At 42.3% G+C, this 141,862-nt stretch overlaps 12 protein-coding genes across 22 annotated transcripts in view; 3 read left to right on the top strand and 9 right to left on the bottom strand.

Annotated features, from left to right (window-relative positions):
- zgc:103755 (uncharacterized protein LOC449988 homolog) overlaps positions 1-29,632 on the bottom strand; it is a 30,262-nt gene extending 630 nt beyond the window's left edge. Inside the window, exons 1-16 of one of the 2 annotated variants that reach the window (XM_062523221.1) lie at positions 29,452-29,632; positions 26,266-26,403; positions 25,244-25,383; positions 24,577-24,670; positions 23,777-23,938; positions 23,457-23,575; positions 17,313-17,561; positions 13,539-13,674; positions 12,741-12,872; positions 9,308-9,379; positions 7,861-8,058; positions 6,552-6,686; positions 3,225-3,348; positions 1,936-2,000; positions 1,757-1,832; positions 1-1,086 (exon numbers count right to left, since the gene is read on the bottom strand). The exon at positions 1-1,086 is cut by the window's left edge and continues 630 nt beyond it. In XM_062523221.1, coding sequence (XP_062379205.1) covers positions 687-1,086; positions 1,757-1,832; positions 1,936-2,000; positions 3,225-3,348; positions 6,552-6,686; positions 7,861-8,058; positions 9,308-9,379; positions 12,741-12,872; positions 13,539-13,674; positions 17,313-17,561; positions 23,457-23,575; positions 23,777-23,938; positions 24,577-24,670; positions 25,244-25,383; positions 26,266-26,389 — 2,226 coding nt within the window. In that variant the 5' untranslated portion in view covers positions 26,390-26,403; positions 29,452-29,632 and the 3' untranslated portion in view covers positions 1-686. Of the gene's footprint in view, positions 1,087-1,756; positions 1,833-1,935; positions 2,001-3,224; positions 3,349-6,551; positions 6,687-7,860; positions 8,059-9,307; positions 9,380-12,740; positions 12,873-13,538; positions 13,675-17,312; positions 17,562-23,456; positions 23,576-23,776; positions 23,939-24,576; positions 24,671-25,243; positions 25,384-26,265; positions 26,404-27,933; positions 28,018-29,451 lie in introns of those variants that run through there. The other variant, XM_062523220.1, reaches the window with a different exon arrangement.
- A 2,793-nt stretch (positions 29,633-32,425) lies between these two features.
- On the top strand, positions 32,426-37,367 carry pcare1 (photoreceptor cilium actin regulator 1). Its single transcript, XM_062523544.1, has 2 exons — positions 32,426-35,784; positions 37,238-37,367. Exons 1-2 carry the CDS (start codon positions 32,426-32,428, stop codon positions 37,365-37,367), a joined length of 3,489 nt encoding a protein of 1,162 aa, XP_062379528.1.
- A 264-nt stretch (positions 37,368-37,631) lies between these two features.
- Positions 37,632-48,507, bottom strand: jdp2a (Jun dimerization protein 2a). The gene is made up of 4 exons (XM_062523650.1): positions 48,346-48,507; positions 40,086-40,297; positions 39,629-39,733; positions 37,632-39,391 (listed from the first exon to the last, which is right to left on the bottom strand). The coding sequence occupies exons 1-4, from the start codon at positions 48,431-48,433 to the stop codon at positions 39,191-39,193; spliced, it is 606 nt and encodes a 201-aa protein (XP_062379634.1). The 5' UTR covers positions 48,434-48,507; the 3' UTR covers positions 37,632-39,190.
- A 586-nt stretch (positions 48,508-49,093) lies between these two features.
- Positions 49,094-52,058, bottom strand: fosaa (v-fos FBJ murine osteosarcoma viral oncogene homolog Aa). Its single transcript, XM_062523543.1, has 4 exons — positions 51,909-52,058; positions 50,922-51,134; positions 50,515-50,622; positions 49,094-50,371 (listed from the first exon to the last, which is right to left on the bottom strand). The coding sequence occupies exons 1-4, from the start codon at positions 52,056-52,058 to the stop codon at positions 49,700-49,702; spliced, it is 1,143 nt and encodes a 380-aa protein (XP_062379527.1). The 3' UTR covers positions 49,094-49,699.
- A 5,912-nt stretch (positions 52,059-57,970) lies between these two features.
- Positions 57,971-60,010, bottom strand: acyp1 (acylphosphatase 1, erythrocyte (common) type). The gene is made up of 2 exons (XM_062523644.1): positions 59,797-60,010; positions 57,971-58,318 (listed from the first exon to the last, which is right to left on the bottom strand). Exons 1-2 carry the CDS (start codon positions 59,872-59,874, stop codon positions 58,103-58,105), a joined length of 294 nt encoding a protein of 97 aa, XP_062379628.1. The 5' UTR covers positions 59,875-60,010; the 3' UTR covers positions 57,971-58,102.
- Positions 60,011-60,571: 561 nt separating this feature from the next.
- Positions 60,572-74,771, bottom strand: LOC134068110 (serine/threonine-protein kinase Nek9). Of its 2 annotated transcripts, XM_062523642.1 has the most exons (23): positions 73,986-74,771; positions 73,139-73,316; positions 72,717-72,772; positions 72,540-72,610; positions 72,319-72,424; positions 71,735-71,866; positions 71,326-71,436; positions 71,089-71,153; positions 70,904-70,954; positions 70,227-70,419; positions 69,544-69,688; positions 68,328-68,528; positions 67,796-67,842; positions 67,202-67,363; positions 66,834-66,942; positions 66,535-66,696; positions 65,967-66,137; positions 65,101-65,160; positions 64,423-64,610; positions 64,139-64,294; positions 63,924-64,010; positions 62,932-62,985; positions 60,572-62,798 (listed from the first exon to the last, which is right to left on the bottom strand). In XM_062523642.1, exons 1-23 carry the CDS (start codon positions 74,166-74,168, stop codon positions 62,658-62,660), a joined length of 2,829 nt encoding a protein of 942 aa, XP_062379626.1. In that variant the 5' UTR covers positions 74,169-74,771; the 3' UTR covers positions 60,572-62,657. The 2 variants fall into 2 exon arrangements, with proteins under 2 accessions (XP_062379626.1, XP_062379627.1); XM_062523643.1 differs by lacking the exons at positions 72,540-72,610; positions 72,717-72,772; positions 73,139-73,316; positions 73,986-74,771 and having other exon boundaries at positions 71,735-71,940; positions 72,319-72,427.
- Positions 74,772-76,779: 2,008 nt separating this feature from the next.
- On the bottom strand, positions 76,780-106,772 carry ktn1 (kinectin 1). Of its 4 annotated transcripts, none has more exons than XM_062523638.1 (34): positions 106,620-106,772; positions 104,040-104,644; positions 103,525-103,725; positions 102,725-102,892; positions 102,339-102,469; positions 101,862-101,975; positions 101,204-101,344; positions 100,885-100,991; positions 100,607-100,751; positions 100,151-100,247; positions 98,881-99,065; positions 97,616-97,684; positions 97,462-97,499; positions 97,147-97,237; positions 96,575-96,643; positions 96,101-96,138; positions 94,253-94,343; positions 94,060-94,128; positions 93,511-93,548; positions 93,275-93,365; positions 92,932-93,044; positions 92,763-92,847; positions 92,224-92,261; positions 91,250-91,340; positions 87,612-87,698; positions 84,638-84,727; positions 83,695-83,805; positions 82,641-82,733; positions 82,420-82,512; positions 81,926-82,009; positions 81,093-81,176; positions 80,733-80,822; positions 79,330-79,440; positions 76,780-78,100 (listed from the first exon to the last, which is right to left on the bottom strand). In XM_062523638.1, the coding sequence occupies exons 2-34, from the start codon at positions 104,641-104,643 to the stop codon at positions 78,068-78,070; spliced, it is 3,690 nt and encodes a 1,229-aa protein (XP_062379622.1). In that variant the 5' UTR covers position 104,644; positions 106,620-106,772; the 3' UTR covers positions 76,780-78,067. The 4 variants fall into 4 exon arrangements, with proteins under 4 accessions (XP_062379622.1, XP_062379624.1, XP_062379623.1 ...); XM_062523640.1 differs by having other exon boundaries at positions 92,224-92,258; XM_062523639.1 differs by having other exon boundaries at positions 103,525-103,722.
- Positions 106,773-107,984: 1,212 nt separating this feature from the next.
- msh4 (mutS homolog 4) lies at positions 107,985-126,429 on the bottom strand. Its single transcript, XM_062523541.1, has 21 exons — positions 126,225-126,429; positions 125,868-125,972; positions 125,497-125,660; positions 124,862-124,972; positions 123,998-124,113; positions 123,392-123,565; positions 122,880-123,009; positions 119,005-119,047; positions 118,225-118,292; positions 117,859-117,933; positions 116,880-116,944; positions 116,248-116,417; positions 116,015-116,154; positions 115,566-115,669; positions 115,102-115,226; positions 114,553-114,753; positions 113,794-113,912; positions 110,747-110,875; positions 109,601-109,769; positions 108,728-108,816; positions 107,985-108,407 (listed from the first exon to the last, which is right to left on the bottom strand). The coding sequence occupies exons 1-21, from the start codon at positions 126,427-126,429 to the stop codon at positions 108,213-108,215; spliced, it is 2,697 nt and encodes an 898-aa protein (XP_062379525.1). The 3' UTR covers positions 107,985-108,212.
- A 2,216-nt stretch (positions 126,430-128,645) lies between these two features.
- On the bottom strand, positions 128,646-130,731 carry LOC134067344 (ADP-ribosylation factor 6-like). 5 transcript variants are annotated; one of them, XM_062522587.1, is made up of 3 exons: positions 130,649-130,731; positions 130,109-130,381; positions 128,646-129,719 (listed from the first exon to the last, which is right to left on the bottom strand). In XM_062522587.1, exon 3 carries the CDS (start codon positions 129,628-129,630, stop codon positions 129,103-129,105), a length of 528 nt encoding a protein of 175 aa, XP_062378571.1. In that variant the 5' UTR covers positions 129,631-129,719; positions 130,109-130,381; positions 130,649-130,731; the 3' UTR covers positions 128,646-129,102. The 5 variants fall into 5 exon arrangements, with proteins under 5 accessions (XP_062378571.1, XP_062378572.1, XP_062378569.1 ...); XM_062522588.1 differs by having other exon boundaries at positions 129,952-130,381; positions 130,494-130,693; XM_062522585.1 differs by having other exon boundaries at positions 130,494-130,693.
- A 1,767-nt stretch (positions 130,732-132,498) lies between these two features.
- On the top strand, positions 132,499-136,089 carry vcpkmt (valosin containing protein lysine (K) methyltransferase). The gene is made up of 5 exons (XM_062522584.1): positions 132,499-133,006; positions 133,098-133,208; positions 133,950-134,022; positions 134,869-134,988; positions 135,530-136,089. Exons 1-5 carry the CDS (start codon positions 132,741-132,743, stop codon positions 135,629-135,631), a joined length of 672 nt encoding a protein of 223 aa, XP_062378568.1. The 5' UTR covers positions 132,499-132,740; the 3' UTR covers positions 135,632-136,089.
- Positions 136,090-136,472: 383 nt separating this feature from the next.
- On the bottom strand, positions 136,473-138,059 carry LOC134067342 (protein FAM181A-like). The gene has a single exon (XM_062522583.1). The coding sequence runs from the start codon at positions 137,821-137,823 to the stop codon at positions 137,020-137,022; it is 804 nt and encodes a 267-aa protein (XP_062378567.1). The 5' UTR covers positions 137,824-138,059; the 3' UTR covers positions 136,473-137,019.
- A 2,125-nt stretch (positions 138,060-140,184) lies between these two features.
- Positions 140,185-141,862, top strand: part of pold3 (polymerase (DNA-directed), delta 3, accessory subunit) — a 7,747-nt gene continuing 6,069 nt past the window's right edge. Inside the window, exons 1-2 of one of the 2 annotated variants that reach the window (XM_062523533.1) lie at positions 140,185-140,293; positions 141,758-141,813. Coding sequence is in view for 1 of the 2 variants with exons in the window: in XM_062523532.1 (XP_062379516.1) it covers positions 141,226-141,282; positions 141,758-141,813 (113 nt within the window). In the remaining variant the exon portion in view is untranslated. Of the gene's footprint in view, positions 140,294-141,108; positions 141,283-141,757; positions 141,814-141,862 lie in introns of those variants that run through there. The other variant, XM_062523532.1, reaches the window with a different exon arrangement.

The raw sequence follows: 141,862 nt of genomic DNA, 5'->3' as shown, positions 1-141,862 counted from the left end.
TTGGTAAACCCACATAAAATATACTGTCATGGACACTGGTGCATCACCTCAATTGAAGGCAATGCTACTGTTAATGCATTTCAAGACTGTCCAACTCCACTCAGTGTAAAAATATACCATTTTACTGTGCAGAAACCCCCGTACATTCATGTGTTGCCTCCCAATTACAATGTAGTGTTCAACTCATCAACATTCAAAACCATCGTCTTGGACTCGGAGGTTTCTGCTCTCTTCAATAAAGTGCTTAGCTTCATCCTCATATGCGCTAAACCGTCGACCTCATTTAACTCTGAAATGAGAGAAAAATCAAGCCAACTCAATTTGATCAGTTCATTTTCAAGAATTGTCATGCGATCTTTGAAAAAGTAAAGTTAAATTCCTAGTGTAAATACTAAATTAGGAATCCCAAGGGCATTATTGCACAGGCCCATCCCTGGAGCTAGGGGAGCCGTTTAATCTTTAAAGAGCCGTCATCTCCACTGCTGTCCATTAATAGGTAGTGCTGGGTTTCCTTAGTGCTATTCTATCAGGAATGTCTCGCCATGTTAGTCAGCAACGGCACAGAAAGACAAAGATGAAGGGCACAGGCAGACATTCACATCAAAACAAAAGGAGAGCAGAGACCAGCGCGAGCCGAGGCCTTGCTCTAGTGGACGGAGGGTGGACCAGGACGGGCTCAACTGGACTCAGCTGGACTCGTCCACCAGCTTGGCGCCGCTGATGCCGCGGTAGGTGATCCGGCCGGGCCGCACCAGAACTCCGTAGCCCTGCCTGCAGCTGAAGTAGCGTCGGCCGTCCACCGAGCCGTTGTTCTTGCCCCGGGCACTGCGCAGCTCCAGCCCCAGCCACACGCCCGGGGCAAAGTGGGCCGTGCCCAGGTAGCGAATGGTGCCCATCTCGCTGGCACTGCTCAGCAGGACCTGCATGCCCACGTGGAGTTTGACCATCTTGTCCGAGTTGGAGGAGCCGGTGGTGTTGCTGGTGGTGGTGGCACCTCCCGTGATGCTGGCCCGCCGGGCGGAGGTCTCGGCACCGTAGCCAGCGCTCGCTGAGCTCCAGCGACGTCTCACACTGCTCGAGCGGTTCCTGTGAAACGGACAAACACAGCAGAACAACACAAACAGAAGCCGAGAGACAGGGACGGGTCATTAAAATAGACCAAGACCCTTGAATTTCCCCTTGGGGATCAATAAAGTATCTATCTATCTATCTATCTATCTATCTATTAAAACAGCTTGCAGTTCATTTTCATAATAAACAGCTGATCCAATAGGCCTTCAGATACAAAACACCACAAAAAAACAACCATTTTCACAGCACACTGTAAACTCACAGTAGTAATGCCATCATGGCTATGTTTGCATGGACAGTAATGTTCTGATATCAACCCCGATCAAGACAACACCCCTATTTAAACACCATTGAGTAAACAGTGTTCTCATTAGCTTACCCCCAATACGGTCATAATGGGAATGGGCAATAGTATTCCAATCACATTATCTGGATACGAGTCTGACTATGATGGCCTATTGTTGTTTTAGCACAATTCTGTGACACGTACCTATGGACCGGTAAGTCCTATAATGTGAATTTGTTATTCAAAGGACTACAATCTGTAAGAAATACGAATGGAATATTTTATCAGCAACTAATGTAAACAGTAATGTAATCTAAATATTGTCCTCCTTAGAATAAGATCAGCGGTCAGATTATTTCTGTCCTGTGTAAACACAGCCAGCGATGTAAAGCGGAATACCTGCTGACTGGACTTTTGCGATTTGGCTCCTTGGGCGTGGAGATGGCTGTTGAGGTGCTGAAACTGCGGCGTATTGCTGTGTGGAGGCAGCAGAAATGAACACCAGAACAGAGGGACCTCATCATCATAGATTCTGACACAACTTTAAAGCCTGTTAACATGTGGAGAGAGCAGCTCACCTGCCGACGGGTGGCTCAGTCTGGAGGTGGACAGCTCAGACAGGCAGTCGACGGAGCCGTGAATCCTGAGTGAGAGGGGAGGAGAGGCGCTCAGACACAGTGCTATTTCCACCAACAGGAAGTTGTTGTTGTTAGAACCACTACACGTGTAGAAGGCTCACGCTCAGTTGTGGTGTCACATATGCAACAAACCTGAGTGAATGATCTGTCTTGTTTACAAATGAAGAGAACGGAAATCTGAGCACTTTTGAGAGCACTTAGTCAAAGTAGGTTGACAAAGTCAAAAACTAGAAAGGCTTAAGGAGAGAAGGAGAGAGAGAGAGAGAGAGAGAGAGAGAGAGAGAGAAGAGAGAGACAGACTGATAAACTACTGGACTTAATCTATCCCATTTTCTTTTCAGTTTCAGACAAAAACACTCTTCCTACTTTTCTTAAGAGCCCCCTCTACTTACTGATAATTGTGAAAAAAGCGTGTGAGTGACAAGAGACGGAACTAAGGGCAACACCTCAAGTGAGCCCAGGTGACCACGCTGGACCTCAAAAGACGTAGGGAGAGCATGAGTGACGAGAGACGAGAGACAGGACTAAGGGCCACAGGTGACGGGACGCTGGAGCGCATCAGTGACGAGAGACGGAACCAAGGGCAACACCTCAGGTGAGCCCAGGTGACCACGCTGGACCTCAAAAGACGTTGGGAGAGCATGAGTGACGAGAGACGAGAGACGTGACTAAGGGCCACAGGCGGCGGGACGCTGGAGCGCATCAGTGACGAGAGACGTGACTCAGGGGCCACACCTCAGAGTGAAGCACATCAACATAAACAGACTGGAGGAGAATAGGAGGTTAAAAAACTGGCGTGAATGAGGAGAACATGCTGATGACTAAGCGACAGAATAAGGAGAGATTACTGGCTTAGGAAACACACAACGATGGGGCCTAAGTTTACAGTGAGTTGGTGATTAGTGTGCTCTTAGTGTACTCTCCTCCAGGGCTTGAGAAATGATTTGTGAATGCAACGCTGAAACTTCCATATCTCATAATCATACAGAGAACAATGACACCATTGTTTACTACTGACATTTAATCACAGGCTTTCATTCACTCTTTAAATGTGTCAATTATTTAAGCCTTGCAATACAGCCCAATATTCTTTTCTTCCCCACCCAATTACCATGCAATACACAGATGGCAAACTAAAAACATTTACTATTTACAATTTTCAAAGACCACCAAAACAGCTTTGGTCTGAGTAAGAGTTGAAGTTGGTTGACTGGACAGAAGACACATACCTCTGCACGCGTGACGGAGGAGCGAAGACCCCGTGCTTGGAGGGACACTTGAAGTACCTCACACCTCCAACAGACCCGTCGTTCTTTCCGCTTGGTTTGTCCAATTCAATGCCCAACCAAAACCCTGACAACACAAACATTCAATCAAACTCAGACTTGTGAAACTCTCCGTTGAATCTTGCAGAGATACAGGCACATGGCCATGCACAAAAGGGCTATGATCAAATGAGCTCTTCAGGGAAAGTAATGAGCTCAAAGACAGGAATGATTGCAGAGTATTTCAACAGCACGGCGCACTCGACTCAAACGCCAGCGTGGCTACAGCAATCAGCGACAGCAGAGCCAGGGACCGCATAAGTGGGCATGAACCTTCAGAGAGAGAGCCCGAGAGGCTAAGGCCTCAACTACAGTAACGTTTGAAAAGAAGAGGCTGGACACATTTCGTCTCCTGCCTGCAGTCTCTTGACGAGAACTACCTATTTAAACTGTCTCCTGTTACGAAACATTGATGTAAATCAAAGCTTGTTGGATAGCAACAACAGATCAGGAGACTTTATTTCAAGCTGGTAGTCAGGGATCTGGGATATAGAAGCGAGATGCAATGACAAAAAGAGTGATGCTTAAGCAGAGATCACACAGTCCTCAAGGCTCTTCACTGTACACCATCCTCAAGGCTAGTCACTGTACACTGACAACTTTGGTGAGACACCAAGCCCCCAGCTCTACTTTAACCTAGAGCCTAGAACGCTATTTAAGAAATGCACAAACATGGATGCTTTGATTCCACACACGCACACACGCGCAAACACACAGACACACAGACATACAGACACACAGACACACAGACACACACACACAGACACACACAGACACACACAGACACACACAGACACACACAGACACACACACACACACACACACACACACACAAACACACACACAGACAAACACACACACAGACAAACACACACACACACACACACACACACACACACACACACACGATTGTCTACATTTACTGCATTCCCTGCGGGACCTTTGAAAGTTCAGTGGAAATCTGTTCAGCACAAGAAACGCACGCATCAGCACCCTCCTGGTATCTCTCTAAGGTGATAAGGCTTGTGTGCCCAAGCACATTTCTAGCTCATAGACATACTTAGAGCCTCTCAGACAGGCCAAATTCAAAGGGAAAAATGGCAAAAAAGAAGGCAACATCCCATGCTCTGAACCCAGCAGTTTTACTGTGCGGTTTACATCAGGCCCAATGAGAGGATCTGATGAGAAGCAGGTTTTATTTGCGCAAGGGATATTTTTGTCTGTTTTCACTCACCTAAATTAGACATTTTCATTTTAAAAGCCTGTTGCCATTAATTAATTCTGGGCCACGTTGTAATGAACTGAAGGTCTTAAAGAGTAAAAACACTGCAATGGAGATTTGATGTGCTAGATAATACAACTGAAAACCCTTTTGGCTAAAACTCTGAAAAATACCAAACACAATGAGACGCTAAATGAAAGAAATGGATATTAATGTCTTCTTTTTGGTATGTGGCTTATTCCTTATTTCTTATCTGACCATTTTTTTTATTTATTCTGACAAACTAGACATTCATTAAAGTTATTGGCTCTCTGCGAATAGAAAATTGTGGCCATCAGTTGAGGGAAAATGTATTGCAGCATGAAATCTAAAAATCACTAAAACATGACTCTATTCTTGGCAGGATTTGAAGGTGACTGTGTAGGTCAGTGAGAATATCAATAAAACTGCTTTCTCTCCAAATGTTTTTCTCCGACTGCAGGCACTGCATTTCTGGCTTCATTGACTCAACCAATCTTGAGCTGATAGTGACTTTTTTTTTTACAGAAAGCCAGTGACCAGAAATAGTAAATTCTCTAATATGAAGGTAATCAGAGTGAGCAAATTAAAAACTTAACTTGATGTTTTGCCACAGTAATCAACATCGTGTTACCGTGATAGACACCATTTGAACAATGTTGCGCAGTGTCTGGGTGGGAATCACGAAACTAAGCGAAAGTGCTGAGATACTGCCATTTAAACATACTGTAGGAAGAGCCCCAAAGGCAGATCTGAGAGCAGAGAGACGGGTACAGTAGACGCTCCCTTGGCTAGAAAAACAGAGAGACAGGTAGATGCTACTTTGGCTAGAAAAACAGAGAGACGGGTAGGCGCTCCCTTAGCTAGAAAAACAGAGAGACGGGTACAGTAGACGCTCCCTTGGCTAGAAAAACAGAGAGACGGGTAGGCGCTCCCTTCGCTAGAAAAACAGAGAGACGGGTACAGTAGACGCTACCTTGGCTAGAAAAACAGAGAGACAGGTAGACGCTACCTTGGCTAGAAAAACAGAGAGACGGGTAGACACTACCTTGGCTAGAAAAACAGAGAGACGGGTAGACGCTACCTTGGCTGGAAAAACTTCCATTAGTTTTGTCCTGTTTGGTTAACACTAGCCCGGGTGCACGTGGCTTCACCATGTCTGTGTGCGTCAGTCCCCCTCCTTTCATTCGCTCTTGTTTTCATATCCAAGTGCTATCCATTGTGTTGATATGGTGCGTGGGGAGGGTAGTCACGTCTTCCACGGTTCTAGGTATGGAGTCTGAAGCCAAATGAGTGGAGTCTAGAGATGAATAGCTGGAAGAGCACCTGCTCTATTGAAAACCCCACGACAGGAGCGTAGGGAGGCTGTGCTCTACATATTGTTGTGTTCACTGCTGCTGTGAGCCATTTGGAGTCCAAGCAGAGTTCTGCACCTGACATTTGAGACTTTTGTTTGCTAATAATAACATGTTTTTAACCACCGCGTACATGCACTGCCACTCCTGCGTTCTGTTCCCCCTGACGAAGAGGCTTCGTATCAACACGCTGCGTCACATCCCCTTGACGATACTTAAACTAGACACTGTTTCCGCATTAAATTAGAGATATGGGTGGGTCTTCACATAAAACCTGTCGGCTCTCCCTTGATGCACATCGCTGTTAATAAATCCTCGCTCCTGATTTATCAAGCATTGCCTGACTGAGTCAGTCTCCATTTATCTGAGGAATTAGAAAATCACCATCAAGGGACATGCGTGTTCATATTTTACTTGAACTTCTAGATGAAAACACGATATGAAAAAGGGTATTTCATATATGTGATGTTTGTAATAAGTTGCTATCACCGCCCAAAGACCCGGCTGATGCAACTCTTGACGTCTACGCGGTAAGCACCAGCCAGGTTCTGCTGAGGAGAAGACACACAGCCTCCGTACACGTCCAATTCTCAGGACATGAATAGTGCAGCCCTTTGTGCGGGCACGGTGACTCACCGGGGGCAAAGCTGGTCTTGCCACAGAAGCGCACCACACCCGTCCTCTGGCCCACCACCAGCACCCGCTCCCCCAGGTGGAACTCCGCGCCCTCCCCCAGCAGGCCTCCGCTCAAGGGCATCCAGCTACTGGGTCCTGGGGGGGGAAAAGGGGGGGGGGGGGGGTAGAGAGAGAGAGAGAGAGGAGCCGGAGACAGGGGAATGAGCGAGAGAGATGCTGTGATCTGTCTGTTGCCATGCCAACACAGATGCTATGCCACTATATGCACCACCGAGCATTGTGTTAAATCATCATGGACTCTCTGCTGGAGCTTCTCCTGTGTAGACAGACGACGCTAAACAGCACTTGTGAAAAAGCCTCTGTGCTGCCTACTCACCGCCCATCACAGCACATGAGACGATGATGAGAGGGCAGATAGATTGGAGACTAGCTGGTGAGAGGTCTGTCTACCTCTTGCTCACAAAAACTTTTGGTGTTCTCAAAAACAAAACTTTTAATACTCTCAAATACTGAACACACAACAGTATCTAGAGTTTGGTAATGTGGTGTGTGTGTGTGTGTATGTGTGTGTGTGTGTGTGTGTGTGTGTGTGTTATTGAATAGAATAGAATATATACTTTTTTGATCCCGTGAGGGAAATTCAGTTCTCTGCATTTAACCCAATTTAACCGAATTAGTGAACACACAGCACACAGTGAACACACAGTGAGGTGAATCACACAACCCAGAGCAGTGAGCTGCCTGCCCAACCAGCGGCGCTCGGGGAGCAGTGAGGGGTTAGGTGCCTTGCTCAAGGGCACTTCAGCGGTGGTGGACTGGTCGGGGATCGAACCGGCAACCTTCCGGTTATAAGCCCGATGCGCTAACCAGTACACCACGGCTGCCCATTGTGGAGTGCGTGTGTGTGGTTGTGGTGAGTGTGTGTGTGTGGTATTGTGGAGTGTGTGTGTGTGTGGTTGTGGTGTGTGTGTGTGTGTGTGTGTGTGTGTGTGTGTGTGTGTGTGTGTGTGTGTGTGTGTGTGTGTGGTATTGTGGTGTGTGTGTGTGTGTGTGTGGTATTGTGGTGAGTGTGTGTGTGTTTGTGGTGTGTGTGTGGTATTGTGGTGTGTGTGTGTGTGTGTGTGTGTGTGTGTGTGTGTGTGTGGTATTGTGGTGTGTGTGTGTGTGTGTGTGTGTGTGTGTGTGGTATTGTGGTGAGTGTGTGTGTGGTTGTGGTGTGTGTGTGGTATTGTGGTGTGTGAGTGTGTGTGGTATTGTGGTGTGTGTGTGTGTGGTATTGTGGTGTGTGTGTGTGGCTGTGGTGAATCACCAGCGTGGGGTGTGGTGCTGAGGGACTGGCGAGGCTGCCGGTGTGAGGGCGGTTGAGGGCTTCTGCGCCCAACGGACTGCCGCTCCTGCCGAGGCCGCAGGGGTGGACGTTGCCATGGAAATGGCCGAGAGCGCACTGCTGAGCCATATCTGGAGTCCAGAGACGAGGAGGAAGAGGAGCAACTTCTGGACAGAGCACCTGGGGAACACGAGGAAGAGCGGGAGGAAATGAGGTCAAAGCACCACGCAGGTCGACAAAGTCATGAAAAATAACCAAGTCTAGACACAACAGCCAGGCAACACACTGCACTATGGAGGTCTAAAGAGCAAAACAAAACACTAATTCTACAACAGCTAGACAACACACTGCATCTAATTTGCACTACAGAGCCACCAATGTCCAGGAATAATTAGACAAGCAAAGCCAGACACAGACAGGTACGACTGCTAGTAGATTTATCTAAAACACTACTGAACACACGACAGCACCTTTTTCAATCCTATAGTAATGAGCTGGATATTTCCCTGGGCTCTGTACCCAGTTCCCCCGTCACAGATCTATTTACCGTAGAGTAGCGCCACTAAAGACACATTGCCACTTAGATTAAGTGGTTCCGAGTAGTAGGCCTATAGCAAGTCTGAGCATGTGTTTCGTATTGCTACAGTAAATAATTTGGAGAGGAATCCACCTAAACATTCACATTCACATTCACTGTTGCACATCAGCCAGAGGGTCAGTTTTGGAGAAGTACGTAGTAGTGTGACCTTCAGTGTAAGGTGACCAGATGTCCGAGACCAAAACCAGGGACATACTGTAATCCCAAAAATGTTCAGTTTGACTATCAATCTGATTGAAATACATACAAGTTTTATCTTCAAAAAACAGAAGTTTTTCTGTATTTTCCCGGGGACAGGCAACCAAAAACGGAGACTGTCCCCTGAAACTGGGGACATCTGGTCACCCTACTTCAGTGGTCCGATAGCCAGCACAGAGCCACGGCTACAGGGAGAGTTAGGCCAGAGACGGCCGCTCCGCTAGAGAGGATGTAAAGACAAAGAGTGGTGTAATAACGGGGGAACACTCATTAGGCTGGTCACAGGCCAGTCATGCCCCGCTGTAGCTAATGCATTCAGCTAGCTCATTCATTAGTTCCACAGTCTTATTTGTGCTAATTGAAGCAAAATAGCAGCGAGGAGATTCATTCTGTTGGATTTGGACTGCCTAAATACAGTTGACCATTACAAAGTACAATGATAAGAAAGGATTAAAGCTCTGTGTTTTCGCTACGCACCATTTGAACTTTCTTCTCCTCAACATCGCCTCCACAAAACATTAACATAACTAGCTACTGAAAATGACAGGAGTTTTACATTTGACAAACGGTTGGTAGCAGTACAGTATGTTCAGATCATTCAGGTCACTTCACAGCCCGCATTCCTTTCAGTACCTGTTTGAGATTCTGGAGACTCAACCTTGTCTTCATCAGTAGACGTGTCTTTTAGCTTAATAGCTGCTAATCCTTTTGCACACCCCACACACATAAACACACAAAACAAAGGCATGTGATGAGGCTCAACACAAAGAACGACAAGATGACAAAACATATCAAATGGAATAAAAGATGAAAAGGTTGACTAGGCTACCAGAGAGGGAAAACAAAAACTAAAAGCAGCCATGACAATTCTACCGACAAACAGGGAGTTGTCAGATGGAGCAAATAAAAAAGGAATCTGTTGAAAGCTACGACTGGAGCTGGAGTTCAGTGGTAGTAAAACATTTGCTAAACTTAGCTAAAGATATGTGCCATCTGCCCACCCACACGTTTGAGGATATTTCCTCTTACACTTGGAGCCCTAGTCTTAGCGCAGACACCAGCGGGCTGAGACAACAGCACATCGAGCCCTAGTCTTAGAGCCCTAGTCTTAGAGCCCTAGTCTTAGAGCCCTAGTCTTAGAGCCCTAGTCTTAGCGCAGACACCAGCGGGCTGAGACAACAGCACATCGAGCCCTAGTCTTAGAGCCCTAGTCTTAGCGCAGACACCAGCGGGCTGAGACAACAGCACATCGAGCCCTGGTCTTAGAGCCCTAGTCTTAGCGCAGACACCAGCGGGCTGAGACAACAGCACATCGAGCCCTGGTCTTAGAGCCCTAGTCTTAGAGCCCTGGTCTTAGAGCCCTAGTCTTAGCGCAGACACCAGCGGGCTGAGACAACAGCACATCGAGTAAACGCTTCAGTCAGAGAGAGGTGAATGTGTGGTCAAAAGCTTTAAAGGACCAAAGGCTAGAATGCTGAAAAAAAGCATTGCCAAGCAATATAAAGCTAAAAGGTAGGATGAGGTTACAACTTAAGAACATGGAAGCACAGTCACAGGTTTGCTAGAAGTGCTTTTAAGAGGAATAAACAGTGCTGCTGTTTTCCCGTCGTTCGACACAATTCAGTTCTTTGACATGTAACTGTGACTTGTCTGCCTGTTAATAGAACATGTGCTGGTAATGGACCAGCTTTTCTTTTTCTGCCTATTTTCTGCAGTCGAATTCACCCACAATATGTTGGCAGACATCACCAGACATGTAATTAAATCAAAGATTACATTGATTTCTAGGTGTTTAACCTTTTGAAACAAATGGCTGCTTGCCAGGATGTATATCCAACATATATTAATTGCATCAACCCTTAACATAGGTTTGCTCTGGCTTCCTTGCTCGTACAGAAATACATAATGTTATGTACCAGTTCCAAATAAGGGAATGAGATATTTTTCTGCTGGTGTGATGAGTGTGACGTGGGCAGTAATTGTTTGTGATAGCACATTTGCATGTTCCCTTTCAGGAGAGGATGTGTCACAACTCATCAGTCCAGAACAGCCTGCTTTCAGCCAAGTCTCCTGTGTGTGAACCAAACCCATTAGGGCACTTGCTCCTCAAATTACTTCAGAGACAAAAAAACAGCAATGGCTATTTCAGGGGAGTAATGTTCAATTAACTAAATCACTGACACAAGAGAAACCAGGCTAGGACTGAGCAGTTGCTTGGACATTTTGGTTTGGCAACATTTGGTTGTCTTAAAAAGAATTCACAAAACCCCCTTTATCACATAAAATAGTTTAACTCCACATATAAAAAGTACATCAACGCCAATTTTATGATGCAACTCAAAGCAACTGTAATGCTCTTTAGACCATGGGCTAATGAAAGAGTAGAACAAATCCTGTGGAAAGCTTTTATGATTATATTCATAAGCTTCACTGCAACGGTTACCCAATTTACATCTCTCTCTTGTCTAAAACACAAGTCACAATCCCTCACATTCCTTACCCCATAGGTTATTCACTTTAAGACAAAATTAAATATGTTAAACAGCTGAATTATCACCTCACACTGGGAAAATCAGGCCTGGAGGTCTTATATTAGTCTACAGTTATAATGAGTTTAGAATGAGAAGTAATGGAATGTCCTTCTCTAGAGATTATCTTCCAGCTGTGCTAGGGGACTGGTCCAACCCAGAAGCCAAACAGCAGGTACATGCTACAGGTAGCACAATCATCTACACACATACAGATGTGCTCTCTCTCTATTTGAGTCTCTTTCTCTCACACACATACACACACACACACACACACACACACATACAAGCGCACAGCCCCCTCGCCACACGCACACTCGCAGAACTCACACAAACATGCACTGATACACCACCCATCCACACACACACACACACACACACACACACTCTTTCTCTCCCTCCCTCCCCCTCTCCCTGGTCTCTCCTGATAAATTGCTACCTGGCTATAAGACGTTGTTATTAAACCCATTTAATTAGACAATCAATCAATGGGACTCAAGGAATACTTCAGCTCCCTCTTGGCTTCTCTGCACCCATCACATCGGACACTAGGAACACACCCAAGGGCATGGAACAGACTAGACTGGAGGACCAGCCACTCAGTCTGCGCTCCCCAACCAGCAGACACACACACACTCACACACACACACACACACACACACACACACACACACACACACACACACACGCACACACACACAGTGGCATCAAACATCCAACAAGGTCCGCAGGGTGCAGAATGATTCACAAAAGGTGCGTCTGAGCTGTTTGTCGTCGCTCCCAGGCAAATCCAACGGTTCTGAGCATGACTCACGTCACGAACACCCTTCAGCTACCTGCTATCTCCCCTTTCTCTCCCAGAGAGCGGGAGCGGGAGCGTGAGGGAGCTCGTATCTGAACCGGTCTTGGAGTCATTAGGACTCGCTTTGCCAAACTCTTTTTTACAGGCTGACAGACAGCATAAAGTGTGGCGGCATCAGCTGCCAGGAGCATAAAAATGATGAGAAAGGTGCGTCGTAAAGAAGAAGGAGACGAGGCCCCGAGCCGCAGGGCTGCTAGAGAAAGGCAGAGCTATCATGTGTAACATTTAAAAGCCATAAGTCTGAGTTTAGAGGGGAGCAGGCCGTCAAGCACAGGAGTGCTGAAAGCTCCCAAATCAAATGCTGCACCCTTGTTCTCAGACACATCGAAATAAATAAATAAATAAATATAAATAAATAAATGTCAAAATGGTGCCAGTCCTATATTACAGGCTCCAGGCGTGTGCCAGACAAACCTCTGCCAGGACATTCCAAAATAACCGAGACGGGAATATTTCCTTCTCCTCCGTGCGTGCCAACCACCCTAACCCTCCTCCCCTGGGGCATCATAAACACCTGTAGCTCCGCCCCTGGTGCATCATAAACACCTGTAGCTCCGCCCCTGGGGCATCATCAACACCCGTCAGAGAAGAAGGGCTCAGCCATGCGCTCCAGGGTAGAGGACTGATGAGAGATCAGACAGTAAAGGTGTGTGTGTGCCAGGTGTGTGCTGCTCACCTGTGTTGACCTTAGAGGTGACGTGAGCCACGTCCAGGAGACGCGGGGGCCGGACAGGGGTGGAGCTGAGGCGTGGTCGAGGCCTGGGCCGCTCGGAGGGCTTGCTGATCTTGGAGAGCGGAGCGAAGATGCCTGAGGGGGCAGCAGAGCGGTCATGAGACAAGCAGGAAGTGAAGAGAATGACAAGACAGGAGAAATGGGGTGCCTCTCAATATCTCTCCTCGACTCTCGACGCTCGATCCTCCAGGGGCGTTCCCACTGATCTATAACTAACACTGGATAGACTATCCCTCGTCGTGTTTGAGAGCATGAAGGGTTTGGGGGGGGTGGTTCTCGTCGTGTTAGAGAGCATGAAGGGGGGGGGGGGGGTGGTTCTCACCGTGTTTCTGGGGGCAGGTGAAGGGTTTGGGGGGGGGGGTACTCACCGTGTTTCTGGGGGCAGGTGAAGGGTTTGGGGGGGGTTTCTCACCGTGTTTCTGTGGGCAGGTGAAGGGTTTGGGGGGGGGGGGTACTCACCGTGTTTTTGGGGGCAGGTGAAGGGTTTGGGGGGGGTTTCTCACCGTGTTTCTGTGGGCAGGTGAAGGGTTTGGGGGGGGTGGTTCTCACCGTGTTTCTGGGGGCAGGTGAAGGGTTTGGGGGGTGGTTCTCACCGTGTTTCTGTGGGCAGGTGAAGGGTTTGGGGGGGGTGGTTCTCACCGTGTTTCTGGGGGCAGGTGAAGGGTTTGGGGGGTGGTTCTCACCGTGTTTCTGTGGGCAAGTGAAGGGTTTGGGGGGGGGGGGGGGGGGGGGGGTCCTCACCGTGTTTCTGGGGGCAGGTGAAGTACTGCACGCCGGCAACAGAGCCGTCATTCTTCCCCTCAGGCTGCTGCAGCTCCACGCCGGCCCACAGGCCTCCAGCAAACTCTGTACTACCACAGAAACGCAGTGTGCCAATCTACACACACACACGCACACGCACATACACACAGACACAAACACACACAAACACACACACACACACACAGACGCACACGCAGACACACACACACACAACACCAATACACAAATAAAACCCAAGAGTTTAAATCAATGACTCATTCACATACCAAGCAGTTGGAAAAACTACAAACACAGCAAATATAGAAGTGCCCGCATAAGTGGTGATCAGCAGGGGAGAGAGCCACAGAGAGGGAGACAGACAGACACACACACAAACACGCACACACGCACACACACACACACATACACACACACACACACACACACACGCACACACACACGCAGGGCGAGAGAGAGAGAGTGAAATGTGATTCGGTGCAAGCGGCTTTGAAATGCAGATAATACATGTTCAATGAACCTATTTCATGCTCTCCTTATCACCTCCTCTGCCTCACCCTCAGGAGAGCCCTGAGAAGTGATTACTTGTTCGTTCCTTCCCTAAACACAGCGCATGTTTATATTTGTCCCCCCCCCCATACCCTCGACCCCCCCCCCCACCCCCCCCGCCCAGCTCATTCCCCCTCCATCCCACTTCCACCCCCAGCCTGCCCAGTAGCAGCAGAGAGGCGCATGGGACAAGTGTCTTGTGTGTCTACATGCATAAGCAAGCACATGCGTGAGGGGGAGCACATGAAATGTATACTGTAGGCCAGATCAAAGCGCCCGAGGGGGGGGGGGGGCACTGGGGGGGGGGGGGGGGGTCTGAGCCGCAGTGCAGATAATAGGGTTTTGATTAGCCAATCTCCACATACTCCACTGCTATGGCTCGGCCTTGGCTCCCAGTGCGCCATGAGATTTCATTACCACCTCATTCCCTAAGACCCTGTCTGGCTGGGGACTGTGTGTGTGTGTGTGTGTGTGTGTGTGTGTGTGTGTGAGAGAGAGAAAATCCATCTGTGTCTGAGTGCATGTGTGAGCGTGTGTGTGACAAAGAGAGAATGTGTGCATGCATGTGTGTGTGTGTGTGTTTGATAAAAGTGAGAGTGTGTGAATGTGTGTATGTGTGATAAAGAGAGAGTATGTGTTTGTGTATGTGTGTCTGCGATAAAGATAGAGTGTGTGTGTGTGTGTGTGTGTTTGTGTTCCAGAAAAGGACACAAAAGTCACAGAAAGCAATCATCTGCTAACTATTCATTCTTTCTCCGGAGTCTCAGATCTCCATCCACTACCGTCTGCAGCAGTAATGTAGCCAACTAGGGAATAGATTACCCCTGCAGACACTGCAGCATACATCACACACGCTGATGTGGAGGACCAGCTCTGTACTGTAATGAATAGGGTTGGGTATCGTTTGGGTTTTATCCGATACCGGTGCCAAATCGATACTTTTAAAACGGTGCCGGTGCCAAAACGGTGCCTGAACCGGTACTTTTTTTCTTTTTTTTTACAATGAAATGGTCTAGCATGAATAGGCTATATGCACGGCTGTTCAAGTACATCATTTGTTTCCAGCATTAGCTGGGTTGTATCTGCATCTTATCTTATATTTAGCTCCTTATATGTTCACTCCAACAAGATATGGTTAGGCCTACCCCGTAACCCCATTATAAAAATGTTGTTATAATTAATTATAAATTAATTACATTATATAATTAATAAATTGTTATACTCAATTTACTATCAATATCTCATTGCTTCTATGCATAATATATCTAAATGTTAAAACAGCTTGCCATGGGTGCACAGTGCACACACAATGGTAAGCTCTGCTTTCATGTTCATCCAATATAGGCCTGTAGGTGGCTTGCTTTAAGGTAGGCTAAGTTAAAATGGCTTGCCATAGAACTGCCAGGTCAAACGCATTTCTAAGTAACGTTGAGGGACTTTCAAATTCGTTCAGTGTGTTCCCAAATGCTTCTCGAAATATGTCTTCCCTCATAACACGGAATTGTTTTAAACATGTTACATGTGCTGATGTTGAAGTGTTTTGATACCCAGCACAGGGATTTAAAAAAAAAGAGCAACTATAGTAGCCAATGCGCTAACATTGGCTACCCCTGTATGAGCAGCTTAATTAGCGATACCTACGCCGGAGATGGTTAGCCTGTTTGACAGCTCAGGGATATCAACGCAGAGTAATTTGTAACCTGCATAACATTTAGCGTGATCTTCATATTCATTGTGATACTAGGCCTACATTGGCCTCATGCATATGAAAAAATAACGTAGCCTAATGTAATTATGTTGTAAAAGGAACACACGTGAAACAACGTTTTCACATTAGAGTTTGCTGATAACATTTCAAATGGATCCCAGTTAGCTCATTAGCAAGGTTACTGAGTAAAGTAGGCTATACTGTTGATGTTGTTTCATAGCCTTTTGTGTACTGCGAGATTTTGACAAGAGCTACCTGACATGGGCTCACGTGAGCTCTCAAACACTGTCCACTAATCTACGGTTGTGTTGCATCCCTCTGCTTTAAGCATCTAGTGTTTATGTTGGCTAGCTGTATCTGGATGTGGTGCTATCAGAGCAAGAAGTTAGATATGGCGCATGACGTGCAGTGATGCATCGTATAAAAAAAAAAAAAAAAAAACGCCATTTAAATGAAGCACCGAAATGAGGCACCGAAATTCACGTTGTCATTCGGTATGGTTACTACCGTTTGCGTCGGCACCGGTTCCATACTAGACCCGTGTTTCGGTACCCAATAGTAATGAACACCATTTTACACTCTCAACTAGAAAAACAACAGTCTGGCAATCTGACACTTCTCCACTGAGTGCAACGTGTACAAAATCTAGTGAACAATGACTCAGCGCACTTTACTGAAAGAGTGCTGTGTGTGTGTGTGTGTGTGTGTGTGTCTGTCTGTCTGTCTGTCTGTCTGTCTGTCTGTCTGTCTGTCTGTCTGTCTGTCTGTCTGTCTGTCTGTGTGTGTGTGTGTGTGTGTGTGTTGTGTGTGTGTGTGTACTGTAGTTTACTGAACAGCTATTTACTGTGCAGCTGCAGTCCATCTGCTGTGTAAGATGGAGTCACTGGAGGAGCAATCGAAGACCATTCAGTTGAAGTGGCCATTCAGTTGAGCACTAGCCAAGTGCACCTTCTGTTCGGCCACCACCACGCCATCCCCACTAGTCCTCCATTGTACCTCCACTGACTCCATCTTGCACAGTAGATGGACTAGTCTGGCTTTCACCATACTAAGCTCAGTCTTTTAAGATTGAACATTAGTCTGGGGAGGCTGCGCTATGTTTCTACTGCACTTCGCGTCGCTTAAGTTTCGTTATTCGTTATCGTCACGTCACCGGCCAATAGCTTGCCAGGACTAGAGTATGTCCGTTTCTGATTGGAGCCAAAGGTTCTGGCAGTAAACAGAGGAAAAAGATCTGATGGTTTCCAGCCTGAGCTGCAGGAGCGAAATTCAAATTCCCCGGAAGTTCAGGCAGGGGTCACCCAGCCTATAGACGGACTGCAGCTGCACATTAAAGAGCCGTTCAGTAGCTAAAGCTGGCCACACACTACACGATTTTTAAATCTTATAAGATTGTCGGATCGGGACAACACCACACACATAAAGAGAATCTTCACCGATATTTCCCCTCTCCGATCGTCAACATGATCGCATAAGATTCGAACGCACAATAAGCGTACCTTCTGTCCGGCCACCACCACGCGGTCGCCCAGGCACACGTCCATGGAGACCAGCTGGAGGCGGGCCTTGTCGGTGAGCGCGGCGGCGGGGTGGGGGGGCAGGGGGGGCAGCAGGGGGGTGCAGGGGCGCGGCAGGGCCTCCCTCAGCAGCGTCCGCAGCTCCTTGGCCTGGGCAGCCGCGTCCGCCATCTCCAGAGGCATGTCCACCGGCTCAGGGACCACGTCCGCCGGACACTGGCCTCGCTCGTTCTGCAGCCGTGGAGGAGGGGAGGAGAGACAGTTAGAGAGACTTGGGGTGCCTCTCATGCAGCATTTATACGTCCTCCCTCGCTCCTCGGGCCTCGATCCTCACTGATCTACATAAAGAAAGATAGACGAAGGGATAGACTATCGTTGTTGCCGCCCCATCATTCTTTATGTAGATCAGTGAGGATCGAGGCCCGAGGAGCGAGGGAGGATGTATACATGAGAGGCACCTATAGTCTCTTATTTTTCTGCAAACTGTGTGCACTTTTAAGGAGATACTCTTTAAATCTCATTGTACTGTGTGTAATGACAATAAAGGCTTTCAATTTCAATTTCAGACGCAAAGAAATAATACAATGAGGAACCCACAGCTAATGAACAAGACAAGAGGGGGTTGGTTTTTTTCCCAATTAGAGTAATCACTGTAACACTAGGTTTCCACACAGCAAAACACCTTACGAATATCGCAGACTTTTTTGAATTTCACCTTAGCGTAACAGCAGGCTATTTGGCAAGCAGTGGCAAGCGACCTAACAACAGCAAACACATACTGTACACACAGACACTTACAGCCTCTCTCTCTCTCACTCTCACACACACGCACGCACGCACGCACACACACACACACACACACACACACACGCACGCACGCGCGCACACAGGTACCGCACATAAATGAGCTCTAGCACATTCCCTCATGACTACAGATGACTGTATTCTCACATCCCTGGGTCAGCTATTTGAGTCCCTTGGGTCTCTACGTGCGCCTCCTTATCGGCGGCCATGAGCCGGGCATGCAGGGCTGCACATATTGGAGAAACGAGGCGAGACTTCAAACACAAACGACGTTCCAAAAGAACATTTCACAGCTTGAACTGACCATACTGGCGCACAAACCATTCTAACACCTTGTGGAGCGGGAGCCTGTTTGGGGAGAGGACATTTGCACACGACTAAGGCTCTCTTTGACTCCAGGAGGAGCTGAGGGAGGGTGTCGGCGTCAAGGCTGCAGACTCAGCAGGCTCATCCTGACCTCAGCCCACCTACACCTCTCCCAAACTCAACTGAAGCTTATTCCTATTCTCCACCTTCTCCAAACTGCCGGGGAAGAAGAAACTTGAACTGCAGCTAAACTCACAAATCAATGTAACGGCACACAGATGCGCGTTAAGCATGCAGATCTGCTTCCTTTCTTCACTTCCTGGACAAATTAGTCCGCTGAGCACTCGCGAACGACTGAAATCTCATAACAGCCAGGTAGGCAGTGGAGCGAAGTGGCGTGACACCACTGATTAGGGCTTAATGCTTAATGATGAGCTACAGCCACACACGGAAGAGCAGCGACTGGGCTTGTGTGCACCTGTGTGAACGAGGCTGTGTGTGTGTGTGTGTGTGTGTGTGTGTGTGTGTGTGTGTGTGTGTGTGTGTGTGTGTGTGTGTGTGTGTGTGTGTGTGTGTGTGTGTGTGTATGTGCGCTCGCTCATTTGGGGTGAGATGAACAAAGCCTTGTTAAGGCTGACCTTTGGTACCCCACTCATTAGATCTGCACCTTACGCCGGGCTAAAAGGCGTCTGTGCCATCGACCAGGAGCCCCTCAAGCTCTCCTTTAAGGGCTTGGCACTTGAAAGCGTGTCACTCAGAATCAGTGATCTGGGTGTTCCACACATGGAGGGGTTCCTAAAGAACAATGCTGCCCTCTCATGGTGAAAGGAGGGACTGCGGGCTAATGAACAGGTACGTGAGAAGAAAGCAAATTGGAACATAGATAGTGAATATATTCTTGTTGTTTGATAACTAGAAAAGGTCAATCCAGCCAGGGCATAGAAACACAGCTCTGGCCGATCAAAGTGCTCTCCACTTCGGTGTTAACATGGCAGCCATTGTCTGAGAGGCGTGCCACGGAGTGGCTTCTCTGGACTGAGAGTAACGGTCCTTCATCTCATCGTGAAGCTGTAATTACAGCAACAAATCACAGATCCAGATCCTATATCACACAGCGCCCCATCAATCAGACAAGAGGCAGTCATTCAGCAAAGGTCAGAGGTCAAAAGCAGCCATTTTCTCCACGCTCATCACACAATAAATAATGTGCCACTGAGCCAACAAGCTATTTAGCTGAGTGGTCCGACTGCTTTAAGAGGGGGACTCAGTCAGACAGACGGAGATAACTCCCCCAGGCAGTGAAAAGCATTTATTAAGTATTTATTAAGTGCTGTGGGAACAGCACCCATGGGGGCACATCCCTAAATGTCCAAATGCTTATTGATCCCCTCGTGACCAAGAGTCATAAACGGTGAAGCCTCCTGTGGGAACAGTAAGCAGTCGATTAACGTGTTTGACCAGGGCAATGTGGGGGGGCTTCACCCCTTCGTCCACTACACTGATGACAGAGTAATATCTAGTCTCATTTAGGCCCATAACTTCTCTCAGTGTGGGGGGGCTTCACCCCTTCATCCACTACACTGATGACAGAGTAATATCTAGTCTCATTTAGGCCCATAACTTCTCTCAGTGTGGGGGGGCTTCACCCCTTCATCCACTACACTGATGACAGAGTAAGATCTCGTCTCATTTAGGCCCATAACTTCTCTCAGTGTGGGGGGGCTTCACCCCTTCATCCACTATAGTACACTGATGCCAGCGTAGGATCTCGTCTCATTTAGGCCCATCACTTCTCTCAGGGTGGGGGGGCTTCACCCCATCGCCCACTACACTGATGCCAGCGTAGGATCTCGTCTCATTTAGGCCCATCACTTCTCTCAGGGTGGGGGGGCTTCACCCCATCGCCCACTACACTGATGCCAGCGTAGGATCTCGTCTCATTTAGGCCCATCACTTCTCTCAGGGTGGGGGGGCTTCACCCCATCGCCCACTACACTGATGCCAGCGTAGGATCTCGTCTCATTTAGGCCCATCACTTCTCTCAGGGTGGTACTGTACGTATGTGTAGCCATTACACACGGAGGATCCACTACTGTAGCTCTGGTTTGGGTCAGCAGATCATTTCAGCACACCCTTAGAGAGTGAGAACTCACTGGGACTTTACCTGATGCATCGCAGGGTTTAGCATGTGAGAGGGCTGACCAGGTCAACATCAAAGCATCGTCCATATTTATCCTTCACCTGCCCGTATACTACAGTAGGTAATCAATATAAAGGTCATCTGCCCGTATTCTAGGTAATCAATATAAGGGGCGAGAGGCATTTGGTGTTACACGTTCAGTTGTGTTAAGCTTATGATCCACTTGGTTAATCATGATCTGTTGGGCAAATGAACAACATCCCATTTGTGTCAACATGAGCACATAAACACTGACAGCAGGGCAGTCCTTGATTGAGCTTGATTGCATATTTGATGGCTAAATATTGTTGTCGCACAATGTCACCATTGCGGTTGCCTGCTACTCTCCTGCACTGACAGAAAACACATACTGTACTGTATACCATAATTTCTCAACTATTAGCCACGGTGTACACATTGATTTTGCAAAATGTCTTTAGCTATGAGGTTAATACACGGGGGGCAGTTAATATGGTATTAACATGGTTTTGTTTCTTTTAACTTCCATAAAACATAAATCCTGTGGCTTATACATAATTTGGCTAATACACAGAATTACCGTAGACATGATCCCAAAACTCCATAACTAAAGCGCCATTTGTACTGTAGATGAATTCCAACACTAACTAGAGATAAAGGGTGGCAGGGACAACGCAGCCAGAGTAAATAAATAACACGACAGTTGTTGTTGTTGTTGTTGTTGTTGCCCTATGGGCCTGACAGTTCCACAGGCCTGGGACGAGAGTTTGCGAGAGTAAACAGAGCTGCAGGGGAGCGGGGGACTCGTCTCAGACATCTGCTGTGCTGCAGCCCGCGGCCCCTGGGTGCTGCACTACACGGACGCCCACAGAAATTAGTGCAGGAAATAAATTAGCTAAATTATCTTTTTTTTTCAAGTGGCTGTGGGGAGAATTGGAAAATTGGGAATAGATGGTGATGACATAAATGTGTGTGTGTGAGTGTGAGTGTCAGAGTGTGTGTGTGTGTGTGTGTGTGTGTGTGTGTGTGTGTGTGTGTGTGTGTGTGTGTGTGTGTGCCCAAAACACACTGTTTTCATTTTATTTGCTTGGACAGTGGCAAGCAAATCAAATCTGATCAAAGATAATTATAAGAGCGATTATGCATCTTCTAAAGCCCATCTTACTGCACTGTTTCATATGCTTTATTTCATGCCACTCACCCACGTCCAACCTCCTGGATATAAATGATCAATTCACCCAACACCTAGCACTCCAAAATGACAGCGATCACCCCCTCAATCCACATCTCACACTCCCACCATCTGGCCACAGACAGACAGACAGACAGACAGACAGACACACACACACACACACACAGCTCACCCTGTACTAATCAAACGTGGTGTGGCTATGAATGTAATGCATTATTAGGAATTTCTGTGTGAAACAAACGGCATATTGTGTGTGTTCTGTCTTCTGTGTCTGCATGCTTCAGTCGTACAGACTGTGAGGCGGACTTCCTGCAGGACAATTAATACTCCATCCACACACCCATCATTTGTGGACATCCTTAACACACATAAAACTCTTGAAACTCCACTACATGGATTTGCCATACTGTACTGGCACATATACTGCACTTTTTACCCCCTTATCTGTCAATCTATTTATTAAATTCCTCTAAACCTTTTCTTTATCCTTTAAAATGGACACCTACGCATACGAAAGTTGAGAAGCTAAATGCTATTTTACTACATGTTTCACAACAGAGTCTCTATGAATGTGACCAATACAAATCCTCAAAGACTTGACTTCAGCTTAGAGGGTTCAGCTTTAACACCAGAACACTGCCTGCAATAATGACTATAGCAGAAAAGTCAAAGACTCTAATTTCAAATTAACATTCATCTCCGGGTTGCCCGTGGTGTGATCAACACACATTTTATACCTAGATAGCCTACATAATAGATGATTTATTCACAAAAATGATTTTACCCCATAATCTAAAAACATTTCCCTTGCCTCTCCAAATCAGTAATGACTCATCAAGCACTCCGGAAACTAGCTGTGCAACTGATTTTAGAATCTAAATGAGGTTCAATCGACAGCATCTGATAAATGTGGTCCGGGTTTAGAGAAGTAATCAAAAGCCTGAAATATCCCACTGAATCTATTTGGTTATCATTGTAGACTTGTAGTACCATGTCAGTGTAGGGTCCAGTATTTTGAGTTGGTGAATATTTGATTAGCAGAATGTCATACACCTAGACCTGACAAACTCACGTTGTACACAGAATCATACACACATTTACCCTTTTTTCTCATTTAAAGGAGAAATCTGACGAGTTTTCACATAGATCTCCATTTCTCAAGGTCACAGAGTACTGTTGGTTTTTCTGGGGCCATTTCTGTGAGCACTGTAGCTGCCTGGCTGTGGTAACGGCTGGCTGTAGCAACTTGAACTCCGTAAAACTGATAGTTCTCTTTTTATCCGCAGCAACATTACTCGGTAACCTCCAGAAACTGAGAATTATGTGAAAACTCTCCAGATTTCTCCTTTAAGTAGTCCAGAAACTTCCACTTAAAGTTGGTTGTACAGCTGTATAGAATGCAAACTGAATGTGAATGTGTACATTTCTCCGAACATGCTATCTAGGTTATCTCGCGATTAAAAGTTCCCTGCTTTTCATTTAAGGAGTTCCAAAAACTCCTTAATACTCCAAAACTCCAAAAACAGTAGCTGTATCAAACCATTTCTGCACGTCATCTCATTTGCTAACGAGAGCTGATGCCATGCATCCATCTTGTCTTCCAAAAGCTGATTGGGACGTTTTAGGAGATGAGAAGCAGACAGCACTACAAAGCAGGAAGACGTACCCGAAAGGCAGGGTTGGCTCCCAGCTCCAGTAGACACTTGACAGCAGATGTGCACAGGTTGGAGGCAGCGATGTGCAAAGCGGTGCCAAAATCAAAGTCGCTGCAGGTGGCATCCACCTCTAGAGACACAAAACAATCAGCGTGTGGGTGTGAGAGTTTCCCAGAACATAAAGAAATCCTGTTCAAACCAGAACACACCAAATGTGCACCATCTCTCTCTCCCTCTCTCTCTCTCTCCGTCCCATTCCCTTCATCCATCCCTCGCTCCCTCTCCCTTGTTTACTGTTTCCTGTTTCCTGTTTCCTGTGCGGTCATCTCACCTCCAGGCTGCGAGGCCTCCAGAACCACGCGGATGAGCTGCGGGACGTCAAAGTAGGCGGCGTAGTGCAGGGCGCTCATGTGCGTCCAGCGGCTGCGGAGCGACGGCTCGGCGCCCAGCAAGAGCAGCTGCTTAGCGAAGAGTGCCGCCCGCTCAGCATCACCTGCGATGGGCAACATCATAAAATGTCTCTTAGGAAACTGTAAACGTCCGTTCTGAAAGCCAGCAAGGGTTCATGAGGAGAGGAAACGTTAGTGGCCCATAAAACGTTTACAGTTGTGTTGCTCTTCTAAAGAGATCAAGAGTGCTCAAGGATGGGCATCCCTCTTGTTATGATCTGAGAGCACTTGAAGGGATCTAAAAGAATTACATCAAGCTGGGTGAAACTATATCATTCTGTGATTACGCAGGGAGACTCTTAGAGGAGTTTACAGAAGCAGACTACATTTTGGTAAAGAATTCAAATAAAAGTTATCATGTCATGGTTTTAGACATAACGTCGCGAGTAACAACGTCAACCATAGCAACGGAGCTCTTAGGAGTTGTTCTTTTTCCTTACTATCAAAAAGTTGATCTCAGCATCTTTGACAATAGGTTTTAAGAGAAAACTAGCTAAAAACTTTTAGTGCGATTCAGGAATACTTTTAACAGTAAAGATAACACACTTTGTGAATATGGGCCCAGACGTACTAGTCAAAGTGTGCAGTCAAAAGAGAGAGTGATAGAAGAAAAAGACGAAGTGCATAGTTAATGAGAGGACACAGGAGGCTTTTAAGATTGGCATATGAGCTAGACACCCACCGATGCCAGGAGCTCCAGCCTTGCAGCAGTAGTGCAGAAGACTCATGTCAGTCAAGCCATCCCTGTCATTCACACCACAGCCTCTCTTCAGGATCTGCAAACAAGAGACAGGAGCTTGGGTGAAGCCCAGGAATCACTGGAGAACAATATGACAGAATTGGTTCATATTTTGCTTTTCTAAAACAAGCCCAATAGTGCGCTTATCAGCTCATATATCATATCAACTTGGACACATAGTATCGCACCAGCTTGGCACCATATTTGAGGAACAGCTTTTCTGAAAACAAATCCCAAGAGGAAAACATGGCTCGCTACACTGCAAACAAATCAATCAGGAACAAACAGTGACATTCAGGCTTATGTAATCTTGCCTCTGTGTGGATTGTCACACAAACCAGGTTTTAATCTAAAAATGTTCACTTCATCATCTTGCTTTTGGCTCAGACAAAACTCTCTGAAGCCCCCCCCGCCAACCCCCAACCCCCAACCAAGAGTGATCACAGTAATATCATATCAACAGCTTTACTCCTGTGAAAGTCCAATCTGTTAGAAGTTGAATTTCCTGCATGTCTCCTGTTTGATGAGGTCTGTACTAATTAATTACAACACAAAGCGATCTGAGAAAATGACAACAGCAGCACAGCAGCCTGTGAGCGCAGACGCAGACCTCACTGCCGATAAGACTGATGTTCTTCTGGACCTGGGGAACCCACTGCCTCAGCACCGCAAAGAGCTCAGGCACGCTGGTCTGGGGGTCCTGCAGGACCTCCCTGCACATCGGATCATTGGGGTCGAAGAAAGAGAACTCTGGACACAGAGAGAGAGAGAGAGAGAGAGAGAGAGAGAGAGAGAGAGAGAGAGAGAGAGAGAGAGAGAGAGAGAGAGAGAGAGGTTTCAACCATACAGTGACATGGAAATGTTATGACACCGCTCATCAAAACATCCGGAACACACATACTGTACTATAACTGAGTCATTCTTAAAGGCTATTCACACCAAGAATGAAAATATGAATGACAACATTCACACATAAACTATAACGATAAAGACATGAAGAACGATATCGTTGGGGATCACATTCAGAGCGATTTTGAGAATGATTAAAAGCTAACCAATCAGAACCCATCACATTTTAGCCCTCACACATCACAAGGAGAGACTGTGCTTATTGTCGGTCAGTGTGGACGCTTTTATCGTTATGGTTACAGTTATCTTTATAGTTATCATTCTTAGTGTGAACAGCCCTTTACACAGTACACAGTACACAGTATTCTTCTGTTCAATTTTATTTTGTCTACTACTAGTACAATATTTGTATTTTGTATTTAGACTATATGACTTCACTTTAAAATTAGCGCTTACTAGTCGACTATTAAAATCATTAGTCGGTGCAGTCAACTAGTCTTGGACAAAAAGGCTAAAGGAAGCATGTAAGACTTCACAGAAAATAAGGCCATTAAGACAGACCATTATTAAAAGTACAATAAAAACACATCTGCTTTGGATAACTAACCATTTAGCGCTAGCAGTAATGTTCGCACCCACACTGTACTGGAACATGTCGACTAATCGACAAATTGACAACTTTTATGAAAAACGTGTCAACTAGTACAAATCTGTGGTCGTAAACCCCCGATCACACATACTGTACAGCACACTCAAGCTAAAACCCAGAGCTAAGTGCCCTACCCCCGTCTGAGGGCAGAGGAGCGGAGGCCACTTGATGGATGATGGGCGGCTCCACGCAGGGCAAAGAGCTGCTGTACCTCCCCTGGCCCTCCGAGGGCTCCAGCACCACATCCTCCCTGGTCATGTCCCGCTCACCACCTGCAAAATGTCAACATGTCAAAACAGGTTTAGCTCATGGAAATGTCACTGGTAAAAGCAAGCTATCATGCGAGGTCAAGTGTTAGCAGGAATAAAGTGCTTTTGTAGTCTAACGACAGTAGCAACTCTACAAAGTGTAGCATAGCCAAACAGCAGATGAACCTGACTCCAGCGTTTGTTGAAAGACTGTACAGCTGTACAACGGGTCAACAAAATATTTATATGTGGATATATACAGTACATTACATCATTCATCATTACAGTTGGTTAATATATTGTGGAAATAGACTTGTCCAATATCTGTCTGTAGGAGTGCACAGCCTGTTTTGTTTGTTTGTTTTCCCTTAATCTGCTGTCACATGAACATTGTTGTCTAATCTGGGTTCTTTTAGCCATGACATGCTATAGACGAGAAGCCCCTCGGGCCCAAATGGCAGCGGTCCACAATAGGGCCCTATGGCCGTTCAAAGTACCGTTGAAGTAAGGAGGCTTCATACACCTTAGCTAAATACACTCCAGTTCAGTTTTTAAGCATTCGGAACATTTCATTTCAATATCCTTTTAGTTAGTTTGCTTTATTTTGATGGAGGTCTAGTAGATATGCTCAGCCATCCACAAGCGTTGTACATCACTGCAGAAATTACTCTCATTCCCTCCAGCAGCTCTTTGCGTGACCCTCATTTTCAGTTCAGACCCCATACAGTATTTTCAATTGGAAAGAAATCTATTCTATTGTAAAGGAAGGCTTTGTAATGGCCACTCCTAGACTGTATTGTCCATTAGCCATTTTGATACTATTTTGAAGGTATGTGTATGACCAGCTGAAACGTCCATTTGCCTCTTGCCTGAGGATGAGATTTCAAAATATCCACATAATTCTACACATATATCCACACATCTATATACACGTTAAGTATACCAACTGCTCAGCATGTTTCCCACCCCTGTGTTTTATAGTTGGTAACAGTGTTCTTTGGATCACAATCCTCAGCCTGCATCTCCCAAACATAATGTTGTCCATTGTGAGAACCGGTTCTATTTCTGTCTCATCTGACCACAGAACACTCCCCCAAAGGTTTAAAGAGTTTGGACACAGTGCGATAAGTAAGTAAGGAACAAGTAACCTACGCTTTAGTTAGGGACCGATATTTGGCAAAGGTTGCATTTGAACTGGATATAATGGAAAAAAGTCTTGAAAAAAACTACTGTGTATTTGACAGAGGAGTGTATTTTCCTCCACTTCATCCATATTTTAATAAAGGGACACAAAAAGGACTTTAACTTCTCTTCCAGTCATGAACCTTCACATTCATAACATTATGTACTGTAGGCACAGTCTCATCAATATTTCACTATAGTGTGTAACTTAACTCTCCACTGGCACCCCGTGGTACTGTGGCCATAGCTGAGGCAAACTGCACCTGAATATCTGTGCATAACACTGAAGCTCAATCAATTAAATCATAAGACAAGTTCACAAGATAAGCCAAGAAGCAAATAATCCTGAACTCGGCTGTAAAAGTAACTTACCACGACTGAGGTAAGTGGACTCGGACCTGTTATATTCCATTACAAAATAATTCATAAGAGCTAAGCCAACAGGTCCCAGAATAGCCTCTGGTGGGGCATCACCACTCTGGCCCTGATATCCAAGTTCAACTGTCTGCCGCTGCACCTTCCCAACTCCACCCCCTGTTTCTATGCCATGACTTAGGAACTATTTTTAGAAATGCCATTTCTCAGAATCAAAGTTTCAAAGCTCTCTCTCTCTCTCTCTGTCTTTGGTGGGACACTCCCAAATGATCCAAAACAGGTTTTTTTTTTTTAACTAATTGATTTACTATGCTCATCAAGTCAACAACATCATACTTCATTCAGCAAGTTGCTTCATAAAAAAAGATAGAGACAAAATATTGCATGCAATGGAGACAACTAAAGGGAATTATATCTAAGCAGGTTATCCTAAGGGTTTACTGCAGGTGGATTGTGAACAGATATTTGGGGAGCATTGCCTTAGGAGACATCGGAGGGACTCTTTGAAAGGTGTCCAAAACTCAGTTTCTGTTCAATGCCAAGTAGAGGCTGCTGAACTGGCCTTTAAGTACCACTAAGCTTGTATGACAGCTGCTCTAAACTTTGTTTCTGCATTCACTGATGTCATCAATAAAAATAAGGTAGGCCTAGTGGTGCGTTCACACGTCTCGGAAGTGGAAGGTTCCCACTTTCAAACTCCCCACTTCCAAAGTGGGAACATTCACTTTGTTGAGTGACATCAACACATTATCCTCGGAGCTCACCCAAAGCCCCCACTTCAAACTGGGAAGTTCCAAGTTCAGGTGCGACGTAACACCCCCTAAACTCTAGAATTCTCCCACTTCCCAGTTGCTCATGAACGCACCATACAGTAGGTCTGATCCTTCATGCATTTCATTGCTGGTCTAAAAAGCAAAACAGGGCAAGAGGGTAGATCTTCTCATCTGTACAAATATGAACCCTTTTCCATATTGCAGCTCATTGGCCCTCATGTATTTTGCGTTTACTAGTGAACGCCATCTAGCGTCGGACCTAACCCGGAAGTATCAAGTTGAAGTGAACTACACATTCCATTAATTAATTGAACAGAGATGCTTTGAAAGATATGGGAACGAATGACCAACAAGGGTCCTTGCAGGTCCAATTTTTCCAAACCTAATGTTGTTAGAAAAAAACACATTGAATGCTTTAAACGCAGCATAAATATCATAAAGTTTCTGAATCCAAACAGAATAGTTAGACCACAAAAGAGTGCACGTTCAATTTCCCACTCCATACCCAACAGATTAAAATGTTTTGTGCTATTTTCAGTCTATGGTTGTTTTACGTTACTCCGCTCTCAGCAACCAAGCTAGATAAGATTACCATGATAAATCAGTAGAAGCCTGTCACGTTAGCTCACATTAGACCAGGTATGAGCAGGCTAGTCTCTTCTTCACATTTACCTTACATAATCATCATAAGGGCATAAACCATTGCAGTAGCAGACAGTAACGTGTCATAGTCATAGCCTACCTGTCTTCTTCTTACGGTGATTGTGCTCCTTGGTGCTTGGTGTGCTTGCTCAATGGATGCTTTTAACATTAGGCCAACATGTTAACTTCTTCCCAAATCTTCCACTGAGGGAAAGCCATCTAACTAATCGATAGCAAGGCAAGTTAACAGAAGAGGATGATGGTACTGGCAGAGCCAGAGCCCGTTAACAGAGAATGTCTAATAAGGGGAGAAGGACCACTAGCGAAATACTTCCGCATGGTACTGCAACTAGAGGGCGATCGCGAGCAAGTGATGAATTAATGGGTAGCAATGGAGCTGAACCCCCCAGTACCACATTTCTCGTTATATAATTTTTTCTCCTGAAATTGCATTAATGCATGCGATGCAGGATAACTTGACTTGACAATCAGCTGACCAATACAATTTTCAATATGTGTTGTTATTCCTAAAAACCCTTTCAAAGTTTTCATGTCACGTGACACAAGCGAACCACTTTACGGCCATACACCTAAAAGAAGGTTCAGCTTCACGACGGTCGTAATCGGTCGCGATTGTCGCAAGCATCCATGAGCTAAATGCTAGCATGTTACAGGGAAAACGGCCCATCCTATGAAAAGCAGAAAGGACGTGAGTGACTTTTTATTTCATTTCCAGTGGAAAACCTATACTCAGGTAGCTACTACGACAATGTACATTAGGAAATGAAGTTGTCAACTGTGAAAAAAACGAGTTCTAGCCGCTTAGCCCCATAGACCACAATTCATGTATCACTTGCTCGGCAACGCCCCTAGCGGAATTTCAACAGATTGCATGAACAATCCGGTACAATGGAGTTAATAGGAAGTGGACCGGCTCTCCCTAAAGGGGCTCTGCCGTTAATCTCCTCCTGCTACCATCGAAGGAGGCTCTTCTTCTTCTGGCGTAAAGCAGTGTTGGCCAATAATAACAAATTGTCATAAAATCGCATTTTATCGCCACCAGCTGGGTTGGAGTAGGTGCATGCATGCCGCAGTGTTGCATGAGTGCCACTAGACATTCTCTGGTGCCACGCCACCCTCAGAGCCCTTACGAATTAGAAAATACATTCTCTGCTACAACCAAGCATTGATTATCCACACTATTTCTCGGTCGTCCGCCAGAGTGCGTTATATCTAATTAGTTTGCAGAACTTGCATCGTTAATTTTTTCAAAGTGGGCCTATATTCAGGACCTGGATTGGAATGCTTATTTCTACTAGACGGCTTTGACTAAACTAGCCTTCTGGGCTCAACTGACAGATAATGTGGAACATTATCAACTCACAGATAATGTGTTTTTAGCCTATGATGTGGAGCCATACTCTCAAAATTTAATTTCTGTCTAAAATTCCGCCGGGTGGTAGTGTTTTCTCCATTGTTAACCTGCGTTTATGTGGTAATATGGATGTCGATGTGTGATTTGTGAAATTATCATGTTTTCACCTGAGCACCTGATGATAGTCAGACGCCTTGAATGTCTGTCTTTAGGCCTACTTTTTCTATGAAAATGAAGCCACCAGGATGATTTTCCCTGGGAAGGAGCCCCTGCTGCCCCCTGGACCCACTGTGGCCCTGAGTTGTGGGTGTAGTATTATTAGTATTGATATAGGAAAAACATAGGCCTAATCAATCTGAAAAAAACCAATGGGTCTTTATATTTCCACATTATTTATTATTAATTATTTCCACAATTATTTTTTCTTATTTTACAGAGTTATTGATTTTTACAGAGTTATTGCTTTTTATTTATGGTTTAACACAAATAGGCTTGTTGACATTCAGTGTCCTATAATTTCCTAGTAATTATTTTGCAATTGTATGTAGGCTATTAGCCTACTAAATCATAGGTCAGCTGTTTTTTTACATGTTGATTAGGCTACATTGTCCAATCATGCTGACAAATCTGGATGTGTTCTTTGTTTCACTGTTTTGGTATTAAAAACAACATTAACACAAATCCCTGATTAGCGAGTATAGGCTATAGCTATACTGTATCTGCCCGATGATGATGTGCAAGATAGCTAGCATACTGTACTGTACATAATTTCGTCTCTAACTAGAGAGAGACTCCCCTCTCAGATCCCAGCAGATCCGTTTGTATTGTAACTACTTCCTCCTCTAGGCTAATGGCCTAGTGTGCAGTCCCTCTGTGTATGACGTCAAATACCTCCTGTAAACACAACAAGGGTTACTGTCATGTCACTGTGTCACGGGGCATGTGTTACACAGTCCTTTATACGTCATTCGGCTTCAATTGCATATTGTTTTCATAATTTATATACATTTAATTCAAAGAACTTTGATAGTTGTGTATTTAAATCTAATTTTGAAATGATGTTGAAACTTTTTAAAATGTGTCTCTGATACAAATGTGGATAGATAAAATATGCTCAAACATTTACTGTCCTTCCTTTAAAAAGGAAATTTATTGTAAAACAAATCTAAAATTCTATTGTTCAAGCAGATGCAACAGTTGTTGTGAGTACCGTGCAAGCTATAAACAGCTACCTGCGAGGAGCCCTGATTACCTTAATAAGCTTAAGATCTTAGGAGCATGTGAGTTTTATTTGTTTTAACATGGCATATGCGCATACTGAGCGCGGCACTCAAAGCCTCCCTAATCCTTTCAGCTGCTCGTCCACCACACGGTAGAGGTGGCGCTCCAACAAGTTCTCTTCAGAGCTGAAATGAAGGGAAAAAATTACACAACAACTTTCGAGGGACTGACCGGCTAATTATGGGATACTTACTCTGTGGATTTATTTCAGGTTTGTCTAACACGGATACTTTTCACTTGTTCTTCTATGGGGACAAAAGCGAGCTGTCAGATGCATCAGTGGATTCGACCATCTGACAATGACAGGTGCAGCTGGTGGATAAAGCCCTAAACCGGACTCTCTTCATGTGAAGAATTCCAAGTCACCTCGCTGTGTTTTCGCATCGCTCGATCGTAGAAGAGTCCTCAGGATTCTGAGATGGGCTGTTCCCCATCCAAAGGAAGCCATTTTGCTGGAGCGCACAGTCCTTTCCGGAGAGGAAGGACTCTTTTGCCCGCCAGCCAAGAGAATGCAGGTGAGTCTGACGATGGGGCAAGTGGAGGCTCCTCCACTGCCGGAGAAACAGATGGAGAGAGACATTCTTGGACCAGTGGGGAGAGGCAGGCAAAGGGTCAGCAGGATGTCAACATAGCATGCCCGGCAAAGAAGCCTGTAAACGAGGGGGGGAGTTGCTCCAACAAACCTGAACCTCAGGAAATCACAGTAAATGTTTTATCTCAAGCAAAGGATAAGCCAGGGGAAAATCAAGAGTCAGGGGAGAAAAAGGCTGTTAAGAAAGCAAAAAAGCCCATCAAAGGAGTTAAGCTTGCCAAGAAGAAAGAGAAAGACAAGAAAGCTCCAGCTGCGGAGGCGAAAGTGGACTTTCCTGAGTTACTGGTGAAAGCCCACCAGGCCGCCTATGGCTACCTTAACCCCAGCATAACCAAATACGACGTCCTGCTCGGACTGTTGGACCACGCTGCTCAGACTCAGATTTCGTTGCAGCCCATGGTGGCGTTCATGCTCATGCGCTACGAGGAGATCAACCGAGGGCTGGAGGAGATCGTGGAGGAAGGCGAGAGACTTCTCAAAGAAAATGGAGAACATCTGGCTTGGCCTTGTCAAATGAAAAATCTCTCAGGCACTCCTGCCAGAACAAGCACGTCCCCCTCCAGCCCCGCGGACCCCCCACCTGATCTACTGCAGCAGCTTCTTCAGTACACCATACAAAGAATGCATCTTGTTAGCCAATCAGTGGGTGCCGTGGGGGACTCAGCGCTGGAAGAGGCCGTGGATTACTTTACCTCCGTGTCTGACGTGCTGGAAGAGAAGCTCAAGGTCAAGCGTGCATCCGAGGCTCGGCTCAAGCGACTGCTGGCACGCGTGGAAGCCGCCACGCTCCGCAAACCCGGCCCGGAGGACTCGGCGCTGTTCAGCGAGGACAGCGGGATCGGCGCGGAGAACGAGTCGTTGGCCGGATCAGACCGACACAGGCGCCGCCGAGAGAGCTGTGGGTCCAGTGGGACCAATTACACGTCAGGAAGCAGCCCCATGGGGGGCCACTTTACTCCAGCCTACAAGGGAACTCCAACGTGCAAACTCACACGTAAAACTAGCTCAAATCTCTCTCTCAACTCCTTAGACTCTTTTTGTAATTTTGCCAAGGAGCAAAGAGACTCTGAGTTTCTCTGCAGCTCTGCCTCGATAGACGATGATGAGAGAGAGGATGGGAAGGAAGTAGATCATCATGAAGGAGGAGAATGTAGTAAGAAGTGCCCGAGCGCCTCCCAATTGCACGCTTGCCAACACCCACGCCGTTTACCCTCTAAACGTATAGAAAATCCACAAAATATAGAGATGACGCTGAAGATGAGGGAAGCCATTAGTGGTCGCATCAAATTTGTACCATCCTCACCGAAGACCAGTCCAAAGGTGAAGCAGGCAGACAGTCCAAAGATTAGTCGGCGACAGTGGAATGAGGAGGAGTCCATGCCCAAACGGCCCCAAACCCCCACACTGAGGACGCCGAAGAAGAAGTCAGCAGTGGCCAAAAATCGGCGGACCCATTCTGCGGATTCGCTTCGTAGTAAAGCTGAGGACCCCACACTGCTGGAGCTGGAGAGGACTCAGAAGGACCTGACTCAGAGACTTGACCGGATGAGTAAGGCTGAGGGGAACCTCAGAAACACTGCTGCTAAACAAGGAAAGGGGAAGACCCAGCCAAGCTCACCGTCAGCACCTGTCCGTTTACGCCCTTTGCAGAAGACCCCACAGAGTCCGTCAAAATCCCCTAAAAAAACAGGCCATGGAAACAGTTCAACTAAAGAAAGGGTGATGAAAAAGGACCATGGAAACTGTTCAACTGAAGACAGGGAAATGGAAAAAGACCACGGGGACAGTTCAACTCAGGAAACAGAGAAACAAGTGGAGATACAAAAGGAATCAGATGTCTGTCTGGATAGATATAATGAAACAGAAGACAAGGCCCTCCCAAAGCCACCTCCTTCAAGCCCAACACCACAGAAGCCCACAGGGCTGTACAGGGGCAGAAATTCTGTGAAAAGATTAATAGACACATTCAGCCATGGAGTTGAGGAGATTAAAGATACACCAGAAAATGTCAAAATCCTCGGCCCTCTGAAGGGCGTGATGAAGTGTGGCATTCCCATCATACCCGGATTAGGGGGCACAGCCACAATGCTCACGATCGGGAATGATAACTTCCGAGTGGACTCGAGAGCCTCTGACAGAGCGGACGATGTTGACCTTGATGACCTCCCTCCCCCTCCCCCCGAGGTACTGATGGACAACTCTTTTGAAAACGTCCAGAAATCAGAACCCGAGGAAGGAGGGGCCGGCAGAGGTCATTCTCCTCTCCTCCGTAGAAGTATGTCCCAGAAGCTGCGTGCGTCCATGCAGCTAGTGACCGTGCTGCCCAGTAGAGGTGGCGTGCGCCCCGGCTCTCTCGGCACGCCGCAGGACACGAGCTCAGCATCTGCAGCACCTCAGCAGGAGCCTCAGCAGAGAGACAGTCACACTTGTGACGTAGTGCCTTCAACGTCCGCAAGTCACAGCCAGTCAGCCGCAACGTCGACGTCCAAAACGCGAATATTGCCCACCACTCCTGTAACGTCCGGCCTTCAACGGAGACTCCCCAGCCCCCCCGTCTTTAAAAGGCAACCCACCCCTCCATCTTCTGCTAGCCCTCCTGTCACACGCAAACTCCCCCAAACGCCACCGTCAGTGAGCCAAAGGAGGCATCCCAGCCCCAGTGCCCCGAGGCAAGATGGCACAGTGACATCTACCTCCATATATCCTCTCAAGGCCCCGTCCCCACCAGCATCCCCGAAAGTGCAGCGATGGTTACGGGAGAACAGCAGTGCTATTAGACAAGATGGCAGCCCTGTGTCCACCTCCGTGTACCCCGTCAAGGCTCCGTCTCCGCCAGCTTCCCCAAAGGTGCAGCGGTGGTCGCGGGAGAACAGCAGCGAAGACTCGTCCTCGTCGCGCATATTCAGCAACGCCCGGTCAGTGTTCTGTCCAGCTTCGCCCTCTCTGTTTGAGGCGAAGCCATGCCCGTTACCCCGACCCCCGCAAGCATGGACTTCCACAAGAGAGGCTGCTATATCTTCTCTTTGGGGGGAGCGAGGGAGGCACCCTGTGCCCGCAAATGGACCAAAGCCTTTCGTCAGACGAAGCCAGTCGGACCGCAGGCCCAGTCTGAATCATCCACCCAGAGGACAAGCGGTCTCCTATGCGGAGAGCTGCGGGAGTGAGCCAAGCATTGCCAGCCAGGGGTGAGTGTGGCATTTAATCTTAATCAAGTTATGTTAAGCACCACCACCATTCGCTTCAAATTTGTCCGAATTTAAAGGGGAAGTTTGCATTCTTTCTTGACAGATTTCCTAATCAGCCTATTTCTAACCTACTCCAAATAGCCATTGTTCCATTTGTTAATGAAATCCAGTTGTTGTCTAAATTCTGTACACTTTGTCATCGGTTGGGGATATGAACAGAATTGGGGTGTAGTAAGGGTGTTTTTTTGTGATTCACCATATCGGCCTCCTTGTGAAAATCTTCAAGTGGAATGGAAATCCTGCTCAGGCTTGAAACTGCTAATTTTCTTTTTGATCATGTGTGAGTCAGTGAGGGTTGTTTGGGAATGTGACTCTTATTATGATGGTGATAATAAGGCAAAGCTCTGAGCTTGAGCTTTCTGAAAAGCAACTGGCTCATGGTGTTATACATAGTGCTCATTGGGTTAGTATTAGCATTATTAAGACCACTGTTTCTTATGCATGGAGATTTTTTATATTGTGTGTATTGATTTTGTATGCAGCAGATGTGAGAATAGATATACCCTTTATTTGAAATAATTGCATAATTATTATACATAATAATTCAGCACTCACTATCATGGTTTATGTCTGTATGTACGGTATGAAATGTTCAACATGGTGTCACATGGTTCTAACATGAAAATGCAGGGCTGAACAACCACACAACCACACACAACATTTGCTAATTTATTGACATACTGTATCACCACACTAAATCAAGCATAAACTGTTTAGCATTTTATTTCATTTATTTTTACGTTGGTACAGTTCAACAACAGTTGTTGTTGTCTCTAGGAAATTCTGAAACTTTAAAGGAACTAAATTACTGAAAACTTCTTTGTGCACTGACCCATGTTTGCCTGTAAGGTCAGGCACATGATGGTAAATCATGAAAATGATGTTAAATCAGGAAATGTGTGACGCCTGGTGGATTGTGTCATACATACAGGTTTAGCACCCATACAAGATCACAGTCTACACTACGTAAACCTCAATATGATATACTTGTGTTTAGTGTTGAAAGAGGTTTTAGAATTGGTAGCCTTACTTATATTGTCATGCAGAGATGAAATGTAATCGTTGTGGGAGAGCTCACTGTGTACTGTGTGATGCTGTTGAAGCAACTTTAGCAGTCTTACTATTTTGAGACATTTCACATCTTCTCTGTATCCCTGGTCAGTAAAAAGTATATATTGTATTTTACAATTTCGGCTAATTTCCCATACAGGTGCAATAACAGCAAAAACAAGGGTACAGTAGCTGGTTAATCCTACAATGATAAACTAGCTATGAGTCAGAGCGTGTGCTTGTGTAGTGTGCGCACACCAGGTATGAGTAACCTGGCCTACTTCCCTAATCCACTTCCTCATGGAGACGCCACTCATGTGTCCTGTGTGCGTCTCTCCTATAGGCTGGAAGATGGACCAATCAAAGACTCTGACAGATGGGACCACCACTCGGACTTCGGCGGGGCGACCCGGTCCTCCTCCCATCCAGATCTGTGCATCATAGGGCAGTCCCTGCACCAGCACCGCGACTGAGTGGGCCGGCGGAGCGGAGGACCCGCGTGGATTATGGATTAGCAACCTCCTCTGAGATTAAGACTTTTTCCACTGGGAAGAGGAGAACGACTAATTCTGCGAAAGCCTCTTAAGTGGTGGTACCTCTTCTTCCCACCTCAGTGTCACTCTTCAACTGCCATTTACTTCAAGATATCTCTCTCTCTCTCTCTCTCTCCTTCTCCCTTGCTTGCTTGCTCTCTCTTCGGAAATCATTTTCAGCAACAAAAGAAATTATACTTTAAGTGATTCAAATATGTCAGATTTTTTATTTGACGCTAAACATTTTCAGTTTTCTTCTGCAATATTTTAAACACCATGACATTTTTTTCTGTACAGTGTTGATCTGATTGTAATTATTTGACATTTTTACTCTGTTTCTTAATAAAACAGTATATTGACACAGCCTTGGTTTTGGGGTTTGTCATATGACCACACCAATATACAGTATTCCCCTTTGCACTGATCCATCCAAATTCAAACAAAAACAAAACAGTAACCTTTTCCACAAGTGGTGTTTCTAATGGTCATAGGGTTCTCTTATAAAAACACACCCACATCTATGTGAGCTTATGAGATGATGTCATGGTAAAGTCCAGATCATTACAGAACCCAATAATTTAAGAGTTCTGTGGACTGGCCTTTTGTTTTTGGCCACCAGCGACTTGATGCCTTTTGAATGGTAGTGTGTTGTAGAGTAGTGATTGTATTTTTTAAGCAAAATGATTCAGGACCTTCCTAGTACTGGGCTGGTGTGAACCAACCACTGTGTGCAGTATCTTGTTAGGTCAAAGGTCAAACTGAACCTGCAGATAAAAATTACACTTTAAATTCAGCTTTAAATAACTGATTTTAAACTGTTGTGTTCAGTCCCAATTCAAGTTGTTTTCAGACCTGATCATATTGCCAAATTCAAATAAAATAAATGAGATGTGAGATGCTATTGGAAAATATTGTTTTTAATTATCTGCAAAATAAATGTTATCTAAATACATTTTATATAGAAAAGTTATTGTATATAGACAACTTGTATGGCAATTTTTCACAGCAAACAAAAATGAATAAGACTGGAATGCAGAGGTACTAAGTCTAACAGGAGTCATCCAAACATGCAGTCAATTCTTGTGAAATATCTTTAAGAGTTGTCAACATTGCGTAAGATACATATTGAGCTTGTCCCAAAGCTATGAAAAAATACTGTATAAACATTTGAGACCGTAATACAAAAGGTATCACATCTAGTGATAGCACATGGTAAATTTAATATACATGTACATGTAGTATAAAAAGAGTGTATATAATTGTATGTAACAAAGATGTAAACTTCATATATGCATAAATGACGCCTGCGCCAGAAAAAAAAAATATATATATAAAAACTGAAACTACGGCCAAGAACAGATCTAAATCAATACCACAATCATATTTGAATGCATTCTGGATGAGCACACCCAATGAAATCACATCAAAAGAACCCAAGACCTGGAGTAATGTTGAGGCGTGTAAGAACCTGCTGGATGCTGTGAGTAATGCAAAAGGTGTAAACGACAACGAGGGTAATGAAGGAGTCTTGGCATCAGTAACAAACATCGGGCCCCATCTTTCTGTTTCTCATTTTCGCATCATCAAGGGCTCAACCTCCACGCTGCCAGGCAGGAGTGCTCCTCCAGGCCACTGGGCGGCGCTCCAGAGGGTTGAGCTAAGTGCTTCTAGCTGGCGTTGCTGGCTAGCTAGCTAGGCCTTCTTATCTGAGGCTTTTGCAGTAAACATGAACCACAGTGATGGCGCAGGGCTCCAGCTCAAGCTCATAACTTGGCCTCGGCCTCGGCCTGCAGCTGCTCCAAGAGGGGGTTGGCCTCGCTGCTCGGGGTCTCCACGCTGTCCCGCCGCACGATGCACGTGGGCCGGTGTCGGTTGAGCATCAGAATCAGCTGCTGACGCTCGTGCTTCAGCTCTTCGATCTGGGCCTTGAGGTCAGAATTCATCATCTCTAGCCTTTCGGATTCCTGTGACAGCCAAGGAAAAGAGGCAAAGGAATCAGTTATTCTACAAAAAACAATGAATCGTTGCAGATATGACGTGCCAAAAGGTTTACTTGATACGTAACAGGGTTCAAAACTGCCAGTGGTTTAAAGCACTGAGAGCCCGGATGAGTTCAAGAAGGACAAAAGTGAGGAGGAACTTGTAAAGTGAACGCAAACAAGACATCAGAAAATGACGACGGTCTTTTGATGGTAACGCACCTGTTGTAAATATTCTGTTCTCTCTTTCTTTTTGTTTCGACATCGCGCTGCTGCCACTTTGTTCTTCTCTCTTCTCCTTTTCCTCCTGTCCTCCTCCTCGTCTCTCTGAGCAACACCAAGAGTAAACAATACATAAACAATAAATAAGGCTGTTGACATCCATGGACATCAAAGCTCATTTGACCTCTGATATCAGATATGGGGATTTACACAACATTTTCAGATATTGCATTGACACCATTTTAAGTGTTTTGGGGACAAAACATATAAAAGTCAATATATTCCATATGTTGAAATATATTCAAACTATATTTAACTTTGTACATTCAAAGTCATATAGACAAAATGCTACCAATGAGCCACAGAGCTAATTAAGCATTCTGCTTCACAGCACTAGTGGTGACTTCACTAGCTGCCGAACACTGAGGTGTTCTGCCCGGTACTGTGTGGTCCTTACCTCAGTCTTCATGGGCCTCTTGGACCTCTTGCCCAGCAGATGCAGTGGGGACAGCATGGCACCCAGGCTGCACAGGTCAGCATACTTGAGCTGATCGGTGAGCGTCGTGGCAGAGATGCCCGCCAGTAGCCCCAGGCCGGGCAAGGAGCCGGCTGCCACGGAGGGATCAGGGATCGGCCCGGGCATCATGGTGCTCCCTCCTACGACCACAGCTGACACACACACACACACACACACAATTGGACAAACAAAAAATAAAATCAATTTAATTTTTTGTTCAACCAAAATCGGCATCAGGCGCAAAATGCGATTTATTTTTATAAATAAGAAATTTCATAGATAAGTAATCTTGAGCTTTCCTCAAAAGATTCCTCAGCATTTCATCAGATACAATTTTTTTTATTACTATTGAAATCATTTTCATTGATTTTCCGCATTAAGCCACCACAACCTCTTATCAAATATGGGGTAGCCTTTGCAGTCACAGACAGAGAAGAGGACCACTCTCAAAGGATTTTTTACAATCACTGGCTGCTCTGAGTATCAGTTAGACAAGTAACCTCCTCAGCTCAGTATGCCCTATGACCCCTACTGTTACTGTACACTGCCTTCAAAACTGAATCAGAACACTTTTAATCTTGAAACTTTCAGATAAACAATACCGTATATATAAAAAAAAAATAACTGTTGCTTATATCAACACAAAACAATGCACTTTAAGGAAACCATTACGCCACAGTGTGAGAATTTGAGATAGACGATCTCACTGATACAGGATGTCATGAGATGGGCTGTCCTGCACCTGTGTAGTAATTCGTCACTAGAGGGCGATAGAAACAAGATGGCTTCACTTCGGAGGCCAGCTGCTAACATCCACTTCCTCAGCTTAGTTATTGGCCCTTTCCGAAACCAGTCCCTACTCACTTCGACTCGGTTAGCGAGTGAACTTCCTTTTCAAGTCCACTCGTGGGTGCGGAGAACACTCGCATTTGAAGTTTTAGGGGGTTAAAACAGCGCTACATTTCGGATGCGCTTGAAGGGAGAAGGAAGTTGACGTCATATTCGTTTTCATAGAAATTATGAAGCCAATATATATTAAATCGCCAATTAAGATGTTCTGGACACCCCTATGTATTAGGATATACATCCCTCTTCTCTCCTTTCATTACTATGAGTGAGGAGTTGCATTTTATGCTTTATTTAACATCAAATTATAAAAGTGCTGTAAATGCGACCTGCACATGTAGGCTATTCAAATATTACAGCCTACTTCTGTACGATCTTGCACATTTTACTGAGTATCAAACTGAACATGAGTTGTTACAATGTAGCTTAAATCACGCTTTTGTCTGTAAATGCCGTCATACGGACCAAAAAACAACTGGCAGGGAGATACACGAGCTGCACGAACACTTGAAAACGGTTGCACCTGCGTTTCAAGTCAGCATCGATGCTGACTTGCTCCTGGAGGCGTGGTAGCCCCTCTCCCTAGGCACTTCACTCGACTCAAAATTCGTTTCGGATGATACTTAATGTGGCGGACCCTCGCGTGAACGCGCAAACGAAGTGGAAGTGTGTAGTGTTAGGATTTAGGGGCTGGTTTCGGAAAGGGCCATTATCTACAATGTGGCTGTAGGCTACTTGCTCAACTTTGTCTTAATATGCCATATGTCCCTGTCTGAAACACTTAGGGGTGTTTGAACACTTATTAAAAGTTGGCCATGTAATTCAACAGGAGCTAAACCTGGTATTACACAGTTTCTACACCAACATGGCACAATAGTTAATAACATAATTATCAATAAACAGAAATGATCAAATCAAATTCCCCTTTCACAAGCCAGGGGTCATGCAGGGGTCGCACAGGGGTCAGGGGTCCCGCCGGGTTTCTAAAGTGTGTGTAGTTGGCATGTGGTACCCTATCAGACAACACTAGCACCCCTACAACTACGCAGACTATGGAAAGGGGTGATCAGAAAATAATGAATGGATTAACAAACAAACAAACAAACAAACAAACACACACACTGACGAATGATTAGAGAAATGGCAGCCACATAGAGGCATCTTTCACACCCCTCTGATCCCACTGCACCATCACCAGTCCAGAGCATGTCCTGTCTTGTTCAGCCCTCGTCTTTACATGGCATACTGCCTCAGTTCAAACTACACATGGGCCAGACAGGACAATTACATGGACATCAATTATGACAGTGTGACCATGTGTTGACTGTCACTGTGAAAACAACATTGCTTTTGACCTTTGTATGATGTTGCCTTTGAGACATTGTGAATCCCAGAGATTGGTAGGCCTACTAATACTACAAATCCCCCCACAAAATCATCCCAGGAAATGCAACATAATCAAAACATGCTATAGTACAATCTATTGAAAAATAAGTTGCTAATTGTTTTGCCTTTTTTATGGTAGTGGGGGGGAGGGGGTCCTCTGGCCAAAATAACATGTGGTTGGTCCATTTTGCACTGCCAATCAGCAAACAGAGGGAAGTGATTTTAGTAGTTGACAAAGAAGACACATTTAAGAGTCATTGCATGAGAAAACCAGGCAGAGGTGGGAAGATGGGGGTCGGCCAAATCGGCTCATACTTTGTATATGTGATAAGTATGTGGAACTATGAACAGCCATATACTTAAAACCCTCCAGCTGTTTTTTGTTATGGAGTTCTGGGACCCCTCTCAGAGACCCTCAAAAATCCAACAATTCATGGCTGAAAATTACTGAAATTGCCATTTCTACCCTGATTATCCTGATAAAGATATGAACATAAGCTTTATATTTCCATAGAGCCTAGGTAGCATAGTTTTAAAGACCAAAAGGTGCACCGAGGGGTTATCTACACCACTGAAAGCAGAATTTTCCTCCCTCTAAATTTCGGTCATTTTTAAGAAGCATTATCTCGTATTCGCAGTGGCTTTGGTGGATGGTTTTACTGTTGCTGGAGAAAGGAACATCTACTGATTCAAAAACAATTGTCGTCTAATTGGGCCACACATAATGTGTGCCGTGCCAGGAGGGTCTTTAGCAGGATTTCTCGTGTTTTGGCCTATGATAAACCATATTCAGATCGCCATCACATGGCCATACCATGGCATTACATCACAAACAGATGTAATGCCAGATGTTTGCGATGTAATGGCATGGTATGGCCACTCGGTGGCGATCTGAATAGTCTAGTTTCACATGTATGACAACCAAGAACAACAATGCATGCAGAGGTCTGCACTCTTTGAGTGCTTTTCTAGTTAATTAAAGCTTTCTTTAACAATTTGTCATACAGTGACACAAAAATTTACCATAAATTACCCTATAGTGAGATATTATTGGTTTATTATACTCCAAAACCCGAAAAAAAACCCGTAAAGACCCTCCTGGCACGGCGCACATTATGTGTGGCCCAATTAGACGACAATTGTTTTTGAATCAGTAGATGTTCCTTTCTCCAGCAACAGTAAAACCATCCACCAAAGCCACTGCGAATACGAGATAATGCTTCTTAAAAATGACCAAAATTTAGAGGGAGGAAAATTCTGCTTTCAGTGGTGTAGATAACCCCTCGGTGCACCTTTTGGTCTTTAAAACTATGCTACCTAGGCTCTATGGAAATATAAAGCTTATGTTCATATCTTTATCAGGATAATCAGGGTAGAAATGGCAATTTCAGTCATTTTCAGCCATGAATTGTTGGATTTTTGAGGTTCTCTGAGAGGGGTCCCAGAACTCCACAACAAAAAAGAGTTCGAGGGTTTTAAGTATATGGCTGTTCATAGTTCCACATACTTATCATACAAAGTATGAGCCCATTTGGCCGACCCCCATCTTCCTACCTCCTGCTGGTTTTGCCTGGTTTTCTCGTGCAAAGACTCTTAAATGCGGCAACATTAAGGTGATAAGGATGGTGATAAGGATGGTGTTGAGCATCATGAAGAGTGCTGTATTTGAGCCATCACATCTCCATTACAGATGTGCTGCTAAGGAAAACAGAATAGGGGTTCAGAAAAGACTTTGATTATGTAAGGCCTCCCAAAGCATGTCCAATCCTGTTCTAATCCGCATCTTTAAAGTGCTACTTCCTGATTTCCCTCAACTAAAGGACCAGACAGGACACTTATTTATAAATGATGACCGTGTGAAACATGAACAGATCACTGTTCTCTTTTTTTAGGGGTGGCAGAATGATTCACAGAAAACTCCCCATTCACATGCACAGCGATACTCTTGTCGCCTCACACTTTTAAAGTATTCTAACTTTTCAAAACGCTTTGTGTCGCTATTGGTTACATCACCTGAAATCGCTGAATTACAGTAGCATCACAAGGTATCTTGTCACTAGTCGTCGTATTCTTAAATGGGGCTTTAATAGGTTGTTGTGAAACAGACTATAAAATTCAAATACCACAGTGAAATGCTCCGCTCCATAACACCAACACGTTTTCATATTGAGAGAACTGAATTGTGAATTTTATATTTATCAGTTATGTCCTGATGTCCCTATTTTTTGTTTCTTATGTGCACTCATGCTCATATCTGTGTGAAGCACTTTGAATTGCACCTATGTATGAATTGTGCTATAGGCCTATAAATAAACTGCCTTGCCTTGCCTTGCCTTACTGTATAACTGTGTTTAGAAATACAGAGGAACATTCCAGATTGCCGGGTTGGCATCAATCATGGTCTGATTCATGGTGTGGTTCATGTGAGGTGGGATGACCAACGCCATGTCCCGTTGGCCTGGAAGGATACTTAACTCCTGACTATTTTCCTGTTAGGGTTAAGCAGCTGGTGGATCTTTAGGGGGTTTCTTCCTTACTGCGCATCACTGTAAATAAACTCAGCTACTGCTTTTTCCTACCATTACCTAACTGAATCTCCATTCATCTTTGGTACCAAAATGACCAACAAAACTCTGAAAAGACCTTTGATCACCTTTTAAAAATTACTTTTATTAACTTTATACTACTCTCTACCTATAACTGATACATGTTAAGGCTTTTCTACACCAGAATGTAGTTTTTAACAGATTACAAGGACTCAATCTATCTAGCAGAGGTCTGGTAAAAATACAATAGTAAATGTATCGTAGTTCAGACAGGTTTGTTCACAAAGCTAAATGGAAACCGGCCGCCTATTCCCCGGACAACAGGGGAAAAGGGAGGGAGAGAAAGAGATTATTCATTCAGTCTTAATCACAAAAATAAGACTTGTGAACTGGCATGGACCAGGGGCCCACAAAAGGCATACTTGTGGTTTAGGTACATTCATCGCATTGCATTCAATCCATGTACGGTGTAAGCAGTCCAGTACTCAACACCATTATTCTCTCTCTCCCTCCCTCCCTCTCTCTCCCTCCCTCTCTCTCTCTATCTCTCTCTCTAAAATACATGCATTCTGTCATTTAAAAAACAACTGTGTGTGTTCCATTATTTTGAGGTTGGTGTATACCTTTTATACAAACAAACAAACAAACAAACAAACAAACAAACAAACAGACAAACAAATGTTTCCTAAACAAGAGGAGCAGACAAAGAAATCTGGAAACAATCTGGAACATGATGAAATCTCATTGCACAACACTACCATTTTGACATGGGTCTAACTAACCACCATGGGTCACGGCTCTGACCTGTACAGTATGCCATTTTGGGGACATTGAGCAAGGCCCCACATGACCACCTCATATTCCATTTCCAGTTTCATTTCTCTCATACTGATGAGGAAAATCATGGGAGAATGTCATTTACGGAACTTTTAACACTATTGCAAGATGCAATACAAAAAGCCATCTCAGCCGCCCCATCCCCACCCCCCATGAACACATCAAATATATCTGAAATGACTATGACATGTTGTAAAATACTCCCATTTACAAATAAAGATATCAGTGAATGTTTTGAACATTTGAGTTAAGGTGCCATCTCACATGACTGTTTCAAATGATGAAGGTCAAATGTCTATGGTCTGCTGGCAACTCTCATACTTTCTCTTAACAACTAAGATCTCAACATAAAGAATAAGATGTCATCTTCAAGTGTACTTAGATTCTTATTCTTGCAACCCTGATGTTAATGATGAATTCAACTTGACCATAAATTGGAGGCATGTAGCTGATTGTTTATTTTTAGCATCTGTAAAGCTATTATATATAATTTAACAGAATATAACAATAACCACAAACACATACCAACCACAACTCTGTAATATATAAGGTAAACAGATTAAGAGACTTTTGAAGATCCCAAAGCTATCGCTAAAACAAAGAATAGTTGGTAAATCCTTCCACCAACGAAGAACAGAAGAAAAGAGTCTTGACTGAGACCTCTTAAGCTGGTGATGATACAGTACGTCGGGCCACTTTTTGAGCTTTTGAGCCACACGTGGGCTGAGCAACATGTGTTCTGATTGGATGATCAAGACAATTGCCTGCCTACTGACGATTAAAGCACTCAAGAAGAGAAATTGATGCACAATATCAATGGGAATGAGCCTGTACAACAACCCTAAAGAAAATGATCAGAAACACTGCTCAGAAAGTTGCCCAAGTATATCATCAGCTTTAGTGCTGATCAATGACAGCACAGCGGACGTCTACAACAACAGTTGTTGTACTCTACTGATACTATATCTGGCACAAGCCCTGTGCATCTTAGAGCAGTAAGCCACTCCAAATCTGAATGCAAGCAACATCACCCTGTATTGTTTATTTCACACATGAATTGAATAATCTATGTGTTATAATTACTCTATAACTAAGTGTAATCAAATATACATTTGATTGTATGATATTCATGCTCTTAAGATTTAAAATATGCTTCTTCTAACTGGACGAACGATTTGTGGACTATGAAAACAAGATTATGTATTTATTATATCTCTGTAAGAACATTGGTGAATCCCAGAAATCAATGGGTAGGTCTACAGCAAGTCTAAAAGATCATTCAAGGGAATGTAAGATAACCAAAACACACTATAACAGAAAACAAGAAAATTGTTAAATCAGTTGTTAATTATTCAGGTTTTGTCCTCTGGCCAAAATAAGGTTGTTGCTGCACCGTCTCAGATTTTGTTCAAACCTTGTCTATATCAAGAATGGGTCCAAAAACCAAGCCCTGGTATTTCTGTTCAAAGCTTACTGTATGTCTTCATAGTAGCCTATACTTTATGGGATTCCTAAGGATGCTGCATTACCTCCATACAGTGGTTCTCAACTTTTCACAGTGAGTTCCACCACCTCAAAAAAACATATGGCTATGTGAGACACAGTAGCCTATAGGCCCATTTCACATCGTACGCTACATACTGTGTACTGTTAGTGTTTTGCATCTGGAGTTTTTTCGAAGAAAGACAAAACATAGTTTACATTTAACTTCAGCGATCACGTGGTTAAGGATGTATATTTTTGATGTAATATAATATCCAATACAAATGTGATACTGAGGAAAAACAGAAAATTAATTCCTAAAGGACTTTGATGATGTAAAAGTATACAGTCTGTCAACTGGTAGTGGACTGTGATGGAAGAAACTTATGAAATGGTAGAGAGTCTACAGGTTAGCTCAATCTGAACATGCCAATTGGGCCTACACAGTATGGGCATGTAGAGGATACAAATGAACTGAATGTTCCAGTAACTGTTTCAGCATAATAAATTCTGAGCACTGTAAAATCAAATGCATGCATGCCCGGTGTTGAGGTAGATGCAGATGTTTTTGAAGGCCTATGAATAACAGTTATTTATCCAGTGATGTTGAATTGGCCTATGCAATGTGTTGTTTGTAAAAGTAGGCCTGATACAAAAAGTTATTTTATGTAATTCAGTTTACAATACAGAAGGGCAGCGTCCAGTGGATAGAGTTTGGTTTTAAGGCCTTCACGTTTTCTCCACAGCGCTATGACAGTCCAGTGACATGACTTGAAGCGGAAGTTAATAGTCAGAAAGGCATGTAGTCTGCCCTTACATAACAACACCACCAGAAGCAAGGTGACTAGACTCTCAATTGTCTCTTCTCGAAAAATCCCAAGTTCAACGTTAAACGATTCGTGAGCGCAATTTACTGCAACATAGACGGTTGTGAATAGAATAAAAACGAATGAAGTTAAACGTTAAAGAATTTGCCATTTTTTCCTACCCATGTTGGAAATTTCAGGAAATAGTAGGCTAATGTTGCAAGTTTAACTGCAACGTGAGCATGGCGCTCAGCACTATCCACCACACTAAAAGTTAGTAAAACTTTTTTGGATTACCTGGGTTGGTTTCCGTGTTCAGCAAATGTCCTTTTTTGGGATCAGAAGATGGTCTAGAGTATATTTTAAAAAGTGGATATCGTTGCATCAGCCCGTTTCTTTACCGATCCCTATTTTGAAGATTTGGGAATGCGGAAGTCAGTCGCTGTGCCAGCCAGACGAGCGCAGGGATGGACAGACGCAACATGACAAAACCAAAGGGCCAGTGAAGTGAACGAAGAACCGCTCGCTCCTCCCCTTGGAAACCAGAAAACAAACACATCATTGAAGCTTTTCTGCTGAAAAGACCCCTTGGCATTCCTATTTCCCCCCTAGACCACATGGCTTTTCTGTTCCTTATGTGCAACATTTTGGAGAAGAATTGGGCCTATAGAATTTGTGGATGTGGAAATTAGTTGTTAAAACTCCTGCAGACCTGTAGGCCTATGTAATAATTAAGTCTGGCTGTATTTTCAGTCATCGGAAATGCTGGTCTGAATCCTCCTGGATCGGAAAGAAATTAATTATTTAAACATACATAGGGCGTGCTCTCTCTTTTATATGAGCCTACAAGGCACAGCCCAGGCCATGGGCCAGACAAATCTGAGCATTGCATTAGAATGTTCTCTAACATTTTTTGGTGTCAGACAGAATAGTTTACATGATTCAATCTAGCAAATAAAACCCAGCATATCTGTATAGTCTGCCTACCACTATCAGTAAGACCAAGTCTATAGCGGCATAAACAGAAATCAACCAAGAATTTGATGTGGATATTTATTCATAAGCAATCAATGCTCATTTAACTTTTTTTGACGAACAAGTCAAAATTCAAATGGTAGAAAAATAAATTATAGTAGAGTACATCTCAATAGATATAGCACGGGATGTTTTCATGGAAAACTCTAAACATTTTTTAACAAATGAATCAAAACACAGTCTGAATGATGACACCGAGGTATGACCCATGAAGGATATGTACATAAGCACAACATTCAGAGTTATTAATATACAATTGCCATCAAAAACACAAACTCAGTCCATTCCACAATACAGTAAACCCAGAACAAGAATAAACATAGATGAAACTAACTCTGATATTATATATAGCATCTCTGCATGCTTTTCAAACCAGAACATGGTTCATACCCATCCATAAAATGAATAGCCATGCTTTTAGCTACATTAGCTACCTGGAAGAGGGTTAATACAAGTTCTTTCACACTTAACATTTTCTTTGATGCAGCCATTCAACCAGTGGCGTTACACCAACAGCACATCAAGTCAAAATCTGGACAGCACAACATGACATTTAGTCTAGTGATCTCCAATCAGTAAATCCAGCCAGTTCTCTGCCATCTTGTCACAATTTCACTCATAGAGCCAAAAGGGTGGGAGAGTTGAGGATGTCCACTCTGGAGTCGCTTTTACAAAACTCAGCGCCGTCGGGGACCGAGTCCTGCTCAGGGCAGGTGAACGTGAAGACCGACAGGTAGCTGCTGCAGCTGGGCGTGGACATGCTGACCACTGGTGTGCTGAGAGGCTGCTCCAGGTCGCTGGCCACGGACTTGTAGAGCGTCTCCCAGTCGGCCAGGCCCAGCGGCCCGCTCAGGTCAATGTCGGGCACCGAGCGAGCCGTCTCCACGTGCATGCGCTCCTCGGCGCCCACCAGCAGGTTGTCCAGCAGCTCTTCCCGGACGTCCAAGCTGGGCTCAAGGTCACAGAGGTCGCTGTCCTCCGCCGTGGCACACAGCAGGATGTTAGAGTTGCCCGAGATGGCCGAGTAGGGCACGACAGGGTCGTCCAGCTCCGGCAGCACCGGCGCCTCCTGGGGCCCCTCCTCGGACAGCAGCTTGCCCAAGGCGTCGGGGCTGGAGGGGGTCTGTGGAGACGGGCTGGATTCCTGGAGCACGCCCTCCAGATCTGTGAGCATCTGACAGGTGGGTCTGTGTGTGGCGAGGACGTACTCGAGCCTCTTCTTCTCCTTCAGCAGACTGTTGATCTCTGCCTGCAGCGTGGCTTTGTCGTCTTCAAGCTGGTCTGTCTCCTTTGAAAGAAATCAGAGTTATTTCTTTGAATGAACATTTCGGAAGGAGCAGTGGTTTTGGTTTAGGCCTACTTCAGTTTTTAGAAAACATGACATTTCTCAGGCAAAGGTATAGGCACAGGTAGCTTTATAGGTTTACTTACAGCTTGCAAGGTGTCAGTGAGTTCCCTTCTTCGATTGCGACATTTTGCAGCAGCCATCTTATTCCTCTCTCTCCTCACCTTCATCTTCTCCTCTTCCTCTGGAGAAAGCTGCGAAGAGTCATAGCAGGCAACAGGAAACTGTCACTATGCTGTCCCCTATGAAAGCTGGTGCATATGTTTCCCCCCCTCTGCTTCCTATGTCTATGTCTGTGTAAACGCATCGAGCAGGCGCACAGACTACGCATGACTCCTGATTCGTGATAGGCTGCCAATATGTTCCATAGCCTATACTCTAGATGCCTATTGCTGCATTGTTTGCAAGACGGCGAGATCGATCTAGAGTCGCTGCTACAAAGAGACAGGCTACAATATTATTGCGCACATGTAGCGCGGAAAACGCAACATACCAGTTCGTTTTTCCCCTTCCTGGAGGAATGTTTGCCCTTGTTACTGCCAGCTTTGGGGGGTGCAGGGACGGAGTTCTGCGTTTCACTGGTCTGCGCTTTGCCCAGAGATGGTGAGACCGACGTAATGATGGTCGGCTGGACCATCCACTGCAAATCTGGGGTAGTTGAGATCGCAGTAACCGTGGGAGCAAACGGAACCTCAGACACGTCCATCTGCCAAGCAATACAAATAAAAATATTAACCAATATCGTTGCACAGTTTATTTTTGTATGCAACCTACTGTAAAATTAGTTCGCCTCCGCAATAAAATCTAAGTAGAAAATAATCCCTTCACTCTTGCGTGCAGCCTGGCCTACAATTCAAAAGACTGACATGTAGCCTACTTTAGGGATCTTAACAACATAGCATAATTATGTTATATAATCCATGCAATAATTGGTTAAAATATATTTAGACGTCCAAAAATAGACTCCTCCAGATCAATATTCGACATTTCATTGTTGCTGACGTCAACACTGACGCAAGGCTGCTGTGGAGTCTCCTCAATGGGTTGATTTTTCTCAATGAACCACAGTATAGGCACTCCCAGTGTTAGATTAACATGCATGATGTGCCATCTGATAGATCAATTAAACATTCCTATTATGGAAAATCTAAGCATATTTGAAATTCCTAATTAATTCACCCCCGAAAAGATTAATATAGAACAGAGCAAATACACTGTTTAGTCAGTGTTATCATGGCCAAATCGATTCTGGCCATATTGGCTGGATGATCAACAGCTGTCAGCTATTATTTTGCAACATGTCACATCTGTAAACAAGTACTCGCTTCTTCATCAAGTGGCAGTCATAATAAAGTAACCTAAGCCCACATCAAATCGATGGCTTTTGTGTCGAACCCAAGCTCCTATATAGGACAGAATAAAATGCACCATCGATAAAGCTATAATTTCCCTTTCTCTTGTGATGACTGTTGAGTTCTACCTGGGTGGTCTCTGTCGGAGAGGCAGAAGATGTGGACAATAACGCGTCCGCTTGCGACTGAGGGTAGTAGGCGAGGGTTTCCCCCGCCGGAGAGCCTGAGCTGCAGCGTGACGAGGAGTCAGAGTCGGTATTCGCGTTGCTCGAGAACATTTTCCTCTTTTAATTCCACAGCCAGGCGGAAAACAAACAAAAACAATAGCCTATGCTACTTCGCAGTTAATTTTAAATCCTTTCCAGATGTGTGTTTTCTTCTCCAGGTTCGTATACCTGGTAACTGATAGACCACTGTGCTAGCTCCTCCTATTTATAGTCTGACAGAATTTTATGAATGAACTGAGGTTGTACCATTTGAGCAAATGGGAGCCGCGTGACATTTTAAGACAAAGAGTTTATCCCTCTTCGACAGAAAACTGCATATTTTCTACATTAAGATTCCGTTATCCACCACCAGAATAAGCAACTGATAAGGGAGTTTCAAAAACCAAGGATATGGTCCATGATGAAACCCCCCATGAAAAGGAGATGGGCCTATGGCACGTGTAACACGTTCATTCATAAATTTATGCGTGGAGGTCGATCCGACCTGACACTTCGCTGCTGTGAGCAAGACTGCAGTATGGGTTTACGTTATTTTTTTTCTCCAAATTAAGCAACGCTTAGGCCAGATTGTATTGCATTCCAGTTAAAGAATGATAAGAATAGCCTATCATATTTAAATTCTTCTCATGAAATATTAAAATATCATCAGTGTGACAATGAAGACATGCAGGATGTTGGACTTAAAGAGAAATTCCCACCCTACTTGGATGATATTTATGGAGAAAGCTATGGTTATGCTTTTAAAAAGGGTAGACTGTCATATACTGTAGGACCATGTTTTGTATGTTTGACACTTGTATGTTTTGTGTACGTAGACCAGACCTTACATTCATAATGCAACAGTAATTTCTTTATTAGAGGCAAGCCAGATAATAATAATGATAAATAGACAAAGAAAGAAAGAAAGAAAGAAAGAAACCCTCTTGGCCCAGACATCAGGGTTTACTTCATGCCTGCTTGTCTGTCTGTACATTGGCCCTTGAGGGACTGAAACTGATAACCCAGGCAAAATATGGAATCATCACTTGTGGAAGAAGTTCATTCAGCTGTTTTATTTTTTGGAAAAACGACAAACCACAGATGTGCCTCAAAATTGTAACAGAGGAACATTCTGACTATGTGAAAAATGTATGGTAATCTTAATTTATTTTGCAGATAATGTAGAGGAAAACATATGGAATGACAAGTTTTTGCACATTCTCTGACCTTTTCACAGTAAATTCCCTACACATTAAAATATAGCACCTCTATAGTAAATCCACAAGTCCCTATTAAAATATATAGTACCTCAAATGCACAAGTATAGCCTACATCAAAATATAGTGCCTCTACGGTAAATGCACATAAAAGATATTTATTACCTCTACAATGCACAGGTAAAATAGTGGATTATTTTTCCATCAATCAAACCACAGAGTAAAGAATGTTAAAATTCTTCATGAATTAACATATCAAGTCAATGGCATAGCCAGCAAACAGTCTGGATCTCAATCCCAGTGAAAATGTATGGCGCAAACTGAAGAAAAGGCACCATAAGCTGATCTGTCAACTGCTGTTTGACAAGTTAAAACCTGATTGATGAAGAATACTGTTCTACATAGTAGAAGTCTTTGCCTCAGAGAAATAAAGTGGTAAGAAGCCAGAAGAGGTGCAATAAAGTAATTATAATAATGTAACATTACATCATGTAATATAAACTAATATTTTAGGCTTCTTATTCCATATTTTTGTCCTCAGGATTTAATTATTTTATATTTTTCCCTCTACATGATCAAAAAATTAAATGCCCTTAAATTATATGGTAGGCTATATTGTTCAAAAGGTTTTACATCTCAAAGACACTCGTGTCTTTATAAAGGAGACTGATGCATGCTCTTATCACGGCAAAAGATCCACAATGCACGGACAGCCTAAATAATTTAATGTGGAGGGACAGAACATCCGACAGCCGTGCATGAGTGATCACCCATAATGCTGTATGTGTGTTATAGTTAATAGTTAATAATGTCCCATTCAGCCCAGCACCTGGCATGAGCACCATGCCTTCCCTCTGGTGCCTTCCCTCTGGTGTCCAATAGAGCGTATAACTTCTAATCCATGTTTCATTGACGCATTGTTTTTTGTTTGTTTGTTTTTTGTTTGCATAGATAATGGAAAATATCATTAATATTGGGGGGGGGGCGGGGCATGGATCATATGACCAATATCATTATTGGGTGCTATTATACTTATTTCAAGGTCTCAAAATTGTACCCTGATATTGCACTGTATATGTCTGTGTCTGTATCATGCTAGCGACAGAGGCTAGTACCCATCAATGTCATGTCCTCCATGCTATCAGGCCCAGCTGGGAAGACACCAAGCCTGCAAGACCAAGTCTGTCAAGCAGAACGTTACACGAGATCAAGACCTGCCTGCTCTGTCTTGTTCTCCGAGTTCTTGAACACTTGGGGAATTGTGCAGTATGGGGCACTGGGGCCACGTTAAAGTGGGTCATATTCTGGAAGGAAGGAGTTGCATTTAAACCTCAAATCTGTGTCTGTCTTCATTCTTCAGGGATAGCTCGCCACAAACAAATTGCTGTGATAAAAACAAACAATAGAACATCAAAAGAGAATAGCCAATCTCTCATGAACAACAATACTGTGTGGCAGTTAAGTGTTAGGTTTTTTTTGGTGTTGTTGTTGTATTATTTCATATTGCTCCAAAATCAGAGCAAAGTGCAGAACAAAACACATTAATTTTCACTCCCACTCACTGATGTAAAAAGTATAAGAAAAGGCTTATTAGAAGGCTTACAGCATCTAGGGCAACAGCTCTGGTGGACATTCCTGTATTCAGAATGCCAGTCGCATGCTCCTTCAACCTTGTGACATCAATATCATTGTGCTGAGTGATAAAACTACATTTTAGAGTGGCTTTTTATTGTGACCAATCCAAAGCATAAAGTGCCTCTATGCAATTGTGATTATAATTAGTAGTATGTGTAGTTGTCCTACATTTGCATACCTCTCCTGATATTTTTGAGCAAACCATTGTAGATTTATTTCATCTTCAGTACAACTTTGTGATCAAGTCATATGCATCACTTGTCCTTTGCTAAATGTATACCCTCCTTATGTGTTTACCTACATCTTCATCTACTGATTACAGATGAATCAACTATGTTCGATGAGAATCACAAGATTTCAAACAGGCATAAATTGCCTTTTCCCACAAAGTCTAGTCTGGTGTAAAAAAACCAACAAATCTACCATTGAAGGTGTACAATTACAAACTTCTCTTCTCTTCATCCTGTCCTACAAAGCAATGTTAAATCAATGGATACAATGATGGCAAATTTTATATTAAAAAAAAAAAAAAAAAAAAAACATGATTGTGGGAGAAGCAGAGCATGAAGCCACTACCTACTGACTGATACAAACTTTTCCTATGAACTTACCCAATAATCAACAGCAGGGGGCAATATTGTACTATCTAAACCTGACACATGTGCCATTCCTGTAAAGCCTATGAACTTACCAATAATCAACAGTAGGGGGCAATATTGCACTATCTAGGCCTGCCACTTACAGCGCCCTCCACAATTATTGGCAACCCTGGTTAAGATGTGCTCTTTAGCTTCTAATAAATTATTTTTTTCCCCAAATGATATAGGACCACAATGAAAAAAAGCGTAAAATCCAACCTTTAATACAAGTGCATTTATTTAGAAGGAAAAAAATCTAACATTGAGAAATAATTATTTTACATCAAATCATGTGTGCCACAATTATTGGCACCTGGGTTCTCTCCTCTTCAGCTCACCCCACAGGTTTTCAATGGGGTTGAGGTCTGGGAACTGAGATGGCCATGGTAGGAGCTTGATACGGTGTCTGGTGAACCATTTCTGTGTAGACTTGGCCATATGTTTAGGGTCATTATCTTGCTGAAAGACCCAGTGACGACCCATCTTCAGCTTTCGGGCAGAGGCCACCAGATTTTGATTTAAAATGTCCTGGTATTTCAAAGCATTCATGATGCCATGCACCCTAACAAGGTTCCCAGGCCCTTTGGAAGAGAAACAGGCCCACAGCATCACTGATCCTCCCCCATACTTCACAGTGGGCATGAGGTGCTGTTCTGCATACTCATCTTTTTGTTACGCCAGACCCACTTAGAGTGTTTGTTGCCAAAAAGCTCTAACTATGTCTTATCTGACCAAAGCACACGGCCCCAGTTGAAGGCCCAGTACCGCTCCAGACGTTTGTGCTTATGATTTTGAGTGAGAAAGGTTTTTTTCCGTGCATGCCTCCCAAACAACTTGTTGGCATGTAGATAGGGCATGATGGTTGTTTTGGAGACTTTGTGACCCCAAGATGCAACCATTTGATGGAATTCTGTAACAGTGAGCTTTGGAGATTTTTTTATTTCTCTTACCATCCTCCTCACTGTGCGTGGTGGCAAAATAAACATGCGTCCTCTTCCAGGCTTGTTTACCACTGTTCCAGTTGTTTTAAACCTCTTAACGATTCCTCTGACCATAGATATGGGCAGGTATGCGAGTGGCTATTTTCTTGTAGCCATTGCCTTACTTGTGAAGGTCGACACACATCTGCCTTACTTGAACAGTGTGTTCCTTTGTCTTTGTCTGTCTCATGTTGAAGAGAAATGGCCTCTGTGTGACGTCATATTTACAGCCCAGGGAAACAGGATGTTAAGAATTACTAATTAGATGTTCCTACATACTCTGATCGACTTTGTAAACTACTGTAGAAATGACAGAAATTACAGAAATACTTTAACTACATTTATTTCCTAGGAATTGTTAGGGGTGCCAATAATTGTGGAACAGGTGATTTTATGAAGAATAATTATTTCTCAGTCAGGGATTTTTTTTCCCACCCTAAAATTCACTTGAGTTGAAGGTTACATTTTTCTACAATTTCAGTGTGAGAGTATGCTTCTACAATAAATATTGTATTTATTTGAAGGCTTTTAACGCATCTTAACCAGGGGTGCCAATAATTGTGGAGGGCGCTGTATGTCATTCCTGTAAAGCTCTATACTCTGGAGAAAAAACGACCTTATTGGCTACTGAGAAATGTGGAGTTTCCCTTTCATTAGGAAGAAAATGAAGTCAGCAATGAGTCATACTGGATAAAAACTGAAGATTAAGGTGTTCGAGAAGAGGGAGCAAATAATACCACTGTGCCACACAGCATTGCACTCATTAACATTTGACGAAGCATACACTATACACTTTTTGGTGCTGGGTTTTAAAAGGCAAACAGAATTATGTGTGTTCTGTCAGTCAGTTTTTTGTTTTGTTTGTTTGCTTTGTTTTGTCTTGTTCTTGTGTATATGGTCTTCTTTGTTTGTCTGCTGTACATGTGTAATAGTGCCCTGCCAGGGGGACTATGGATGTAAATTAGCCTAAGGCTAACTCTGGTACAATGCATCAAATGCAAACATTTATGTTAAAAACTGTACATGGTCCCTTACAAATAAAATGACAAAAAATAATAATAAATAGTTTTAGGTATGGAGGTGACTTTTAGCGGAATGTAAGGATGGTCAGTGCAAGAAGTAGTGCAGTGAAGTAGTGAGGCGGTGGTAGTGTAGTGGTTGAGGAGCAGGGCTAGCTTGTAGTAGCCTGAAAGTTGTCAGTTCAATATCCTGTATTCCACTGCTGTGCCCTTGAGCGAGGCACTTAACCCCAAGTTGCTTCTGAGACAGAGTAGTCCCTTGTAATATAGTTGACATGTGTACTGTAAAACACTTTGGACAAAACGTGTCTGCTAAATGTAATGTAATGTAATGTAAGAAGTGGAGGACGCTGCCTTTTTCACTAGGCATTACAAGAGCTGTTCCCTTCTACCTTCCACATCACATTTAAAAGCCAGATCCAGATGGACCAGTGATCAGACATGGCCACAGAAATGTAGATCCAGATAGACCAGTGATAAGACATGCCACAGAAATGTAGATTCATCCTCTTCAGAGTCATCTCCAGAGAGTGGTTTATTGCCACCGCAAAACATTCACACAACTCAATTCCAATCACACCAATTCATGTCAAAAATAAATAATAATAGTAATGAAGGCTATTCATTTTAACGAATAACTTTAAAGTCTTTGTGATCTAAAGTTTCAACCTTCTTCTCGTTCTTGAACTCAGCTTTGTCGATTCGCGATCGAGGGCTTCCTGTCGTCTTCAGCCATTCCTGCATCTGCTTCACCTTGTCCGCTGGTCCTTGAAGCTGCCCTTGAACAGTGCCTGCCTCCGTGTTCTGCACCCAGCCAACTAGGCCCAACTGCTGCCCCTCTTTCTGAAAAACATGGATGGAATGGATGTTTTGGCTTTTGGAGAACAACACGAGGTGTCTTTAAGACAAGCTTTTAACCCTTTTAACTCATCGATTAGGTATCTTTTAGGTGGCAACACCTACCATGAGCAAAACAGTAATCATCATGGTTATGGATTTCTGGTTATTTGATGTCTCATATAACTAAAATTGTGGGACATGAAAGTCCACATAGACTGTTACTGAACTACAAAATGACAAAGCCAACAATTGGACAGCTGTTGCAAACTCTTCCCCCAGTTTCCCACTAGTTATTCCACATGATATGATGTTAACAATGACATTTTCACAGGGAAAATGCTTTTACCATGTGTGTGAACATAAGAATTTACTACTTGACACTGCAATCAGAAATCATTGTCAGCCTTCATCCTTCCTGGGTTAATAAATCCCAAATCCAAGGTTTGGTTCAGACCTCAATTTATGGTCTTTCCCTTTTTAAAGGTTATTGGAGCAGCGTAAGCATAACTACACCCAACTATTGTAGCCTAATTCAAGGTGTAAACAAGCATCCTTTTCTAAACCAAGGTACTGAATAGATAAGTCATATGCCTATATAGATATGAAAAAAAAATCAAAGAAAATTGAAAAGCGGCCAAATAATTGCACTTCCTACTTTCTTTCATCACACCTCAAACTCTTTCCTTTAGACTTATTGTGATATCAAGCTGAATTCAGGTCCCATCATTGGTTGTTTTTCACAATATTCTGGCAACTTGATACGTGATTTTTTGTGTGTTTGCATTCATATTATGATATTATTCAACAACATGGGTTGAAGAAATAGCGTAATATGAGGACAGCCAGTGTGTATCAGCCCAGGTTCTAACACTCCAAAGAAATTAGCATACCAAGCTTAGTTCTGATTTTACAAACAGCTGCACACTTCGTTTGTGGGACAGCTATGACCTTTATTAATGGATTTATTTGGGAAAACTAGCATATGCTAGCCTAAGACACAGTGAAATGGTGTGAACATAGACAGTAAAAGGGTGTGAAGCAGCTTTGCTTGTTGTGTTGATGATGGACCAAAATAGAATGTTCGGGTGAGTTGCAGCGTTTCTGAGCGTGTGTGTAGATGTGTTTGACATGCTGAGTGTGTGTTTGTGTCTGTGTGTGTGTGTGTGTGTGTGTGTGTGTGTGTGTGTGTGTGTGTGTGTGTGTTTACACCAAATGTTACTGTTTACATCCCACACGAGTGTGTGCACAGCCATCATCACGATGTCATCAACTGCTAACTACACACACCAGGCTGCGACACCATCGCCAGACGTCTTTTCCTTTGAGTGACATTTGTCCCTAGGACATCAAACCTATCATCAGAGAATGTCTATAAGGGCTCGGTCGTCACATATTTTAGCTTAGTTAATGCTACACATTACAAATCAAGGTCTTTCTGGGGTTTACGTTACCATAGCAATTAACAGGATGAGATACACTACCTGAGTGTGCTTTCGAAAAAATACCCCTTGAACTTTACCGAAGACTTCATAATCCACCGAGAGAAGGTCAGTGGCCATAGTTGAGGTCAGCTAGCCTAACTTTACTCCAGCTTCTGATGAGAATTTCTCCTAGCGTTTCACCGGTGGCTCTGAGCTCTGTGAAAGTCACTGGCTGCTGCTTCTACGTCGTTTCATTCATTTTAGCAACATCAGTTCAACTTCCGGCCAAACATGGACTACCTTCACATAAAAGTCCTCTTATAATGTTGTAGTACAGATCTTGTCAGAGTTGTTGAGAATTACAACAAACCAGTCTGTCGAATTGAAATTAAAAATAATCTGTCGAATAACATTTGGAATAGCCTTTGCTGTTTAATGGGTTTCTAAATTCTAAATAAACAAAAATTGAAAACCAATCCAAGAATAGGCCTATGTTTGCACAATTTATTACTTTCTGACAGAAACTGTTCAATCAACGTAAGATGAAATGCACAATTTTTTTTCAATTTGAAAAAATCTGATAAAAAGAGAGAGGCCCTAGGCTTATGTTTGTGCCTTTCAAACAGGTCTGGAACCTTTACAGGTTCTGTGAAAGACTGAAGACATATGCTAATTCATGGCAGAATAAAATCCATTTTCAATGATAAAACTGCAACCATGATGGGCTACAACAACTCTCTAAAATGAGTGCAAATTCTTACGTAGGTTGCATTTTAATTCTAGAAAGACAACACACCACATACATGTATTAAAATATCGACCATTATAATGGGAGCATTAGAGAGGTCCAACCTTTATTAGTGTGTTAACATACAACATATGATAAAACAATGTCTCATTTGCATTGGCCAGAGGATCACATAGTTTGGCACATTACATGAAGCTTGAAAGGAGAACTCAGTTTTTTTTTTTATCCTGCTAGGTGAGGTAACCAGGGGTGTTGATATCTCAGTTGGGATCGTCTCTATGTTACCAAGGCACTTTTAAGAGCATTTTGAGCCTCTCAGTGGCACAAACGGTTCAACTGTGATTGATTCCCCGCCTGTAAGATTATACTGTATAGACGCTTAACCCAGTTGATATGTTTTTGGTGTTATTGTATCTCAATACTGCACGGTGTCTCATTATTTTTTGTTACTAGTGAAAGTAGTTTCTAGTGAAAGCTGTGGTGTGAAAATGATTTTCACACAAAACCGTATGTGTATGTATACGTGTTATTTATTAATATCCATAACTTTCTTTGGTTTCACTGTTAAAATAAGTACATGTAACAAGTCATTCTAAAACCATAATTCATCCACTTGCCAGTCTAGAGTCTAGCACACAGACATTATACAACAAACTGTAATACGCCTCCCTCTCAATACCACATTCAGAGTCTTTGACTGTGTAAAATAGCGTGGCCAAGTCTGTCTACCACATCAGTAGTTGCTCTGGGCCTTACTCCAGGCATTCAAACATACCTGTGACAAAATACATCATTAAACTGGAAAAAAAAGAAGGCACATGGAAGTAAACAAAAGTAAACAAAAATAAACGAAAATAAACATACTGTACTTGCTCTCTCTTACGGTAAGTTGGTTCTGTGAAAAGTGAGTAAATCTAGTCGCTGCACTGTGAAATGCAAACAACTTGAAAACATAATTTTAAACTGGGACACAATCTGTGGCTGGCAAACCCCTCCCGTAGGCTTACAATCAGTCTAGACAACCGTTACACCATCAAAAGGTGAACCGGGTTTTAAAACAGTCGCGATCTGACACCTTTACGCCCTTTTCAGCATAGTCAACTCCAGATACATAATTTTACAATTCAAATATGCTCATGACATCTGTAAGATAAATATCACTTAATATCTTAATAAGGCACATTTTACATTTCAACAGAGATTAAAAGCTATTGAGGACAATAATCCTTAATTCTTTGGTGCATTCCTATCCACATCTTATTCAGTAACTATATAACCAGTTACTAATTTGGTAAATAACCGACTCCAAAGTCCCCTATACTCCGATGAAGGGTAATTTCTGCAATGTCCCATATTTTCCACTTGGTAAACTAACACCTGAGTGAACAAAAACAAGCCCATAGTGTCATAATGTGTTACTGCAGCATGTGACGTATAACTGTGTATATCATGACACGATGGACGGTGAATGTAAGTTGTGGACAACGATACTCAAATTGAATTACCACTTAAAACATCTGAGGTGTAACGAAGTGTCCAAAATGCTCTTTTTTCCCCTTTTTTTTTACTGCAAACTATTCTTTTATCTTTTCAACAAAACTGCAGCATCTCCGTTACAGTCTGTCACTATGGCAACATTTTACAAGAGGGTAACACTGTGGCTGGTGAAAAAAACAATATTTCATAGAACAAAGAAGTCTACGAACCACCCAACCTATTAGGATGAAGTTCCAAATGCATTCCTTTAAAACTGTAATTTCAAAAGTTGTATTGTTCGCTTAAGATAAGCAATAAGCAGTATTGCTGCAAGTATATTCAAACAGCTGTGCTGTTATGAAGATGCACTGAAAGTGTTGCACAAATGATGCAAATTTTCATGAAAGGAAAAAAAAATACAAGCAATATTATCTATATATAGTGGAAATGGAATGAAAACAACCCTCCGAATGAAATGAAAAGGCCAAAAAAAAAAATCCGATCAGATTCTAGACCTTACTGGTAGGTGGTGGACATTTTCCGCCGTCACAACTACGAGGAAAAGCAACACTCCTTCCCTACCGCTTACTGAGACCTTTGCCAACCAAGGCACAGAGGGAGCTGATTGGCCAGAGTCTAAATCCCCCCATAATAGGGTAGAACAGAACTTTCCTCACTGTTGGGCTCCCCTGCAGGCTCATCCCTCCTCCTCCTCCTCTTCGTCATCACATGGCTGAGGACTCGACAGATGATTTGTTCGTTCATCAACAGCATTGCTGACTGTCATATTTTGAATGGCTCTCCATAATTTTTCATTCTCTTTCAGCTGGTCATTGAACTGCAGTGTCAAAGGGGAGAGCATCAACTCAGATGATTCAAATTCATATTAAATCCATCAATCATTTTTTATGAAAATATTCAGTTGAAATAACGAGTTGAACAATAAATCCACTGATGGAGGAAGACCTTACCTGCTTCTGTAACAGCTGAATCATTGCGTCTTGCCTGTTAACAACTTCTTTCAGCTGTTAAAGAAGAGTGAGACAGCATGTTATTGACGAAACAAACACGTTTCTATAGTAGTCTGGCTACAGAGTCAGTGTGTGTGTGTGTGTGTGTGTGTGTGTGTGTGTGTGTGTGTGTGTGTCTTTTCCTTGCAACTGTTATTCAGCCATTTCTACTTAACAAAAGCACTGCTTAACAAAAATGGGATGAATATTTCAGGATTGTCAATATTGGTGTGTATTGGTTACACACATGCGCATGTCCTATCTGCATTGGCTTGTGGTAAAATTAGTCATTGGAAAGATAATGTTTAAAGAAAACGAAAGTGATTAGCAACTTTTTTTTATTCTTATCTTTATTCGTAATTTTTTTTTTTTTTTTAAAGATTATGTTTTTGGGCTTTATATGCCTTTATTTGGACAGGACAGTAGAGAGAATGACAGGAAGCGAGTGGGAGAGAGAGCTGGGGTGGGATCCGGAAAGGACCACGAGGCGGGAATCGAACCCGGGTCACCGGTGTACGGTGCAGGTGCCCCAGCCAGCCGCGCCACGGCTGGGGCCTTTATTCGTCATTTTTTTATTAGAAGTAGATTACTCACTCTTTGGTGAGCAAGAGTAGCGTGAAGTAGCTTACTCGCTGTCTTTGGTGAGCAAGAGTAGTGTGACAATGCTAGCTAGCACTGCTTTGTTTACGTTTTGCACATCTGCACATTGAACTAGCAGTGGAATGTGCTTGGCGGTGGGCAGTCCTTGCTGTGTGTGCAGTTCTTTTCACCGTGCAAAGGCAACACAAGGCGGCTAAGCAGTCAATCAACCTTATAGCTAGTGCTTTTAAAGTCTGCCCAGTTTGCAGTCCTTTAACTGCAGCAGAGATGATGCTAAACAGCAGGTTGACATTGCTGGACTTGACCCCCACATAAACCCCCAAGGAGCGCTTTACTTGGTGACCTTGACTGACCTCTGCAAGGTCACTGCTGGCTTGGCAGCAGGACATTCTGAGACCTGCCTCCACTCCAAAAGCCTTCTCGCACCCCAATGAGTCTGTCTGTTGAGCAACGACATCGTTCAAAAACAAACAACAACAACAACAAACAAAGCAAGGGAGAATAAAATGATGATGAAAATAAATGCTAAATAAGAAGACATTTAATGATCTTTTTTTCTGTGCGTTACCGAGCATCCTTTCACTGCAGCGGCTGCAGCCTTCAGCTCCTGCAGCTCGTCGTAAGGAAGCGTTGGGTGCGCGCTCTCAGAGTACGAGGCAGCCAGAGGGTTGGAGACGGAGCTGGAGCTCTCCGGCATTGGGATGAACTCTGCGTCCTTTAGTTCCTGCATTGCAAGAAAGTAAAGTACTATGAATATACACAGACGCAAGCAGCCATTTTGGAACACTATTAGGACTATTTTGTCCTCAATAAAAATGGCAACACCATTTGGATCTTTAGGGAATCTGATACCTGCCGCAGCCAGAAGGGACAGGAGCTATTGCCTGTTTGGCTGGCCATGGACATCATGGAGGTGTCCAGGTACCTCTCCTCCATGTCCGCCTCCACGGTCCCCCCCAAGGCGCCCTCTCGCAGCTCTGTGTCTGCTGAACGCTGGTCCACATCCAGGTCCACCGAGGCAGTGGACGCGTGACTCACACCTGGACAGGAAATGGACAAACTACATTTAAAAATCAACATATTTCTGGTGACAGAGTGGTGGTCATTGAACTGCTTACACAAACTTTAATCTGTCACACAACACTGCGAGGGCTGAGGACCAAAAGTAAGTGACATTTTGGTCAAAATTGAGTTACATATATCACCTGAAAGCTCTTGATGAGCTCTCTTAGCTGACAAAATTATAGAAGTAAAATATTTATAAATATATAGTTATTGAACAAAAACCAAAGGTATTTTACTGTGAACATACAGTATGGAAGCAGTTAGATTTGTTTTGGCTCTCCTGTAAAGTTGGTGAAATGTCACTTACGCCCCTTTGGTTCTCAGCCCTCGATTGATTAAACATCTTCCAACAATTTAGCATGTTGGTGTGTGTGGTGACGTACTTCAATGCTCCCACATTCCTGTGTTGTTTTTGGGAAAGGACATCTACAGTATTATACACAATCTGTTTCAAAAGTGTCTCACCACTGCCGATAGAAACTCCACTGCTGTTGGACCTGATGGTTTTGGAATTGAGGACCTTTTCTGGAAAAACGAAGTACAATATATTACTTACTGTACGCACAAGTGCATGCACACACACACACACACACACATATACTGTATATTACATGACAAATACCTACACAATATACTGTATTTAAAGTAGTCAAAAGTCATCCTTCCTGCCTGGTAGCCACACTAAAAAGTCACAACATTATCACTGTGGGAGAAGACATGCTCCTGTGTAGACATGAAGGTCTAAGCTAATGTAAGCAGGATGAGTGTGTCTGAATGTGGCGCTTAGTCACATGGTCCAGATTCTCTCACCCATGATCAGGATGGTGAGCCAGCCACGGCAGGTGTGCTATGGAGTGGTGTGTGTGTGTGTGTGTGTGTGTGTGTGTGTGTGTGTGTGTGTGTGTGTGTGTGTGTGTGTGTGTGTGTGTGTGTGTGTGTGTGTGTGCGCGCGTGTGTGTGTGTGCCCAGATTCTCTCACCCATGATCAGGATGGTGAGCCAGCCACGGCAGGTGTGCTATGGAGTGGTGTCTGTATGTGTGTGTGTGTGTGTGTGTGTGTGTGTGTGTGTGTGTGTGTGTGTGTGTGTGTGTGTGTGTGTGTGTGTGTGTGTGTGTGTGTGTGTGTGTGTGTGTGTGTGTGTGTGCGCGTGTGTGTGTGCGCGTGTGTGTGTGTGTGCCCAGATTCTCTCACCCATGATCAGGATGGTGTGCCAGCCACGGCAGGTATGGTGTGGAGTGGTGTCTGTGTGTGTGTGTGTCTGTGTGTGTGTGTGTGTGTGTGAGTGTGTGTGCGTGTGTGTGCGTCTGTGTGTGTGCCCAGACTCTCTCACCCATGATCAGGATGGTGTGCCAGCCGCGGCAGGACAGGTCGGGCACGTGATGGAGAGAGCCGAAGATGGGGCGGGGCAGAGCAGGACACACCTCCGAGCCGAAGCCGCGGTCCGGCGGAGGCATCCCGAGCCGGCCATTCCCAGCATTCCCCCAAGCAAAGATCTGATTGTCTGCAGGAAGGAAGACAACATGGCACGAGATTATACCATAAGAAACGGTCGAGATTTGATCACTCTCACGTCACTAATAATTGCCCTCATCTTCAATCTTTAACAAGAGAGAGTCAAAGAATCTAGTCTTATTATTATTATTATCATCATTATTATTATTATTATATTATATGTTATATATAATATATGTATATATATGTTATATATAACATCAACTCCTGTCCAGGGACTAGAGATGTAAATTAGCCTTGTGGCTAAAATCTGGCTCAATTATATATTGTGCATTGTCCTTGTCAAATAAACATAAATTAATAAATACATAAATAAATAAATAATAATAATAACAATAATGTTTTATTCTCATAGCGTCTTTCTCAAACTCAAGTCTTGCACCTACCCTCAGTTGCTGCAACAGTAAATCCATCTCCGCACGACACCTTGGTGACAATCTTTCCCCCAAAAGCCCCCATGAGCAGTTTGACATCCTGGTGCTTCTTGAAATCCTTCACTCCAAGCTGTCCGAACTTGTTGCAGCCAAAGGTCATCAGATGACCCCTCTCTACAGAGAAGCATACACAATGTGAAGTATTCATCAACACCAAAAAGATCAGTCAAGCATGTCCGACTGGATTTACCTGAAGGAACAAAGCAATTCAAAAGAACAATAACAGAGATTAAAACTAAAGAGAACAGTACCATCTATGGCTGCAGTATGGGTCTTTCCAGGAGAAATTATATGGATCTTGAAGCGAGCTAGCTGCTTCACAAGGGTGGGTGTGATCGTATATGGGACTCCTTGGTATCCCTAATGATATGTGGGAAGAGACAGGGGAATTATTTGGGATCACAATAAGGAAGTTTTGAATAAGGAAAGAAGCAGTGAGGAAGTAAAAAAGGCAACCAAATTCAACTTATTGTTTAAAAAGATATTATTATTTCATCTCAATTCATATCAAAAATAGCAGGAAGACCTATTTGCCACACATAGAGCTCTGGTAACCAGTAACATTGCATTATAAATACAGTTACAGTAACTCCACTCAGACAATATAAACATATCACACCTCCCAGGGTTTGTGCTTCAGCCCAGTGATGCCCTGGTTCAGGCCCAGCTTGTTGAACTCGTTGTTTCCACAGGCCAAAACCTTCCCAGACTCAGTGACGAAGAATGTCCCATCACTACCACAACACACAGTCTCAATGGTAGCACTCTTAGGGAGCTCCACCTGCAAAGGACACAGGTGTAGATGAGAGGTCACTGACACGGTAGCACATACTGTAGGACCCTGAGGCCTCTTACAGGTGTAGACAAGAGGTCACTGACATGTTAGTACAGTACATACTGTAGGACCCTGAGGCCTCTTAAAGGTGTAGACGAGAGGTCGCTGAAATGTTAGCACATCGGACCCTGAGGCCTCTTAGACGCGATGTCACTGATATGTTAGTACATACTGTAGGACCCTGAGGCCTCTTAAAGGTGTAGACGAGAGGTCGCTGATATGTTAGTACAGTACATCGGACCATTGAAATGAATAGGGGCGGGACTTGTTCACTTTCTCCAGTTCTTATAATACCTCCATGGTTAGTACAGTAAATCGGACCCTGAGGCCTCTTAAAGGAGACCACTGTGTGCACCAATATCGCTCGATCCCACTCACTTGCATTGGGGAGGAAAAGTCATCTTCACAGTCCAGGCCAAGCCGCCCTATAGCAGAAGAGATCATAAAAACAAAATAAAAAAAACCATCAATCATACACGAAAAAAATAGTTCTCCAAATAAATAAATGAAGTGATATAGAGCAGATAAAACAAACAAATAAATAAATAAAGTGATATTGAGCAGATAAAGAAAACAAATAAACAAATCAATAAATGAAAGTGATATAGAGCAGATAAAGAAAACAAATAAATAAATGAAGTGATATAGAGCAGATAAAGAAAACAAACAAATAAATCAATAAATGAAGTGATATAGAGCAGATAAAGAAAACAAATAAATAAATGAAGTGATATAGAGCAGATAAAGAAAACAAACAAATAAATAAATAAATGAAGTGATATAGAGCAGATAAAGAAAACAAATAAATAAATGAAGTGATATAGAGCAGATAAAGAAAACAAATAAATAAATAAATAAATGAAGTGATATAGAGCAGTCGTAGAGGAGTGAAAGCCGGGGCGGTGCCCACCGTACTCTCCGCAGCCCCAGGAGAACACCTCTCGGCTGTGGGTCAGCACCACCACGTGGTTGTCCCCGCAGGACACCTGCTGCACGGGCCGCTCCGTGAAGAACTCCAGCAGCACCGGCTCCAGCACCTCCACGCCCAGCTCGCTCTCCACGCCGATGCAGCCGTAGTAGTCCGACCCAAACAGGTACAGCTGCTCCTCATCTGCACTCAACCGCACAGGAACACAACGTCACCTTTACACTACTACGCTCTCCACAGCCGTAGTAGTCCGACCCAAACAGGTACAGCTGCTCCTCGTCTGCACTCAGACGCACAGTAACGTCACCTTTCTACTAGTACGCTCCCCACGCCCATGCAGCTGTAGTAGTCCGACCCAAAGCCATCGATATATCAAAGTTGCGACACAACCATTCACTCCCGTGTCCAAAAAATGGCGGCACATCCGGTATGTCATGGTCGTTCAATAGTTCCTCTCAACGGGGAAATGAATGAATATCTCAGGTGTTATGAATATCTCAGGTGTTATCATAAGACTTTTCTACATGACTTATGGTCGTGTGCATAATAATGCATTTTCAGTGAGTAATATATGTATGTGGCAATGCAGTTTATAGTAATTTTCATTGAGTATTTACCGTATATATTAATGCGATCGCTGCTGTCAGTACCGTAGTAAACCAGGGACCAAAGGAACTACTGAGACTACCACTAACCACGTGACTGCTCTAATCTGGCTCTAACAGCGAAGTCAACGGCTGACGCAATTTTGAGATATCGATGGCTTTGGTCCGACCCAAACAGGTACAGCTGCTCCTCATCTGCACTCAACCGCACAGTAAGGTTGATACACTGGAACAGTTAGTTACTGTAATGTGATATGGTAGTAATATGGTTTAGTTTTTTTTAACTAGCATAAAGCACTGTCCTGTGGCGTATACACAATACACAGGATATGACTGTACTATCACCAATCCCATGATGATACTATAGTAATAGGGTGCCTCTCATTTGGTCTTTTATACACCCTCCATTCCCTCCTCGATCCTCATCCTCACTGATTTAGATAAAGAATGATGGGGCGGCAACAATGGGATAGTCTATCCAGTGTCCAGTTATAGATCAGTGGGAACGCCTCTTGAGGATCGAGGAGAGATGTCGAGAGGCACCCTTAGTCATTTCTGTGCGGGCCTGATTCTCCACGCCCGACTTGACTCACCGGTGATGCAGGCAGTGAAGTCCGCCCCACAGGACACCTGGCGGATGGCCTTCCCCTGCAGGCGCTCCACGCGGCGCGGCTGCCGATACGACGCCTGGTCTCCGTGACCTAACTGACCCACCATCTTCGCCCCACTCTGCACACTCTGTTCGTAGACACAGGCACAGACAGAAACACAACAAAGACCACATCAATCCAGAGATTGGAACAGGCTTTCCTATCTCATGACAAAAAAAATAAATCAAAAGATTTATGTACAGTAAGAACTCAAATATTTAGCTCCTAGGGGAGCAAAATATTAGCCTGGTAGCATAGTGGCTAGTGGGCTAGCATGCAGTAGCCAGACAAGTTGTGGGTTCAAGTTCCGGCTGCCACCGTTGTGCTCTTAGGCCCTTAGGCACTCTGGGGAGACTGGCTCTCAATAATTGACATTTGCAAGTCGCTTTGGATAAAAGCATCTGCCAAAAGTATAAGAATATAAGAATAAAAACAGTAAGGCACTAAACAAGATGCCAACACAACATATAATGGATCAACACTATGCTCTACATTGTATCATTACACCAAATCTCACTTTTGGTTTGGAGCCAGCCATAAACTTTCAATTCTGAATTTCACGAAATGAATACCTGTATGTCAGGAATTTCTTAGTCAATCAAACATGTGTCAGTTTGTCTGCTCACCGCCCAAGTGTATAACTCCTTCTCAACGGTAACCACAGCAAAGTGTGTCTCCCCAGCACAGACATGCTGTGCACTGCTGCCGCCCTTGAACGTGTCCAGCTTTTGGGGGGTGAACTTGCCTCCACCCCAGAAGTACACTTCCCTGGAGCGTGTGGTAACCACAGCAACAGGGCTTTCCGTCACTGTGCTCAGCCTAGAACACACAGTTCACACAGAAGAGGAAATATTATGAGGGACACAAACACACAAGGCACACAAACTCATTTTTTGATGGAGCATGCAGAGATGTGAGATATCCTCTCACAGTGTTTTATGCAAGCCAAAAGAAACAAAACCACATTAATACCATGTTAACTGTCCCTGTGTGTTAACCTCATAGCTGAAGAAATGTAGCAAAATCAATATATAAGCCACGGCTAATGGTCAGGAAATTACGGTATTTACGCATGTTTTATGGTTAGCTGCTAAGGTTTGAGAATTAACCCAATACTTTTTGAATAAAGCAATGGATAGCGCTGCTTTTAATTAATAAATAATAAAAAATCAAAATAGTTTAAACAGGTTTCTGCCATGTTTACTGTTTGAACATATACTGAATATACTGAACATATACTTTGAACGAGACAAGTAATGAATACCTTGTCAATATGCAATGATGATAAAGCAAGGGGACTTACTTGGGCTTCTTTATAGCAGAGTTAAGTGCTGCTACTCTTTCCTCCAAACTCCTGTGAATGAACACACACAAAAGCACACATGGCATATGATCAATTAATTGCAAGTACACTCACAGTTAAAGCATGTTCCTCTCTTAAGTGACATTAATCTGTCATCTCCCCACCCTCCTCTTTCAGTCACTCACTGCCTGACGCACGAGATGATGGGTTCATCCATAATCTGGTTAGCAGTGGGCCTCTTTTCTGGATCCTGTTGTACAAAATGGAAACATTATGGGTTAGATATAACAGTGGCTGCAACATGAAGTATGGTGCCCTTAAGGATACAAATTCAATTGATCTTTCATAGCATTGCATGTGTGTGTGTGTGTGCGTGAGCGTGTATCTGTGTGTATTCTCTGTAACCCTGAGTAAGTCCTGACCTGATCGAGACATTTGTAGACCAGCTGAAGGAGATCGGAGGAGTACACGTCCGATCTGACCTCCATGGTCCAGTTGCCCTGGACGATCTTCACACACAGGTTGAGTGGGTTCTGAGGAGAGATGAATACTCAACAGTGACTCCAAATAGATCACGTCCATCACTTCCATAGGAAGTGTACTGCATACATTAAGTTATTTTACAACATACGGTAACTGAATGACTGGAATAATGTCTGTGGTGATTAGACGTAACAATCTTCAAAATGTCAATGTAAATGTCAATTTATTTGTATTACACATTTTAAAAAACAACAGTTGACCAAAGTGCTGTACTAAAAACAAAATAAAAATAATGAATAAAAATGAAATGAAAATGAAAATAATTAAACCATCTGAATGATGTCCTACCGTAGCATCAAAGGTTCTGGTGAGGGTTAGCAACTCATAGAGCACACAGCCCATGGCCCAGATATCAGACTTGAAGTTGTACTTTACTCCTTGGCACAGCTCGGGAGACATGTAGTATGGCGTCCCTACACACTGAAGACACGCACTTATTTAGAGGCCAATAGCTGTCTATGTACTACATACAGGAGACATGTAGTATGGTGTCCCTACACACACAAGGACATGCACTTATTTAGAGGTCAATATCAGTTTACAAATTAAGTAGTACCACATACAGAATGTTTGTCATAAACACTTTAACCTATAGGTCTCCCCACCAGCAGAAAATCTGTACAGAGTATGATGAAGTCTTTAACTGCACAATTTACTGACAATGTTTCAGTTTATAATGCAGTAGTCTATGAATAGAAATAACTAAACTAATAACTAAATGGCTTACATAACATTTTAATTAAACTCCTTGAAGCTAGAGTAAACATTAAAAAATGTGTCGTTGTTAAAATACTCATGAATAAAATGCGTTATTGTTCACTCAAATATCATAACATTGTAAAATAGTTTTTTAAACATTATAAAACACCTACTGTTTCAGCCATGGAAAACTCATTGTCTAATTTCTTAGCCAATCCATAATCGCCCAACTTAATAAGGTTTGTCTTGGTGAGGAAGATATTTAATGTTTTTATATCTCTGCAGGAACAAAATGGAGAATATCAGGGATTTCCTTATGGAATACAGACGCATACAGTCACAACATACAAAACTGTCTGATGAGTTGAGCTTTGGCGAACCTGAAATGCTTTACCTGTGCAGGATGCCAGCTTTATGTATGTGTGAAACTGCTGAGGCAATCTGGTACAGATACCAGATGACAACCTGAAAAGAAATAAAACATGAAAATCCATTATAGCCATACATGTATATACATACAGTACAAACATAATCAACAACATGGCAAAACAGCCTGATATGTGTGCTATACCTCCTCAGTGAAAAGCTGTCCCCTCTGCTGAATGATTTTGTCATACAGATTTCCTCCTGCACAAAAAACAAACAATTAATGTAAGCTTGGACTGGCTTAATTTAGTTCACAATGATCACAAGTGAGCTCCTCTTGTTGACAGAAAAATCTTTTCCCAACATTTCCAAATAAACTGTACATCCTCCAAACCCTGCATAATTTGTCAACCTAATGCTGAACGGAACATTTGGGGAAGTTCAAGTTAAATGCCCCATTACATTTTACTACAAGATTGGCTTACAACACTAAAGAAAAATTCAGTTAGATATGTGTGTGTGTGTGTGTGTGTGTGTGTGTGTGTGTGTGTGTGTGTGTGTGTGTGTGTGTGTGTGTTTGTGTGTGTGTGTGTGTGTGTGTGTGTGTGGTCTAGCAGGGGTTCCTACCATTACAGTACTCCAGCTCAATAAGCAGCGTGTTCTTGTCCATGAAGTGATTGAAATAAGCGATGATGTTGTGATGCTGCAGGATGGAGAGGATGCTGATCTCGTTCATCACATCCTGGCGCTTCTTGTCCGAGAGGCAGCTGAGCTCTACTTCCTTCCATACTACCAGAGAGTTATCCTACAAAGAGATTACAGGCAGTTCGCTAGTGAGGGAGCCATATATGTGAAATCTGAGGATATGATTATTGTTTATACACGTCAAATGAACAAATCTGACAAAATAAGGTATTCCCTTTGGAGATGCTTGCAACCCAGACAAGTAGCAATTGTTATATCCATGGCATGGCACATTTCTCCAACAATCAGCCTGACCAGCTTAAGGTGGTTTGCTGGTTGACCAGCTTGTCTGACCACCCTATGATGGTTGATCAGCTAGACCAGCAAAACTCTTGCAAAAAACATAACATACTACATTCAATGTAAGTTCCATTTCGTGCATTTTAAGATGCTGGGTCAAGAGTGGACAAATATACTTTTTTTCATATCTGGAAATATTCATATTGACTGAACTTGAACAATTAATTCGTCAATATCGAGTCTAGGGTACAGGCCAGAAGAAAATAGTCTACGTTTCAACTTTCCTTAGTTTTTAAAGACAAGAGACATGTTCACCTCCTCCAACCCAGTGAAACATACCATTATGATGACTTTGAATTTGAATGTTTGCGATAAATTGAATGGTTGATTGTTCCCCATGTTTAAATAAATAAAGTTAAAAACACTACTGTAAATGTTACTGTCGCACCTTCAGTTTCACACTTGCACATTAATATCCAAGATAACTCACCTCAGTTCGCCTGTACAGTGTCGCTTCACCGAACGCTCCCTTTCCCAAGATCCTGATGGGGATGTAATGTAATTTCTCCTCCTCTCCACTCAATACTCCACTAGCCGATCTCCCACTAACCACTGAGTCATTGCTAGTATCAGAAGCTAGGGACCCGTAGTGTCTCTCGCACCCGAGTGACATTTTTCATTGACAGCAAGTCCACACTCAATCGTCGACTGAGGACAAACGTGAAAATCGATTACAAAAAAGAGCAAAAACGTAGATTGTCCCCTTTAGCGCTATGGTGTTTTCAAATGAACGCTCTTCCAGGTACATAAGATGCAAGTACTTGCAGCTAAGTGATAAACATGTTGACAACGTTGAATAACGTCCAGGGCAAATGTCAGGACAATAACACCAAATGTAAGTTGATGATAATACGCAAATTCTAAGTCACGTTAGCCTACGATAAAGAAGCAAGCGGTAGAGATAACGTTGTAATCCACAGCACCGAGCGTGGTTTACTTTAGATGTTGATCAAGTCACGTCTCACCCAAACAAAAGTTGGCAAGCTGCTGTTAAGACAGCTAAAACTTCTTAGCTATTTAGCCTGACAGACATCGCCTTCTGAAATAAAGGTATTCGTCGGCAAACGTATGTCACATTAAGACTACAGTAATAGGCTAAAGCACTCCTGCTTTGTAATTGGTGAATACAGTATCCGTCTAGTTTTCCATGACTGTAAAGAGATGTTCTGAACTCCCAACACGAACAACTTTCTACTCTAACCTAAAATTATTCAGGACCCGGAAACAGTTTCAGAGGGGAATGAAACCGAGACGCGGAAGTGGATCAGATGAGAAGCGGCCGGACAGAATGGCTTGAATCAGGAGACCCATATGATTTCACTGTTGCACAAATGCATGCCCTTTGTACATTTCGACCTAGTTAAATGTACTGTTTAGGGCGACAGTAAAACTTTCATGAACTCAATAAAAACTTTGCATTTGAATTGTGACCTCTCAATCTAAGATTGCACTCATGGGCTCCTGTCATATTATCATATTGGATGATACATGATCACATCTGTCAAATGATCTGATGGGTTTTTTTTATTTTTTATTTTTAAATGTAATGATAGCCTTCCCAGACTTGTCAATATACATATTTATACTATGATCATGTTAATCATGTTGACTTGACCCTTGGTGTCAATCTCAGATTAGTTGTAATGAGATCTGATGGGGGCTGTCCACAGTCATGATAATTTTCAGCATGTTATTTGATGATATTATATGAGCATTTAGTAAGAATAATGTACTGCTGTCAGTTTAAACTGCTCCTTCTCTGGAAATATCATCCATTACAGTTTTTTTTAATGGTTTGTAGTAGTGGGCTTAATCAATTTATCAAATCATAGAGATATTGCCTATTACACATCATTGAAGAACACTGGATGTGAACATCCTTTTTTCTTTCTAATTTTCCCTCCCTACCCAAGACATGCTGGCAGGCCTGATCTGGCCCCCGGGCCTTGTGATTGACAGCCCTGCACTAATAGCTCAGGAGAGGGGTAGGCACCCTGTGGCCCTTTAGCTCCTCTCCAGTGGCTCTGGACACGGAAGTTATAAAGTATTTATAAACGATTTCATACAGGTCATTAAGCTTCAAGGTGCCCCACCACATTAACAGTTAGTGAAAATAGTATAGCCTACTGTACAGTGCAGCATGCATATGGCGAGTATGATATACCTGAGGCTCATAAAGATGGAGATGTTTAAACTGATTTCTAAATGGTTCTGATAACATAGAGATTTTTATTTCTGGCCCAAAAAATGGCCCTTTTAAAAGAAAAAAGTTGCTGCTTTTGACAAAGGCTGCCCAATTTTGGTCTGCATTCTGTCACATTCTACCAACTCAAAGACAGGTTGCAGTTCACTATCTGGCCACAGTTTAACATTGTTTTAGATGGGGCGATAGGGGCGCTATTGAGCTTCTATAAGCACAGATCTAGTCAGTTCTTTGAATATGATTTCACTATTCCTCAATATGTGTTGAACTTTAAATTTATGGAAACACGTTGAGTTGCATAAAAAAAAAATGGCTATGCTTTCCATTTAAATAGCTCTCCATTCCTGGAAAAAAGAGATTGTTCTGAAAAATGTCAGTTTGTCCCACAGGGGCATGTTGTGTTCTATATTAATTCATATTGATGTAAATAACTTTCCAAGACAAAGAATTGCTCCATATGCCTTTTTTGTTAAACATTTTTGATTGCTTCAAATACACCATATATTTCTCCTCCTTAAAACAGTAAATTGAGTCTACCTTTTTTTAGAATATTAACTATGCACAAATATGCAAAACATTTCAATTTAATGGTCCTAAAAACTGTCCTAAATGGACTTGAGCATTTAGTTTTGGCCAGCAGCCCTCCACCCCAAGGGTACACCACTATATTAGCAACCTAATCTGATCCCCGGCATGGATTTTCTCACTTGAGTTCTTGACCTGCTCATTTAGGAGATGGACGAAACTCGAGGGACTTTTGTGATTTTGAGCCTCTGATTGTCTTACTCAGATTTTATGACCAACATCAAGGACTAGAACTTAAAAAGACCCGTGCATTAGAATAGGTTGGGGTTGTTGCATTTGTGAAGAACAATCATATGATGTGCTGTGTGAGCACATTAATCGATTAAAACCTTGTGGCTAAAGATACAGAATTAATGCAAATGGTTCTCGAATCAATGAATGAACTTGAGATACTGAGGTGTATTGTATAGGCAATAACCAGTGGACAACAGGTATATATAATTATATATATTATCAAGCATCCCTTTTAATAACGGTCACCTGTTTTACAAAAAAAAAAAAAAAACCTTGAGTGTTAATGAAATTAGTAACAGTGAAGCAAGTGTTGCGTTACAGACTGACAATTCTCTCTCGCGCTCTCTCATCTTGTTAGATCAATTCAAGTCGATTTACACAGAGAAATCTAGTCCTTTCCCCATCTGACTCCCCAATCATTTAAGCTGCAATACATCACCAACAAAAACAACCATACGCAATTGACAATGTATTTCCCCACATAAGGATTACTGAATGACATCTGAAGGACAATGGATGATACACCATCGCTGAAAGGACTCAGGAGTCCTCTCAAGCCTGGTGAATGTGACACTTTATTATATTACTGTTTTAAAATAGTTTAAACTAAAATAAATGCTTTAAAAAACATTCTGGTAATCTCCTTGGCTCTATAATCAACAACTAAAAAAAAATTACAACTCTGAGTGAATGTATGAACATGTCAGTACAATTCCAAAGAGATCCCTACCAGTCAATTATTTTAGGGGTGGATTCCTAATGCGACTTTTGTGGAGGTAAATTAAAAACAGCCACAACTGCAGGCACAGGTAGATTGTGTCACCTGGATGTCTGCTTTTTCACGGTCTACTGTGGACAAGTTACACAACTGGATGAGTAGGAACTCCAAGGAATAGGACAGATCTGTTAATTCATATACGGTGACGATCAGTGCCCTCTGCTTCAGCTAGCAGCTGAAGGGTGTCTGTGTGTGTGTGTGTGTGTGTGTGTGTGTGTGTGTGTGTGTGTGTGTGTGTGTACGTGTGTGTGTGTGTGTGTGTGTATACGTGTGTGTGTGTGTGTGTGTGTGTGTGTGTGTGTGTGTGTGTGTGTGTGTGAAACAGAGTTAAATAGAATGAGGGTATCTGTTCTGCAACCACATGACCCAAGGAAAGAAAGTGCATGAGAAAAGAAAGAAATCTGGAGTGTGTAGTTTGTAATCCAGTGTGAGTACATCTTTTCTGAGCCAGTCCATAGACCCACGTTTATGAAGCCATAAACCCAGGGCATGGTATCTCTTGAAAGGAAAAAGGGACCGCTAACATCCAAATGCTTTTACATGTGTTGAAGTGCGTCTGGCTGCACTATAAACAAACCAAACATGAGAGTGACAGCAAAGGCGGAGACCGTGGAGAGGGGGAGTGGGTCTTATCCAAGTTTCAATGACAGGAGATGTAGAGAGAGTAGATGTTGCTCAGGGCTCGTCTACAGCTCCGCTTCCCGTCTCTAAATTACACCCCAGTTGAGTCTTTGTCCCCTGCTACCTGCAAGACACACACAAACAAAAACATGGCGGTTATACACTCAATGTTCAATGCAAAATGAAACCACAATAATCACCTGAAAAACAATGTCATTTCTATTTCCATGCTCTATACGAAAGCACTAAAGGATCACCCTTTCCAACACGCGCCCAATTCTATGACCTTTAGGTTATGGCTGCCCTGTTCAATCTTAATGCTAAACACATGTTGGATCGCCATTAAAGATACAGATGGAAAAGCGACGGTAGTAAAATTGATGACGGGGACATTGGAATGAGATCGAGAAAAGGCCAACGCCCCCTGGTGCCGTCTGACCGGCGTCATGTTTAGAGTCTAGAACTCCATTACTTTCAACGGAACAAAGTCCACAGGGGCCGTCTGAGGCCAACGTGTAGAGAACGGTTCTATCTGTTGAGCATTAAATCCAGAGACACCGATGACTCATTGAGGAGTGATTTGTAGTTGTGATAAGTAGTTGTTTTGTAATGATTACGTGGTATTGAAAAAGACTGAACTGAATATGGTAATATTGAATACTGAAAACTCAATTTAAAATTTTTGGTTTTCTTTTTTGAAAAATCATTTTTCAGATTGACAATCATGTGTAATTCATGCCATAATCCAAATGAGATCAGACTAAACGTCCATGGGATGGAGACAGAGGTCTCTCTTTTCTCTGCCATATTTTGTCTTAAATGATTTTATCTTAAATATGAAAAATGATTGCTGAAAAGAAAAGGAAGGCAGATGGATTTATAGATCCACTCCAACCGCTGATTAACCCCTAAAAGCTGATCTTAGTTTCTCAAACATGCGTGAGGGATAATGTAATGTCTGCCAGTCATTATTGGAAAAGAAGTCCCTTCGGAACGAGAGCCGTCCGTGAAGTTTCACTGCGACAAGTGAAATGGTGGAGAGACGAGAATCAGAAGCATAAAACCTGTTGCCATTGACGGCGGCCACTACTTTCTTGCACTGGTTAAATACAGTATAAGAAATATCAGACATCCAAATGTTAGGAACTTTCTGTAGCATTCTGAAGAGCTTTATCTTAAGTGAGGGGGAAAAAAACTTACACTAACATCATACAACTACCAGCCAACATGGAGTGGTAGTCCGCTAAGGCCGGTATAATAAGTAAATGGCCAAAATGTAAAAGTATACGGCAGAGTAACACAATGTTCTTGAAAATGGCTGAGCCTGGGTGAGAGATGTTTTGCGTTGCTTACCCCTACTTGGGCCTTAGTGAGCTGTTTCTTAACCGACTGCAGATGCAGCTGGAGCTCCTTAACCGTTTGTTTCATGCCGGCCAACATCTTCTCTTTGGAGTCCGTGTCCTCCTGCCAAACACATGCAGAAGGAGCAGTTAAAGCAGCACTAAAGAGAAGACTGGCTCTCTGGGGCCCCCTACAGTTAAGAAGTGCAATAATAAGTGTGTGTCTGCAACAAACTATCAACATCACTCCAATACAATACAGAGAGGAGGCTCAATGTTACTGCCTGAACGCCTACTGCCTTATTTATTTATTTGTTTGTTTATTTAAAAGGGACCATGCACATTGCACATCAATTGACATTCTTTGTTTACACTCACAATGTAAATGTGACAGAGTTAGCGAAAAAAGCTCATTTTTATCTGTAGTCCCTTGGCAGGTCAACACATCATCACATTACATTAATAAAAGAAAATAGGAAAGCTAGAGAGCAAATTAGGAGAGAAGTGAATGAGCTAAGCCAGATAACCTATAAGGGATCAATAAAGTATCTATCTATCTATCTATCTATCTACAGCTATTTTACACGAGACAAGACCTGCTCAAAGTGCAGCTGGAGTGAAATTCTTTTTCTATTAAAAGGTGAAACAACTCTGTCTTAAGGGCTTTCTAAAGAGATTGACTGGAATATCAACACAAGTTGGGAAGGCACACACGCTCAGAGGAGATGATTGTGTCGGCAAATGAAGATACTACAATATTATTTCTCACGTATTTCAATTTGTGAAATTGGTCACAGAGCATTGGTTTACGGAAGTTGTCAGTGTACTGTACAGGCCTACTCAGAGGTTATGACTGAACTGATCACCATATACCATATGCCATATACAGCTGTACAGCATATACATGAGTTGACGGGTCATATTCAAATTTGTAGTGGTCTTTCATTGAGAAACTTGAAGTCTATACCACCGTCTTCAAATAATTCTCTATTGTTTCTAGCACAAATCAATGGATAAGAAATTATAAAAAGGTGCAGAAATACTAGAGATTTTGGACAAAATGGTTGAGGACATGCTGTTGATTAAAACACTCAGCTACTAGATTAAATTTTTTTTTTTTTTTTAAAGAGCTTTCATTTTGGTGTTACACAATGTTGTCAATGTCAACCGGTTACATCATGCATATTAAGATAGTCATCGCTTCCCCCCTGTCTAATGTAATGGCCCGCATGACTGGAATATCATTGTAGGAAAAGAATAGATAAAACAAATACATTTTCACAGTACTCAAATGTTATGAGTTACAAACATACAATAATGTGCATGCCAATGAACCATATTGTACTGCTGAAAGTATAGAATCACAAGTGAATGTACACCATGTTTATGTTGCATTGTTCCTTATGTTCGTCTCACCGTGGGTGTGGTCAGGCTGCTATTCTCCAGCAGATTATCTTGCCCCGCCTCCTTGATGATCTCCTGGATGTGTTCCAGTGACTGCTGGGCCTGAAGGAAGACAGACAAAGCCACATGCTACCAGGACTAGAAAGACAGACAAAGCCACATGCTACCAGGACTAGAAAGACAGGTGAAGAAGTAAACACAATCGATCAACCAGTGCTGCGTTCATTCAGCCCTCCACACCTTAGAGATGCCCAGCGACTAAAAGAATCATACACTCTGTGCTGCCTTCATAAATTCCTCCTCACCTTACAGATATCCTGAGAGACTAAAAGAATCATACACTCTGTGCTGCCTTCATTGAGCCCTCCTCACCTTAGAGATATCCCCAGTGACTTCTTGTCGTTCGCTTTCTTCTGTCGCCAGCTTGCGAATGGCTTCGGCAAATTGAGTCTTCAACTGTAATGGAAACCCAGATGAGTCATTCAAAACATTAAATGAGAACTTCATTACCACAGTTTTAAATTAGCATTAAATGCACAGTCCTTGACAGCCGAACAATATAAAGCAATATAAATCACCCCCTAAGTACTATTCCTTAGTATAGAGCATTATGATGGAAGTTTCCACACAGACAATGTTGAATATTGAATCTAATCTACTCTACTAGACGAGTAAACCCAGCCTGATCTGCCAGCAACTGGAAATGTATCTCTCCTGCTTCCTTTCCACGTTTGCTGGAACCAATCACAAACTGGCTTATCCACCTGGTGCACTCAGATCGTTGGTCTGATTGGCTGAAGGGCCGTCCAAATGCATAGTCATTTGAATAATGTCCACTGATCATGCCTCTTGTGCGGTAAACACAGTGCAGCCTCCCCACACTGGTCTAGTGATAGTCAAGATAATAATCTAATCTACTGTCTTTCAAATTCGGCTTGAGGTTGTTTAGGCATGTAATGACTATGACAATTGAAAGACATATTTTTAGCAACAATTAAATGATTTGGCACCTCTAGACTGAAAATGTTACAATGCAGCAGGAGGTTTGCATTACTAGCACCACATCCGAGGATTGTGCAAGATTCTGTTATACTCTTAAACCGACAAAACAGAACAGAGAGGTTGAGACCATTCAAAATGCTCAAAGGGCAAAGATCATTTGTGGTCTTTGCCAAAAGGACGTGTTATTTTTCCTACAGCCTCACCTCTTGGATTTCCGATTGATAGGTGGAACTCTCGCGCCCAGCTTGCTCAAGTTCTTCCCCCAAATGCTCATTTTCTCTCCTCAGCTGAACAGAGACAGACATTATTATTTTAGTGGGTTTAAACATTTATTACTGATGTAAAAGAACAAACGCCGAAGAATGAATAATAATAAAGTTATGATTCCTTTTGAAAAGGCTGAGAGGTGCTTCAGAAAGCACAACTGAAATATCATCAGGTTACATTTACATACTGAAAACTAGAATGCAAAAAGTCCGCAAAGCTGTCACTGCTGCAAACAGAAGATCTTTCCTTGACAGCTTCAAACATCAAACTTCAAATTTCAAGTGGTAATTATTTATAACCTTGCCAATTCTCTAATGTTGTGATCCCAAACCTTTGAACAGTAGCGTACAAAGATTTACTCTAAAAAAACAGGCTACTGAAATAAATTCCATTCCAGTTCCACAACAAAGCTTCTAGCCTACACACCCACCTCTTTCAGCTCTGTTTGTGTCATTTCCAGGTTCATTCTCCAGCGAGACTCTTCCTGCTCCACACTATTCTGCAGTCTCTGGAGGATGCCCTCCTGTTAACAAATAACGACAAACAAATACTTTCTGAGACGGATTACAAAAAAACCCCAATTCTCCAAAGAGGATTCTTCTTTGCTGTGAATTTGGTAATATTTTGTGACCCAATAGAGCATTAACATACCGTCTCTGCCAACACTTTTTTGTAAGTCTCACAGTCTTTCTGCAACACCTTCTGGGCCTCGTCTGCTTCTCTAAGCTTTTCCAACATGGCATGCTACAGAAAGACTAAGATGTTAGCTGTGCATAATCTTTTTTTAGAAAAAAAAAAAAAAAAAAAATCTGCAGAATAGACATAGAAAAAATAGCTGTGGACAATCTTTGTTTTAGAAAAAAAAAAAAGAAAAAAAAACAATCTGCAGAATAGAAAAACTCTCTGATATACAACAACATGACAAAGAAATGCAGCTGCAACCGGCAATGATGGGGGCCAATCATGCCATCAGCCAGAGCTGCCACAGAAACTTGATGTCATTATGTCTAGGACATGGAGACCAGGATTCATATTTCATTTTGTGGCAATGGCTGATTAGCTGGGCGGATTAAAACGTTCAAAACTCAGTATCAGAACTTCAGAAAGCTTTGGATCTGAAAATGCTGTGTGAAAAGAGATGTGGCCAGTGAACTGGATGGACAAACACATCCATCAGATTGTGGAAGCCATTAAACCCTTTAAATAAAATGGTGGAAACCCCAATGTGGTGGAAATGGGCTGTTCTTGCAAAACTCAAAAGTTCATTTTCACTGTTAAACACTTGAACCCCACAGGTTAAACACTGATCTCAACCATAGCACTGCCATTGTCTAATGAGCAGGACGGTCCAGTGGTTCTTTCATGGAACCCTGTACATTGAAAAAATGTGCTAATCAATAAGCAAATACCAATTCCTACTGGTGTTCCTTTCAAACCTCTTGCTCATCTTTAAAGTATCAAAAATAAACAAATCGTACTTTTGGTTACCACTATGTGTCAAGTGATTTATCTAGAATTATTATTATCTGAAAATCACCCTTAAGCTTTCATAGCATTTACAAAATACAATTATTGCTTTATAATACTTTTCAAATGTTTTTGAGGTCACTTTGGACCAAAAGCATCTGCCAAATACAATAACTATCTACAGTATGTCCATCAACAATGTGCATCTGGCCTTGTAGAGGGGAAACAGAAGACTCACCTGTGCGTCCCCTGCAGCTAAAGCATCAGAAGCATCAGCTGTGTTCTTGGGTTCAGCGGCCTCCACCTCTGCCATTGCCCTCTCAAAGTTCTGCAGCCACTGTTGATGGTTCTGGAGAGAACATACAGGGTAGAACATAAAGGACCAATCACATCAGCTACACAAAGATCTGCCTACTCCTCAGCTCTGTGTAGCACTGTGTGTCCTCCACCTGTAGCTCATGAAACCCCTTTTTATTGCCTTGCCTTTAAAGACAGGACAATGGAGAGATGGAGAGATGGAGAGGGGGCACATGAACCCAAATATGGTGCGGGAGCTGTAACCAGCTGCACAACAGCGCCCCCCAACAATTTTTAATTTCAATTTAATTTCCCTTATAGAGTGAAATCCCTCCAAAGTGAAACTGAACATCCAAGAGTGATGATATTACTGTGCCGAGTCGAAGTGCTCCCAGGTGCTATTCCGCCATACAGTACCGTTATTATCCTTCTTACACGCTTAGAAAAGCGCCATGTTTTATTTTGTCTCACCATACTTAGTCGTGTGACTACTCGTGTAACTGTATTTTAATAGGGAAAACGTGGAGGTGTTTGGTCGCTTCTAACTTCATTTCTCTTTGGGTCCTAATGAATGAACTGGGCTAGCTAAGTGCTATCAAAGTAGCACCACGCACCAGAGCCATTGAGTGCACGCATCGAAACGCGAGAGGTATGCATCAACTCGTCTTAGTTAAGGGAATAACGTAGGTTATTAATTATGAAAAAAAAAAAAAAAAGTGGAGTGTTCCTTTAATGCAGCGGAAGTAGATCCAGGGGCACCCCCCTCCCACCCCCCCAAAAAATTCCTCACCTCAAACAATCTCACATCACTGGAGGGTAAAAATGTAAGCTCATCATCACTAACGTTGGTAGGTGTGGCTGTGAGGTGCTATTAGTCCACTCACCTGTTCAGAGGGGACGGGGACTTGGGGGAGGAGTCTGTGGAGTGTTGCCCTACATTCAGCTTCTGAAGACTCCACTGCCACCTGATGCTCCTGCACAAAAACAAAAACACACACAAGAACACTCAGAGCCTCAATCTACAACACTGGCCGTCAACTTAATCATTCTGTTGTCCAGTGACTAGTTTTTCTCCAGCTCCAGGACCTGCAGGGAGGACTCAATCAGTAGTTACCATGGAAATCAATCCCTGACTGAATGTACAGTATGCCTGGCACAGTACAAGCTAACATTTCTTATTGCACAGGCTAATTTGCAAGTCATTCGTTTACATTCACCCAAGACAGGCTGTTGGCAATCTTTTTTGCTTGTTTTAGCAGTCTGAGTATTTTATCAGGATTCCTTGATTAAATTAATGGACATTTCAAATCATTGCTGTGTGAATTGGGGTGTTGGCATGCATATTTTGAACATTCATCATTTGTACATCAAAATTCAACATCAACATTTCAAGCAAATTGAGAATACCATTCCCAGGGATGTGGATAACAGAAATCCATAGAATTTGAATCCAACAACATCGTTAAAGAACCAAATTGCACTCCATTTAATATGCTGTTTCAACTGGAATCTGCCCATAATATATTCACAGCCTTTGGATAGATGCCCTACAAACTTTAACCCTACAAACCCCAGTTTATAAATCCTAAAGCCCGGCGCCCACCAGAAGCGGCGTTCAGCGGTGTTCGGCGGTCTGGGCTTGCCGCGCAGGATTGTAGAATAGTTTTGTATCTCTGTGCGGCTGCTGCGCGGCAGACGCTTCCAGTGGGCGATGCTCCATTGAAAACATTTTTTTTCGTGGCGTGGTGTGCCGCGTACGCTTCTGGTGGGCGTTGGCCTTAAATCAGATTTTAGTCATATCCAGACTACATCCACATTTTTTTTTTTTTTTTTTTTTAAGTCTGAAATAAAATAATTTTTTGTGTTCATTTTTAGTGAAGAATGTAGATCAAAAAACAATATAATGGCTGGCCAAATCAACTAGCAAACTGAAAAAGGTTCCCGACAACAGAGCTATGGCGTCAAGTTAACAGATTCCTAAAACGGCCTTTAAATCCAAATACATTCTGTGTGCACAACAAATCTCACACCAGGAGGACAAATCTACAGTATGTCTTAGGTAAAGGCTGTAGCATGAAAGTGGCATGAGTTAGTAACCATATTAGTGACATGAGCTAAATGTTGCTAATACTCCTCATTCTGTTTTAGCAGAATGGATGTGTGGTGGTGGTGGTACCGGGGCTACAGCACAAGTTTAATTCCCACACCTCGCAAGTCCTTATAACTTTTGAGGTTTTGCTGGAAGATGACATGTTTGTTGCAACTGAAATCTTAAAGATTTTGATGAAATCAACCAGCCCCAATTTGGTCAACATGATAGGTTGTCATGTCTCATCTTTAGGATCTTTAGGATCTGCCAATGTATCAGACACAACAACCACGGTTATAAAGCCAAAACATCAACATGAAAAAGAAAACATGCTTTAACACATTTTTGCACATTGTCAGAAAGGCACCCAAAATTGGGGTGTGTTTGACTGTGTGTTTGATGTCAGTATATCAAACAGTAACAACGATATTGCAAGGTTTGATTGGTTGTAATGAACAAAAATCCTAGATCTGGATTATTATCACAAGTTTGTGATCATTTCTATGCTGGTTAGGGTTAAGGTAGACTGTAGCAAATGGCGACCACTACACACAATGTGTGGACTAGGAGGGAAATCCATCGTAGCGCAAAGTCTGCTTTGAGTATCATGTAAACTCATTTCTGAAAATCAGGTATACAGATTAAAAACTTTTGTGCATAAACACATATACACTTTTGACCCTTTAAACTAAATTTGATCACATGGTGGAGCAAGACTGCTCTAGATACTGTAGAGATCAACATGGAAACTTTGCAACGTAGAAATGATTGCGCATGCAGCTACTTTGCTTAGCCTCCAATTTCAAAGTGGTTTCTCTACAGCATTTCATTTGTGTGGAGCGATGTGCATCTACCTGCTTTTGATCTAATCTGTATTTCTTGCGTTTCACATATACAGTAATTATGAGTCATGCCATTCCTTAGTCAAAAACAATGCAGAGTAAGCAAACACTTCTGTTACAGTGCCATAGTTCACCTCTTTTGGTGAGGACATACGCTACAGATTGGCATACGTTTTTTTTTATGTTAAATCGGCAAAAATATTCAATGACCGAACCTGCAAACAGACAGCATTATCAAGATACAGTAAAACTTCCAATATTAGCCTGGGTGCTTCTCTAGTTAAATAATGCAATGAATGCATCCGTTGCTAATTCAGAATGGACAGCTGCATCAATTTACATGGAATTAGATTGTCTGTGCATTGTAAGCATACTTGTAAGTTGTAAGTGTACTTCTAAGTGTACTTACAGTACAACATTGTAAGTGTACTTACAGTACAACTTGGACAAATTGGAACTGTAGCCTATCATACTTTGATAGAGCAATTAACCAGCCTAACCAATTGGAATCAATTGCACAAAGATCAAAATTGAGTCTCAAGACAAACATGAGGGTCCTAAGAATTGTTTTTACAAACCTATAAGGGCTTGAGAATATGATTCCAAAGGGTTAAACAGCTGACAAAGACACAGGCATAAGGTTAGCCCTACAGCAAACCTAGTTTTCCCAACTTAATGACTTCCATTTTATTGTACAATATCACTGTCAATATGATTGAAATAATGTTCTCCCTGTTGAACCTGCTGCTATTGGAAGTTTTACAGTACACATACCCAAAATGATCAGAAATCAGGAGGCAAGAGAGAAAATTAACACCGACACAACTGATGAACTCTACCATGTCCCTAACGGATTAGAGGCAGATGATTGGATAAGATATATTAGCATGGAAGAGGTATGGAGGAGGAGGGCATGTGTTCTCGAACCTGAGTGCTTCGGCTGAGTTTTCCCTGCAGCATGGCTTCTGTGGCTGACAGCGCCTCCATTGCGCTCCAGTTTTTCTGACGAAGCTCCTGGGCAGTTTCAAAGAGACACTATGTTCAGTTTCAGGGGCCCTCTGACGAGGCTCTTGGGCAGTTTCAAAGAGTATGTTCAGGTTCTGGGTCCTCTGATGCTCCCGGGCAGTTTCAAAGAGACACTATGTTCAGGTTCTGGGCCCTCTGCTGTTCCACAACTGCTCTGTATAAAGACTCCGTGACATCCACGATCTATACTTTTAGAGCAGCTGCTCTCAGCCCTCATGCTCAGTATGAATTATACATTATAATACAGATCATTACTTCTGTATTTTCAGAGTCTTGGAACTTCACAACGCTGTTCTTTTCTGCTATATAGTTCTACAGCCTTGTTTTAAAAATAACATACACTGCTCTTGGTAAGACTGTTATCCAATTCATGCAAGGACTGAGCTGACAATGAATATCAGTCAAAATATATGCAAATTTCTGTGCAAATGGGGCGGTGGTAGCATAGTGGCTAAGGAGCTGGGCTAGCATGCAGCTGCCTGAAAAGTTACGGGTTCAATTCCCAGCTTGAGCAAGGCACTTAACTCCGAGCTGCTCTGGGAAAATTACCCTTTTAATGTAACTGACATACTGCATGGAACGTCACTTCTGCTGAATGACGTTCCCTAAATCTATCACACATTCAGGCAGCAAAACGGCCAGGTTATCACGTGGTTTGGTCATTTATTTTACTAAACAGAACAGCTTGAAAGGACTTATTCAGGGTTTTGGTTGTTCCTGATAATGCTGTGCATTCAATTGTCATTGACCATTCTAATATGAAGACGGGTAATTGGACAGCTTCCTGATTGACAAGCAACGGAGACAGCTTGCTAACTCAGTCTAGCAACACAGGGATAGCTTGCTAACTCCGTCACTTAATTAAACAGCTTTCATGGCAAGCCCACAGGCAGCAGAGATCCTAAAGAAAGCATTTGCCATAGAAGTGTGACACTTTATATCCAATACATATATCCAATAACCAGCCGATAATGTAATAACTTTTTACATTACTGTCAAAAAGTTCTAACCTGGTCCTGCCAAACTCTCGTACAAGTATGTAGGATGGCGGAGCCAGGCTAAGAAAGTTCTACATTACATTAACATGCGTTTTATTACATTATAAACGGCCAATAAAATTAAATCATTGGCTGTAATTACATTATGCTGCCATGTCATTGTTCCGACTACTAAGTGGTCCCACAAATGCCCACTGATTAGACATCCCATTAGTCGGTCCGTTACTCCTACAACACAGATGTCCCATTGCTCCAACCATACCCTAGTCTCCTTCACTTGTGGCCGTCTCATTTCATTTTATTTCGCTTGTTTAGGCTATAGCCAGAGCTTTGATGCTCTCTGGGCTGTGGTTTGACTGGCCTCATACCCATTATCTAAGTCCTGCTTTCAAACAAGCATTCCAAATAAATAAAATCTTTTTTCTTTATCTTTGTTCATACTGATTAATCCATTGCTTCTCAATCAACCGCATATTCAGGCTATTATGAGAATGACATTTCTCAAAGAGAGCCACATGGCATAGGCTGGAGATGGAAGAAAGTGTTTGATGTGCACTCCATGCCACTGCCTGCACTTTCATCCACTCCCCTAGTGTATGGAGTCAAAAGCACTGTTCTCAAGTATAGCTGCATGCTTTAGCTTCTAATAAAGTTGAGGGTGGAAACAAAAAATACTCTCAAAGACACAACAGTGTTTGATGGCACCATTGGTCACTTTTTGGACAACAGGATGACTCCACTGCTGAAAGAAAAACATAGAAAAACAGTGGAATTGGCTATAGTGCATATTGGGAAGTCACAATAGTGGGAGAAATATGTTTTTGAAAACAGGAGCTGTGCGTAGCACAATAAAAGATTAGGCATCATGGGGCAGGCATCATGGGGCATCATGAGGTCTCAGGTGCTGGTCTTGGGCCTTCCAATTGGATAACGACCCAAAGAACACAGCGGAGAGCATTCAGATATACTGTACTGTAGCCAAGAAAACAGTGGACCATTGAAAGAAGCCTTGTACTAGCCCTGATCTGAAGCCTGTCGAACATGCAAAGAGTTCAAACATGCAACCTGCAGGAGCCACCTTTCAACCCTGTGAGAGCTGCAGCAGTCTGCTCAGGAGGAGTGGGCCAAATGTCCTATTGACGTTTCCTTGTGATTGCCTAAAGGTTGCTGGAATTCACCAGTTGTTGAAGTATAGAAACAGAGCTCCAGACCGGAGACAATTCATTTTGATGTTTAACATATTCTGTGTTTTTGAAATAAAGGTTCACCAGTCACAAATAAGTGCAATGTTCAGGTCTCCACAAACCTCTGTGGTATATTGTAATTACCTGACAGGAAGCCAATGATGACAAAATGATGCAAAATGAATGTTCAAAAACATGCTTAAACTGTTGTCATGACATGCAAGGAATCACTGATGGAAAAGCCTTCCTAACATTCAACCTGTTGATTATTTAATGTAAAGTTTAAACAAAGCAGAACATTACGTACATACCAAAATGTTCAGCTAGAACAAGCCTCAGCTTTATCCAGGTATATCAAGGATGTGTCCTTGATCTGAAGTTACCATAACCATAAATTAAGAATTGATGTTATAACAACATCTTCAGGGTGTCCCAATATATGAAGGTGTTGGATGAGGTGGAGACGAAGAACTCTATGGCGTGTAGTTTTCTCCACTGAGAGAGCGCTACAGAGGCTCTGGTTTACGCAAAGAATATCTTCATTAATATATGTTAGTAGTTATGCTGTTGATCAGAAGGCAAAATACAGGAGTAATAGATAGCAGATAAAACCATAGCCAGCAAACACATTAACATTTGAAGGACTGGTTTCAACAACCATAGACTTCAAATACAAAGACACGTCTTCGTCTTTGCCTTTGTCTGAAAGATGACTAACATAAGTGATGGAAATTATCCATATAAAATGGATGGGGAAACAAGACTGCGCTGAAAATTCTCTATGGCAGATGTACGCAAGCCAACTGAACAACTGAAATCAACAAGGCAGCACGATCAATACAATACCTTATCATGATTAAAGGTATCCAATGTAGTTGTGGGTATTTTGCCCACTCTAGTACTCTTGGAGCTGAAGGACTAGCACCAGACAAAGACAATCTCCAAAGTTCTAGATCTGCTGTCCAGGTAATGTTTCACGAATCTCGTGAGATGTCTCCGAGTCACCGCCACCCAAATTACAAGGCTGGTGTTCCACCTCTGAGGTTCTGCTAGCTATGCTAGCTATGCTAGCTATGCTAGATACACGGTTCTCCCCATGTCAAGGTCATTTGCCATCAAAATGACTTCTAAGCTGTTTATATTAGGGTAAACGCTTCCATAGTGCTGCTTTCGAAAAGACAGCTCTATCAGCTATACTGTAATATAGTTTGCTGAATAATGGTCAGGAAACATTCAAGATGGCCACTGTAGATGTAGTGTAATGTAGAACCAAACACCCATCAGAATAGCAGGAAAAGAATATGCTTACATGAAACGACCTCTAAAATGACCAGTGGGCTGCAAAACCCAATCTTACGTTATTCTTCTTCTTGTGGAGTTCCACCGTTTCCCTCAGCTCTACAACCTCGGCCTGCAGATCAGACATCTGTTGGTTCTTCTCCGACAACCTAAGAAAGACACAACTTAACGTCACTTTAAAATTCTCAGACAGGATTCCACATGAGTCAAGATTTAGTCAGAGATGACAGTGTTCATAAAAAAGTGTTAAAGTAGTGGCAACAGAAGAGACTCCCTCCAAACACTAACTCAATATTTTGAGAAATCATTCTAAAACTACAATCACCTTTACAGTTGTGCATCTGCCTAATACAAACTGCATGATGTCTTAATTATCCCTGGGACATATTTGCCCCTATAACCCATCTGCATACACAGAGTCATTTGCTTTCTCCCAAGGAATCTGCACAAGAGCTTTGACAAATGAAGGTATTTTCAATACCACTTCAGCACGAGAAAATACTTCATAATCATTTGTCATATTAAGGGCCAATCCAATTGATCTTCTCTGCATATTCTAGTTAGCTACCAAGAACGCACATGTAAGCAGAATGAACGGAAGTTGAAAACAGCATCGTAACCATCGTAACGATACATACTGTATTTCCGAGTTAAGGAATAAGGTGGATACTAATGTTCAACCTTAAAAGATTGAGCTTAGTATGGCGATAGCCAGACTACGGTGCGCCGACATCACCATTACTAGTCAAAGAGTGGTAGTGGTGAACTGGGCTTACCAGTACCACTGTACTGTAGTACTAAAGGAGAGGAGCGCCTACTGTACATCACCATCACTAGTCATAGTGTGGTAGGAGGGCAAAGTGGCAAGAGGAGGAGCAAGAGGGAACTGCATAGCAGTTAAAGGAGCTACTGCATGGATGCCCATCTTGCGGTTAAACTGCTTCAGTCTGCCAAGCTTTCTGGGAAATGTGTTTTTCTCCCCTAGCCAGCATGTGCAAATGCTCCAGACTAAGTCAGGGGTGGATTACTCACGCTGTGAGCAGCTCCTGACTTGCCTCAGCCTGGCCCTGCTGTGGAGGGAGGAGAACACAACGCTAGTCACACAACAAGAAAACAACCTTATAGTACACGACTTGTGCTCAACCCCAAACTGTACCCCTACCAGAGGGTTAAGATGACTAAACAGATACGTCTGTTAAAAATAATTTATATTCTGTAATAACTTCTGATAAACATAGTAAACACCATCTCTGGAAAGACACACGCCTCTGGCTGCGTGAGATCCATTGCTACTATTATAGCAAATACATATTCTTAGTAAACTTGGTGCTCCCCAACCTCTTTTTTTTATAGTATATATTTTTTCTTTTTTCTTATTTTTCTTTTTAATGTATTTCTGTAGTTGAATGAGCACAAGGAATTCCAATACTTATAAATGCTTATTTATGAGTACATGGCAATACACTTTGAACTTTTGAAACTGACAAGGGAGCGTGTGTAAGCATATTTTCAAGTCCATTAAATGGTAATGAATTTCAGAGGGGTTGAATAATGTTAGAGGCCTTTTTCACCTGCTGTTGCACTTCTTCGACCTGTTTTGCTTTCTCTTCCAGGTCCTTCTGAAGGGCCTGCAGCTCCAAATCTTTGGCAGCCAGCCTAGAACACATTCAACATGCAGTAACTACACATACCAAACTCATTCTGCCCTATTTCATACATGCAGATCCAGTGTCAACATACTGTGTCTGAAGATCCAGAATCTGGGGTTGAAGGTCAGGGACTTTCTCCTGTAATTCTCTCCCTTTGAGCTGATCTACTTCAGTCCTTAGGGTCTCCAGCTGTTTCTCCAAAACCTGCAGCCAGTTTCAGACATACACCACCAGTCAAACGTTTGGAGATGCCTACTCATTTATGGGTCCTCTTCCTCCATACCATACACAATACATACTTCTGTATAGGTGAACCAAGATTTCGACTATGCGATAGACTTTGGCCTTTACTTTTAAGAGAAAGCGAACTAAAGCACATAAACTATATCACACAATTTAGCTATTTGGTTTAGGGCAGCATGCCAGACACAAACCTCCATAGCTTCGTCTTTGCTTGCTCCGTTGTCCATTGCTTTCTGTAGACACTCCTCTACTGATTTGATCTTCATGTCTTTCTCCTGGACCCTTCATAGATAATAAAAAAAAAAACAGAATTACATGTTTGCCTGGAAATAATGACATTATCACAACACTGAAAATTATATAGCACTATTATTATTATTATTATTATGACTATTATTAATGTTAAATAAATAATATATAGTCTTACTGTTTGTGGAGTTCCTCCAGAGCGGACTCTGATGATGCCTGTATAAAGGAATGAATGACTGAACTAGTTTGCAGGTATGCACACGGCCTAAGTGTAGCTTGTCAGACATGTTTTAAAAGCATAAGCCATAACCCTTCAAACTGACCATTACATTCTTAATCAGTGTGTGTATTCCTGAGCAAGTAAAACATTAAAGTTCTCACTTAGATTCCCTGACAATTTTTGTTTTATTTTTGTTGAGGTCAATATAGCCTATCCTATACATACTCTTATTATGGAGAATGTAATACTAAGGCCTAAAATGAAAAGCATGCTTAGTGGCACATTCAAGTCCTCTATTTTTTTTTGTAATGAAACAAATTTGCAGGTAGGTCATATTTTTTTCCCATCCATCCATCCATCCATCCATTTTTTAATTCTACGAATAGACTGTAGGCTGTTTGATGCAATCAATACATTCAAAAACCCTTGCAGAAGTAACATGTGGGACAGGAAATGAGCTGTGAGCAGTGAGATGCCGCACTGTGCGAGCCATTTCAGTGATGGTACCTGTATGGTGGTCTGCTGCTGTAGAGACTCCAACTTCTCCTTGAGCGTCTCATTCTCCTCCCGCACCACCTGCAAAGACCAACAGGTTTGAAGCTCTGCACTCATCATAACATCATAACATCATAACTGCTGTATTTCTGGGCACAAACGATACTGGATGTCCTTTGTTTGTTCCAATAACTCCTGTGCTTACCTTCAGTACCTCCTCCTTGTTGGCCATCTCAATGAGGCCTGCCTCCAAGACAGTCTCAACTGTTTTGATCTTGTTGTCTTTTTCCTGGAGACTATGACAATAACATGGAAAAACAGAAGTAGATAAAACCCAGTTAGAACATTGTGATTTCCTAACCAACATACACCTATAATCAAAATTCTAATCACCAACATGATTTATATTAAACAATATATTAAAAAAAAAAAAAAAAAAAACATCTGCCATAAATCCTCAAATTGTGGCCGGGGTCTTTTATTTACTTAATTAATTTTATTTGGGGCATTCTGTTGTAAAATTTTATTCTTAGAAATAATTTAAAAGGCTACTGTTAAAGTGAGCCAACACTGTTCAACACTTCCTGTAACCAGCATACCAGTAGGCTATCAAAAATGTTCAGTCTGGTTTGGCATTTAATTTATTTTTGGACTGTTTCATTATACTGCAAATGTTGGAACTGAACTGATGGGCACTGAAATCTGGAGGGTATTTGATGGTTCACTGTTAAGCTTCATGGGATTTCCACCCGCCGTTTATTGCGAGACAAAACAGCCACTTTCATTCATTCACTGAATATGCTCTTTGCTGTAATGGAAACCTTATTGCATAACCAAGTAGCCTAAATTGAGTTATTTTTTAATTATGCATGCTTTACATTTCATTAAATTCGTAGACTGGAATGCCTCACGGCAACAATTGTGTTTAAATGTACTGTAGTACTGCTTCAGAAGGGGGCGGCAAGTAACTGGTAGCTTGAGAGAGATGTGTTGGAGACCCTCAACGACTTTTCATTGGCAACAGCATTAAACCAACCAACCAACCATATAAAATATTAGGAAGAGCTCTTTTCTTTCATGGAGTTAAATTGGAACAATGTCTACTAGTGCTCGTGGACTGATAGCCCTACTGGTAGGCAATTATTTGCCCGGCTTGTATTTGATAGCCGGCCTTTATTTGTCCGATTGGACCACAACCCCAGCTATTATCCGGGGCCAGGCTGTAAATAGAATCCCGGCCATAATTTGAGGATTTACATTGAGTGCAAAGACGACCAGTTGGTAACACTGTGACATTTTGATGAAGATTGAGATTGATTGTGGGTCACTGACATACCGTATGAACATAAATCTCACTCTTAGTCAAAAGTTCAGTGTTACACAGTGCAGCACACTACTTTTCTTAATCACAACTTTAAAAACATCTGGTATGGATTCAACATTTTTTTCCATTTAAACATAAGAAATCATGATGGGATTGACATTGATATGTTTAATACTGTGAACCCGTGGGGGGAACTAAGGGTCTTCTATCTAAATTTCAAAGAGTTTATGAATTACAAACACAACACCTGAAAATGCCAAAGAAAAATAAAAACCTTGAGATCTGAGGTCCCTCTGAGGAAACCTTGAGGTCCAAAGATTGATATGTTAGGTGGTTCACCAAATCGGAATTTTTGACTTTTTGTTCATGACTGGCTGACTTTTTTTCCCCTCTCTCTTTTTCTGTATTCAGAGATCAGATGGCATAATGTGCGGACAATAATCTCCATTTCTCTCCTTTCTTTGTATGATGCCAAAATTATCGTGATACAATCTGACTCATGAGTTTTGTGATCTGTTGCAACAATCTCATTCACATTTATTCATTTAGCAGACGTTTTTTATCCAAAGCGATTTACATGTCCATTTCATTGCACGGGCCATTGTCCCTGGAGCAACTCGGGGTTAAGTGCATTGCTCAAGGGCACAACGGGTGAAGCCAGGAATTGAACCCACGACTTTTCAGCCAACTGCATGCTAACCCCATCACACCAACATCGTGTCCACTCACCTCATCTGCAGCTGCTCCACTGCCACCTGAGACGAGGCCTGTGGGGTGGGGGGTGGGGGTAGAGTAAGTTCACTGGACCAGTGCAAATCAAATCCAAAACAGCAAAATGCCTTCATGACTACACTCTGGAGAGAACAAAAGTCCAACTCTGCTAACAGCATGGTTCCAGTTGTATAAAGTTATGTTGTAGGCAAGAGGACCACACAGGGTTTGAACCTCAGTCTCACATGCGGTCTCATTAATACAAATGTGCATTGTAGAATTTCAGATAATTACTTTTTCACCGTAGCTACATGTTTTGTTACAAGACTGGTCTGAAACATGTTGTGTTTAAGTGAATAAGAAATAATGATGAAGAAACACAATGACTATTACCCTATTACCCATTATTACCCTATTACCCTATTACCCCATTACCCCTGCATCAACACATATAAATACAACGGGCAGCTGCTTTACATCCCCTTCGCTCACCTGCTCAGACATCTGTAGCTGCAGTTGCTGGAGCTCTCCCTTCAGGCTCATGTTGTCATTGTGAATAGCCTGAGGACACAAGACCATTCCACAGTTATCAAACAAGTCCTGGTGGGACAACGCAGATTTAGCACAGATTTATTATTAGCTTACAAGGATGTATGTGCTGTAGGTGTATTGCTGGGGTACATTATTTACCTCCGCCAAGGACTGGCGTTTGTCTGATTGTTTGTTGGTTTGTTTGTTTGTTTGTCTGTTTGTTAGCCAGATAACTCAAAAAGTAATGGATGGATTTCCCTGAAATTTTCAGCGAATGTCAGGCATGACCCAAGGAAGAAACTATTACATGGGAGTGATCCGTAATTCCGTCGGGATTCCGGAGCTGTTTATGTATTTAGCTTAGTGGTGTAATGGCATGGTATGGCCACGTGGTGGCGATCTGAGTAGTTTAGGTTCAAATATATGAGAACCTAGGAAGAAGGCGGCAGGCGGAGGTAGCTGCGCTCTCTGAGTGCTTTTCTAGTTTGGTGATGGGTTTGAAGTGGTGGGGGTTTGGATTGCTGTACTCTAACCTGCATGTTAGTTTCTCTGCAGGCTCCACTAGTCCTTTCTGCATTCAGGGAGTCCTCCAGACTCTTCCTCTGTTGCTCTTTCTCAGCCAGGCTGAACACACACACACACACACACACACACACACACACACACACACACACACACACACACACACACACACACACACACACACACACACACACACACACACACACACACACACACACACACACACACACACACACACACACACACACACACGTCAGATGCTTGAAAAACATAAATAAGAACTATGGATGTTGATTTTCAGCATAATTTCTTTATATATTCCTTACAGCTTCTGGAGTTCTTCGAAATGGGACATTGTGGTGGCCTGTAGGACAAAGAACATCAAAGATTAAAAGATAACAAATTTAAAAAAAAACACTGAGCATGTCTTGCTCAAGCTACCTTAGCATGTCTTGGGCTGTGACAAGACACATAACTCACCTGAGTGTTAATGGTGGACTTGAGACTTTCAATTTGGAGCTGTAGAGACTTGTTCTCATTCAGAAGATCCTGGCAACAAAAATAATCATTAGAGAATGACCTGGCATACCAGTTTATAATACACAGCACATACTGTGCATCACTCATGTGTACTCCATCACAGAGGTTCCCAAACTATGGCGCTACGGGAAGACCGCTGCCCATGGAGCTGGGAAGTTAAACTACGTCCAGTGCTTCAGTCATTTGCGGCTCAACTCATCATGAAACCACAGACCGATGGAAAAAGCAGAGGCGTTTCGGCTACATGCCTTTTTCCAGGAGTTAAGCCTATTCTACCTTTTAAATAAAGATCTCCAAATCAGTGATTGTGTTGTATTTAATGATATCAAACATTTGCTACCTTCCCCCCTCCCGTTCACCCCAACATCTGACATGACCGGGCCTCAAGCCAAAGAAGTTTGAGAAAGACTGCTCTACCCAGTGCAGCACAGGGCCAGGCACAACATTAATAACTGTGTTTAGACCAACACTGTTGTCAGTTTCCTGTCCAACAAGCACCTTGTCCAAACAAGAGCAAATAAACTTGCACCCATGGGTGTGTTGGTCAAAAATCAGGGTGTGTTCAGACAGGTGCATTGCTGCTATCTTGAGTCAACTGAAAGTGATTGACTTCAGACTTTGTGCTTTTCTTTGTCAGTGGTGTAGTATTTCATGTTCTTTAAGAGCGCATGTTCAAGAGATACCATGCTTTAGTTCCCATTTTGTGAGAAAGGCGATTGTGTATGAAGAAAGAGCCAGTTTCTGATCAGCCCCAACACAGAGTGCCTTGCAATAAGTCCCTTGCGACACAGTGCCATACTTGGACTGTGCTTGTGTGCTTGGCTTTTAAAAAAATAAATAAAATAACTTAACCATCCCGACCACACCATCCATAGACAATACATGCAGTAATGGATGAAACATGTGTAATATTGCTTTTGTTAATGACTTGCGTGTGATTATAAATGAGACTACCGTACGTGAGTGGGTGTGTGCAAACCTGTACCGGTACTTGCTTATCAATGAGACTAAATGGGTGTGTGTGTGTGTGTGCAGAGTGCAGACCTGAGACTACAGTACATGAGTGTGTGTGTGTGTGTGTGTGTGTGTGTGTGTGTGTGTGTGTGCAGACCTGTACTTGCTGCTGCAGCGACTCATCAGGAAGGCTGTGCTGGGACTACAGTACAAGAGTGTGTGTGTGTGTGTGTGTGTGTGTATGTGCAGACCTGTACTTGCTGCTGCATTGACTCATCAGGAAGGCTGTGCTGGGACACCTCCAGCAGCTGCATGACCCGCTGCTCCACCTGCTCCTTGGAGACGATGGTGTCCGTGAGGCTGCTGTGCAGGTTCTGGATCTCCTTGCTCTTGTTATTCAGATCCGTCTCCAGGGCCATCAGCTGGGTCTGCAGCTCTAGGGGAAGGGAAATAAAACAGAGCGGATGGTGAAATGCGTTGATCAGTTCATTGCAAAACACAAGTCTCGTTTTCGAAATGATACTGGGCACTTCCAAGATGTGTTACGCCGTTGTTTTCATTAAATGGTCCCCGGCCTTCTCAGTTAAACTCTACTTTTCTCAGTTTAGGTACCAGGTGCTTCAACTGCAAAATAGTACCCCATTAATGTAGCTGGATACCATAACAATGTACAAGGAAAATATTGTGGTGTCATTAACGCAGAACACACAGTAAGAACCAAAACAATGATGGAGGAGATCAAGGAAATCCTACAGAAACCATTAAACATTAAATCCACAAACGCACCCAACACACCTAAAGTTAGCATTAACTGCTTACAGTGCTAGCACTGACAGTAGGACTGAGACATCTAAAATGCTTAACCATGCCCCAAGCCACCTTCATATATTCATACTGTGCTTGAACAGCTGACGGTGCAATGATGGCGGCACCTGGGCTGGAGTAGAATAATTAATGGAGAATCACTACAGGAGGATGGATGAGGGAAAGATGAACTACTAGTGCGTCATCAAAATAAAATGGGCTGGCCCCATTAAAGGATCAGTCAGGGATTGGATGCCATTTCAAGCCCATCATATTATATTTTTTACACATTCAGCAATCATCTCCTTACGACCGATTTCTGTGAGTCCACTGTTTTTAAAATAAGATAAAAAATAAATAAAAACTGTATATGTAGGCAGCCCAAGCTCATCTCCAGCACAATATATTGTCTGTTGTCTTGTGCTAACGTTATCTCCAGGCAAAGGAAACTCATTGGTCAAATACAAATTAACGATTACCGTAAATTAACGTTTGGCTTGGATATGAATAACTTTGGGCTCAACTGTATATATCTATTCGCCTATCAATGTATTGTTTTTCACAATTGGTGACTCAGGCTTTATACATCTCCCCTTCAATATCCTAGAAACAGGCAAGGACATGTCTGAGCATACCCAGCTGTTGAAATGACACTTCATTTCATTTCAGCGTTTCATAATACAAATATTATGCCAAAGTGCAATCCCGGACTCGTACCTTGTTTAGTTGCCTGCAACTTTTCTCTCTCCGTGTTGACGTTGTGAAGGTAGTTCTGAAGTTCCTCCCAGCGCCGCTTAGCGTCCTGTAGCTGAACCTGAAAGGAAAAGAGAAAGAAAAACATGACCCGAGTCATTCTTCCATGTTCTCATCCTTCACACAAAGCCTAAACTAAAGCCTAAACCAGTACTCTCAGGAGAGCAAATGAGATCCAAAGGACCACAATGAAAACAAGCCTTTGGGTTTTGTGTTTTTATATCCTTTTGAACTCTTGATGTTCAATAAAGCTTCAGTCAGTCAATAAATCAATCAATCAATCAATCAATCAATAAATCAATCAAGCAATCAATACCATCCATGTGTAATGCTAGTGTAAGATGTTCAACTGAAAACCACAAATGTAACCTCTGTCAGCTTAAGGTTTCAATGCATTCTGTGTTGTGTTGAGATGTTTACCTCCAACTGAGAGACGTTCTGCTTGTAGTTGACTTCCAGATTCTTCCTCTGAAGTTCCTCTTGCTGCAGCTTGGTACTGTTCTCAGTCAGCTCCTTCACCAGGCCTGAGCACTCGGACCGCAGCTTGTTAAGTTCAGCAGATTGCCTACGAAACACAAAGATCACACAATCACATACAACACAGAAAACTGAAACACACTGGCAAAATCATATGGGATTGTTGATATTTGGACACAAGAGCAGGCTGAGTTTAAGATGGGACAAAAAGGGATAATCACTTGGACTCCATCTGGTTGGTGGCAGAGCTGACTGCATCCCTCAGGATCCCGTTCTCCTGCGTGAGCCTGGCGATCTGGGTCTCCAGCTGTTCCCTCATCTGGGAGTGCTGTGGTCGCCAAGGGAAACATGCATGAACAGTGTTCAGCTTCTTTTGGATAGCAAATGCTTTTTCATTAACTAAAACCTAAGGCCCTCCTAAGAAATATAAACATATGCCATAACATCGTAATTCAAGTTCATAATTCACCTAATTCAATTTGACATGGGGGTTACAGAGACGTGGAGTGTGTGTATGCTTATGTGAACAAGAGCGCTTACCTTGATTTGGTAGTTGTTGAGCTCCTGATAGCTGCTCTGTGATTTTGCCTGAATGACATTCAGTTCTTTCTCCATGGCAACCCTCTGCTCCCTTATCATAGCTTCTGCACGGCCCGTCTTTTGCTTCTCCAACTGCAACTCCTGAAACACACATTTAAATGAAGCCGGTCAGTTCTTACATCTTCTTACAATTCTATATTTGTAAATAATCATCATCTAAAGCAACTCCTGCTGGCTATTCAACCTCTTGTTCTTGTTCTGTGCATAGGTTTTAGGCTCAATTGAAAGGCCTAATCCTAATTGTAAAGCCTAATCCCATTTCAAATACTGGTACACCAGATCTGGTAATCTTGACCAGTTTGCATCTGGATTAGGCTGATTCCATCCCATTTTGGTTTTGAAAACTTAAAAAGTAAAATGAATGACCTGATCTTAAAACAAAAACAAAAAAGTATTAACCATAACTGTGTACGAATCAGAATCTGATTGTGCTTAAATGATAAAGAAGAAGGAAGAAAATAAATATATGTACTGTACATATACACATGTACTGTATAGTCCATCCCCGTGTATTAACCTCATAGCTGAACAACCTTTGAAAAACCAATGTACAGACATTGGTTAATAGTCAGGAAATTACAGGTATGAGAGAAGGCACCTGTGCGAGCTGCTTGACTTTATCTTTGGCGATGCAGGCCTCCTCCTGGAATGTGTTCAACAGCCGCTCCCGCTCCTGTTGCTGCTGCACGGACGGGTCATTCTTAGTAGCAGTCTGCAGTGGGTTCACAGCCCAAAGAGGTGGACAGAGGGGGAAAACACACAACAATCAATATCTTTTTTTATTTCTTTCTTTTCCCCACGGGGCAATAAAGGTTTCATTCATTCATTCATTCATTCATTCATTCATTCATTCATTCATTCATTCGTTCATTCGTTCATTCGTTCATTCGTTTATCCATTCATTCATCCATCCATCCATCCATTCACAAATGCATTCATTCATCCATTCATAAATTCATCCATTCATTTCCAAGCACTGTCCTCCAAATAATGTAAGACGTTTTTCTACATTTGTCTAACTAACATCAAGACATAATTCAACACAACGCAATACAACGCAACCCAACACTCTTACCTTATACCAAGACTCCAAAGCTCCCGGGCTCCTCTCGTGCAGCATGGAGACCACACTGAGCACCTCTGCGTCGGACATCACCAGGCCACTCAGTCCAGAGAGCAGCTCCTTCAGCTTCATCTCCGAGTTCTCTACATGAAGCACTCACTGATCACATGTCTGCCAACAGTTTCACTACCACTATAAATCTATAGTACATCTTAGCAATTAGCAGTTTCACTACCACTATAAATCTAAGTACTGTATATCTTAGTAGCTGATAAAGGAAACAAGATACAGGCCACTTTGATTGACACAGACTGAAAAATGAACCACCTCATTTTCAGTTTAAAGATAAAGCCGATTGTAAGACTGAATGACAGAGGCTGATAAGAGAGAATCCTCACCCCTGTCGGTCTCGTTCTTTTGCTTCTTGCTTTGTTTAGCAGATGTGCGAACAGGGCCCGATGTGGGAGAGGGGGCGTTCTCGTTGTAACTGCCCTGGTGGTTGTCAGGAACCGCTGCATCGGCAGGGGGAACGGCTGCTTGAAGAGGGGCATTATCCACGGCCACCGCTGATGCCAGGGCACAGGAGAGGGCAAGAGAGGTCAGAGATGGTCAGGGCAAACACCGGAGAACAGGGGAGGAGAGGACAACGACAACGACAAACAACAAAAATGAAGTCTTTTTAACTGGCTGAATATGGGAACAGCCTGACGCCAGAGTAGAAAGTAACGTCAGGATTCCCTGATCAATGTGATTGGTTAGGCTGGACCAATGATTTCAAAGAGAATGCAAAGTCTAGGCCCGTTATGATGCTAGAATTGGACACATTACCCAGCTGTGAATACCCAGACTGTCTTCAGAAAGTGAAACTACTGTAAGTGAGTGAGTCCAGTGAAATCATGCTATACGGGCCAAACCTGATTATCATCCAAAGCAAGTTACATTACAAAGCAATTTCCAATTCTCCCAAGAGCAAATCGGGGTTAAGTGCCTTGCTTGAGAGCACAATGGTGGCAGCCAGAAATTGAACCCATAACTTTTCCGGCGATTGCATTTGCTGTACAGTACAAATGACTGTGTTGATTTTGAACCAACTCTCGCTGCTATGTGCTCTCTTGACTTTTCTGGCTACTGCATTTGTTGTACAGTACAAATGATTGTGTTGATTTTGAACCAACTCTCGCTGCTATATGGGCTCTACCTGATTCAGTCTTCTGCTTCTTTGAGCTCTTCCTCTTCCCGCTGCTGCCTCCCCCCGCGGTGGCAGCGACCGGTGGTGGGGTGCTGTTGTTCACTGGGGAGGGAACAGCCTCCTGGGACTTCACTTCAGCCAAAACTGCAGCCAGTTCTTTGGCAGCAGGTGGTGGTAGATGGGTCTTAATCTCACCGGTAGGCTCTTCTGCTGGGAATAAAACAAGTTTGTCTCGTCAAGATAGTCTTAATAAAAAAACAAGGTTGTCTTACTAAAAGAGACGAATGATGGCCATACACACATCCATATTTGGTGGTGGATCCCAAAAATAAAGCGATCTGGATTCCCTAACCATAGGTCTCTTTATTGTGCGGTTTACCTGATATATCACAAATAAGTTTCCAAGCAAAATGGCACATTATCTGACTGCAAACCTTTTAACAGCAGTAGATGTTTTGTGCCTCTCTCTGACACACACACACACTACAGTATATATACAATATGTACCAGCCTACTGCTCATACCTGTCTCTGTCTTCAGTTTCTTTGCCTTCTTCTTGCTTCCAGTCTCAGATTTGGTCGGTGGGCGGTTTTGTTGTGGAGGAGGAGTTAATTGCTTGGCGACTGGCGGCGGCGGGTCTGTCTTGCTTATGGGCAAAGGCTTAGAGCTGTTGACATCTGGCTCCTCGGATGCTGGAGCTGCTGCGTTTGGAGCAGCTTTCTGCTTTCTCTCCCTCCTCTTCCTCAGCCCAGAAGCAGGCTCTGCCTGAACAGGTGCCGCTGTGGTCACTACTGGTGTTGCAGTCGCAACCACGTCCTCCTCCTCCTCGGACACGGCGCTGGCGCTGGCCTCTGGCGTGTCTGCATCTCGTATCTCCTCCTCAGACTCGCCGCCACCTCCTCCTCCACCTCCTCCGCCTCCTTCCTTCTTCTTGCTCTTCTTCCTGTCGTTTTTCTTGCGTACCTCAGGACGTACACTCGGGTACTTGAACTGAGTTTTGTGGCGCGCCAAGACCTCGTCGTACGAGGTCTCCTTCATGAAGAGCCAAAAGAACAGGAAAATCAGAGCAACCACCAGAGACGGTGCCAGGATCAGCAGGTACTGTGAATCATACAACTCCACAGCCATTCTGTATGGGAGGGGGGAGGGGGAGGAGTGGGCAAGAAAATACAGGATCTCATTATTAACGCATTAAGCACTGTCTCAAAATGACACTGGATTGATCATCTTACTCTATGACAGATACACCAACATTACAGTTTCTTAAAAAAAAGGTACCTGAAAAAAGGTTAGTTTTTTGAAAGTCAGTCTAAATGATTCAACTGGTACAAACACTACAAAAACATGTTAAAGTTGTTTAATATACATAATTGAGCATGTTGTGCAGTTTGAGCGCAAGTCCATGATCTGGGATATGGAAGTGGTCCCAAACATGTATCTTCACCTTATACATTGTAATCAGTGAGATTACATAACAGTTGCATTATATTAAGATATCACATCTTCTGACGCAGTACCACATACAGTATAGATGTGTCACATGCCGAATGTGACTCCATGTATTTTGGGCTTGCTTTGGTCTGTGCCAGACGTGTAATAGCCCAAGTGAGTATTCAAATTGGTTGAGCCGATAACGATTCATCAGTTTAGCCTTAGCATACGTTGCACTTTGGGTGTGGGAGTTTAACAGCACTGTCAAAGATGTACCTCAGTATTGCCAGAAAACCAACGCTATCCCACGCTATGTGTTGCAACCCATTTGCAATATTTTGTAGGCTCACAAACAGACACGGTTTTATCTTTAACAAATGGTTAAATCGTTGACAAAATAGCATAATTATTTCATAGGTCTTAGCATCTTAGTATTGATCATTGCGAGCATCCGCTACCCACTCCTCGTCCAATTTGAGAACCCCGTCTGGATAGGCACCACTACCAGGGATGTGAACTTCATGTTATCCATGCTAATGTGATAAAGTTTCTTGAGTGAGAAATAGATGCGCGATGTAGGCGCAGTGTCATTGAATAAGCATGACGATCTGACCCAAGATATCGGATCACCAAAGAGTGGGTGTACTACAGCCAAGTTCGTTTTAAGTATATGCGCAAGTCTTGACATCCGTCGTTCACATAGCCTACTGTACGTCTCATCGTGGTGGTCAACACAGTTATCAAGCAGACAGTCTCTTGGACTCTCGAGTAAAAGGACACGTTGTGCTTATTGTTCTAACGTCACTAACTCTATTCATTAATGACACACAAGTTTGACAATGAGCAAAATGTTTAGATCCTCACAGATATTTGATCGTAAACGCCTGGGTAGACATAATTTAATTTCCCAGTTCTGCGTGTTACGTTAGGCCTTGTATTGTAACATGGCTCTTGAATGAAATCACAGCTTTTAAATAACATCACTGTAATTTGATCATTATTCAGCAATATCAGGTAGGTTTACGAAGCCCAACATACGCGGATTTAGCTTATAAAGTGCTGTTAGCAAATGCTATATGAATATCGTATGAGCTGCAACAGTCAAGTGTACCAATGGAACCACCAGCCTTGCTAGCTTATAACGTTTGCCTTGTTTAGCTTCCTAGCACCGGCATGCATTTCACTCATGTCTGACACACCAACCTAGAGGCATGGCGCTGGCTCATTGTGGTGTGCTGAACCGAGTGTCATGGGCCACGAAATGAACATTAAACTCCGCTTCAAAATATTAACGTTAACAAACCAAGATGACGTTATAATATGGAGTGCTAACATTTGTGGGCTAAGCAAGCTAACATGAGGCATATCTGGTTGGCTAATGTTAGCTGGCTTTAATCATATGTTCCACAATGACTGTCAGATTATTGAAGCGGTAGGCTCTCACAAGGGCCTCACGTCAGATCGCCATCCCCATGCCTCTCATAATTTCCCACCTCTCAGGCACGCCAAAACGCCGGCATGGCCGGGGGTCAAGTGGCAGGCCCGCAAGTTCGCCGACTAATACTAACTTACGATGCGCAAAACCAAGGATAGCTAACTAGCTAGCTCTGTCTACTGCTTTTCCGGCTGACAATTGTTATCCATATTTCTGGAGAAGAAAACGTCTAGCACACCTGTAATGATTTCGCTGCTGCTATTGCAGATGAAATGAGGCTGCTCTGGTCTATTGTTGTGACTCGGGAACACTGATTCCTTCCCTGCTGCTGCTGGGGCGCATATGTCCGTCCAATGAGGCAGTCAGGTGCGTCGTCGCAGCTCTCGGTAAATCGTTTCTCAGGACAGAGCGCACAATGCAAGGGTGGGAATGACACCCTCGGAAGGAGCATGGGCTCTCGCGATGAGAGGATTGGCTTCTAAAAGGCACAGCCTCGGTACTGGACGTTCGGTGCCATAGGTGAGATCACTCTTACATCCCCAAACCTCCCCTCCGAAAATGAGACCACCCAACAATCACAATCCTTGATGTAAAATGAATCTGACACTGATAACAATTTATTAGAAACAAAGACTACAGAATTAGTTAGTCTTATAGGTGATTTAATCTGTCAGAGACTTGCCTAAAAGAAGACCAGAGGTTTTTTTTTACCATATCATATAAATTATATCATTATCATATAAATGTGGCATATTATATAAATTATATTTAAGGTGGGCACATGGTAAATATTGTAACAGCATCAAACAGAACAATTGTGTAATTGTCAAAAGATACTCTAGGCTATCTAATGGAATTTCTTTAAAAAATATATATGTATATAGGCTAGCTAGTAGATGCATTCCAATAATCGATTTTCACCTATAAATTGACCCCTTTAAATAGAGTGTAAAAAAAAAAGAATAATTTGTGCCTGGAAACAAAACACTAATATTTCACGGAATTGTGTCCTGTCATTGCACTCTTATTACTGCAAAAACATAGAAGACTGTTTCTACAGTTAGGACCCTATCTTACACCTGGTGCAATGTGGCACCAAACGCAACACAAGTTTGGTGCCACATTCGTATCGTACACCCAAGTCAGTCAGTGATGAATGTTTCACCATGCGCTCCTTTTCCATTGAACATTGGGCCCATGCAGGGGTGTAACCTATCTTTTACTGTCTATGGGTGTAACTCGGTAAGCAGGGACCGCAATGGCTTATGGGCCGGACCAATCAGGGTCCTGCATCCACACCTTTCACTGTAGCACACCCTTGGTTGATGATCTCCCTCTATAAGATTGTTGTTTTGTGTTTTTTCATGCATTATGGTGCACCATCAGCAGTGTTTAGCCACAAGTCCCAGGCAACGACTAATTTTCAGGATAAATATCCTTAGGGTTTTTATTCAGTCATTAATAATATCCCACACCACACTTCTTATATTCACTAGCATAGATGTTGTTGATTGTTGATGTTTTGATTAAATGGAGATCTTCCTGGCATTCGTCTCTGTGAGTATGTGGGTGTGAGAAATTGCACACAATCAGAAATCGCATGTAGTCACTAATGCAATTTATAGAAATCTCTGAAAATAAATAACCTTCTTCTCTAAAGAAAAAAAGGGATATAGATGCATTAGGACATTTGTTTTGATTTGACAAAAAGGCTGTTCAACAATACTGTCCATATTTTTGTTTGTTTGCTTTCTCAGACATAGTCTCTGTCTCTGTCTGTCTCTCTCTCTCTGTCTGTCTCTCTCTCTCTCTGTCTCCCTCTCTCTCTCTCTCATTCTTCAGTATATATAACAGCAGTTTCTGAGGCTATTTGTAGCTCATCCTCATATTGTTTCTTGAGCCCCTGTACATATAGTCGAAGACTGTCTGGATCCAACTGAGAATTGCGTGCTGTCTGGATGAGCCGCGTGGCAAGGTGGTAGACAGCTCGCTGACGAACAGTGTCAGGATCACTGTGCTGTTTGGCCTAGAGAAGAATTGGACAACATGCGTAATGATGATCAATCACTTGTCTCAAGATAACTTATTGTGAAAGAGAAGGAACAACAATCATTACATCTTGATGTGTTCTGCATCTTGACTATTTCTCTTAACTCATTATGTCAGTAACTGCACTGCATACCCAAATGGCAGCATTAGAAAAGTATAGACCAGTCAGTTGGCGTGCAGGAAGGCACATTCTCTTGTTAATTTCACTCATACTGTACGACCATACGTGTGAAAGATGGCATACACAAAATGTCTATGTGACGTGTACTTATCAGTTTAAAAGTGACGTCAGCATACCCATAACTTCTGGTTGACTTTAGCAGCGATTGCTTTGGCCTGCTGAATTATGGTCCTCGGCAAAGCAGTCATTTCTGCTGCTCTGATACCTGTGACAAATACAAATGTGTATAAATATAAAAGGAGTAAACAGAAAAGAGTAAACAGGACATTGCCTCATCAAGAGGACTCCAAGTGACCTTTATTGATGAGTGAAAAGTTTGTAAATCTCTTTCAAATATTGATTAAAAAGGTAGTTTTTATATATTCAAAATAGTTGGACAGCTTACATGTCAGGAGGTACAACCAATGTAAAACTTAAAAAAAAAGTTATTTTATTGTATTTTAGTGTCCTTAAAGGTTGGATATTTCCTCATTTTATTATTTAAGCCATTAAAATCAATTTCCAAAAGATCATTTTATATTCCTCTTTTTAGTCAACATTAGCATGGGCGACAACAATTTCAAACATGACCTCCTTGGCTTGGGGTAAATTACTATCAATTCCAAGGTCAACTGCAAAATGATAATCTGTTAAGCACTGTAGACACTAAGCAAGTATGGGATTTTTTTTTACCTCCACCAAGGAGGTATATGTTTTCATCGGGGACCGGCATTTGTCTGTCTGTTTGTCTGTTTATAAATGTTTTTGGTGATGAAATTACAAATACAGTCTAAAAATGTATTAAAACCCCTATAAATGTTGCACAGGCATTAAGACGTGTTTAAACACAGTCTTGCATTCTGTCCATTTTTAAAGATTATTTTGAAAACACATTTTTAATAGTCTTTTTTGTAAATAACCCATATATATATATGTGTGTGTGTGTGTGTGTGTACTGTATGTGTGTGTGTGTGTGTGTGTGTGCGTGTGTGTGTGTGTGTGTATGTTACCATAGTTCCTCTCCTCGGACTGCCCGCGGCTGAGCAGGTAGGTGTACAGCACGCGCTCACTGCCCTCTGCCTGGGTGTGCTGCACCTGCATGTGCTGGTTCTCCACATTCGGATATAGCGTCTGCAGCTGGCACAACTCCATGAAGTGTGTGGCAAACAGAGTGAACGCCTGCAAGAGATGTGTGTGTGGCAAACAGGGTGAACGCCTGCAAGAGATGTGTGTGTGGCAAACAGGGTGAACGCCTGCAAGAAACGTGTGGCAAACAGGGTGAACGCCTGCAAGAAGTGTGTGTGTGGCAAACAGAGTGAACGCCTGCAAGAAGTGTGTGGCAAACAGAGTGAACGCCTGCAAGAAGTGTGTGTGTGGCAAACAGGGTGAACGCCTGCAAGAAGTGTGTGTGTGGCAAACAGAGTGAACGCCTGCAAGAAGTGTGTGGCAAACAGGGTGAACGCCTGCAAGAAGTGTGTGTGTGGCAAACAGGGTGAACGCCTGCAAGAAACGTGTGGCAAACAGAGTGAACGCCTGCAAGAAGTGTGTGTGTGGCAAACAGGGTGAACGCCTGCAAGAAGTGTGTGTGTGGCAAACAGAGTGAACGCCTGCAAGAAGTGTGTGTGTGGCAAACAGGGTGAACGCCTGCAAGAAGTGTGTGTGTGGCAAACAGAGTGAACTCCTGCAGCGCTCAGCGGTGCACAAGAAGCACAGCACCCAGACCAACTGTAAAGCTTACCAGAATTTCTTTACCCCTCACGCACCAGAAACAGCATAGCCAAGGAGGATGAAATTAATATAACAGTCAGAAATGTGCCAAAATTAACAGTGGATGATTATTAATTTTTCAATTTTAATACAGTAAGATTGATCATTTTGAAAGAAACAGCACAGTGAGGCAATAGAAAATGCCATTTGCAGTTTGATTGTTTAGAACTGTAAATGGCGTTGCTAGGACCACGTGACGTTTTCAATTACGCATTGGTTCATATTGCCATTGCCATTGCGATAATTGTGTGATAATTGTGCAACCCTACAACCTAGTTTGAGTTGCTGCAGCCAACAGCTAGAGTAGCCAGGCAGCCACAGTGCTACACTCTGAGGGCATGATTTTAAAACCTTTAATGTTCAGTGCAATTCATCTTTGAGACTGGTACCTTCATGTTCAGCAGGAATTCACAGATTGCATGACAGATTCCGACTCCTTCCTCTGCACTGGTGCCCCGCCCCAACTCATCAATAATGATGAGCGAACGATGACTCACGTTGTGGATTATATACGCAACCTGAAAACACATGCCAGTGAAAAGACTGAAAAATGTAATCGCAGATAGCTTACAGTGACAACTTCAATCACATGGGTCCATGAGAATAATGAGGGAAGTGGTCAGAAATGGGGAACAAGCTGAACCTTTAAGCCACGGCTGTCTCATCAGAAGGCTAATGCTCGATAGCTGATACACATTGAATGTACTGGCCATTTTCCAATTCATGCAATTGGCTTATACCAAAACTAAAACTAAAATAGGCCTTCCTGTCAAGCAAAGTAACTACATCAAACTAGAAATGCAATTCCAAGGAATTACCAGTGCATGAAAATGCAAAAAAAATGTAGATATGGCTACTAAGGTGTAGCTAGGGTAAACATGGTGGTTGCATAGTTTAAAGAGAGTTGATGGTGTTAAGGTAGACATTTTAAAGCTTAAACATTCCTGTTCTAACTTAACTAATGATTTCTAACAGGTATTCTAAAATGTTGACTATGCTAACAATGCTAACCAGGTTGATAAGTTAACTTAGCTGATGATTTCTAGCAGTAATGCTAAAAATGCTAACTATGCTAACATTGCTAACTATGTTAACAATGCTAACCATGTTGATTAGCTAACTTAGCTAATCATTTTAGCAGTTGTGCTAAAAATGCTAACAATGCTAACTATAGCCCCTTTCACATTCACCGAATTTAACGCTAAATCAGCCAAATTTAACGTTAAGGCTGTTCCTTTCACATTGACGACACGGGGTGGGGAGTCAACCCGCCTCGGCAATCCAACCCGTCTCGGGGGGTAGTATCAGAGCCGAGCCGTGTTGAATATGAAAGGAACAGAGGTCAACCCCGCTATTAGGGGTGTGTGACTGATGACGTATTTGGCAAGGCAGGAGGTTAAAATACAGGAAACACACAAGAGACAAGACAACTTTGCTGTGTCCATATATCTATGGCTGTGTCCAACAATCACGTTTTTTATGCTGAGAGTGCCCTGAACCTCCTTTTCTCAGCACTTCGGTCAAGTGTTTATTGTTGCTAGGTTACCAAAACCGTCTGCTGCCAGCAGCACGTCTTTTTAGAAAGTTTGCCTAATGATAGCTAACTAGCCAACGAGCTAACTGTCAGAGCAGAAGTTGTTCAGGACTCAGCACACTGAAATATGACTTCGACAGACAAAAGGACCTCATTTGGCATTCAAATAACATAACAAGTGGCCCGCCATCATTTGGAAGCTAAACCACGTAGAACTAGCATGACAGTTGTGTTTATCAGTTTATCTCCGAGGTCCAAGGCATGCTTAACGTTATTGTTCACTCCCAAATTGCGTGTGACGTGCTGCTAGGCAACGCCTCCCATAACTCGCCTCTGAAACCGGCTTCAGACAACCCCGGGACCAGAACACGTCTACCTTTCACATTGCGAAATCCCCTGAACCCGCTATTTCTGAAACGCTAATGTATGGTTTCTGAATGTGAAAGGGGCTTATGCTAACAATGCTAACCAGGTTGATTAGCTAACTTAGCTAATCATTTTTAGCAGTTATGCTAAAAATGCTAACTATGTTAACCATGCTAACAATGCTAACTTGCTAGTGAGGACTTTTATTTTGAAACAGTAGTTGCTAGGGTATCCATGGTGCCCACTATCAGGAATAAAGAAGTTACTGTAGTATAATCATGTTGGTTGCTATGGAAACTGTCAAAAACGCTTAGTTTTAATGGTTGCTATGTTGGTTGCTAGGTACATGGAGGTTTCATTTAGTTGACTGGAGGCATAGTTGATGATAACTGACAGTTGGAATGGTTGAACAGTTAAATAGTTGAGTAGTATCAGTGGTTAAATGATTTAATAGTGTATTATTGCAGTGAGGACTTTTATTTTGAAACAGTTGTGGAAAGAGGAAACAGTTAACAGGATATGTAGTCTTCACAGAGAGATTGTATGCTTAAAGCATAGACCTAAAAGAAATGGACAAACAGACTCCGTCGTTCTCAATGAGAGGGGGCTGAAACAAAAATTCGTTTCCTGTTCATCGTACTGCGCAGACTCAAACTCATTAGCCTGCTGTAACTCGTCTGATAGATCGAAAACCTCTGAAATTGTTAACGTTCGTTTTTTAATATTATTATTATGTGTACTTGCCTCTAGGTAATGCTTTACCATATCAAACAGTAGGCTACCGTAGGCTACACGCATTTTCACTGATCTTGCGAATGACTCTCCGTCATGGTTTTCGTGCAGGCTCACTCAGCTTCTTATCCAAACATTACGGGCGAACGTTAGCTTCCCTACAACAGACATGCTAAAATACTTCTTTACGGGAAACCAACGTAATATACGGGGAAGAAGTGAATTAATTTTGCCTTCGATACCCTATATAGAATACACAGAAGCTATAAGGGAGACAAAGGGCACATGCTACATGAAGTTATGGGATCGCAAAAAAATCTGAAATCTATGGCCGTCCAAGGGAGTTAGCAGAGTGTTGATCACCAGCTCATTTCGTGTTTCTACTTCCGGGAATATGCCTGCCCCCTTGGCTTAAAGCCTGAAAGAGAGAAGGCTGCTGCAGGTGGGGCTGGCCACCTGGCATAAGATTCTAATTGCTCAACGACCCGATTGTGATGTCATAGAGGCCAATGTTAAGTCTATGGGGAAATTTTGAATAGTTTTTATTTAATAGTTCAAAAAGTATAAAAGTTACAAAGTTGAAAAGTCATAGCAACCCGATCCATTAGAATACCTACGTTACAAAGTTTGAATGAAGTTTCTAAGTTAAACGGTTGAAGAGAAATTGCGGTTAGAAAAAGTGGTAAGCGGAATAATAACTATAAGAAGCCTAGGAAGAACAGTACAGTGCATTTGCATGCACTGTAATTAATATTCTGGCAATTAAAAACATGGCATTAACCATTTTTTTTACCATTAACATACCTCTTTCATCTCCACCATAAATGTGGATGAGTTAGTCTCAAGATCGTCATCAACTCCAATTCTTGTGAAGATTTGGTCCGCAATGCGAAATGAGGCATACTCAGCAGGTACAAATGATCCTAAAAGAAACAGCAGGTAAAAGTTAGCAGCAGGTTTGATATTCGCTGGATATTCGTTTTTGAAGGACCTGTTCTCAAAAGAAACACACACACACACACACACACACACACACACACACACACACACACACACACACACACACATTATTAATTAATTAATTAATTAATCAATTGATTAATTCATTAATTATGAATACTGTTTTGGAGAAAATTGTGTATTACTCATTTTAAAGCAGCACTAAACCAAATTTGCTCTCTGGGTCCCCCTACAGTTGAGAAGTGCAATAATAAACTAACTAAATATGTGTCTTTTGAAACAAAATATGAACACAACACCGATGCAATATAGAGGGAATACACCCACAGCAGTCTGTAGAAAAATATTTCCAAATTCCTGTAGCATTGGAGCTCTTTTCTGTTCTGAGTAATTTCCCCATAATTTCCCAACTATTTATACATTAACAGGTTCCTGTTAAAGGAGCTTATATTTCCCACTGTCACCTTTCTGCTTACTTGAGTGGATTTAAGATGAGACAGAAGTTCTGACACAGATCAATTCACACAAACCTTTACTTATTACAATAACACTGAGCTTGTTCACTTTCGACACACACAATTACAGTAAAAATGAAACCCTCACCGATCTGAGCCATCACCTGGCAGAGAGCTACTTGCTTCAAGTAAGTGGATTTGCCACTCATGTTGGGGCCTGTGAGGATGATGAAGTTGCTGCCCTCGGAGATGTAGCTGTTGTTGGAGACAGGCTGCTGTCCGACAATATGCTCCAGAATGGGGTGACGACCATGCTTGATAGCAAGAGTGTCAGTAAACTCAGGACGCACTAGAAGTGGGTTTTATAGAGTATACAATCAACATCCAGATACAAACCATTGCAACTTATACACGCATTTGCAACTATAAATTAGAAAATAATCAATTTAATCACCAGTATTTTTGAAAGGCATGTCTGCATACACATAGCCTACATGTGGTAACTGAAGCATAGGAGAGATAACTGCCATCAAGGTGTACAAAAACGATGTATTTGCTAAAGAAACTCCACCTTGTCCGTCATTTTCCTAATTCAAAGACCCCTAACCAGCTGTTTGCTTTCAATAATTGCCATTCCATTGTTTTTTTTGTTTTGTTTTTTGTGACATGTATACACTGGTTTTGCGAGGACACATACCGTACTTAGAGACTGTGCAAGCGTTAGCTAGCGATAGCAGCATGTCAAGCATGGACACAGCATCAGACAGCTTATACAGGCAGTGGATGTGTTCAGTCACAATAGTCAACAACTTACACACCACCCTAAGAGAAAGACAATATGAGAAAGTAAATATACAAAAATTTGTTTTACTGTTACATAAGACATTAGCTGTGTGGTGCTCTTAAAAAATGTAAACCTGTAAATCAAGTTTCTTGGCCAAGTATATACTTCAATTTGGTCTCTTGGCAATTATCCCATCCGTGAATTAGTGAACACTCACAGCACACAGTGAACAAGTGAGGTGAAGCACACATTAACCCAGAGCAGTGAGCTGCCTGCTCAGGGAGCAGTGAGGGGTTAGGTGCTTTGCTCAAGGGCACTTCAGCCGTGGATGTGGCAATGGGAGAGCACCCACATTATTAGTAGCATGAGATACTCACACGTAAGACATGTGGTAGATCTCACGCAAGGCCTCATCGCAGCGGTCATTCATTCGTATCAGATCTGCTATTGTGAAGCTGTAGTTGTTCTTGTACTTGGTAACCTGCCATTGTTGCAGAAATACACAATTAAATACATAAATCTGTTTTGAACACAGTGGAAGTTCAACAGTCTCTTACCATTCTGAATCTGATCAGGCACTGGTCACTGCATTCATCTCCACTATTGTTCTATTGTGCTAGGAAGTGACTTGCAGTATAAATAATTATTAATATATTTTTAAAAGGAAAAGTATATTGCTCTGTCACAACAGAAAGTTACAGTCAGCAGAAAAGACAGTGAAAATTGTGTCAGGGCTATTTTGAGTCATTGGTAAACAAAGTTACAGAGAACAAACATACTGTATGTGTATGGATGGCGTTAATTAACAATTGCGTAATAGCCTGACCTTTATGAACTCAGTGGGCATCTGCCCTCCTGGCAGAGTGACGCCAGCCTCCAGCCTCATCTGGATGTAGAATCCTCGGGCCGTGCTGAAGCTGGTCCGCAGGGGAAGACTGTACTTCTCCCCCACCTGATCCACTAGTCCTGCAGCAACAGCAAACACATTTGAATTAACATCGATTTTGTGTTTTTTTTACAAACATTTATTACAACTGCTCAAAAAAAGCTAAAAATCACCTGCAATGTCATCAACAATTTCGGTGTATGCTCTGCGGGCGATATCCAAGAATTCGTTGATGTTCGGCCGCACCGCGTAGCACTTCTGCGTGCGCATGTTCAGACTGCCATTGGTGTAGTTGACGTCCTCATTGATCACTGTCTTGATCTGCTCCAGAATGAGTTCAAATCTAAGACATCACAAACAGGGTGATTTGAGTGAAGTTACCTCTTCAATGAATGTATTTGAACATTTTTGTCTAACCCTCTCATCCTAAAAGAGGAATTTGTTGTCTGAGTGAAATGTGCACTTTGCATTTAAATATAGAAATACATTTGTAAGTCTTCATGTGTCTGTGAGGGAGTAAGACTATGCAGATATGAGGCCCTATCTTAGCAATCCAAAACATGTGGTGTCTCCAAATTCACTTTCGCTAATTTGAGGGAAGGATAAATGATCAGACACCAGATAGCAGTTCAAAAGGGTTGTACTTTTGTTCATTAATTAATCAAAACAAACACCTTCACAGAATATGCCTCTCAGAATATGTGTCTCTAGCCCAAGTTTTATTTTGTGAACTTGTATTTTGTTCTTCTTCATATGGCATTAGTTAAAATGTGAAGTTGAGATCAAATCCCACATGCCCTCTCACCTGTTGTCCTCCAGCATAGTGGAATAAGCAGTTAGCAGTGCTGTTTTGCAGTTCCTTAGGACCGCCTGTTCAAATCATTAACAGGATGTATTTATTACACGTCTGATGCCGCATAATATGCAATATATATGAGCATTAGCAAAGAAAGTAAGCAGAGAGCTCTTTTGCAGCTCTTTAGGACCGCCTGTTCAAATTAACAGCTATTTACTCAAATCTAACCAAGTGTTATCAATCTTATATTAAGATCAAAAAATCTATTTGCCATTATTTTTCAGTGTTAAGAAACTTACCTACCTTACCATACCTCTCTAAGACGATCATTCTCACTTAATCTAATTAGAGTTTGACTTATTTTAAGTGAGTCTTATCAAGACAAATTTGCTTGTTTTCACAATAGAAATGTCTTAAACTAAGTTGAACACTCATTAAATTAAGCCAAACGGTTTTACAAGTAAGTCTCTGTATACTGGCAACGACACCACTAGATTTAATCTTGATTTGAAATGAATAACTCTTGGTTGGTTAGACTTTACTAGATGAGCAGTTTGGGTAGTTTTTGCAGTGAGTGCATTAACAAAGTTAGGTACTGTATGAAGCACTACATGGAAATTCACCTCAACATTTTCACTCCATACAAGCTGGAAGACTTGGAATCAACATTAACATTTTCAGTCAGATGTAGGGCCCTTATCTTAGTGGCAGGGCAAAATCTCCTTGCTAATTTAATACCATGAGCAAGATCCTGAACATAAACGTCGGTGGTGGTGGGTGAGCTCAATGCTTCCAAACGGCACACAATAACTTTAGTTCATGCATGACACACTGTGCTCTTTAAGGGACTTTGTACTTTGACTTTGCTAATTTGCATCATTTAAATTAGGGCCCTTAGTCGTATTTAAATACAGTGTCTGTATCTCTGCACAGATCATATTTAGCAGCGTTCAGCAGTCTCTGTATCCGCACAAGTTGGCCCTCTTACCCTCAGAGGCGCCACCAGTTCCAGAGTGTGCTTTAACTGAATCACATGGGTGATCTTGGCCTCAGCTACCTGGACCTAGAAAAGGATAAAACACAACCTTACATCATGACATGCATTAACTCATTCATTAAACATTAACCTGGGGAACCTCATGCAAACAAAGACATTTCAGCAATTCATAGCATCGATTCTGACGACGTCAACAGGAAATCCTGACAATTTGGTTAATGGTACCATATTTTTTGTCCATGCCATTTTCATTTCGTTTTATCATCTAAATATGGGGACCCAACTCCCACCACCATCCACAATATTGTGTATAGCTTCACATTAAAGCATTATACCTAAATAAACAATAAAGCTTACCGTCTCCTGTTTTGGAATCTGGATGAGGACAGACAGCAGCTGATCTATGTCCAGGAAGTGTGAGATGGCTGTGAGAACGAGAAGGTAGAACTGTACTATATTAGGTAGCTGCACAATCACAGTGCATAGAAAATGAATGCCCCGTCATCTGAATTAATACATTTACAGGCACTACATTGGCTTTTGTGAATTGTGGTGAACTTGATTTGTCACGATGGAAATTGAGCAGCTAAGACGATTTTGTAAAACGGCAGCAGTTGGGGAATACTCCTATCATATCATCATGTGCTGTATTGTACTTCCCTCTGCTGTTCTGATTAATAACGAGGTGGAGGAGAGGTCACACTCACACATGATATAGTTCCCACTACGTGCTCAATAACTGGTACACTACTTTTGTTCATCCTGTACAAATGTTCTACTTGACCATCACCGAAACACCCCCAGACCTTCACACTTCTCTCTACTACGCTTTGGCAGAGTCTAACAATCCTGCAGCATTTCTTCTGCAGTTCACAAATTACATCTTAGATTTATCTATCCATAATTCAAAAAGGCATATTGTGTGTGTGTGTGTGTGTGTGTGTGTGTGTGTGTGTGTGTGTGTGTGTGTGTATGCCATTATGGGGGGATATGGTGTGTGTATGTGGGGGGGTGGGGGGGTCATTGAGATTGGAAACGTCATAGGGTTAGCATGGAAAATAACAGTGACATTGCCTCAACTAAAACAATACCAATGCTCCAAGTACTGTAGGACTGTTTGAACAGCCAAAGTCTTACCATTTTTCAGGCCAAAAAAAAGCTCTTCGTCCTCTAGGAATTCCTGCAGAGGGTACAAAAAAAATCAAAAGCAACAAGAGTAAGTTTGGTTCATATTTGCAAACACTTCCTTTTCACTTGTATTTGTTCCACAAAAGGAACATCAACTGGTGGGATGTGCAAACAATAATTTTTTTGAACATAGATTGAGTAGCAGCCGTTGGTCCCGGCTAGTTTTCGATGGGGATGAAAAGAATTATGAACTGTAGCAAAACAAAAAGGGCATCTAATATTACAAGGATTGAAGGATACTATTCTTGAGGAACCCTCTGAAAACAGTGAAAGGGCAGTGGATGAAGCCAGAGACTCAGAGGCATATGCAGAGTTAACAGTTTATGGATGACGAAAGTATATCACTGCTTATGCAAGAAGGTCAGAAAGCATTGCAGATTCTAAGAGATTATACCGAGCTGACTTCACTGCAGATGTTGAAAACACTGGTGAAAAGTTGAGTGATGGACTGCTTGTGGCTATGGTTTTGAAAGGACAGTGCCATGTACTGAATACGTTTTTAAACAATTTGGTAGGCACTGGATCAAGAGCATGTGTTACTGAACTCTGTTGCTGCACCTCTTCTAGCTCACTCTGGTGAACCAGAGTAAAGTCAGAGAAAGTGTTGGTAAAGACCAGAGTAAAGTCAGAGAAAGTGTTGGTAAAGACCTAAATTGCTGACTGAAGGAGGTTATGTCCACCAGTGGAGGAAGTAGCAATATTACTCCTAATAGTTATATTAGATATTATTATTCATTTATTTTCTATTTATTTTCATTTTTATTTTTATGAGATGATTATACAACCTTGTGAAGTGACCTTGGGTGTCACGAAAGGTGTTTTAAATCAAATGCATTATTATTATTATTATTATTATTATTATTGTAGATTATCATTGAAGTAATCTGCAAATGCATTACACTTCTTATAGGAGTGGCACTCAGCATGTATTGTTCTAGAGGGATTGATATGTTGATCAACAGTATTACAAAGAATTTTAGTCATTCACATTTGCAGCAATAATCTGGGAAAAATACTGCTGCCGGGATATTTTAATTTCTTTGCTATATCTAATCAACAAGTCCTTATAGTTATTGAGGTCAGTCAGTTTGGACTCAGTTACGTTCAAATTTGCAGGAGGATCTTTTCAGCACTTTAACTTTTTTCTGAATTCCTACATGGTTCTTTAGTTTTAGCAAGCAACCTAAACCAGCAACAAATATCTGATAATTTGTTTCCTTAACTGTTATGTGACAAAGACAAGAGGAACCTAAGCTGTACTGTAACTGTCAGGATCTTGAAAATGATGACACATGCTGGCGAACGCTTAATCTCCGCCCATAAGAGGAGTAAAACTGCTTCCTTGTCCAGGCCTCTACCACACCACTTGTCTTGTATGTCATATTGCTGTTCTGTGGAGTTATCTGATAGCCTATGAGTGGTGGAGAGAAGCTGCTAAATTAAAGATGACAGACCAATAGTATAATTCCAACAGAACAAGGCAGATATTAAAACATTTTTATTTTTTTTGATTATGGGGAACAACAATATAACCTTGAGAAGTGACTATGATGATGATGATTATTATGATCTATTGGACTATTGGGAATATTGGGATCCATCAGACAATTATGGCTCTGGGGGATGGGAAGAGGATAACTGGTGGGAAGCTGGATATGTCGACTGGTTGGATGAAACGCCAAAGGACTTTCTCAGGATTTTCCACCCCGTCTGCTTAAGCCTGATCTTCTGCATCAGCCTGACCGGGAACAGTTTCCTTCTCTGGACCCTTCTGAGGTACGAGGACCTGAGGCGGACACCCAGCCTGCTGCTACTGCACCTCACCGTGTCTGATCTGATCATCACTCTGCTGCTTCCATTCTGGGCAGCAGCAGCATACTACAACAACTGGGGAATGGGCAACACAATGTGTAAGCTCCTATACGGTATACATTTCTTGGGCTTGCATAGCTATGTGATGTTCCTCACGGCCATGACTGTGCACCGCTATAGGGCTGTGATGTATGACCTCACCGCAACCACGTCTGTGCCCTATAGACGAGTTCTGTGTGTCAGTTTGTGGCTGCTCTGTTTCTTCTTCACCATCCCTGAGATCAGCCTCAGTAAGACACAGAACATTGGCGACCACGTGATCTGCAGGCAGAGCTATACGTCAATTTTAAACAATTGCTGGCAGACAATAATGTTCTTCTTCTTGCCATATGCCGTCGCCGTGTTCTGCTACTCGCGGATGTGGATCCGCATCCGACAGTGCAGGATGGCAATGAAGCTGATCGTCCTGAACCTTGTGGCCTTTTTCGTCTGCTGGGCGCCGTATAACATCTTTGTTTTCCTTCTTTCGCTGAGCCTCCAGAAAATGATTTCCCCTTTAAACAGCACAGTCGCCTATCAATTTGCACATGCCACAGCTCACATTTGGACGTACTTACACTGTGGCCTCAGTCCTCTTATCTACATTTTTGGTACTGAAACGTTTCGAAAACGTCTACCCATGTGCAGACGCTTGTAACGCCTCTTGGTTGGGAAGCGTGGCTAGACCTGTGAAATGGCAGACCCTGCACGCATTTCTGGTCAGAATGCAACAGTTACCAGTGATATGATAAGCAGTTATGAAAAAGGATTCAAGTCTAGGATGAAGTAAATGACAGATTAGGATCTTTTTATCACTTTTCTCATTTTACTACAAGGTGACGGGAGCGAGATTGGTCAGTGAACCATGTGGTTTCCGTTATTCTTCGACATGATATAAATGTGTGAACTTGTCCTTTGTGTAAAGGTTGTCATATGGAAATTAATTTTAAGTTTAAGACCTTAAGTATATCTGATATGTATTGTTTTTTTCTGGTCTATTCAGGAATTACAGCTTGTCATATAAAATCCCTGTCAGTGCATCAATTCTATGATTTGTAAACAACTATTCCACATCTCTCTACTTTTTCAAGCAATTGTGAGTCACTGTTTAAAAGTGGCAAATAAATAAATGAAAAGTGCTGTCAATTTCTCAAACTGCTCAACTGTTTTTGTGCATCATATTCAGGCACTCTGGTGTGTCGAAATCAGGCAGTGTGTGCAGGATATTACTCATGAGATGATGCGATGCATCATCACCCTTAGATTATGATCACTGTCACAGCATCCTGCTGCACACCCAGCTTTCTACGCCAACTCCGCGCTGCATTTATGAGGGCTGGACGGAGGGCTAGAGATGAAGCGTTCCGTTCGCGACACGTACTGTTATGCAGCAGCAATTAATAATCACAATAATCAATGGAAGTAAAGACGCGACGCGACAGTGACGTGTACATTCGGAAAAAATAGACCAGTCTTCTAAAATGGATTTTACGCGTTGAGCACGGAACACTTCAGTTATGCGCCTGGTGTAGCTCCCCCGTTTGCGTGCATGTGTGTGTGTGTGAGGGCTGATGTCCGTAGAAGGTAACCAAATGGCTTGTGTGGCCTACAGTACATTTCCAGTGTAACTGTAGGAGTACAGTGTACATGGACTGAATATATAAAAATAGCATGCATGGGTATACATAATCAAAATAGGTATTTCTGCACAACTGAATGCATCTTAGACAATATTGAAGACTATATTGTGACTACAGCCATATGGTCAAGTTTCAAATTCCTGGACCCTTACGGTTTTGCTGCACAACCACTTTTAGTGGTGAGAACTAAGAACTATAATAAGCCCAAAACAATAAGGTTCCCACAGCTGCACTGCTTGGACCCCTAATGAATGAATGACCCTTCAGACGGGACATGAGGTGATTTCCCCTGGATGAGATGAGAACTATAATACACACTGAAGGCTGTCAGACCTGTAACGTGTCTAGACGGATATTGATGGTGTCCACATCCACGAGAGGCTCCAGAATGTTGGATCGAAGTCTGCGCTCCCCTCCTGGCGTTTTCGTGTAGTTCAGCACACCCAGCAGACAATGGTTGCTCCTTAACATGCAGAAAGACTTCTCAAGACATGTTCATTCATACACTGCAAAAAGGGATACCTTACCGAGTGTTACAATCTTATATCAAGATTAAAAAAAAATCTAGCTTGTCAAAGTCCTCTTAAATTAAGACATATTTTATCTTACAATGGGTCAAGAAAATGAGATTTAAGATTTCAGACAATTTGTCTTCCAAATCTTACAAGAAAGCTCAAAGTAAGTATCTTTACTAAACCAATACAAACTACAATTATTCTCTTGATATAAGATTATAGCGCTTGGTAAGTGTTGGTCATTTTTTGCAATGTATCCGCTGACGTTGTTGTTGTTAAAGGCAATAGGCAGTTGCTAAAAAAACAATTCCACCTCAAAACGCTACCAACCGGTGATCTCTGTTGTTGACCACCAACTCCAGGTTGCTGGCAGAGGCTGAGTCTATCATAGCTGTCTGGTCACTGCCTTGGAAACTCACTTTTAGGGATCGTGGGGCATAAATGGAATTTTGAACGAATTCAAAGTACTTCAGAAGCGCGGCCGATGCGGCAAGACAGTAGTACCTTGGAAAGGTAAGAAACAGATGACTCAAACATTACACAATACATTAAATCAGCAGACTTTAGATTTCTATAATCAGTTTTTCTTTGACTACTCCCTCAAAGAAAAACGCAGATAACTTGTCCAAAGAAACTACTGAGAAATTCTCTAATACATTTCTATGTCTACCTCCTTTTTTCTGCCAAACATAATAGCTTCCAAATAGTTCCAGGTCACTGTGATATATGACGTGAGTCATATTTACTCACATCATTTAAATGATGTGAGTAAATAGCACATCAACTAGAGGAGAAATTGCATACGTCCTGATGCAACCAAACGCATGCAAAAACACCACACCTTTGTGTGTGTGTGTGTGTGTGTGTGTGTGTGTGTGTGTGTGTGTGTGCGTGTGTGTGTCCGGCATATGTGTGTAGTGAGACAGGGTGACTTACTTAGTTTGAACTTCCATGAAAACTGAGCTTATTTCTGGAGCACTAAGTTGCTGGATGTACTCAAAACCTTTTCTCTCGTTAAAATATTTCCTCTGTACAGTGGTAAGAGTCACATTCTGGAGAACAGTGAGGACAAAATCGATCAAGAAGTATTTTTGACAAATGTTTTAATCTCTTACTGTATGTACACACAACTGCCGACTTGGGCTGCAGAAATCACATATAAGAAGGTGGCCCTTATATTTCTGTACATTTTCACACATTCCAACATAAGGAAGCATGGGAAAGTTGTTGACTGCAGCAAAAAAATCTAACTCCCACAAGATCCACTCTAAGGCTGATTAAAGCTATGAGAATCTGGTGTCTCTTTGTTATGACACACTTCCTGGACTCTGAGAGAGAGAGGGAGTTACTGTAAGTCTTTCAGAGACGAGAGACGAACGAGAGACGACCTGAAGTTGGTGGTGGTGCGTACATACACTTACAATGATCATGTCATTTACAGTAAAGCAACACCGTGCAACAATTTGCTACGTTATCAGATATGGTTTCTCACGCAACTAGTCATCCAGGTCATTTGAAGGCCAGATAAACACGTGTCATTCCTACCAGCCCTCCCGGATATGCGTCGCAAAAAAGAAGGAAACCATTTCATAATACAACGCTGACAACAAGCTTCTAGCAGTGTGAGAATTATAATCTTGATGAAATTTACAAGATTTTGCATATACTGTAGGTCGTACTAGCTCATCGATTTTAGATTTAAACTTGCATAATGTTGCTTTAAATCTAAATAGAAAAGGTTGTGGGGGGGGGGGGGGGGGGGGTTATATTATATAGAGGAGAGCAACTGAATGTAATTACCTGAAAGTTTTCTGTGATTAGGTTATACAGCTTTGTGCCTTTGCCCTTTTCACTGACTGTGTCTGGCATCAAAATCTCCAAAGGCATCAAGATGTGGAGTTTGGTTACCACCTGTAATGTAAAGGCAGTGAGGACTTAACACATCTGTTTGATTTTTGTTTGTTTGTGTCTTGTATGTCTTGGTGCTTGCGCTTACGCTTGCGACTAGCTACTCCGTTTGCCATTGTGTGTATCAGTGTTGTGTGTAAAGCGCTTTGGGTTGCACTCTGTGCACGTTAAATGCGCTTTATAAATAAACATTACTTACTTACTTACATTTTCTAAACTTTTGTCCAGTCCCAGGCCACCAGATGGCCCTTAATAATAGCAATAATTCAGCTATTGTTATAATTAAAAGACTGTGACGAATGCAAATATCAGTGGCTTTATCTTTTATCTTTTTGGGTTCTATGATGGAGCATAAAATGATGTCTAATGTCAGTTGCATGGATGGAGTTTATGTTTGTGAAGCACACTAACCACTTGCACAAAATTGTATCAGTAGCAGCAGTGGTGAGTAAATGAATGCATTATAATATGATGTATTTCTTAATTAATTTCATTCACTTATAAATATCCTTTACTTATGAACACACCTTTGCATAGGTACCAGTGTCTGCAAACTGTGATAGTATAAGTTCCGGACATTTCAGATTAATGCTTGCCATGCCAATTTCACCCCTAGCCAAACCTCGCCCTTCCACCACAGCGACGATCACTGACACAGCATTGGTTGATGTTGCAGAGGAGCCAGTCACCGCTTTGAGACAAAATGAACAAGAGACAATGACTAAGAGAAAGCCAAAGCCAGAACTATATTTTCACACCAAAATAACATGCAGATGCAGTAAAAGCACAGACTCAGCGGATACAAATATTACCAAGGCAATTCCAAGGTGCAACACATTTATTTTGGAAAGATGTGCATATATGTTTGATATCAGTTTAATTAAACAATTAAGCTTACTTGTGTGGTCTGTCTGAGGCGTGGACGCTCTTGGTGTTCTTTTCAACTTTGGAGTCCTTGAATTTCGGTTGAAAGATCTGAAACTATGGTTGAGCTGACCAGATGCTGTTGCAAAGAAACATTATTTATTAACTGCTCATTACTTCGAAAGTAATTCACCTGAAGATCACTTATAAACAATAGTGTGCAACTTTTTCCACTCCTCAAATTTCATTCCCTCAAATAATGACAGCTGAATCTAACAGTAGGTGGGGGTATGTCTGTCAAAATAGCTCAGGTAGCCTACAAGGTGGCGAACTTTGAAGTTAGCTGTAATGCTATTTAAAGTTAGCTAAACGAGCTGTAAAAACGACTTACTGTTATTTGCATCTGTCTGTGGAGTGTCTACCCCTGATGTTGAAAGAGGACACGACCTCTTGGCAGATGGGCCAGTAAGATATGGAGTTGACTGCCCTTCTTCAGAAGAAAGAAATGAACTTGATGGTCCAGTTGATTTTACATTGAAATGAGTAACGTTAGCATTACTTGCGGTGCTAAGACTGTACCCTGATGATGCTGCCATATCTCCTTTTTTTTCAAAAACCTGGATCTAATGTCGAATACGTGTAAATAAACAAAACTAAGTGATGACACCTGTTTCTCTTAGGTTAAACTACTAATGTTTGCAATGTCTGATTAACCTTAACCATAACGTTAACTCCAAAGTCATATCTGTGTCTGGTAGACAGTTTCGTCGCGCGCTTGAAAGAAGGTGTGTGCCCGACCCGGACTGGATGTCGCCAATCATAGCGTGACCTTGCCCACAGCCAAAGCAGAGACATTCTCTGGCCAAAGCATTTTGAGGATCTTTTACTGTCTATGGATAATGCACTAGCAGGCCTTTTTGTTGTTTTTGGAGCCTATGACTGACTACAGATATTAAAGTGTATTCAGGGAACAGGCAGCTGGTATAAAGAGATTGTTTGCTGTATAAAGAAAGATGGTTTATCTTATAAACCACTTAGAGCACCTTTAACACATCATGTTTACTGCTCAGTGCTCACTTTGTTCAGTTCATGAACAGCTCCCTCGATACAAAAATCAGATTGGCAGATATTGGACCACAGGCTGTCAGTGGTCAGCCACTTCTGCTCCACTGTCATACACCATCACTTTTAATTGAACTAGTTGTGAATATATTAATTTGAGGACATGACATGTTATTAAAATGAAGGATGAAGTACTGAATAAATGTAAGATTGCACCACACTGGCAGTACGTTGGGGCATTTGATTTGTTGACAAACTGCCGGTAGACCATCAGAAAACCAATGAGCAAAATGCCAGCAGACCTCCAGCTTTTTCATCTTATAAATCGTCACAGCCAGTTTATATCAGGTCTGGTATTTAGAGTTCAGTTTCTCATGAAACTTCCCACTGTCCTATTGTGGTTTTTAATATTTATGAAATGGATGATTCTATATTCCCTACAACTGTAGTATTTCCCTCTTGGCATACCATAAAAGATTGTGACAACTCCTAAAAATAAGTGATCACAATTCAAAGGAGATGAAAATACTCTAGATTGGTCAGTCACTGATGCTTTTGAGTGTAATTTAATAACATTTGATCTACTTCAAATAATTGCCTAGAGACTGGCACACTGCTGCATTGTTGTCCAGCTGTTGAGCAGATCCAGACCTCTTATTTGCCCATACGCATGGGTCATCAGTATTATACAGTATTTACCTGACTATTACACGTCATGTTTATCTTATCACGCCAAGTAAACAAGGCTCAAATAATTTGGCAAGAAAACTGTTTTTTTGTTTGTTTGTTTGTTTTGGGTTTTTTTTTTGGGGGGGGGGGGGGGGGGGGGATTATTTCCTGGGTGGTCTATCTATAGAAAAGATCTAACGTATTGATGAACCTATCACAACCTATCATTCTTAATTTATATGCCCCCCCCTTACCTGCTCAGGGACTGGCGGATGGAAATTAGCTGTTAGCTATAATCTGGTGCAAGTCATCTCTTTACTATGTAACTAATGAACTTTGTACATGGTCCCTGCTTCAAATAAACTAAATAAACTAAACTAAACTAAACTAAACAGGGAAAAGAAAAAAAAGAACTGTGAAAAAGAAAAACATCATAACAGACCAACTTCAGACTTTGAAGCTGCATACCAGAATTGAATGTAATCCATTCTTTCTGCAAAATATATAGATACACTTGAGTATAGAGTTTTGTTTGATACTGTACTGATTCTCAAAAAGTCCTTCATTTTTTTTAAACTGATCTCAAATGTTAATTTCAGACTGCACAAAAATCAACAGTATGATATTGAATATTGGCAGGGACTGAGATAAATGCAATGTTTTACCATAGTGATATATGTCTTATACTATTATACATGACAGTTTTTCTAAAGTTTTAAAGAACATTGCAAATCACCATAATTGTTGATTCATAACCCCTTCACCATGATACATACCGTAACACCAGATTCTTGCCCATACACAGCCCTACTCCTCCTGTGGCAGGGCTGAATGTTAATTTGTTTTGTTCATAGCTCTGGTGGCTAGAGGCTGGTGGTTTTGTAGCACAATCTACAAAATGTCTTGCATTGATACGTAGTTACAAACACCTCATCTGGCTACTCTCTTGAAGAAATGTTAAATAAGGTGTCACTAAACTGGTGAATCATCCATAGCACAGACAGATATTTTTGTAGCCTGTGCTATCAATATGCAAAATAAGATCAGTGCCCCTTGCCCCCTTTAACAAAACTTGTGACAGTGAAAAGGCAACAATGCTGTATTTGTTTAGATGTGAAGCATTACATATAAATGGGGTTACAACAAGTCTTCTAGTTTGTCAGACTTTCCATTTGTGATTGCTGGTTTCACAAAACCCTTAAAACCATTTCACCCAAGTTTCTCCAGACACATACTTAGACTGTTCAACCATACCAACAGAACACATAAAAAAAAAGAAGAAAAAAAAACACAGGACAAAATCACATAATAAACGATTGATATTGGTCATGCCACAGTAACCATGACTATCAGTGTACTATCAAGCAGATGAATTGAAGACCAATGGAATTCATCCAGCGTCCTGGAAGTTATTAGGCCTAGTTGTTGTTATAATACAAAATGATACATGATATTCTCATAGCCATTTTAAAACCTCCTTTTACATAATATTTGTGATGAGTCATGTTATGGTTATCATTCCCAGGTGTTTAATTCAGTCATGATTTATAATTTGATGTTAGCCAAGTCAGGCCCTCGTAGAGTCCATCCCCTGTTGTTGCACATGCTGGTTGCACATACCAATTCCTATCCCGAATGCGTGTGAGGCCCAGCTTTTCCTGGATTTCATGAGGCTTCATTGCATCTGGAAGGTCTTGTTTATTGGCAAAGATAAGGATAATGGCATCGCGCATTTCGCGATCATTGATGATGCGGTGAAGTTCTTGCCTGGCCTCATCAATCCTGTCCCTGTCAGCACAATCCACTACGAAGATCAAGCCCTGTGTGCCGGTGTAGTAGTGTCGCCATAGGGGACGGATCTTGTCCTGCCCCCCTACGTCCCACACGTTGAACTTGACATTTTTGTAGGTGACTGTCTCAACATTGAAGCCAACTGTTGGAATTGTGGTAACTGACTGTCCTAGTTTCAGTTTGTAAAGGATGGTGGTTTTCCCAGCAGCATCAAGTCCAAGCATGAGTATTCTCATCTCCTTGTTGCCAAATATCTTGGATAACATTTTCCCCATTTTGTAAGTTGAGCATAGGTAAGTCTTTTACCAGCTTTTAGAGTGGAATCCTATCTTGCAATCAACTTCAGGTCAGTTGTCAATATCTTCTGTGGACAAAATACACTGCATTAGTAAATGTTTTTAGTGGTTAGGGATCAATAGTTGCATTCAAATATCAATATGTTTCTTTATTCAAGAGCCTAGTCTTGATTATGAACCAAATGTCAAAATGCCTCTAGTACAGGCCACTAGAGGTGTCACTTCCTAAAGAGGAAATGATCTTACGGCACAAACATCCGGATTGCGATGAACTCATAAAATCAAAATGTAACTGCTTACATTTAGTTTGAGCAACAGTGAGTAAGATAACGCTGTTTGATGCGCTATCCTAGCTATGGGGGCTGGATTATGACTAGATTTACTGGTGGTCAATAATCCGTATCGGTTGTCTCTGTTAACGTTACACAAAGGCCCAGATACTGAACGATTAACTAACTTTATATTACGTGTCCATCAAAATCCAGAAACAATGTGACATCCTTCGATTGTCTTGCTCAGCCAACGTGAAAATAGATTCAAGGATTCCGAGGAAGAAATAAGAATGCCTGTCGACTTCCTATGATCAGATCCTCCCGGGTTCTCTCTCGTTCCTCTTGCTAGTGTCGAACAGCCGGGATACTTCGAAGCTCGGTTGCAACTCCAATGGATATATACTCTCTTTCGACAAGCCACGGAAATGTCAAATGGCTCCCTTTTTCACATGATGATTCTAGGGGTGAAAAAACATTTTGTGTAAGTGAGGCACAACTTAGCTGTTAACTTAGCTGATTAGCAGTTAGTAAGCTAACTAGCTAACGTTAGCTGTGTTAACGCAAACTTACAGATGACAGAGGCATTTTACAAGGGTTACGTCACCTTGTTCACGTTACATCTATATGTTCATGTATATACCGATGTATGCTTGACACCAGACATTTCAGCTAGCATCCATTAATTCTGAAATAACAGTATTCTGTAAAGATATTTGCCGCAGCACCTTGTTCTCAATAATGTCCACTTGGGCTGCTGCGTTGCGTCAGCAACAATCGTCAATATTCTTTCACTTCCGGGCGAATTTCAATAATGCCAAAGCAAAAGTCTCGCATTACTGAATGTCAAAGAATAAAATCTATGTCAAAGTAGACCAAAGAATTATCTCAACAGGACTATGTTTACACATATATGTCTCACAAGAGCCCATGAATGTATTTTCTAAAAAGAGAATTATGAGATGGGGAAAAGGGATATCCACAGGAGCCACCCATGGAGACAGGTGTCACAAACTAGCAGTGCTTTGAACACTAAGTTTTTTTTTTTTAGATACTTACAGTAGGCCTACAGTAGAATAAAGCATATTTTCATAATTTTACTGATCTATTTGAGCAATCTCTGGGTCTTTGAGGACGGAAAGGATGCCGTCACTGGCCTTTATTATTGATGAGATTCAGATACTGTGCGTTTGGACTATGGGGCACTTTTGAATGAGAATCATATGTTTGATGAGTTAATAGGCTACACAGTAGGAATTTGTGTGTTGACCATATCATTCATAGCTCCACAAAATATAGACAATATACAATTTAAAATATTGACAATATAAGCTACAAAGTAGTCATCAAAATACAACAGACATATTATTTAGGGCAATAAGTAACACAAGTAATATAGGCTACTGCTGTAAACAAGTCAAATGATGTAGCCTACTACATAATGTGCAATGAGATAGTGCAAGCAACATTAATGGAGAAGACTGGAATATGATGGACGAGTGTTGGGCTGAAGAGAGAGGAACAGTTGAGTTATGTTCTTATGTGCAGCATCTCTCTCTCTCTCTCTCTCTCTCTCTCTCTTCAGCCTTCAAGTTCCTTCCTTCCTTCCACTCTGGCTTTTTTTCTGCATTCATTCATCTTTCTCTCTTTCAGCCTGGTCATGTCTTCAGAATCAGAATCAGAATCAGCTTAATTAGCCAGGTTTGCGTTAACAAACAAGGGATTTGAATGTCTATATCTTTCTCTCCTGCTCTTTCAGTTTTGCCATGCCTTCATCTTTCTTGAATTCTTCTTGTTCTCTCTCTTTTCTTCATCCATCTCGTGGAAGAAGAAAACATTCTCAACATTCTCTCCTGCTCTCTTGCTTTTTCTTCGGTCTCTCTCATTTGTCCCCCCTCAACATTCTCTCCTCTGTTGTTTTTTCCTCTCTTATCAGCATTTCTTGCTCTGTTGCTTTTCTCTCAACATTCTTTCCTGCTCTCTCACTTTCTCTTTCCTTCACTCTTTCTGTTAACAGTCGTACCTGCTCTGTTAATTTCCCTTCCATCTGTCTCTCTTCCTCCACTGTTTTTTCCTTGATCTCTTTCATGTTTCCTCGTTCCTTTGTCATGTCTATCTCTCTCATCTTTCCTTTGCCATATATCTATCACTTTCTCTCTTTTTCAACTGCCATTCACTCCTCCAGCCCTTTCAGCAGGGCACATCTCTTTCTTTCTCTTCCTGCTTTTTCTTCTGTGCCTCCTGATAGGATAGATAGCCTTCACCGTATAAATGACTGAAAACGCCACAAACAAATTGACATATCTCTGATCTTTGGTGCTTGTGGGTTAACATTCTAATTTGTGTGACCTGGACTACACTGGCAATTAGTTAGCATCCAGTTTTCAGCACAGTTTAATGTGAAATTAAATTCTAAATTAAAAAGATGTTTTTCTTTTGAATGTCATGTCTCACTTGTGTATCAATGTATCAATTTCCGCAGGACAGTCTTTCTCATACCAGATAACAGCAGTTCCATCATCCGGCAATGGGGGGCAGCAATGTGCCACTAAAGCACCTAATCTTCCTTAAACTAAAATAGAAGAGGAAGAAATTGAGTCGCCGGAATCACGCTAACGTTAGTTAGGCTAACTTTTTGTAAACTGTAAATGATCAGTGATCATATAACGTGTGTGTTTCTAATAAACGGATTCTGGTACAACCAGACATTGGCTCTATCGGCGGATCTTTTTTCCTACTGTTTATGATCCAGAATGCAAACATAGGCGCCTGCATCGATTTAATAATCGTGAATGACTACTCCACAGCACTGTAGGAGCTATGGCGAATGTGTCGGAACCTTGTGAGGAAGATACCTATTTTGTTCGTGAACTTGAGAAAAATGATGGTTCAGTTCTAAAAGTGAACCAGTGTCTAAAAGGGGATGTAGGCCACGTGGTATGGGATGCTGCAATTGTTTTAGGAAAATATCTGGAAACCGAGTCATTTTTAAATACAAGTTCAGGGGTTAGTTCTTGGACTTCAAAAAACGTCCTCGAGGTGGGAGCAGGCACCGGTATTGTAGGTCTTGTTGCAGCTACATTAGGGTGAGTGTAGCTTATTACGGTTATCCAAATGTCAGTGTTGAAAACAAAGTTCCCTCTAACGTTATTGAATGTATGTTGTTGTTGTGCTTAGAGCCCGTGTCATTTTAACTGATCTGGACGACCTACAGCAGCTTCTTGAGAAGAACATCAAGGAAAACCAGGCGTTGATTACAGGTTCTGCCACAGCCAAAGTATTACGATGGTTTGTATCCCTTTAGCTGTTTGCCAGTGGTTTTGTAGGCCTACTTCTATGTTCACTTCTTTAAACGTTTAAATCACATTCATTTAAGCCCAGGTATTCGGGTAAAACACTTGCACCCCCTAGGAAAGCCTTGGCTAAGAGAATATTTAAGCAGAGAAGCCTGTGACCACAATACAAGTATCATCAATTGGGATAAAACCCTGTCCTGTTAGCCTGGCAAGCCTGTCCTGTATCTTCATAAGATACTCTGGCTAGGAGTAATATTCTGTGCAAAACCTTTCAATCTCGATCAGAATGAAATTGCCTTATCTCACCACCTCCTCATCAATGACCCAGTTCCAAATGAAAAGTAGAAAGGGTTGCTAAATAACTTTGATCTGGAATGAATGAGTTGAGTGTTGAAATAGAGCTACTGTGATACCAACAGTATAATTTCAGGAAATCGACACACAAGGGGCATGAGTATTGCCATTCCATCATGTTTACACTTGCTGGAGGCACAGGAGCTGCTTCATCATTTATTAATTGAATCCACACATTTAAAATTAGGATACTTACAGTTATAAAGAAACAGCACTTACTTGAGTAGCCTACACCTTTCGCTTACTCTTCTCACTTCTGGTAACAAATCCAGTTGATCTCAGGTGTGGTGTGAAGTGCACAGAAGCACAAAGTGAAGTGAGACGAGGTGCAGAGAACTGATTTGTTTGTCATTTTTGTGACATTTATGACTATTGGCAGGGGTGAAAACACAGCTGATTTCCTTCCACCTCCAGATGTTATTCTGATGGCCGACTGTATCTACTATGAACAGGTATATTTTTTTATTCTTTAATTCTTCTGTGTTTGGTGGCACTGCAACAGCTGTCTGTTTCATTGGCTTCTAGCGCAACCATTGCCACCAATGTCATACATTTCAAAATGACAGTAGCATCACACATAGTCAGCCTTTGGTTACATGTCCTAACAAAGAATAACATTATATTTCATATACTGACTGTAGCATAGCATAACAACGGCCATGCCCTGTAATAACAGAGGAATAACAGACAGGGGCTCCATGACCTAGTTTGCTACCCTCTGCTGGATCACATAGAAGAATCAGTCACATTTTTTGTACATAATGTGAAATGTTAGAGTTAATTGCGTTGATTTCAAAGTATGGATATTCAGGACATTTTATAGAATGTTAGTGCTTATGGCATGTTTGTAGGTTACATCCCTTGCCCTTCCTGACAAAACAAATAGTAAAACATGAAAAATATGATGTCCTTTTCTCAAATGATGTCCTTTTTTCTTAATCTTCTCAAACATCTTCAGGTTTCAATTGTAGACAAATTAGTTGTAATATTTATTTCATGGTCATCAATAAAATCAAGTGAAGAAGTCAAACTTGCCCCAAAAGTTGAGCCATAAGTCAACAATGTTGGGACCTTATACTATCTATTTGAACCAAACTACACAGCTAGTGTTTCAAATGATGACGCACATTCTGAGTGTGTATTATCATTTTAGTGTTTTATTCCTCTCATACTTTTGGCTCAAATTAACCTTAACTTAACCCTGCATAGATGCATACATTTATTGATACAATATTATTATTGAAGAGTTTGAAGTTCTTTTTATTATTATTATTATTATTATTGTGCTTCCTGAACAGTCTGTTGAGCCTCTTGTGGAAACCCTTAAAGCCCTGGCTGGAGAGAAGACGTGTATCATTTGCTGTTATGAGCAGCGAACTGAAGGAGTAAACCCTGAAATAGAGAGGAGATTCTTCGAGGTGAGAAGTTGTCTTTATTTAAACTGTGGAAATCACCTCTATTTTGAAAGCTTCTGTTCTAGGATGCTGTTGAAGACGAACACTGGAAATGAATGCCCTGCATGACTGTTCCACACAAGGCCCTGGTTTGAATGACGGGTAGAGTGCATGGTCTAACTAAAGCAAAGTTAATAACTAAGCAAATTCAGTTGGCTTATTTAACATGATGGCTAAGACCTTAAGCGCAAACATTGATGAGTCAACTCAATGTCATATATCGCACAATAGTTGTAGTTCATGCATACGAACTATGCTTGTTTACAGACTTTGCACTGCCTGCCATTTAAATTAGGTCTACCTTAGCTTCAATAGGTGCTATTTTTGACCAATCTTCTGGAAAGTTCAAGATGAAGCTTATTCAGCTCATTCAGTACTACAATATGAAGGACCATAGCTGTACACCACTATTTCTATGAAATCAAGTCCCTTCCCCCTCCTGTGTTACAGTTGACAATGTGGCAGTTGATTAATATACTGTTCCCTGTGCCACATTCATTTTCAGCTGCTGCTACAGTATTTCCAGTCTGAGGAGATTCCACCAGACAAACAGGATCCAGAGTTCAACAGTCCTGAGATTCGACTCCTCCATTTACGCCTTAAATGAATGTATGTATGTATGTATGTATGTATGTATGTATGTGTTTCAGTAAGGGAGTGGTGTGCTTGTTTAGTATGATGTGGTCACCCAAACATTACAGATATACATGTGCACGCCAGTGACACCTCTATACTGTACGTGAGGGAAAGTCTACTTCACAATATATTAAAAGCAGCCTATTGTTATTTTTTGCACATTGATTATAAACTTTCCTACCATCGAATGTTATAACACCACCATGAAATAACAGGGCTCTTTAAAGCTTTGTGTATGTATTACATTGACCACATCAAAATGTGAATTTATTTGTGTAGTTTGTTTTTATTTTGGGTTTACTACAGGTTTGCTTCTGTGAAATTGGCAATTTAATTTGAACATTGAACTTATTTAGCATGTTCTTCACTTAGGGGCTTATTCAACTGAATAGGCCTTACAACATCAGCAACAAAGCAGAACAAAACCTACTTCAATAAACTGTGCAGGTCTTCTTTATGTCTGTTTATTTATTTCACTAGACGCCCATATTTCAGGATAATTTTTATTCTAGTTAGTAAGATTTCAGTCATTCCTTTAGGCACCCGCACCTTCAGAACAATTAGTTTAGCTGCAAGATCTAGACTAACCTGAGATCATGTGGATGATCAATTTGATTTGCTTTGCTGATTTCAACTGTTTCAATTCACCGATCCATCAGTTGGTTGAGTCAGTCCATACATACAGTACAGCCTGTCCCTCGCATACTTGCTCTCATTCCTTTGCCACGCTCAGCTTTCACCCAGGAAAGTTTTGCAATGTGCTGAATGTAACTGCTGCACTATGTTTATGTTTACACTATGCATCTGAATCAATGTCAGGCTTGGCTTTTTATGTTTTTGTTTTCATGTTTGGAAAGAAGGTCGCAAATGTGCATGCTTATATGTTGATTTTTTTATATATAAACACACAATATCATAACTGCAAACTGTTACAACAGTGTTAAACAGAGTTAGAACAAATGTATTTCTACTTAAATCTGCGCCTCTTTATTTGCAATCTTAACTTTAGGATACCTGTCTAAAAACATCAGCTGTACCATTGTAACATTGTTACCTATACCTGGATTTATCAAAGAGTCATTTTCCTTTGGCATGTATCGGCCCATGGTAACTTTGTTGCTACCGTGGAGGAACAGTGCGCAAATGTAGAGCTGTAAATAACTAATTATATCGGTAAAGCTTAAACCCTAACAGGGTTGCTTCATGACAGAGAGGCGGCCACTTGCCATGACTCCTCTTGTTGTAGCCTACCGCTATTATCTAATATTTCAGGTATGGTAATGAAAAACAAACAACCTAGCACTCCTAGAGAAAAACAAGATTTCATAAGTTCTTGTAGCCTACATCCTACCCCTTCTCTTAAATAAACCCAAACATACTGAACATTGAGAGCGCCGGTTTGGTTGGGATTGGCTTCACAACGACATGGGTTGCATGGTACCCGAGTCTGTTTGGCAAGTTGTGTCTGTCAACACCAGCAGCCGTTCCTGCAGGGGGGGCAACGTCAAAACACGCAGAGCGTGGAGGAGTCAAGTGCCTTTGCAAGACGTGTCCGTGATATTGAAAAGAATAGCACCCACACAATTCTACATTCCTGTACGTTAAATCCATCTTCGGCGGCGCACTGTCCACAGAATCACAATAAGTGGGCAACGAATTTACGCCGTTTTTGTCAATTTTCTCCCCACCGTCCGGCACCAAAGGCATCAGACCTCTTGGACCATCCGTTTCTTTACTAGTAGGCCGACCTTTGACCAGAGCTGCAGTCAAACTTTGTGAGGGAGATGTGGGTTCTTTCCAGAAAGAAGCTGGAAGTTGGCGACTCCGCATAGGCACCTGGTTCTGATCTTCAGTCTTATAAGAGTTCTCGTGCATCTCCGATGCAACTGATTCATTCTGTCCCCTGAGATTCCTGATGCCGTCAAGGGAATACTTCACAGGGTTGTCTTCAGACACATTAGTTGTCCCAAGGTCTGTTCTGTACGAACGACAACGAGGTAACCTGTATCTCTTTGAAAAGCGTTTCAGCTGTTTCTGCAAGTATTTTCTATGGTCCACTGAGCGCCTGCAGGGAGCCGATTTGTCAAGCGCTGCTTTGATGTCGCTTGATGCCAAATTAACAAAGTTCAGCAGTGTCCTGACCTCGCTGTCTGCATTTGCCATCGTAAAGCCGTGCGTGCTCCTGTAGCTTCAATCCATTTTAACGCAGAACGTTTTAAAAGCAGATTAGGCTGCTCATTTCACTTGGGCTGTAGCCCTTCTGGAAAGGTGCAGATTACGAGTAGCAGCATTTCTCTGTGCAAGGTTCGAATAGCATGCATCCATTTGTAAAGACAAAGATACGTTTCCAACGATTTCTCATCTTCAGTGATGACCCCATCTATTGAAGTTGGAGTTGTCTGGCCCGTTACTCTCTCAGAGAAACAGTTTAAGCACTTGAACAAGCTGAATGAGTAACTCCATGTAGTTGTGCGGCTTTCTTTGGGCCAATCAGCGACCTCACTTTCTTCACTATTCACCCCAATGAGCAACCAAGCTCCCTGAAACCCAATTCTTTGTCACAGCAAATTGTTGTCATGGAGATTGTCCTAGATGAACGGCTAATTGATGCAGAATTCCTTTAGAGAGACTGAGCTTTTCTGTGCCCACCCCAGACCCCAAGCAGGGCCTGCAGTCTAGCCCCTTATTTACCTGAGGATTTTTTTTGGTGTGCTAATTGTGATGGACTTGATTTCACTTGCAATTTTTTTGCACATTCACATTCACATTCATTTTAATCCAGTTACACTTTGCATGTGTGACTAGGCCTGTGCATTTAAGCCAGATAATCTGAAAACTGTGGCAAAATTTGACGTTGATTGGTGGCCCAATCATTTTCACACATAAAATAAGAGACTGTTAGGTTGGTGTTAGACTTAATCTTGGTAAAGCAACAAGCCTCTGACAGACATATATTCACTAGGCTATATGTTCTGCCCCAAGGTGAAAAAAGGTATCGCCCTCCACCAACTCCATGTCTTCTCTGAAGTTGCCAGTGGTGTTCAACCATTTTGCTGTATAGCGGACCACAAGAGCAGAGCTAACTGAGAATATCTGCAAATCAGAGACCTCACAGTTGTGCAGGACGTCCGACACTGAGTGAAGCATAAAAAGGGAATTAAAGGAACACAATGGAAAAATGTATATCTATGCGAATGTGCCAATAGGCCTATTCAACGCTATTTAATGTTAAAACAGCACCCAGTTAGTTTAGCCATAAACTGACTAAAAGGGTCACAATACCTGATCAACAGCAACAGAGTGCAATATCAAGCATTGTGGGTGTGGAAGGGCGAGTGTCAGAGACCTCAGCCTCCGTATTATGAATCAGCATCAGAAGGAGTTTGAAGCAGTTCCTCGGGTTTAAAAAACTGTGTTCCTTTAAAAAAAAAAAAAGTCCCTTTTGGTGTTCCTGTGTTGCTTACCCTGCTTCAGTCATACTACATGTGGTCTGTTTGTCAGGTAGTCAGTTATTCACAAGGTTGTGAAGGCGAAGCTGTCTTCCTGCATCTTGGACTAACCTGATTGTGTAAACGGCACTGGAGAAATCACAGAACAATCCACACAGTGCCGCCAACTTAATCCAGGTCAGACAGTTACTTGTTGTACAGAGTTAGAAAGTACTTTTGTTATATCAGTGAAATTTCAGTGAGATTCCTTATGATATCTTATGCCAACAAATGACATGACCAAGTGGCTAAACAAACAGACAAAGGTTGATGGTGGTTTCATCCTGTTCAAAGTGAAAGAGTTGAGTGTGAGTTTGTTCTAGAGATTAGCCGAGGGCTCTTTAAAACAACTTTGATACAATGTTTGTCGTTGTCAGTGGCACTATATAAATAAGCTCAATTCATGTGATGGTGATGTGTTCTTATGGGAGAAGTTATGTATAAATGTTTATTAAGGCCGACCCCACCAAGGGTCTGTGTTGGATTGTTCTGATCTGAGGGTGTCCCCTTGTCTTAAGAATGATGTCAGAAAAGGTAGGGGGGTAGGGAGACCACTGAGATGCACATATATCCATGGAAAGGGGACTTGAGCGCTCAAGAATCTTGTCTTTCTGTTTGCCCCCTCAATTGAGAAACACAAAGGCTGAATTACTCATTCAAACTGCACAAGACAAAAGAGCGGGAGCTGGATAGCACTCCTGCATTTGTACTTTAACATCTAGAGACTTAAATCGAGTCGTCATGAAGGAGAAAGAGTCGGACAAAGCCCATAGAATTGCCATCAGCAAACATTTTCCTGTGTCACATTAGTGAGGTCGCCATGGCTCCTCCTGGCCTTGGGACAATAGCACAAGTTTGCACACTCGAATACTGTCACCCTGCCAACGCTGACAAGGGCCAGAAGCAGGGCAATCCACACAAAAAGCATGGGCTCTGCAGGGAAGGCAGCAATTGAAAGGCAAAAAGGGACTAGTGAAATGCTAATTGAGCTCCATCTGCTTATAGAGGGGGGAAAGTGGAAGGCTGCCGATCGTTGCATTGAGACACTTCTTCTTGAAAGCGAGGAGGGAGATGGTAACTGACACTACATGCCAGAGTGCTGCGAGACCAGACCACGCCGCTAGAGCCATAGGCAGCTGTCTAAGGTGGAGTACCAGAGCTCAATATAGGCAAATTACTGTACATCCAGTCCCTCCACCAGCATCAACCATACGTATACGTACAGTTTGTTTTGTATAATTCTGATAAATAAATGACCTATTCAATCAGAATAAAGGTCACATACAGGCTTAATGAACAGTAATGTTTATTGGGCACTGACACCAGAGTATATGATGACTAAATTGAAGTTATTTCTTACTTGTCCCACTTGCCCCTTTGATTCAGCTGCTCTGAATACATTTCTATTGGTACACGTTGCCTTTTCATTTGGCTCTTAGAATTGCATTGCAGTGTTGCTGGTCTAGTGTTGGTATGTTTTCCGGTGATTCTGTTGTAAACAGTTTCCCCGGCATCATGTTATATCTTTCTATGTTCTGCATGCCAAATCTCATCTCAATAATGCCAATACCACTCAATGAGCTGAAAGCATGAATGAACGGATAAATGGCAGAGGGTCAGGGTCGTCACATTCTCACTCCAGTTGACATTACCCCCATTTGCAAGCAATGGCTGCTCCATGATTATTCCTCAAGCCATCTGACACATGCTGGTATCACACCTGAAGTGGGTGTCATTTCTACTCGTTGGCCGATGCTATGCAAGCTACACCAGCCAAAAAATATGACAATCACTCATATTTTCTCTCTTAACACCAAAACACTACAACACGAATGATATCAGACTTTGGACCCCAATATATTTCTCCAATGAAGTTTGACAGAAATCCTCGTGAGCTACATAAAAAACGCGGTAGGTGGCGGTAGAGGTCTATTTAGTGCATTGCAACCTGACTGTAAAAGCTAACCAGCGAAGAAGAAGAACATCTGACAGGAAGTTTACAAATGTACTTTTCCGCGATGATTTTCCCGCGCTGAAAGATTCCCCAGTCATTTTTCAGTCAACCACACCAGGAAGAATGGACGAACTATATTTAGACAACATTGATGAATATATAAATGATCATAATAAAATAGTAAGTTCATGCATTTTCAATCATTGGGGATCAGAATAGCATCATGAACTATGTTTACCTATGTGTCTGTCAATCAATCTCTAGGCAGCGATGTCATAACTTACCAGTTGGCAGGTAGCCTATCCTTACTGTTATGTTTGCTGTTGTTGTCAGCCAAAGTATTATTGAGCAAGTGGCCCAACAAGGATATTCTGTAACGTTAGATAGCCTTAACTAGTTTTGGCAAAAGAGTCACAACACATCGTTACTGCTCTGTAATGTGCGACTAACCAAACTATCCTTCTAGACAATGAAGATGCCTAGAAACGTGTGATTGAAATGTAAAATGGTCTGTCACAACTGACGCATATTGTCTACCTAAGCGGCCGACAACGTTTTAAAACAAACGCTGCAGTGTTTGATGGAAGGGGGGACATGTGGCTTGGTCTTATTGTTAGCTGTTTGTACTAACCAGTGCATATTGGCTTGTGAACAGGTGACGTATAAATGGCTGAGCCTGGCCCTTGGTGTCCATGTCAATATTGCCAAACAGTAAGTAACGTTAGATCTGCGTTCAGTGGACGTTATCAGTGGGTATTTC

Source organism: Sardina pilchardus, chromosome 20, assembly GCF_963854185.1.
Source record: "Sardina pilchardus chromosome 20, fSarPil1.1, whole genome shotgun sequence".
Taxonomy (NCBI): Eukaryota; Metazoa; Chordata; class Actinopteri; order Clupeiformes; family Clupeidae; genus Sardina; species Sardina pilchardus.
Note: the sequence above shows the minus strand (reverse complement) of the source record. Positions and strands in the feature narration are given on the sequence as shown.

Bases quoted from the DNA above. Each gene is read 5' to 3' on its own strand.
- pcare1 (XM_062523544.1), top strand. From the start codon at position 32,426: ATGGGCTGTTCCCCATCCAAAGGAAGCCATTTTGCTGGAGCGCACAGT. The intron at 35,785-37,237 runs GTGAGTGTGGCA...TCTCTCCTATAG, and splicing joins CCAAGCATTGCCAGCCAGGG to GCTGGAAGATGGACCAATCA.
- jdp2a (XM_062523650.1), bottom strand. From the start codon at position 48,433: ATGCAACGATATCCACTTTTTAAAATATACTCTAGACCATCTTCTGAT. The intron at 40,298-48,345 runs GTAATCCAAAAA...TGTGTGTGTCAG, and splicing joins GAACACGGAAACCAACCCAG to CTGTGGTCGTAGGAGGGAGC. The intron at 39,392-39,628 runs GTGCGTTACCAT...TGGCTGTCACAG, and splicing joins GAACAGAATATTTACAACAG to GAATCCGAAAGGCTAGAGAT.
- fosaa (XM_062523543.1), bottom strand. From the start codon at position 52,058: ATGTTCTCGAGCAACGCGAATACCGACTCTGACTCCTCGTCACGCTGC. The intron at 50,623-50,921 runs GTATGTTGCGTT...GACTCTTCGCAG, and splicing joins GGAAGGGGAAAAACGAACTG to CTTTCTCCAGAGGAAGAGGA. The intron at 50,372-50,514 runs GTAAGTAAACCT...TTTCTTTCAAAG, and splicing joins TCACTGACACCTTGCAAGCT to GAGACAGACCAGCTTGAAGA.
- acyp1 (XM_062523644.1), bottom strand. From the start codon at position 59,874: ATGGCCACTGACCTTCTCTCGGTGGATTATGAAGTCTTCGGTAAAGTT. The intron at 58,319-59,796 runs GTAGTGTATCTC...CATGTTTTTCAG, and splicing joins TTTTTCGAAAGCACACTCAG to AAAGAGGGGCAGCAGTTGGG.
- LOC134068110 (XM_062523642.1), bottom strand. From the start codon at position 74,168: ATGTCACTCGGGTGCGAGAGACACTACGGGTCCCTAGCTTCTGATACT. The intron at 70,420-70,903 runs GTAAGTCCCCTT...TGTGTGTTCTAG, and splicing joins TCTGCTATAAAGAAGCCCAA to GCTGAGCACAGTGACGGAAA. The intron at 69,689-70,226 runs GTGAGCAGACAA...GTCTACGAACAG, and splicing joins AGGAGTTATACACTTGGGCG to AGTGTGCAGAGTGGGGCGAA.
- ktn1 (XM_062523638.1), bottom strand. From the start codon at position 104,643: ATGGCTGTGGAGTTGTATGATTCACAGTACCTGCTGATCCTGGCACCG. The intron at 103,726-104,039 runs GTATGAGCAGTA...TTTTATTCCCAG, and splicing joins GAAACTGAAGACAGAGACAG to CAGAAGAGCCTACCGGTGAG. The intron at 100,752-100,884 runs GTGATTATCCCT...TGTGTTTCGTAG, and splicing joins ACCAACCAGATGGAGTCCAA to GCAATCTGCTGAACTTAACA.
- msh4 (XM_062523541.1), bottom strand. From the start codon at position 126,429: ATGGCAGCATCATCAGGGTACAGTCTTAGCACCGCAAGTAATGCTAAC. The intron at 125,661-125,867 runs GTAAGCTTAATT...TTTGTCTCAAAG, and splicing joins GCCTCAGACAGACCACACAA to CGGTGACTGGCTCCTCTGCA. The intron at 123,010-123,391 runs GTTGGTAGCGTT...CTGCATGTTAAG, and splicing joins GTCAACAACAGAGATCACCG to GAGCAACCATTGTCTGCTGG.
- LOC134067344 (XM_062522587.1), bottom strand. From the start codon at position 129,630: ATGGGGAAAATGTTATCCAAGATATTTGGCAACAAGGAGATGAGAATA.
- vcpkmt (XM_062522584.1), top strand. From the start codon at position 132,741: ATGGCGAATGTGTCGGAACCTTGTGAGGAAGATACCTATTTTGTTCGT. The intron at 133,209-133,949 runs GTTTGTATCCCT...GACTATTGGCAG, and splicing joins ACAGCCAAAGTATTACGATG to GGGTGAAAACACAGCTGATT. The intron at 134,023-134,868 runs GTATATTTTTTT...CTTCCTGAACAG, and splicing joins ACTGTATCTACTATGAACAG to TCTGTTGAGCCTCTTGTGGA.
- LOC134067342 (XM_062522583.1), bottom strand. From the start codon at position 137,823: ATGGCAAATGCAGACAGCGAGGTCAGGACACTGCTGAACTTTGTTAAT.